General features: G+C 38.7%; 3 protein-coding genes across 9 annotated transcripts; 2 read left to right on the top strand and 1 right to left on the bottom strand.

The window, feature by feature from the left end:
- The first annotated feature begins 20,157 nt into the window (after positions 1-20,157).
- Positions 20,158-26,854, top strand: SVIP (small VCP interacting protein). Its single transcript, XM_051622075.1, has 4 exons — positions 20,158-20,382; positions 21,312-21,362; positions 24,482-24,598; positions 25,354-26,854. Exons 1-4 carry the CDS (start codon positions 20,320-20,322, stop codon positions 25,366-25,368), a joined length of 246 nt encoding a protein of 81 aa, XP_051478035.1. The 5' UTR covers positions 20,158-20,319; the 3' UTR covers positions 25,369-26,854.
- A 3,983-nt stretch (positions 26,855-30,837) lies between these two features.
- On the bottom strand, positions 30,838-120,169 carry GAS2 (growth arrest specific 2). Of its 7 annotated transcripts, XM_051622073.1 has the most exons (9): positions 120,022-120,169; positions 109,716-109,877; positions 101,511-101,635; positions 83,811-83,952; positions 75,057-75,120; positions 70,247-70,391; positions 67,051-67,158; positions 32,323-32,353; positions 32,179-32,215 (listed from the first exon to the last, which is right to left on the bottom strand). In XM_051622073.1, exons 2-8 carry the CDS (start codon positions 109,855-109,857, stop codon positions 32,330-32,332), a joined length of 750 nt encoding a protein of 249 aa, XP_051478033.1. In that variant the 5' UTR covers positions 109,858-109,877; positions 120,022-120,169; the 3' UTR covers positions 32,179-32,215; positions 32,323-32,329. The 7 variants fall into 7 exon arrangements, with proteins under 7 accessions (XP_051478027.1, XP_051478029.1, XP_051478031.1 ...); XM_051622067.1 differs by lacking the exon at positions 32,323-32,353 and having other exon boundaries at positions 30,838-32,215; XM_051622069.1 differs by lacking the exons at positions 32,323-32,353; positions 120,022-120,169 and adding an exon at positions 119,820-119,943 and having other exon boundaries at positions 30,838-32,215.
- A 19,349-nt stretch (positions 120,170-139,518) lies between these two features.
- Positions 139,519-140,919, top strand: FANCF (FA complementation group F). Its single transcript, XM_051622065.1, has one exon. The coding sequence runs from the start codon at positions 139,519-139,521 to the stop codon at positions 140,626-140,628; it is 1,110 nt and encodes a 369-aa protein (XP_051478025.1). The 3' UTR covers positions 140,629-140,919.
- The last annotated feature ends 3,260 nt before the right edge of the window (positions 140,920-144,179 follow it).

The raw sequence follows: 144,179 nt of genomic DNA, 5'->3' as shown, positions 1-144,179 counted from the left end.
ATACCATCTTCTCTGCCCAGAGATTTCGTGCAAGAATAAGGACCTACACTGCATTTGAGCAGAAGTTTTCTGAACTGGCTTTGCTCGCTTATACTGTGCTCTTAGTGAAGGGGATGCTTAGACACAGCCCTGTCATCAAAAGCTCTGCACTTCTCTGGGCCAGCTGCATACACTGTACCACTGGAACACGTCCTCTACCCTACACACTAATAAACAGCCAAGACTTTCAATCACACTAAGAATGTATTTTAAAAATGCACTCAGAAACAGAAATTATGGAGAGTGATCATCTATAAACAGGCAATTAATAAACTAATCATGACTTCCAAGGTGTGAACATTTTTCTCATTGCAAGAAGGGGAAGTGAAATGCTGTTATGAACTTAAGAGATTAAAAGCTTCTGCAGTCACCAGGGGAACTTATTATCCTGACACATGTTGAAGATAAACACAACAGTTTTTATTTATACCTTACACTCAAAAGCTCAAATAAGCAAATTATCAAAACTGTAAAACTGTGGGTTAATGATAGTATTTTAAAAGTTTGGATTAACAAGTCTTTTATCTTCCTGATGCACACAAGATGTTTCCTGCGATTTAAGGAACTTGACGTGTAAATACAGAGTATTCAAGAAAAACAAATTCTTGAATAGCAAAGCTAACCTCCTTCACCAGTTAGAGTAATGGAAGAACCCCTTCATCACTTGCTAAACATGAATCTGTGGTGCTTCTTGTCTCAATGCATAAAATCTGGCAAGTTTTCCACTGAAATGGAAGAAACAACACATGCCTATTCATGAGTGAGGCTCAAGTAGTCTGACAATAAGATCATGAAACATAATGCCAACTTTACTCTTTCAAAATGTATTAGAAAATCCTTTTAGTATATTTTTTCCAGTGTTAATGGAGAAAGAAAAATCTCCTTCACAGCAAACTCCCATTTCCTATTAAAAGGCATGTCACTTCCTTTTCTCTTCATTGAAAAATACTATTTTCCAACAATCTTTTTAAACATCTTGTATATAATGGAATTCCTTAAAAACAGTCTTTATACTTTGCAAGCACATTGGTTAACATTGGCAAGACTTGTTCCAGTTTATAGCCTGATACTTATCAGGATTCTTTAGATTTATTTAGACATATCAAAGTTCCTTTTTCTATGTTGACAGAGCAGCAGAGAACATTGTGTGATACGCAGCATGACACACAGCATCAATCTACCCACAGATACACATGACTCATGGAGTTTGCTCCCAACATGAGTAAATTACTTCAGGGGGTATCACAATAACTCAGGTCTATTACTTCCAGGACCCCAGCTCTTTGTATGCTTTATTAGCTATTTCTACACACTACATCTTCATAAATGCTTTTTCTCCTTTAACTGCACAAATGTGTGTCCTTCATAATTCAAATGGTATGAATCCAAACACACACAGATGGAACTCTAAAAAAAATCAACTTCAGTCTTTAGAAAAAAAAAAAAGGACAAAAAAACACACCAAAAAGAACATGCCCTCAATTAGAGTACTTTTTATTTAAAGCAGAGCTCTGAAAATCTGTATCATTTGGCTATTAGTTTCACAAAAACAATCTGTTGAAAGATTTCCCCTTCCTGCTTCCAAGTGGACCAGAAATAAACACAATCTGCTTTGTGGTATTTTAGTACTTCTAGACTCTGCTGCACAAAAGTACACTAAGGCACATTATGACTGGCTTAAAAAAGGACATAAATTCTTTTCCCATCCTCAAAAAGAATAGTTGAACAAACCTACAAGTTTGTTTAATGGAAGAAAGCACAGCCAAAGGATGACTTGAAAACTAAAGCATGGAGTTTGCAAAGTTGCAACTAGTTCCCAAATTCCTGATCCTTCTAAAGGACAAGAAGTATGCCTTAGAGCTGGGGACCATTTGCAACCTTGAATGTTATGACAGCCCCAGGCTCCTGAAAACTTTAAAACCATTTCCCAGTTTAATGAACTGTTCATTCCACTGCACAGTTAAAATAATTTCTGGCAGAAATACCCCAGCTAATGGAAACAGTGAAACTTCTCTTTTCAAGGTAGCAAGAACAGAGCAAGTGAAATAAGTATCATGTCTAAGGTAGAGAATCTCCAAAGTGAAGCTATTTTGACAGCTTTGAAAAAGTGACAGATAAGCTACATGATTAAATGACGTAATGCCAGAATTATTACTACTACATCACTAGAATCCCCTGGCAGTATGGTCTCCTAGGCAGAATTAAAAAAAACCAAACAAAAAAACCCCAACACCTTTAACTTGAAAGGTTTAATTTGTTTATCAGTGAAGTACCAGCAGCTGGCCAGTACTACGGGTTAAAATATTACTGTTTGCAGACCTTCAAGTTGCAATTGATTTGATCTCAGGACCACTCTAAATACCTGAGCTGTCCAGGTCCCACAGCAAAGGCCAAGCAACGCAAGTTAAATGCTCTGTTGTGTTCTCCCCACATCACCACAAGCCTGGTCTGAAATCCCAAGGACCATTCATGCCACACTTTAGCAAACACCTGGGACTGACAATTCCCACCCAACCAACACTATTGAGTGACCTATCTAATGAAAGATGCCCCTGCCCACAGCAGGGGGATTGGAATTAGGTCATCTCTAAAGGTTCTGTCCAATCCAGACCATTCTATGACGGTATGAGGTATAGAAGTGTGACATCAGGCAAGTAAGTATCATGCCTCATTCTTTCCTCTCAGAGGAAGACTCCTGCCTTTTTCATCACCAAATCTAAATCCTCCATGAGAGCACTGGCAAACTCAACAATTTAAAACTGGATCAATCTGCTCCTTAAGAGCCAGGCAAAGGCAGCTGTGCTGGGGGCCTGCCTGCCACAGCTCCTGTTCTGATTCCAGAGCTGGTCAAATCACCACCAGCATGGGGATTCGTAGCATAAAGAAAAGACTTGGAGCCTCATAGGTCTGATACTTTTCTGAAAGCAGCAGAAAATGCTTGAGGACTGGAGTAGCCTGCATGGTCTCCAGCTTTAATGCAGATTCACAGCCAGCACTTTGGGAAATGTCTTGTTGCAGCTCTTATTTCACGGAGCCAGTTTCAGTCTAGCACAGAGTGGCTGGTCTCAGAAAAAGTGATAGGAACGTGTCCACCCTTTGGCCGACTGTTTGTCAGAGAGGCTGACACATTTAGTTTTGAAACCTGCCAATAATTCACAGCCTCTGGAACAGACAAGCTGCCAGATATCCTTTGGGAGAAAGATGGGAGGGGATGTACGTCCTCTGAATGAAAATAACTAATACAGTGCTCGATCCAGCCTCAAATAAGCAAAGCTTTCACTGAATAAGGGCTACAGGACTTGCCTTAGTGATTTCTGTAGGAATTTAGGTGGAAAAGAGCTCTAGGATTCAGGCTTTATATTTAAGACTATTTTATAGGGTTTATTTGCCTAAAACCAGTGAAAGACTGAAAGTTTGCATGAGCAGAAGATGCATACAGAACAGATTCAATGCCTGAAAAATGTCTCTTCAGGCACACAACTGTTGCACAGACCAGCAGCCATCACAACTCATCTCTTTTAATGCAAAAGCAGCACCAATAAAAACCACAACTTGCAATGCTGCAGAGCTTTGACTATAGTTTGTCAAAAAGCAGTGTCTGTGATGGCCAGCCTATTTCATTTTTAATGTCATATTATACATAATAAATCTATTTATATGGATAGCCAATACACTAAAGTCTAAATTAAGAACAGTTATTGCTTTCAAACAAATGGTCAAAAGAATCCTCCTTTTGCTCTCCAGGTTTCCAGAGATTCCACACTCAAGCATGGAATTGTCCTCAACTCTGCAAAGATCCTCAAGCCACAAAAAGCCCTTCCAAGACTTGGATTTAGGCAGAACAGAATGTGAACATGCAGCAAAAAGCTCACAGACACTGTCCAGAACATTTTCACTGAGATTTGGTGTCTTTAATCCTTGTCTTAAAAGGTAGAAAGGGGTTCCAGAAAGTGATTCATGCTTGGAAGAGCTTTACTTCCACAAACTGAAGTGGATACGAGTACAGCTTATACTTGTCTAAACAGAAAAGTCAAAGCAGGGACCAGTTCTGCATTGGAGTTATGAGGATCAGGAATGTATGAGTCTAGGGATCAATGGTGATGGGCAGATGGAAAAACCAAAGGTTTGACACCTAAACAAACATCTTGCCTCCTGTAGCTGTAGTTAATTCCTATTAAAACAAAGAAGAATAACTCTGTTTTGCAGCAGTGTACACTACCTGGTTGACTGCCTCCTCACATAGATTCAGGTATGAAGTGCCAGATACTCAAGAGGATGAATCCTTTGCTCAAGGAAGCTTGGAGTATTTTGAATTATTAAAATTACTGGACAGATTACTTAGACGTTTGTATGCACATTCCCTCAGTGCTATGGCTGTAACCTTTAGTACACAGCTTTGAAGTCTTCTTTTTTAACACTTGGGACTTGCACAAAGGACTAAGTCCACACTTCCTTTCTCACAGAGGTAGAATTACCAAAATAATTTCAGGACAAAGGAGTAAAGGGCAATTCTGGAGCAGAAAACCAGCTGGACCCTCTGTACTCACGGTCTTCTGAACTTGAGCTGAAAAACCACCACAAAGCCCACAGGAATCAGGCAATCTATCAACAAACACCAGCAGCAACTCCTGAAAGGTACAAGAGGAGCAACTTTTTTAGCAATTCACTCAACAACTGGAGGGTATTTAATAGTTGGTTCCAATGAACTGGGCCAGAATTTACTCCAACGTAGATTTGCCTACAAGTCGATTTTCAGCAGCTTCAAGCTAACGTGGCTCATCATGAAGAACAGTATTCACATCAACCCCCAAACCTACTTCTCCTGTCTGCAGCCCAGGGGTCTGAAAGGATGCAGGTGCTAAAGAGAGGGCCAGATAATGGAGGTAGTACACATTCCTGTGTCGTACGAGACAGTGCTAAGAGAGAGAAGTGATAAATATAATTCCATTTGTTCTAAATTAATGCATCATTTCAAAAGGATTCACATTTGTATCTGAACACAATATTTACATTGTCAGCAAGTGTATTTTCTCGACAGATGTCGTATTGTAAAACCTGATCTGATTCAGTCTGTAATCACTGGGGCTATTCACATGCTAAAACACTCTGATGGATGATGCATTTTAAAGAGCAATTAATTGGGAAATAAAATACCTAGCTTTGAGTCAGAAAGGCTACATTACATATTCAAGTACCACCAGGACTGAAAAGCAGGTGCTGGTACGGATGAAAAGACCCCATGTAGCTTTCCCTGGCCTCTAGCTTACCCCTGAGCTCCTAAAGCTTTTCTGGGCAAAACGTGCAACTCTCCTTTCATGATAAAAGCAGAACAGAATTCAGGATTTGCTCCACTGCAATGAGTATGCTGATGTTGATTAAGAATCTTAGAATTACTTTTATGATTTAGAACCTTATGAATGCTGGCTGAGATAACCGTGTACTTCAGGAACACTCACACCTATGAAAAGGACCTTGTCTTGGGGCACTTGTAGATCTCCTGTCCTCACTATCTCAGCTAGCAAGCCATGCACTGCAAGTCCTTTGCCATGAAAAATTAGTGGAGCAACCAATCTGAAAAATACTTCCAATTCCAAACAATAACCTTCTGGAAAATAAATCAATATTAGAGCAGCTGCAAGGTTAATGTAAGTCTGTGAAGGACATAAAAAGAAACACAAAAAAACCAACTCCACGGAGCAGATTTCAGAAGACAATTGTACAAGGTCGGGATTCCATATTAAGGGCACATTGTTCAAACCAGAAAATGAAACTTGATATTTTATCAAAGGCTAATACACAACTGCTTTGAAAAATGAACTCCAAAAATACTGTTTGCAAGAGTACAGATGACATATTTTGCATTGAGCATACTCAAAATATCCAACAGAAGTTACACTGAGAAGAAAAACAAGCAATTAAACTATTCCAAACAATTCTAAATTAGATATTATTATTATTATTAAAGATGTAATCTTTTGATGGAATTGCTATACCTTTTCAATTTACCAATCAAAACTAAATAGCATACTGACCCCTTCTCAGGACTCGCAACAAACAGCTCTCCAACATTCAAGGAAAACAGGATGTATTTTTTTTTTTCTACATTGATCTTCAAAAACCTTTACTCAGTATTTTGTGTGTTAAGTCAGGGGATCTCATGTACAAAAGATGCTTATTAAAAAAAAAAAAAAATCTTACAGAGGAGCAAATCCAACCAGAGAAAATCTCTCAAGTTAAATGAGCTTCGGGCAAGCAGCAAAAAGCTGAATCCCAGAGATCACCCACAGTGGTGACAATGCAACCAGAGGATGCTGCATTTGTGAACAAAGATTATAAGTGTTTAATAAGCAGAAGAATTTCCCCAGGTGCCTCCCTGTTGAAAACACACTGATGAAGATGGTGATGGGTAGTGAACTGATCTACGTAGAAAGCAGCAGGTCCTGTGGTAGGACTTTGACAAGGGCACACAGAAACCCAGTGCAGGTTCACATGTATGAGAGCCCACAGTAAATTCAAGTCAGCCATCTCATTCTAGCACCATAAATCACACTGGCTAACAAAGCACATTTGTCTGTTTTTAAGTGCAATATTTTATAATTTTCCCCCCCAAAATAGCTACAGGTCTACTCTGAAACAACCTATTCTATAACAGTATTAATTGCTTGGGTGTGTGGACTAAACTCTAGTAACTTACTCAGAGGAGGATCCCCCTTTCAACAGCAAAATGCCCTGTAGTCAGCTGATAACCCAAAGTCACCCTAACACCAAGCACTCCATTTGGCTCTTAGTCTTCTCATTTTCATTAAGATGAACTCCAGTTTCTTCACATGGGCCATAGGGCTGCTTGGGGCCTGTAGCTTTATTAAGCAAAGAACAAATGAGAGGGAGTAGCACTAGGTATTGATCAGGCACTATGGATATTGATCGGTGTCTGGAATAAGCCCTAGCCTGAGCTTTGCTCTGCAAAACATGTTGTAGGCACAGGTCTCCTTTGCAAGACCATTTTAACCACTGACACCCTGAGAACCACAAGACCCTCGGTTCCTCATCCCAAGGCTCTTACTTCCTAGGGCTCAAAACTTACTGTTTCCTTTAGCCTGGAACCTTTCCAGAGATGTTTTTGAGAGCTGTTGCTCAGGAACTAATTGTATCTCTTCAATCTTTGCTCTTCAACAAGGAAAGAGCAGCACAGCAGCACCCAAGACAGCCATGCACATTGTGCTATTCTGACACAACTATCTTGCAGACATTGTGGCTCCCCAAAAGCTGGATATTCAGCCCTTCCTGCTGCTGCTGGCTTTTAAATAATAGACATATTTCAGAAAATAGTTGTTCTCCCCAGTTTATCATCTCAAACTTGATGACATGAAAGAACTGGGAGGAAGGTGTTTTGAATAGGTGCTAAAATAACATTATACAATGGAGGTCCACAGCTGCAGGCTGTCATGCATGTTGAAGTCATTACATACTCATAATGGCATCTGTGAACACTGTATCAGACTGTAATCAGTCTTTGTGAAGCATAAGGACTAGAGCTATGAAGTGATCTTGACGTCAGAAATGACACTGCAGCACCACACTTAAAAATTATCCACCCTGAAAACCAGGTGCCAAGCCTTGTGTTACACAGAGGGTAGCGAGCCAGGCAGCAAACAGACTGCAGCAAGGAGACAGCCAGTCCCTTGCCTGACAAGAAATACAGCTGACAAAACAAGGATTAATCAAATTCCGCCCTCTGGAGCTTCAGCATCTTGCTCTCAGCTCTTCCTTGGACCAGAGATCTAGAACCCTTTTCCCACAAGCTTTGGAAAATGTCTTTTCTCCTAAAAGAAGTAAGGGACAAAAGGGCAAAGGAAGGGTTTTTAAATACCAAGTGTCCCCTTTCACTAAGCATGGGCCAGGTCTGAGGCATGGATTGGATGGAGCAGGATGGTGACACGATTCAATTTCTTCTTCCTAAGACTTAAAACACTCCCAGCCTTCCAAGACTATTTTCTGCTATCTGGTTTCTGATGGGAAAGTGAGAGAGGAAGCACTGACATTCAGGATCTGCAATCAAGAGCTGTCATACAAAATAATTTCTCTCCACAATTCCACTGAGTTACTGTAAAAGTAGATCCAAAGCTCTCCCCTTCCCTGCCACACACTCCAGGCATCATGCATTCTTTCTAATTCCACAAGTGACCTCCCCACAGACTCAAGCCCAGGGTGTGAGAAGCTCATATACTCACTGGGGTCCCACCTGACCTTACGGTCTCTTCTGCCAAACATTCAGAACTGTTAGCTGACCCTAAACCTGTAAGCATGTAGGTATCAATCCAAAATATTTTAAGGCTGCTGTCTCAGACAAACCACAACAACTCCAGTGCCAACAGACAAGGTAGGAAAGCTATTTTCTCAAGTTGACTGAGCATGATAGAGTGAAATATGGCTATGAACAGCAAAAGTGTAATAGTTCCTCTCTTACAAATAAAGACATTAATTGTTTTATTTATTTCAGTATACACATGCATCTCTTGTAACCTAACAGAAACTCCAAAAGATGTTTTTGCTGGGTTTCTATTCACCTACAAGTGCAGGAAAGGGTGTCAGGCTACATTTCACTCCTCCATTATGTTTAAGTGTTGAATGACTATGCCCACAGTCTTTCTTTACTGGCCCAAAGCCAGTAACTTTCCACCAAGCCCAGGGTGGTTCAAAGCAGGTCACAGTCAGCCAAGATGTGATTCATGCACATCTTAAACATCTGAAAGGTACCAGCCATTCCTTCCCCTGACCTGCTCTGCTATGGTTCTGCTAAAATAAAACAAACATTTTTCACCTCATGTTTAAATTCAAATCTGCAGAACTTCTGACTCACCTGAAGGAAAATGTCACAAGTTGCATTATAGCAGAACATCTTGTGATGAGAACACTTGTGGAAGGTTTTATTAATACCACAAAAGAAACAGTTGTCCCAAAGTATCTCCTGGCATTGAAAAAAGAATTCTCTTCCTGCAATATAATTTTCTTAAAAAAAACAGATAGCTCCTTTAAAATATGCACATTTCTAATGTAATTTATGTAGAAAACCTTATTGGTTTCATTCCTGTTAAATGCCATAGGACTCTCTATAATGGAATTAATTTCAGAAGAAAAAAATACTATTTCAATGTATTTAATCCTACGAATTAATAAAACCATTTTCTGACCTCCATGAAAAAGGACAAGCCCAGCCTAAGATGAAAACATAACTCCTCTGGGATTTTTGTAAGCTATACAGCTAGTTTAATTAGATATGAAGTTCAATTCAGACCCACATCTTTTCATTCACACAAACTCTAGAGTGTCCAGCATCTTGAAATGACTTCAAGTTTAATTTCTTCTTCTGGAATAGCGAGTATAAAATAAAAATATTCCATAAACTGTGTACATTCACAAGTAAACAGAAAAGCAGTATTGCTTCTACTACAATTCATAGAAAGTCTCCAAAATTATGGTTTCTGCACTGAAGAGAACTCAACCTATGTAATAATCCTAAAAATCTCAATTCAGTCAAGTATGGGGAAAGAGGTGACACTTAACCAGCTCTCAGAACTAACTCTGCAAATCAGTTTAATGGCTCTTGTTAATCCAGAGATTAACAGATTTGATAAATGAGGTTTGCTTTGCATTTACATCATAAATGAAAATAATTTAACAGGAGCTCTAAAAAGACAAGTAAAGCCTCAAATATCTTTGATGGATTATCACGGAACACCACAGGATGCCCAGCCACCATCAAGCAGGAAAAATCTCAAGACAATAAATATTCTGAAGAACAATAACACCCACTTCCATTTTAGTTAAAACTTCCAACCTCCAACTTATCTTATTTTAAAAATACATATTTTATATATAAGCATATCTATATATGTGTGTATATATATATATATGAGCCTTTTTCACACCCTCTCAACAGCAAGCCATCAGTATGTATGCAATATGGAGAGGATACACATCAGCATACCTACTGAGACCTGTGGGAGAAACTAGTCTGTGCAGGAATGTGTAGTTGTTTTAAGATGCCAGTCCTGAGGTGTAGATGCCAGGCTGGTGGTCCCCAGGAGCTCCATATGCCTCCCCTTCCTTCACAACAAAGCCCGAGTCTGGTGTAACACTTTGTGCCTCGGGTTCTCTGGCCATAAAGTTGTATGTGTCCTTCCTGAGACTTGTGCTCAGCCTTAATAGTGTAATATCATCTCTGCAACAATGATGCATATAAACAACATTGTATAAAAGAACCTCACAGAAGCAGTATTGTATCTTCAGTGTCCATATTTCTCAATGGGGAGATAAAAGGAGAGCACCAGAGCTGACGGAAGCACAATCTTGGAGAATAAGAGCAGATGGCTGTCATCAAGCCTCCAAGCTCCCTGTAGACCAGAAACATGCAATTTCCTGCAATAAGTAAGGACAAGCTTCACTTCACAGATGCAGTTCTCAGGGAAAGACCTTGGTTCTACTCTGATGTAATGTACCATTTCTGCCAAACATGCAGTTAACAATGGACACCTGAAGCTGATGTATTAGGAAGATATTACTAATAAATAAGAAAACACATAAGTGTGCCTTACTGCTTGTTTAAAGGCATGTGATACTGTACATACCTAATCATAGGTCTTATATCATGAAGTCCCTAGGACAGTTTATTTTATGGAATGAGTTCTGGGATCTTGATCATTAAAAACTCTTCTTTGGGCCAAACTATCAGCTTCTGGCTTTCAGAATTACACATTAAAAAGATACTAGCCATCCTTCACATCTCTATATGTAATTCCTCAGACACTCAAACAGCTGTACTCAAATGATGCACTGATTATTTGCTTGTCATTAAAATTCTGTCACAGATAATCAGATAAGTAATGGTGCTGTATTGTTCCTCTTCTGTTCCTTATATACCAGTTAATATTTTCATTACTGAAATACAGTTTCCACTAGTATTTTTCCAAGTCATGTCTTGGCTTTCTGGAGTGTGCTCACCAGCATCCCTCTTGGTTTGCTTTAATTTGCTCTCTTACCAGCACCCAAAAGACAAGACGTGCTGCTATGACAGCACTTGTCACCACCTCACACTTGACAATCCTGCGTGGGTGGGCATGTATACATATACACAGAGAGAAAGAGGGAGAAGGGAGGATGTGTAAATTCCCTTTCAAGACTTGCACATTTCCATTTCAAGTACGAAATACAAATGTATTTCAAACCTAATTCAGAACACTATTTTAAGAAGGCAGCAGGTTGAAAATGTTGTGGAAGCTAATTTTCAACTTATAAAGCATATCAAGAACACTGCCTTGGCAGACACTGGGGCACACTCCTCATTAATCTGATGAGCAACTACCATCTTGTGAGTACAGTTCATACCTGTGAGATCAGTCTCTGGTTTTATAAATTCCTTAAACACAGCTGTAAGTTACACCCCACAACCTGGCAATCCAGTTGCAGAGGGTTTTTTCTTGCTAATCTATCAGCTGAAATTAGTAATTGACATGTTAATAAGTAAAGCCTGAGATAAATAGGAAACAAAATAGCAGTATTAAAAATTTCTCAGTAAGCCAGTAGTACTAATGTTTTGCAACAGTCAGTTAAAAAAGTATAAAATTTATCTAGGATGATGTGCTTATCATTGCCATTTTGCCTGTTTTCAGCAAGTCACTGCCATTCTTGAATAACCTGTAGCATTAACAATTTCCACAGTGCCATATTAATGCCCCATTGTGCCATTAATGTTCATCGGTATCCAATACTGCTGCACTTCAGTGGCTGCTCTAATACAAGATGAGGTTTTGATACTGCCATCAACTATTTCAGTTGCACTTCTGATTCATACTTTGTTTTATACCTGGATTGAAAATATATTGGGATAAACTGCTGACTTGCAATCATAGAAATCTCTTATTCACTAGTAAATTCAGCATGGACTTCTTTGAGATTCCTTAAGGATGAGAAGCCCGCTAGCTCGCCAAGGCATGTTTTTCTATAGATGCTCTTACTGTGACTTCTAGCACAGTGTGTGTTATATGCAGTGCTTGAAGAAACTTTTCTTTTGTGGTCTCAATAGTGGCTCATAAAGGAAGTCTGACTGATTATCACAGAATGGTTTGGGTTGGAAGGAACCCTAAAGATCATCTAGTTCCAACCCCCCTGACATGGGGAGGGACACTTCCCACCAAACTAGGCTGCTCCAAGCCCTATCCGATGGGGCAGGATTAAAGATAAATTTGTAATTCCCCTTTATTTATAGTCAACTCCCAACTTCAAGTGATTGACATTAAGTGCTTGCAAGATCAATGCTGACAAAAGCAATTTGAACATTATAAGACAAGAAGCAGCTGAGAGACAATAACAAAAAAAAAAAGTTGAAATGCTGGTGAGACACAAAACATGTGGGAGTTTAAATACTAAAATGTCATAGGATGAAAGAGTGAGGACATTTAACTACTCCTGCGTCAGCTTCTCCTGACAAGACCTACCCACACCTCTGTTGTGGTCAGCACTTTCAGCAGTGGATCACTTGTATCCTTCCCCAGATTAACAGTGCTCCAACCAGCCTGTTTTAAACCAGCAAACTTTCTACCCAGGAGACAAAACTAATTCTCAGTGTTTCTATAGCAATGAAAAATCCCTTTGTTAGCCTCCATGCAAACTTTTCACTTTCGTGCCCATTAAGCATTTATGTGTGCTCACAAATACATGGGTGCATGGGCTTCTGCTATAGTTGAAAATGTGTTTCCCTGGAAAGGCTCCTTTAGCTTATGATCTGCTCATTTGTTATTTAGCTGGTAATTAATAAGAATACACCTGATTCACCATTAATGTATATTAGAGGATAGTAAAGGGCTGGAAACATGAAACCTTCTGCATGTCTGTCCCCTTCACCCTTTGGGTTCCTCCCCCATCCCCAAAAACAGTGATTCAAAATGTGTAAGTGAATCCAAGAGCAGATTTAGTTTGTCTTTTTAAAAACCTCTTACAACACACAAACAGGTAAAAGTGCACTTTCATATAAAAATACTATAGCCTTGTAGAAAACTCTGCAGGATGTCCCTGCTCTCACAGCTGTACTCTTTATATGCCACACTCTTTGCAAGGGTCTAAGCGTTTCTGAAGTCTGAAGAGGCAACTCCACAACATGACCCACATTACAGAGTGGCCAACCAGTAAAAGACCAAAAGGGGAAAGCATTAGAGTAGCTGCATCAAGTCAGTTTTGAGCAGGACAAAAATCCCACCAGGGATACAATCTTTTCATAGGGTATGTTAAAGCTGTGCCAGTCTCCAGGAAGACAGACACTTTGGCAGGGAACAGACTGCAAACCCCTCTGTTAAACTGGTGAGGATTATTAGCCACAAAGAAGCCAGGTGTGCAAGAGCTTAACTGCAGTCTGTACCCAAGATCTGAAACTGGTGCCCCAGGCAAGACGTGAAAGTATCAGATGCCTGCAGAAAGCAAGCAGAACATACAAAGGACAAGAATAATCTGCTCCCATCCTTAAGCAATTGTGAACAAAATGGTCTAGATTTTGTTTAGTTTGGAAGTTATTTTATGCCCAATAACCCAAAGCCTATCTCTGCTAACATGCTGGAGGGAGAAAGCACATGCATTGCTGTATGTCTTGTGCGTGAGTCTGTTGCACAGTGATTTTTCAAACTGTGTAGCAGTACAGAGGCAAGCAGAGTGCAATTTGACCTTAAAAAGCAGTGAAATCTTCCTTCACAGTTTTAATTGCCCTTGTACTCTAGCACAAGCTAATTCACGATGCAAATTTATCCTTAGAAGGGGTGACTGTAAACAGATGTTCTTTTGGCAGTCCCTAATTACTGTCTAGCCGAGGTATTCTGGACTGATAAATGCACCGTAACAAACAGTACCTAAAAGCATTCTTTGTTTCAGTTAGGAATGACATTGGAAGGATTCAGAAATTCACCAGGATTCAGAGTTAATCATTACATGCTGGACACACAGTCAAGCAGAATTTCCAGGTGCTTCTACAGATTTTATTCAAAGATACGATGCTACTAAGTTGTACACTGAATTTTCCCAGAAATTTCAGTGCTTCATGTGTATGGCCTCTTACACTGAAGGAAAAATATATAGACAGAAGGCTTGTATGCAGTATGCAAGTTTTTAGTCATGAAGTAGCAACATCCTTAAATCTGAAAAGCTGTCTTGCTTTGCAGAGCAGATCGTGACAATCCATGAGGAAAGATGGAAAACTAATGGATTGGGATTCATTGCTAATGAAGGAAAACTATCAAGATTAGCTGAAAGCTTCTGAAGGAAGTTAAGCCATAGCCTCAAAAAAGCTCAGCTTTCATGGACCTCAACAAAAGCTGTATTATCACAGCTCATACAGAGCTTGTGTTACAGTCTGATATTCACAGTAATCCCTAAGACAAAATATAAAGAAATTTGTAGAAAGTCATGAAGTGAACACTGAGTATCTCCATCTAGATGATCTTTCGAGGTCGCTTCCAACCCCTAAGATTCTGTCATTCTGTGATCCATAATCTGTAGTTAAGCACTACACATATTCAGTCACCTCTGGTTGGAATGAGTTAGAGTAATAAATAAAACCCAGTTTTGCTACATTCTTTAAAATTTCTCAAACTTTCAGTGATGTTGAGAACTAGTACATTTCATCTGTTGGGAGGTATTAATTTTGTATTTTCATCTAATTATCCCTTGCAGATCCCATGTCCTTCCTACATTTTGCGCAAAATTTCATACATTTAAGCAGAGGGAAAAAATAAATATTATTATTTCACTGTTGCTAATCTTCTATGTGCACACATAAAATATGTTTTGAGTTAGTGATTTAACAGCTAAGTTTTTTTAAATTGTCCAAAACCAGACAGTGTCTAGAAATTTTCACGCTATGTGTCCAGATGGGTATAAATCTAAGGTACTTATCAGATGTGACCTATAAAAAAGGCACAAAATACTAAGTCACTAAATTGTGCTCATCCTATGCACTTCTCTCTCTTCTCTTGGCCCACAATCAAATATTATAATTAAGACCCTGATTTGGCAATATTAAGAACAGATCCTTTTCTTTTTCTCCCATGAACTCTGATGGAGCTACTAAGAAGATACTGAGGTAAGACTGTGGGAATCAATCTCCCCATATATAAATCGGATGTTAGGAATAAAACCTATCAAAATTACACTGTTTATTAGTTCCTCACACCTAGTACTTGGAGCCTGTGTCTCCAGTAACTGCCCTTTAGACAGCAGGCTTTACACACATGGCTGTTCTTGAACCTCTCAAGAAGGAAGGAGCCCAACAAAAGGAGCTGAGGATCTAAAACCAGCACCATTGCCAACTTCAATATATCCAGAGTGCCCAAGGCATAGCAGAGTCTGCCTGCTTCTTGCAGCTAACCATGTATTGTCTGGATTATAGAGAGCACTCTAATGGCCCTGAAAAGGACAGGACAGAGGTGGAAGTGCACCTTTGCAGCCCAACTTGCTGTTCTGTAACTGACAGGACTGGACCTGTATCGCAGGCGGCAGTTACACAGAGACAAGAACTCTTCTACAACCAGAAATTGACTTTCCCCTTTAATTTACTACTCTGAGGGGATGGTGACATGCAACGTTATAGCCAGAGAAGAAATAAGTAAGTGGGACTGACTGAGAACTGCTGTGGAGAGGATTAGACCTGTAGGCTTGCTAAGCAGAGCGGACGGACACCCCCTGTCCGCCAGGACTGCGCCTGCTCGCACGGAAATCAATGGCAGCATCTGTATTGATCACCTTCACTCCTCTCCTGTTGATACTGAAGCTGATGGCTAATGACTAGAGGGTAACACATAAACCTCCACAGATGCTGCAATTAATTTTCCAGTAGAGAGCCTGGCACTAAGCTGTTCCATGCCTCTCTCCTGGGAAGGGCTCCTGGTCTTCACTGCTTTGAAAGCTGCCTATGGTGAAAGCAAGTACTGCTGACTCCCAAACCACAGGCAGGATTGAGTCACTCTTCTAGTTACTTGCCTTTTCTTGAAGAAAAAGTGTCTTAAAATTTAAAATTCAAATGAATACTTTTGTTAGCTGGAAGAGAGATATGATTAGTAACTGAACATTCTGAAGTTAAATTCCAACTATGCTCCAATTAGTAATGAGTTTTATTTTTTATATAATTAAATGAGCACAATAACTTCTTAAACTAACAGCCAGAAATGTATATACCCTCTCTACAGCTTCAAACTGAAAGAGGCGAGATTTAGAATAGATAATAGGAAGAAATTCTTTAGGGTATGGGCAATGAGACACTGGAACAGGTTGCCCTGAGAAGCTGTGGCTGCCCCCTCCCTAGAAGTGTTCAAGGCCAGGTTGGATGAAGCTTGGAGCAACCTGGTCTAGTGGGAGGTGTCCCTGCCCATGCAGGGGGTTGGAACTAGATGATCTTTACATCCCTTCCAACCGAAACCATTCCATAAGTCTATGATTTAGGTTTATGTGCAAGAGCAGTAACAAGAATCCTCCACTATCAGTAGGTTCCCATGCTCAAGGGCCAACACCAGAACTGCTGTGCCCCTTTAGACCTCCTACTCAAGGGACTCTCATTTGCAGTGGTGTAACAATATGAAGTGTTTCAGAAGATGGAGGTATTGAAAAGGACATTTGGGGCAGATTGAGTATGTGTAAAGACTAATTTTCACATCAAAAGTGAAAGTCATCAACCTGTGAGTCACTTGGCCAGGATTCTTGAAGCAATTTCCCTTGTACATGCATTATCCTGAACACATAACAGTACAGAGTAAAAGCTGCCTCTTTTTTCACCCCCCTGCAGTCATCAGTTATGCCAAAAAGCTTTCTGACACTTACAGAAATCTAGCAGACAGTAGCACCTTCATCCCTACTTAAAGACACACTGCCTGTAATATCAAATACAAATCAATACATCAGAGGTGTGGTTATAGATTTGGGAAATACAGGAAATTTTTGTGTCAACAGTACCACCTGCTGGATTTCAAGATAAGAGAGTCAGATACTTTTCAGCACTGATAAAAATCAGATTAAGATGCAATTCATCACCCTTCTCGCACAAATGCCACCATAACTAAACAATTACAAAGTAACTAGGAACAATTTACCAGATCATCTAATGAGCTGCCAAAAACATACAGAAAAATCGAGGACATTTTCAATATGTACTTCTTGTTAAACCAGATACTCAAAACTCACTACACACCACTCACCATGTGAACAATAATTAAAAAATAAAATTGGTCAGCCTAGTAGCCCCATTTAAAAAACAATGTGCTACCACTTAATGGCAGTGTTATATATGTTTTTTTTTGGTTTAGGTTGATTATATAACTAAAGTGTTATTCCACTACAACAGGGTGAGCAAAGTTCACAAAAAGTCCTCCCAAAGCACTAAAACACACGAACTAGAAACCCCTATCATCTGTTACTTTTTGAGCTATCATGAACTACCATTTCTAATCTCACAGCATCAACAAATACTCAGGAAGCAATTAATCGAGGAGCACTGCAGCTTGTAAAGGAGGAGAGCACACTTTGCCAAGTGATCACTGCTGTGGTTATGAAGATAAGCTTAATATAGAGCCCAAATTATCCCCAAAATCTGAATTGGCTTCTAATTTTCAAGCCATCACTGGTTATCAGTGTACCTGAGCACACAAGGATGCTGTTGAATTAATTGCAAACTACACTTACTGAGAATTTCTTTAAGCTCATTCCAGGAAGACTAACAAGAACCAGTTATTAAAGGACTTAACTGAAAGGTTATCCCTAAACTTCTGGGGTAAATACTACAGCCTTGAAAACCCTCAGTAATAACCTGTAAGTCCTTTGTTACAGAACAAGAGATTGTTACCATACTTCCTGCTACTTCTCAATAAACAGCTTTCTGACAACCTTATAAAGGCACTTCAAAAAGAACCAAAGTTCTGCTTGAACCACTCACCTTTTCAGCTCTGTCTTACCAGCTCATACTGCCAGAAAGCTGTGCTCTCTTTCTCTGTGCTGAGTTCTCTCCAAGTGTGCTTCTTCCTCTCTCTTTTTCAGATGCAGCAAAGTTTATTTTAGCCACACAGGAATTATCATCTGATGATTCCACTAGGGGACTGCAACCAGTCAAGAAGCCCTCAGTTCTAACCTGAAGCTCTATATACACTAAGCTTGGCTGCTCTGCTGGAGCTTTTGTGCACTCCTGCAGGCAATCTCAGCCTTGCTAAGGAGGGATGGGCAACAGGTGACCTCCTGCTGCTCCCCCTTCCACAAACCTCATCAGCCTCCTACCATGACTGGGGAACTTTTGTTGTCCAGTTGAGAAAGCCCAGGCCTGTGTTGTGACTTATGTAAAGTACTTAGTTAAGCAACAGGATAACCCTTTCTGATGGCTAATTATAGCTGCAGGGAACAAATAAAAAGCACTTAAATACTTTACAATCCTGTATGATATCACTGGCTTCTGGAATAAATTGCAGGATACAGAGTCAGAGAGTCATAGAATCATAGGATGGTTTGGGTTGGAAGGGACCATACAGATCATCTAGTTCCGTGTCCCTGACACAGGCAGGGACACCTCCCACTAGACTAGGTTGCTCCAAGCCCCATCCAACCTGCCCTTGAACACTTCCAGGGATGGGGTATTCACAGCTTCTCAGGGCAACCTGTTCCTGTGTCTCACCACCCTCATAGTAAAAAAATTATTTCTAGTATCTACTCTAAATGTCCCCTCTTTCAGCTTAAAACCATTACCCCTTGTCCTATCACTCCATGCCCTTGTCAAAAGCCCCTCCCCAGCTTTCCTGGAGCCCCTTCAGGCACTGTAAGGTCTCCCTGGAGCCTTCTCTTCTCCAGGCTCAACAGCCCCAACTCTCTCTCAGCCTGTCTTTGTAGCAGAGCTGCTCCAGTCCTCTGATCATCTTCATGGTCCACCTCTGGACTCACTCCAAAAGCTCCATGTCCTTATGTTGTGGGCCCCAAAACTGGACAAGGTGCTCCAGATGGGGTCTCACAAGAGCAGAGGGGAACATTGAAGCAAAAAGGTATACCTTGATCAAAATCACCGAGGAAAGAAACGGGGTAGATGTTGCATTGTTTATGAAGAATATGTATTATACTCTTCACATAATGCTTGGGGGTGGATCTATACACCAACAGTCAAATTCAGGAACTTTTATGGAAAAGGATAGTGCTGGAGTCTGCTGCAAATAACTAAGCGAAGGTGGCAACATTTTAAGAAAAAGAAAAATAAAAATCAATAGTGGAAGAGCTTTGAAACTTTCAGGTTTCCTCTGTTTGCTGATACGAGTTTTCCAAGGAGGGCAAGGAAGGAACTCTTGCATGGCAGCTCTGGACAGTAAGCCACAGCAAACCCCTGCAAAGGGGACCAGAGACTGAACATGAAAGCAAGCATTCCTCCGTCTAAAACCAGGGGCTTTCTAAATGTTAAAAATATTTAAAATGGGAAGGGGGGGGGGGGGAATCATCACATGCACCTCAGGAAGAACGTAAATGAAAAGCGACGAAACGCGAGCAACGTTTTCCGTGAAGTAAAAACCGGCGGAACCCGGCTGGATGAGACACGTCCAAGGGAGGACGAGGGGGCTGGACTAGATGATCTTCCGAGGCGCCTTCCAACCCCTCAGGGTCTGTGGGTGACCCTGGGGGAGGAGGGGCTGCCCGGGCCCGCGCCAGCCCCGGGCCTCCCCGGCGCCGTCACGCCCGGGGCCGCGCTGCTCTGCGGGCAGAACCGACACACGAAGCGCCGAGCTGGCTGCGAGCTGAGGCCGCACGAGAGCACCCCTGGGTTGGCCAGGCGGCAAGCAGCACGTTCCAGCAGCTTCCAGGCAGCAGCAGCAGCAGCCGCAGCAGCCCCGCACGCAGGGCGAGCCCGGCCCCAGGCAGCACCGCCCCGCGGAGCCGGGAACCCCTGCACCCCTCCCGCGGCCGGGAACTCATCGGAGCGTTGTCCCTTTGGCCTTAGCGGAGTTAATTTAGTTTTAACTACCGGGGCGGAGCGGGGGGGGGGAAGCTCCACACAGCGTGCCCCCCCCACCAGCCTCTTCCCGCCCCCCCCCCCCCCCGCAGGCCGCTGCCCTCCCCGCTCCGCCCAGGCGAGCCCGGCCGGCCCTGCCCGCCCCCGGGGGCACCGCGGGGCTCCGCTCCCGGGCCCAGGGGCGGGGCAGCCGCCGCAGCCGCCACCTCCTCCTGCCGCCGCTGCCTGCCCTGCCCTGCCCTGCCCAGCCGGGGCCGGCCCTGCCGGCGGTGGGGCCCGCCATGGGGCTGTGCCTGCCCTGCATGGGGGGAGCCGTCAAGGACGTGGTGGAGACGCCCGACCCGGTGAGTGCGGGGCCGGTTTCGTTTTCTTCCGCCCGGCTGTTTGTGCGGCTGGCAGCGAGGCTGCGGGACAGGGGACGGGCCTGGGGGAGCAGCGGCCCTGCCCGCCGGGGCGGGGTGCGGGGGGAAGCGGGGCCGCCTTCCTGACGATGGAGGCCGGGCCGTGGAGCCGGAGCTCCGCGGGAAGTGGGGGGTGTGGGGGGGGTCAGGCCTCAGGGCTTCCGCAGTGCCCCAGGGGGGTGCGGAAGGGCTGGGGTTGTGCGGGGGAAGCTGGTGCGGGGAGGGGGTGGCGGTGGGGCCCAGGCCGCCCCTCGGCAGCCCGCAGCCTGGGCCTGGCCGCCCCCCACGCCTCACCCACGGGCTTCAGGTGCAGGGATCCGTGCCTTCACCGAGGCCAAGGTGACGTAGTTTTTAACCAGAAACAAATCAGCTTTTGTCCCTAGTGCCCGCTGATGCTGCTAACTCAGCTTCAGGAGGTGACATTTCTTCTGCGTGGGTAGCAGCCGGCCTCCCTGCTTTTGGGACCCCGCAGCTTTGGGGGCTTTGTTGGGGAGAAAATAAGGGGCCTGTTAAGCCTGGAAGGGCGAGGCTTCCCCTTCTCGCACTTGAAAAAGGTCATTTCACACACTGCGTGCCTTCTCATCCCAGTCTGCGTTTTTGGGAGTGAAGGTGTAATGCTGACAGCTGAAAACAGATTTCTGGTGGGGTTTGTAGATATGTCAGCAGCTGCTCTTCTGGTGTATTAGTCACTGAAACCACTTCGTTCTTGCAGCCTGGCAGTGGAGGGAGAAAGATTATGCTAATTGACTTAAGGCTGGCATTTAGTGGCAGTTTGCATTACAGATTTTAGTCATATTTAAAAATCAAGACTTTCAACAGAATGTGCAGGCTGTATTGGAATAGAATCTAACTGTCTTTCACATTTTATTTAGGAAGTAAAAAGAAGACAGCTAGCAGAAGCTGCTGAAAAGAGACAAATGGAGGTAACATCTGATAAATTGCAATTTATTCAAAAGATACTGTGGTAACTGGTTTGTGTGGAAAATAAGGCTTTTGTGGGAACACTGGTTATGGTGCCTGGACTGTGGGAATTATGATTACGTATTTTCATAGTCTTGTGGTATACCATTTTTAATGTTTATTTACAGTAGAGTTTCATAGCTAAGTGGTCAAAGACCCACTGCAGGATAGCTGAGTGTATTTGGATGGGAGAAGTTTTGCAGTAGTTAAAAAACAACCTCAGAATTGAAAAGCGAGTTCACCTTTTTTTTTTTCCTCTTGTCCCCACTGTAAGATCTGAAAACAAAAGACTGAGAAATATTTTAAACCAGATTTGTCAGATAACTTTTGTGGTGGCAATTTCAAGTGGTTCTGCACTTGTTTTACAAATGCAGGTTATGGGCACTTGCTAGTTCACTTTATCCAAGTGGCATTTAGCTCCAATTCCAGCAAAGAAGTATTAACTCATTCTATCTCTTTACGTTTCCTAAGCCTTAACTACTTAAAATAGAAGAGGTGGGATACAAATGTTATAGCAGAACATAGAACTAGCCAGCCTATTGCTGCTTTTCAGTCCTTCTCAAAAAAAAAAAAGGCTCACCACAAACACCATGCAAAACCTACAGTAAGTAAAATATGTATTTTAGGGACTGCAGGTGAACCATGGAGAGAGAGAGGAATGAATGTGTTGTTGGTATGAGTGTTAGTGACGTTATATATTGAATTAAAAATCGACCATTATTGATGAGGACCATGTTGAACTGGCTTTAAGGGAGTCATGGGTAATTGGAGCAACAGCTGATTGATTCATTAGACTCTCTTGCAAAACTCTTTGATTTTGTGTCAGACTACATAGTAAAAGCAGTTGACATGTAGTCTTAAATTGCAAAGGGTTTTTTAAGCATAACTATAGGAAATACACTTTTGGGAAGCATGTTGTCATGGTTTGACTCAGGATTGACAGTTAATCCAATGACAACAATGCTCTTGATCCTCTCCCACCCAGGCAGGGAAAGGAGAGAGAGAAAACTAAACTAGACAGCTTTAATTAAATACTAATGATAAAATATGTACAAATATATACAACTATGTGCAGGAATGTGCAAAGCCCCTTTCACCTCCCCCACTCCCAGAAACTCCCATGACATCTCCTGAGCTGTGAACAGTCCCATAATGTCCTGGAGACAGGAGCTGAGGGTAGTTATGAGGGTCAGGAACACAGAGGCCTAGGGATCAAAGGAGATGGGTAGATGGAGTCCTCCCTGGACACCAGCCATGGACAGAAGAAACAGCAAAAAAAGAGCTTGACTTCCAAGATCCCTACATTTATACCCAGAGCCACATGGATGTGGATGGAATAATTTGTTTTGCCAACTTTGCTGTCAGTCTAGTCCACTCCTCCCTATGGGAGGGTTGTAGATACAAGTCTTCTGCTCCTTTAGTATCTGAAGCAGGAGATTCAACAAGCAGAGCAGAGTGTCTTTGGTCTCTCGGCACCAGCTATAAACATGCCAGCATTATCAGTCCACAAGGAAAACTTTCTGCTAGTTTCAGCAAGTGTGCAGCTTAAAAGAGAGTTGACTGAAGGGAAAAAAAAAAACAACAAAACCAGTAAAATTGGCTTCATTCTGGCTCAAACCAGGACACATGTGGAAGGGGAACATACCCATCTAGCTCTTAAGCTGCTAAAAAGTTTGCCTGAGATGAGGGAGAAATGAAGCAACTTGGCTTATGGATGGCTTTGAAGTTCTATGGTACTTGTTAAGCTGCTAAAGAAGAGCAGGTATCACTGTTACTTGTTTTCTTAAAAGACAAAGAGATAAAGCATCTACTGGGATTATCCAGGACTACCTTTGAGAGCATTTTAGCATTTTAGTAACATGTCTTGCAAGCAGCCCAACTCAGTTTTCCCCCTCATGAGGGACAAAGGAGTAGTTCAGATGTGCTCCTCTGCTTAGTGTTTTCCTGTACATGCTTCTTAACTGCTCATTATTCAGCCTGAAGGCATGGTGAGGTGTTCTTCTTTTTGGGGAGCTGTAGGGGGAGTCTGGGTACCTGACTCACTGGGAAGGCCAGTTGCCTAAAAGCTAGAAATTACGGGGTCTGAGTCAGTATTTGTTGGTAAGATTTGCCTTAGTAGCCCAACTTGTCATTAATTTCAAGTGAGAGCATTGCCCATTTCCCTTGGTAGATTGTAACATCTTTTCCATAGCTTATGCTATAGCTTCATAACTCTAAACTTGTAAATACCAATTTTTAAACTATTTTCTTTCTAAGTTTACAGTCTTCGTCTGTATTTCTGATACTCCTGCCATCTAGCCTAGGTCAATGTTAGACCATCACCATGAGGTTGTGAAGCAGGCAGCTGACACCAGGTTTCTCATCTGTCTGCTACTGCTATCTGCACATCCTGTGAAGGATAGACCATCACACGGGTTATTTTCACATCTCAAGTTTAGAAGCTGGATTTCTGGCAGGCTGGGCTAGCACTGCTAACGTGACCTCTTCTTCCCCCTGCGTGTGAAGTTTCCATCAATTTCTGTAGGAGCTACACGGGGCCTGTGACGTTTTCTGTCTGCTGGCTGAGTGTTAGAAGCTGGTGTTACGATTTCCATCATCTGTGTCCTATCTCTAGGTAGCCTTTTGATAAAAAGAAATGGAAGATGTGAGCAGATGGTGCAACAGCTCAAGTTCTTAGACGTTAAGTCTGCCAAGTCATCTCTTCCTAGTTAATTCTTTCTGTGATGGCAAGAATAGGCCCTAACACTGGAAAAAACAGACTAACATTTATGGGACTTTTGGGAAGGGAGGTTCTGGTTCTGCATCTTAGAAGGCAAAGCAGGTGCATGTAATCACAATAAAGTACGTTCACCTGGATGTAATAATATGAAACAAAAACACCCTTACATAGCTTTAGAACCAAGAGCTCACAGTATAAAGAACTGTCCTGAAAGGCCTGGGTTTATGCAGTGGTAGCATTACTGAATGTTCCAGTCTTTTCATGCAAACCACAGTTCACAAAATGGTGTTGCCAAGACTTGGGAGTTCAATTTCTATCCAGAAAAACAGATAACTAGTCTTACCCAACTGTGTTTTCTCCCAGGCTTCCTCTCGAGGCATTAAGAACGTTCAATCTGTAGAGCAAAAGAGAAAGAAACAAGAAGAAATAGAAAAAAGAATTGCAGCTTCAGGTTCTGGAGGAGGAGGAGGAGGACTGAGAGTAAGTTTAAAAAAGAAATGTGACACAACTGTTCTCATATTCAGTTATATTCCAGTTTTATTGTCTTCTACAAGATTGAATCGCTTCAGGAAAAACCAAGAGGAAGAGAAATAGGATAGAAATGGAACCATGTGTCATTAGCACACTGTTCTTAAAGAGACTTCATTTCTGGGACACAAAGCAAGGATGGCAAAGAGCTTCCCCCCAACCTCCTTTCTCCTCAGTTTCTGCACCTCTGATGCACCCAAATTGGATCACTTGTACAGTACTCTCAGCACTGGGCACCTCCTCACTGAGCTGAGCTATACGCAGCATCCCTTTTCAGTACAGGTTGAGGTTGTGTCTTCCCTCAAATGTTTGAGCTAAGCAGGGGGATGAATTTGGGTTTCATGTTATCTCTCTCCAAAAATTGTATACAGTGTAGGCATACGTACTGATGAACTGCTTTTCTAATGTAAACTCTGTCTCAGAAGGCCAGACAGAGATTTAATTAAGAATTAGAATCGCTCCAAGGCAACAGATGCATCTGGTTATCAGAACACAAGCTTCAGAGGCCTTCATCCCTTTCCCTCCTCAGGGAACAGGAGTTTGTATAAGCTGGCACTGGTGGGCTGCGTGTCCCTCACTTACTGGATATAAAAGGTGTTGGAATAGAAAATTACTCTTCAGACAACTTTGTGGTGTTTGGTTGGTGGTTGGTTTTTCTTTTCCCTGTCTTCATACAAACCTGTGGTGTATTTTGTTTGTGTCTTCAGTGGCAGGTGGGATAAGGAGGTTGCACTTCTGGGGAGAAGATTGATGTTTACGGCCAACAGGTTGCCAGTTGCAGCAGAGTGGCACTTACTCATCACATGGCTTTTCCTGTTTGCATATGAAGACTCAGCAGTACTTTGCCATTGTGGGAGGACAGATGTGGAAACGTACACTAAGAAACATAAGAACTAACTATGAAAACTAAGTTTTGGCCAATTTTCTTTGTTCTATGTGCATGTTTTATTGTTTCCTTGTGAAGGGAGTGAGATGGGTTTTCTCAAGTGAAAGTGGCCTCCTTACTGTAGTCAGTCAGTATGTGTGTGCTGTCTGGTCAGTTGGTGTCTGTCTGTGTACAACTGGCTTATCACAGCTCAGGTGCCTATGTATTATTTAGGATGCTTACTTCAAGCTGTATGATTAAACTTTTAAGTTCTCATGTAGAAAGTTGTTCATAAATAGATGTATTTGAATACATAGGCGACAGCATTCCTCTTCAGTTTCCTAATGACTTCTGAACTGCTTAGGGATTTAGTGCCTTTTTTAAAAGAAGAAAGCAGATTCATGGTGGGTCCTTAAAAATAGAAGCTTTTTGTGACACTAGTTAAAAAAACAGAAACCTTTATAAACCCTGTATACTGACAGAAAGAAAGCTGTTTTATTATGAGTCTAATAATTGTTGTCATTTTCTGATGTGGATGTCTTTTGAGTCTGTAAGTATTTATAATGAATACTGGAAGCTAAACATTAAAAATACTGTTATTAGTTGTTCTCCTTTGTTACCACCAGAGGGCAGTGCTGCACTCCTCAGGATTTTGAAAAACAAACAACATTTATTACGTCATCTCTTAGGTGGTTCATTTCCTCAAGTTTCTTGTCCTGTGTAGGTGGGTTTGTTGCAGTGCAGTAACATTTGCCAAATGCCAAAGCTCTGTTACTTTTCTTCCATGTTCACCAATGTCTCTAAACCCTTTCTCCAACATGAAACTGCCTTTGATTATTTAGAGCTCCCTGCACTGTGGTGTTACTTTCAAACTAGTGGCCTCAAGTCCCTGCTTTGATAAATGAAGGAAGCTTCTTGCAGCATGATCCAAGAATCTAAGACACCAAGAATCCAGCTCCACTTTTCCCTAGGGAGCAATATGCTTGGGCTCAGTATGTTACTGTCCCCATTCCTGACCTAGTTTAGGCTAGAGAGGCTTTTTTTATTGTTCCTTGAACTAAATATTTCTTCTCTTACCTCTCTCCTATTAGTGTCTCACACTGTTAGGAGTGCAGTCCTGACACAGTGTGCTTCCTGGCTCAGCCTTCGGATTTGAGTTGAGAAGGGAGACTTTTCAGTATTAATACAATGGTGTTTGTGCTAAAAAGCTGTGTCCTTGGCAGGTGAATACCTTCCATTTCCTTTCATTGCTGGCAGTTTCTCTCTTTGTATTCATTGGTTGTAGTGATTTTTTTAAGTAAAATGAAAATGCATTGAATTAAAATAAAATATACTAAACATTAGTTTGAAATGTGATTTTCAACTCAGCATCTGTCATGGCGGGTGTCCTACAAAGACACTCTAACTAACTAACTTGGTTGGTCACTTCAATGTATTTCAAAGGTAATACATTTTTCTTTACACCCTCTGTAATTCTGCTCTTACAAAATCAACGGGAGGAAATAACCATTGGTCTCTCTTCATCCAAGCCCCCAGTCTGTGAAAAAGCCACTGACCACACAGGAGTCTGTGCTGGGATCAGTAGTAAGACTTGCATTTAAAACATTGAAATAACCCAGTGAAACACATCACAGTTTCTTGTGTCACCCCTTGATGTTTTGATGCTCTGAAAGTTGGAGGAGTTTCCCGTGTGGAAGAGTCCTGCTGGTGTGCTGCCCAAGGAAGGCAAGGCTGCCCTGCACTGCTCCAGCTGCTGTCACCAGTCGGTGCTTTGCATTTGAGTGAGAGATTAGCAGCCTGTCTGAGCACCCAAACTGCTCCTCAGCCAGCCCTTGGTCCTGCCAACACAGCTGGCTTGCCTGTGGGCCTGGCAGCTCCTCTGCAAGATGGGAGGAAAAGTCTGGATCACCTCAGATGGAGAGAACCTTGTATTTAAGAGGCAATTCTTGCAGTTCAAAACTACCAGAGAATAGTGCCTTTCTCTCTCTTTCCTTCCTCTAAGTAAAAACCAGGTGTGTCTGCTTCTTAAGAGCCCTTGTTTTGAATGTCAAATTCATTCTTGCAACTAAGAAACACATCAGAGGATTGGGGGGTTGTAGTTCTATATTACAAGTTACTGATTGATAAAGCTGTTTTTAAAAGAGGTTTCTACGTCATACCCACCTAACTGGTCTGGTGGCTAATCTGAACTGAATCTGGCAAGTTACTTGAGTAGATTAAACCACCACTTGTTTGGGTTTGTTTTTTTGGTAATAGGAATTTCAGTTGAGAATGAAGACAGAAAATACTGCAGTTCAGTAGTGTAAACCTGCACGAGTTGAATACAAAATAGGAATTTTCTCCTTATTTCCCCAATCCTAGATGTCCTTTCATGGCAATTATCTAGGCAGTTGACACTTTTGGCTTTACAGCAGTAGCTCTATTGCTCTTTTCTCCACCTTCTGAAAGCAGTTTCAGTTTCTTGCAGATCCCTGGGAAGACTCCTGGCAGTCACAGAGCAGGGCTCAGAAGCTGCACTGAAGGAACTGGCTCTTGGTGGCTGCGATAGCAGGATCTTTGTTGCAGTAACAAAATGAAACCATCTGCTACTGCCTGTTGTTAAAACACACAGATTGTGCCTGGGATAGAGCCTTTGGGGCAGAACACCCTGAGGTTTGGGAGGACACAGAAGCTGTGTCTCCACAGGGGTAGGTAGCAGGGCTGCAGGCCCGTAGGAAAACAGATGAGTTCAGCATGTGGATCTGGCACAGTGACAGGCTAATTCACTGGGACACAGCTCATCAGGCACAAGCAGTGCCAGCAGTTGGACTGGGGTGGAAAAACCTCTCCAGCCCCATAAACATTCATGTCCCACATGTCTGTTTCACCTTACTTTAGATTCCTAACATACCACAGGCTAAGAAAGTAGGAGACACAAAGCCAAGGAAAAGCACTCTGCCTCCTTCCCTGTCGGGTACTGCAGATTAGCAGCCAACAAAGCAGTACAAAACCTAAAGCCAGGAAGAACCAAACTCTTGTAAAGCCTCTCCAGCAGGTGCTTCTGTAACACCATGGTGTGGCAAACAGCTCATCTCCCTGAGCTAAAAGGAACACATAATTAATTCAGTGTTGGATCTTCAGTTCTAAGAAACTTGCTCTACCTTCCCACACACAAACATCAACACCTTCCTGTTTCACTCATCCCCACCAACAGCCCCTGAACTAGTTTCCATAGTTTTTATGTATCATCTCTAAATAGCTGTTGGAAAGAAATGTGGTACTGCAAAAGAATTATCACTACAACAAAAATAACAAAAAAAAACCCTATCCTTAGTTATGTAAATAAATTCCCTTAGAAGGCAAACTCCGGGTAATATCTGAATAGCAAGGTGGCAGAAGGTACCTCCTGAAATGGGCAATAACAGGTGTTACATTTCCAAACTAACTCCAAATTGCCTCCAGCATAGTGATGCTTATTTGATGTTATACAGTAATAACAGCTTTTAAAGTAATCTTAGATAATTCAGCCATTTTGAATTCTAGCAGTCACTTAGAGCCAGCAGGAGCACCCTTGGGGTTTGTCCTATGACCCAGAGAGGACTTTGAGAAAAGGTTTTATTGCAGCTTCAACTGTAACAGTTCAGCTTTTTAGGACTTTCAGCCTCCTCAACACATTCAGCCGAGTTGTACAGCAACACAGTAAACTACAATCCCTACCTGGCCCTTCTTACAACCCTCTTCCATGGCTAGTTTAGTGCTGCAGCATTTCATCTCCTGCCCTTTTAACAGGAAACTATTCCACACTTTGAGCAGACCCACCCACACTTGAGGGGACAGGAGAAGAGCTACAGGACTTCCCTCGTGATACTCCACTACTCAGTTCAGCCTTCTAGAAATCTACACTGGATACCTTAATACCACAGTAAGTATCATCCACTATAGCAAGCTGGTCAACGTTGGCTTTTTCCTCCCCAATTTCTATACAAAGTCTTGTGCCCCAGCAGTGCAAAAAGGGCCATACCTCTTTGAGCAAGATTTTGCTGTTCAGCTTTAGCTTTGTAAACGGAGCCTTAGGCTCCTAACAAGCTCCCCAACTCCTACATCACTGTAGGATCTGGTCACTAAGAAAATACCATTTCTCACAACAGCAACACTTACCTTCTGAATAAGATGCTCCCAGCCCTTTCCTCCAGGTCTAGCCAGCTTACTGCAAGTTTACTTTGCTGTATTGATGCTCCTGATTTAATTTCCTCCTATCTACACCCACACCAGGTGCATGAAATACACTTAAGTCCCACCTGTATGTTTTTACACAGATTAGGGGGTAGTGGCAATACTTTAAAAAGTCCTTTATAGGTCTCCCATTCTGGAACTGGCTACATTAAAGTTTTAAGTCTGGAAGAGTTTTAATGTATTTTTTTTTTCCAAGATGCTTGAGTACCTTGAATCAAAAAAGTCTATTTTGAGAGCTACAGTCCAAGCACATAAAGCAGTACATGTTTAATTTAAAATCTTGGTTTGGATTTCTCAGGATTATTTGCCGAAGTTTAATATCAAAATAAACCTAATCATACTTTTTTTTCTATATATAATTATCTGCTCTTGAATTATGACCATATAAACACTTTCAAATGTAACAGTAATATGAGCTTAATCTTCCATGATGGAAATACAACTCTTTATGTTTAAAAAAGTTAACTGTTATTTCAAATTAAAAATCTGACACTTTCAGAAGTGATTTTTTTTTTCTTCTCTGTTCATTTGAAAACAGAACTCTAGGTGCATATATTAAGATCATGATATTTTTCAGCTGTGTTGCATGTATTTAAAATACTGTTGCTTATGGTCCATTCTCCACTCCCATAAGGGCTACATACGTTGCTTTTGAGACCTGGGTCCTCCTGTGGCTTTTCAAAGGATTTACTGATTTGAGTATATGTTTAATCTTCCTAGAAAATGTCTCAAAATAGAGAATAAAAGGCTGCAATTTTTCTTTCTAAAATCTTCTGGAAGTATGTACTGCTACTTAATACAGTGCACTGAACAATTGTGACCCGTTTGTATTCAGCAGGACCACAGACCACAGGAGCAGATCAAAAGGCTATGTTTTAAAATTAAACATTAAAAAATTGGTAATTAAAAAATGATTCCAGGAATGCTTTTGATTATGTTTTTTTCTTTTTTTCTTTCCCTGCAAAGGAAAATTCATTTTCAATGAAATGCAAGTATTTCTCTACTACCTGCAGTATTTAGGTTAGCAAGCAAGTGTTGTGGAATCTAGGCCTCCATTCAGCAGCAGCAAGTGCAGGAACACAGGTTACAAATAATAAAGAAGCCTTCCAAAATGTAAGAGTATTTTAAAAAACTTTATTTCATTTGTAATGAAACAACTGAGTTCTGCTCAAATTTATACAGTCAGTGAAATAATCCTATAAAATGATTTTCCTAGGACGTTACAAGGCACATAAATTACCCAATATAAACATAGAAAAGTAGCCAAAATAATTAGCTAAGCCCCCATATGCCTTTAGCTATTTTAGAGGTGTGTGAATGATTTACAAGAATGTGAATCACTCTACTGCCAGGGTAATGAATATCTCACATTTGGCCTGACCAAGAAAATGGAAAAGAAGGGGAAGGAAAAGCTCGGATTCAACAACAGTGTTTTGTGACTCAGGAGGGACGAGCATCTTCTGGAGCTCCTCCTTGGGTCAAAGAGCTGTGCTTCCCTTCATGGCTCAGAGTCCATCACCCCACTGGTACAACTGAGCAGCTCCATTGTCTGACACAGGAAGGGGCAACCTCTCAACTTCCCCGGGCTTCTATATTGGGCAACTTGTTAAAAAACAGGAAGGATCTACATGCAGATCTGACACTCTGCATTGTCTTTAGCTTTAAAGAGTAGACACTGTAGGTCTGGTTTTTGTTTTATCTTGGGCTTCTGTTTTTTTTAAGTAATCACTTTGGGAAGTTTTTTGGCATGCAGTTAAGTCTTAATATTCTACTTGTTAAGAAAATCTTGCAACCCAGAAAAATAATCATCTTTTATTTCATTTCAAGAGGCATTACCAAATAATTTCCACAAATATTCTTTTTCCACCTGCATATATATTTTTCAACTAGCCTAACAGTCAAGGATTCATTGTAAGAAGATTTTCATACAAATATATTGTATTGTGTATTTTCTTCCATTAACAGGATCCACTCCTTTATGTAACTCTAAGTATACATTCACATATAAAAGAGTAATAATTTGGCTAAAAAATATACGTCTATTTCTTATCTCACGGTAGTAATGAGCCTATCAAGGGTAATTTGCTATAAAAGATACGGTACTAGAAATAAATAGTTCTACAGTTCAAAGATCTTCAAAATTGGTTGCCATTTCCAGTCTGCCTGAAATCTTCCAAAGTCCTTTTAAAGCATGAACTAAATTTACTACACTTGAGAAAACAGTTTGGACCTACGTACAGAGATAGAGTCCCCGATCACATGAGAAGCTTATTTCACTTAATCTCCTTCTTGGTTTTGTAATGGGCAGAAACAACCAGGTAATTGTCTGGATTCATGTCCCTGAGGGTTGGAGACTTGCTCTGGATTGGAGAAGTTTTCCCATCCACTCGGGAGATCTGCAACATTCGGCACGGGTCGTGCTTCAGTAAGTACCCTGCAAAAGTCTCCCATCCTCCTCCAACACGAACCATCACATGTTTGTTGTGCAGCATCTGAAATTACAGACACAGAAAAACATCAAACAGCTCTTGAGAGGGAATCAGACACTGGGAAATCACTTTTTTTTTTTTTTTTTCCTACTGGAAAAAGCTGTGCTTACCTTAAAATCACAGATATTTGTTAGTAGTTTGCTTTGGAATAAAAGGGAAGGAAAAGAAATAGAATAGTTGGGGATTTTTTAATTTAATAAGTAAATTTAAAGAAACTGTAAGGAAATCAGATAGTATTTAAAACTAAAGATTTTCATATTTTATGTAAGTAATGTGACATATTTTTCTAGTAGACCTGTAGCACAGAGTGATCCTGTTCTTCATGTGTTTAGTAGAAACATATTAGGGAACACAAGTTGTTCAGACTATTTTTATTTTTTTAAAATGTGTTAGTAATTACACCACTTTTATGTCTTCCAACTGGCTTTTCTTTATAGGACATGGACCTGTATAAAAGGAGCAGTGAAGGGCAAACAACCAGTCTTCTCTATCTCCTAAAATACCAGAAATGTTCTTTAAGAAAATGACTTACCATTTAGTTTAACTATTTGATATTGCTCACATTGATGTTAACTAAAATAGTATAATATTGTAATTAAATTAGTCCTATGAGGGACATCAGAAATAACATATCTGGAACTGTTTGGAGGTAGCTGAATTCATGCTGAGCTGTGAAAGAAAGTACAGGAATAGTCCCCAGGCCCTTACTGGCAGGCCAGCTCAGTAGTGCTGACACTTGCTGCCTTTACTCCAGAAACACTGAGGCTTGACCTACAAAGGAATTTTAAGGTTGACAGGGGTATCTACCTGCCAAATGAGGACCCTATCTCTAATCTGTATCCTCCAGATCCACACTCATTTTCTGCCTAAACTCAAATCAGATTTTTCAGCAGGTATTAATGTAACTTCACTCATGTCTTCACCTCTGAGTTCAGTTGGCAATTTCACTAATTTATCTCCTCCTGTTCCCCATGCAGAACAGACAAATAAATACCAGTGAGGTATCATATTCTATAGAAGCCACATCATAAATCATGCATTGAAAAATGCTTTGATTAGTACATCTCGGGAAATGCTAAACATCATTTAGCCATAGAGCCAGAAACTAAAAATTGGCCTTGTAAAAGGAGTGCTAGAAGATGTTTAGTGGAGTCTGGGTAATGACATTTGGATTTATGGCTGTGATGTGAATATGGGCTCCTATACATGTCCAAAACTCCTTTGAGGGCTGACACTAATTGCAGTTGAGACTTATGCGGCACATAATCTAAAAAATGTCTAAAAAACAAGAAAAAAAAAATCTAAATCAAACAAAATCACAGATAATAAAAGGCAAAAATGTAACTCCTAAAAATCCCCAACCAACCCACACCCCACTTCAGCCTAAAAATATGTTGTTTGACTTCTGTTAAATAGGGAGACAGATTCACCTGGAGTGAAGAAAGCATGGCAAGATGTGCAGCTCTCTAAAGTTTGTAAATTAGGGTCAGTTTCTAAGGAATCAAACTCTTTCATTTGGGTAAGCAGCTGCAGATGAAATCTTGTTTGAAAGTTTCCATTCAAAACAGTATAATGCAAGGAAATTCTTGTTCTTGCATTTTGCTTTTTATGTGCAACATGGTGGGAAGTCAATCCAGCTCTACAGATACTGAAAAATAAAGTTACTTCTGATCCATCCCAATGAGAGCACACTTAAGTCCTCTGAGTTTAATTAACATCTCTCAGACACTGAGACTGACTGTGCTCTTGCTCTGGGTTGTAGCCTCTGCCATAGCTACTATACACAAGCGAGGTTTTTCTCTAGATCTGTGTATGAAAGGAAAATCAGGTTCACATCTTTGCCAATCACACTTTTTTGTCTCAAACTTTGTGTTTCAGTTTCAAGATTTCATTTTGAACTGACAATGGTATGATCATCCCTCAGTGGTATGAGACTTGAATCATGTCTCTAGTCTGGACAATATATCATGCAAGAAGCAACAGGTTTTTACATCAAGTTTGAAAATTGCAGTTCAAATGGTGACACAGCCTTGAGACAACAGAGTCCACAGAATTTTATTTAGCAACTTTCTCTTCTTTGAATGCCTAAAAAAGCATTGGAGAAATGCCCCCAAAACTTTTCACATTAAAACAGTTTAAGCCCAACTTCAGTCCACTACAAGATGTGATCTGCTGTGGGAAGGAGTTAACTGACACTGAACTTCAGCTTCCACGTATTGTCACAGGAGGTTCACTGTCCAAGAGCAGTGAGTATCTGGACTTTTGATTAAGAGTTAGGAATGGAAAGTTAACAAAAAGTAAATTTGGTTCAATTTCCCTTAGGGACTACTGTGCAGACAAATAAAACCTGCTGCTGGTATGTTATTTCCTGATGCTCAGGTTAAATGTACATCTTCTGCCTTTCCTCTTTTTTCTTTCTCTTTGGATTATTATACTAAGATAAAATGCATTGAATGCTTGACTCTGTAGAGACTGGCTTTTCCTGCATCCTAAATATAGTCACTGGTCATGTTGTGCTGTGCCACAAAAGCACCATTTTACCCCTATAGCCATATTTTGAGGTTAGCAACAGCAGCACAAACCCAGAATAATTCTGCTACCTTCAGAATTGCTCCAGGTTCACAGAAGTATAAAGGATTTCTCACCAAGGAAAGAAAACTAACAAATAAAATATCTTTCTCTTATTTTCTGACTGAAAAAGCTCCCCTACATACTTCAGCTGAAGATGAAACTTTTGAGGTTTTATGATCCACCCAACTCAGCTTTTCCATTGCATGAGAAAGAAAATGTTGGATTCTAAGATAATAACGATTATTAGTCAGTTATCAATGTCAATAAGTTCATGACATAGATGTATTTTCACACTGTTGTCCAGCCAGTTGAAACTGAGAAAAGCCTTTCTGTAAAATGAAGTCCAACATAAGTTTATGAACACCTTAAATCTTCATTATTTCAGTTGTGTCAGAAGCAGGGTTGTCACTAAAGCTGTTCCCTGTAGATTCTGTTTTTAAGTTGAATCTATGCTGAAGGAAACATTTAAGAAACCAGATAACCAGACAATAGCATCACAGAGGGAGAAATTAGAGATTGTTTTGGGATGCATTAAGGCTGCATCAAGAGATAACATGAAAAATAGTCAATAAAAGGTAGGTGAACTAAGTTGACACTGGATTGAACTTGGGTATCAAAGTGAAATACAGTGTGAATGGTTCTGGTTTTCACGTGAAGAAGCTGAAAGAGCTCTATGGCTTATTAAAGAGATTTTAAGCTGTATGAAAGATATTAAGGTCATGTAAATGAGCATAGTTTTAATGACTTGGAAAAAAAAATCTGGTTTATAGGAATTGAAAATCTGGCCCTATATTGCTATTCCTAAGATGATATTATAACTTTAAAAAATAATATTTCAGGGGGGCAGGGGGAAATGGGAGAAGGAATTACACACTCTGGATCTGATCCAAGCACTTCAAAAGCCAACAGAAAGAATCCTATTGACTCAAAAGGAACAGGGGCTGGGCTGTGGAAGCCAAATGCAGCAACCTAAAGCAAATCAGAGCCCGGAGATAGTTGTGATTTTAGGCCAATTGCAGAAACAATGAAGGCTACATACTGGGAGAATATTGACTATAAAATCCAAAGGTGTTTGGCAGAATCACGCAGTGCTCACTCTGGTGGCTCTGCACAGAGAATTTTGCACTCCAAAAGTGAAATTTTACTGAGGTTGGGAAAGAACAACTGAATATATTTAAATTAATTTGTACTGAATATGAGCCACTTAGACTTACTGTCATCAGTAGATATAACCCTTTTTTCTCATATCTGAGCATTTAGGAGGCCTTCTTTGAGAAGTGTTGACAACTACATCATGAAATGGGCTTGTAGATCAGTATCTTTTCACACTGACCCCAGGAAATCCTAGTGCAGTTCAGACTCACCCACGTTACTGTGTCAGACCACAACCCATAGCAAGCTGGAAGGCCTTGCCACCATCACTGCAGGCCCAATGTCCTGAGGTGAGTACACACACACAGATGATACACCCAGACAGGACACCTCTCATTTATGGTTTTGCTGCAACCCTAACTGATGCTATTCAGGAATCATTTTGATCTAGCTTGTCTGCACCATTTACACTGATGACCTACCCTCCTGTCTATAACAAAAAAAAAATAATAAAAAAAAAGGTTTATCAGATCTCAGCATTATTCACTAACCATTCTTATTTAAAAAAAAAAAAAGGGGAGAACATGGTATGAAACTTAGACCCAGAAGGGACCCAGATCTGGGCTGTCAGCCTTCCCCAGTGAGTCAGTCCCTGGTCTTGTATCTAGACTATGATATTGTGAAGTAATGACAGATTGTTCCACAGGGCATAGCTAATGTGGACATTTTCATGGAGTAGGACATCACTTCCTTACATGAGATTGTGTCTATCTCAGCACCTTCCTAGATGTGACCTGAAGAACTTACGTTAGGAGAGAACTTGCAGCCTGGGGCCGTGTGTGGCTGACAAGTGAAGTCACCTTAGAATTGGGTGTGCATATCTTTACAGAAGAGGAAAAAGTATTCTTTGGCAACTTGAGACACTTGCTTCAGGGAACAAGGCTTGTGTCATCAAGTGTCAAAATTTTATTCCTTTCCATGGAAAAAAAAAAAAAAAAGGTAAAGCTCTAAAACCAGCAAAATTAGTCCTCAAAATCCCCAGCAATATCCACGCTCAGCAGTTACCTAGGTGGCCTCTGAAAATTCTCATATCTATGATTTCATGTGGAGCCAGGTCTAGCCTGGCAAGACTCTTGAGAAAGACTCTGTGAAAGCCTGGCAATGTGCAGAGAAGCCTGTCCAGCTGGATGGCTTCACAGAAGCTTCGATATCAGTTCAACATCCCTGACAGTCACCAAAACATACCAAAGTTCACATTAACAGGTAATGCTAATAGTCCATTCAGGCAGGTGATGGCTGGGGGGTGGCCAAGAAGAGGACACTGAGGAGAGCTGAATGGGCCCTGACTATTGGTCTGGTAAAGGTCTGACAATTGGTCTGAAAAAGGGTTTGATAAAAAAAAAGAGGGAAACTGCACAGATGTGAACAGGTGCTGGGAGTGGCTGGGCTCTGGTGGGGCAAGCCAGCAGCTGGAGTGAGGATTCCTGCTTGTTCCAGGGTGGTTTTGAGGAGACCGGACATGAGCAAGTGCAAAGGCCTTCAGCAAAAGCAAAAGAGCTGCCCTGTGGATCATAGATTAGTGGTACTTAACAGTGAGTTTTGGCAACCTCATATTTCCATAATCATTAACGTGATACTGCCAGTTTATATTTCCAGGACATGCCCGGGCAGTAAATGCGGAGATCGGCTTCTAAATACCTTCAAATGGGGAAGTGAATTTTCAGAAACTTGGAGGTAACTGTTGCTATGTGGAGTTTTTCTACTTCCCTGTGAATTCAGTGACCTAAAAACACCATCAAGAATGTGTAATAGTCTCCTGATTAATTGCTGCAAGCCACAATTACAGACATTAAAAATACCTTATCAGCAGAGAATATGCAACTTCACCTCTCGACTTCATTGTAAAATTCATAGCAAAATCAAGCACTAGCATCAGATTTAAACATCAGTCAGGTCAGATTTAGATATATTCCTATTTTTAAAAGCTTACAGCCTCTGCAGCATACGTTTTAGAAAAGGCATTGCTGCTGCTACGTACCTAGAGTTCACCCTTATGGACACAAAGGATGATGGGAGCAATTCCCAAGAGGATATGTAAGAAAACCAGCTTCCAGCTGGAAAGCTATAAAGCTTCCCTCCAACTATTCTTGTTTTGGCTTTCACTCTCCTTTTGTCATTGAATTTGTGTGTTCTCTTAATAGAGACAAGTTTGAGTCTGATACAACAAAAAGCTTATTTTAGCCTTTTAAGAAGTCACTTATGTGCCTAAGTGCACATCTAAGGAATTCAAATTAAACTTCAATTCTGCAACTTTGAAAAGGAGCAAATTATGTAGCCAATTCCAGATATTAAATATTCATCCACACTGAAGTAATCTACTTACAGTTTATTAATGTGTATTTTGGCATGGAACAACATATTTGTTCCTTCCAACCGGAATTCTCCTACGATCCAATTGCAGTAAGAAAAAAAATAACAATCTTTCCCCACCTGAAAAACAAGCCAAATACACTCCTCAGTTTCCCTTGTTGTCCCTCATTAAGTCACATTTTGCCTAGTCCCCCTCTCGATATGCCATTATACAAAACTGTTTTGGATTAAGTCTACTAGTTTTAAAACTTCCAACTGATGCAACTTGTATCACTCCAGTCGTTCCATATGGATTTGCTTAGGGACCTCCTCTGACTTTCTGTGTTGTCGTTCTAAAACCCCAATAAAGGAGCCTGCACTTCCCCTCTCTGCAGGCACCATGATAATGACATGGAAAATAGACAGTTTGCTGGATTAACATCCCCCTCTCATTTTCAGTGATTTATATGGAGTAAATCACACTAAATGAATCTCACTTAGCTGGAAAAAGCATTATAAAAAAGCTCAGCTTGAAAAAAAAAGATGTCAAGAACATACGCTAATTGCTTGTCACAATATTTCTAGCTGTGCTAGGGTTGGGTTTTATAATTAACACACTTTCTGAATTATAAAGCATGTTAGTGTTATATCTTGGGTTGTATCAAACACATTAACACGTATCCACTCAGTTTATTGAAATAATCTCTTACACTATGTTGTATAAACAAAGAATGGGGTGGAATGATACTTTATAAATAATTTATAAGCTTCATTGGTTCAAGTCTATAACCTCGAAACAAATCCCTGATTTTGTAGTAAACATTAATAGTGAAAAATAAACCAGAATGGAGGCATTCACCAGAATCCCCGATCTCCATTTTTGAGCAGAATAACCTCTATTTCTTTGTGTCGAGTGATATTTCTTGCTGAACAAGGAGCTCAGTTTTCATGTAGAACCTAATAAAGTTCCCAACCACTTCAGCAACACCACCACACTTATACTCTCTGTGTCTATTGACTCACACAAGGGGTGGGAGGAACTGAAAGAAGAATTTAAATAGGTGATACAAAAAATGCTGATACACTGAAGCCTGATAGATTTTCCAGGTGAGACAGACATAGAGACTCACATCAATAGGGCCCTCAAAGCATATGTAGACCAGGCCTTACACTAAATACAAATCAGAGGCCTCCTGTAATTCATAAACTCATTTTCTCAACCTTTGCTTCAGATCAAAAGAACAAGCAGACTCTGTGTACATAAATACAAATGGCATCTAATCATTAGCACATTTAAATACTCAAAAGGCAATTTAAACATGGGAAGTATGAAAGAGAAAATGGCAAGTGTAAGTACCTGTGCTGCTTCATTCCAAAATTTGGCTGTCCCTTCTCTCAGTCAAACAAATTCATCAAAGAGGACTATGGACTTCTCTCTCTGCAGACAGGACTTTCATTTAGGAAGTCAGCCACAGTAAAGACAGTGGGTTTTAGCTTAACTTTATCTCATTTGAAGCTAAAAACTAGTAAATGAGGCTTTCTGCAAAACTGAGCGAATTCCCATACATCCTCCCAGGCAAGGATTGTTATTATTAGTGCTAAACACAAAAGAAGAAATTTTAGTGGTGGAACATATTATGTATAGTGATGTCTTTAAGACAAACACTATCTTGCACTGCATATATGTCCAGATTCCTGATCTCTGTCTGGTGTCCAAAGGCATCATTACACAACAAGAAAGAATTGAGGGTACAATGACCTATTTCAGTACCATTTTCCATATTCAACTCCAATCTGCTTCAGATACACACATCAGACTCATATTAATAGTGTGTGTGTGTGTTTCAGCAGTAAGAATGATATAAGTAATAATTAATGTCTTCTAGCACAGATTTTTTTTAAAAGAAACAAATACATTGGAAATGAATAAATTGAAAACTTGGCACAGCATGTAGTGAATTTGGGTAAACAGTATGTGGAGATTTTCTTACTTCTATTTTGCTTATTCAAATCTGACCTGAAATATAATTTTTGTGTGAGTTCTGTAAAATGGCTGGTGGTCTCAAAGCAGAGTGCCACTGTCACATTGTAAATAATGTCTTCTCTTTGATGAAGTTAATGAAAAAATCAGAGATGTGGCTGGCCTGAACTCTGCTTTCTCAAAATTATGCTCCCAGTTTAGGCCTTTGCCAGTCTGACTGAGGAAGTTTTGGAAGCCAGAGTTGCATCTGATTTATGTTCTTCAAAACTGTGTAGTAAATGTGGCTATTACAGGTATTAAGTTGTTTGCTTGTGTTATTTATATATCCTCCCTTGCTCACAGGGTTTTCTGTGGTAATAGGAGTTGACTTCCTAAGGGTGTTTTGCATCAACATGAAAATGACAAGCTTTTAAGTTGCAAAGTGTTTGAAACAAGGTGAAGCATCCTTACTTTGCCACAAAACCAGAAGGCTCACTAACAATACTTACAGTATAATGCTTGCAAGCTTCAAAATACCTAAACATTGACATTAAAATGATCCATGTGAGGTACATACATTAACTCCTGGTCTCCCAGCAGATTAACATATGCACCAAAAGGTCTCAGAGGTAACATAATAAAATCTAATAAAAGTGAATGAGACCAGTTACACAAGATTTTCATTAAGTGACTGATCCAGCTCCTACTGAAGTCAATGGGAATTTATCCAGCTCTTCAAAATGTACTTCGGGTCATATTTTTCTTCTGAAATCTGAACCTGACCCTTTTGCTAAAATATGGTGGTGTGTTTGTTTGGTTTTTTTTTTTCTTTTCTGAAAAAGCCCCAAGAAGAAGAGCTTTTAAACTGTACCCACCATGTTAATTAAATCCAGTGCTTACTAAGCAGCCCTCTCACTCTCCTTAACTCCTCCCAGATATTTCTATGAAAAGATGCAGGACAACATCAACTTCTTAACTTGACTAAATCACACACCAGAGAGCTCTCTCATTTTAGAATATGAAGTGAATGGCCTTCACCCAACTCAGCCTGACCAGTCCTTTTGCTTGCATCTTGATTGCTGCTTTTTCTACTCTGACATTACTGTCACTTCATCAGCTGTCCACTTGGCAACTGCCTTCAAGTGCAAAAATGCTGTGAAAAACCTTAGCAAAAGGAGGGCAGGTAGAGCTGATTTGAAATGAGAACACCCTTGTCTCTTGAGGCTCAGTTTCTTTTCAAGCCTTCCTGTATTCCATTTGCGAGTTCCCACTGGAGGATCTTTGAACCTCATTTGAGATTTCCACCTCACAACTTTTCAATTCATTTTTCTAATACTTACCCAAGTTGTTAAACTACTTTATCAGTCAAAATTCTTTCTTTATAGTCCTTATGAAACACTATTAGAAGATGTCACATTTTCAGCACAGGCTGTTGATGCAAGTGGGAACTGAAGACATCTAAATCCTGCTTGAAGATAGAGAGGCACAAAAACTGTGTGTCTAGTGTTTCCACTGAAATCAGACAGCTGTAGCTCCAAAAAAAGGCTTCAAATATGAACATACCTTGTCAGTATGACCTATAATACTTCGTGACCTGCTGAAGAAAGTTAAAATGCTGTAACACTGCTTAAGTGACATATAACTCATACACTATTTTATATTGCCCCTAACAGGAAAACAAATGGAAATTGTATAAACCTTTAAAAATCTGGTAACAGGGCAGACAAGTATATCAAGTCTCTGCCTTTCACTCTTACACAGAGTTAAATCCTGCTCCTCTGTTATTTTTCATGTGGAAGGCAAATATTTCTCACCAATCATCACAGCAATATGATTAGATTTAGTCACAGCTCAGCAGACTAGCATGGACTCAGGTTAACAACCCAATAGAAAGGGGAAGAAGTCTACAAACTGTTCCTAGAGCTTCCCCCTAGGTGAGGTACCTCTGCAGGAAAGTTGAGATGGCTTCTTAGTTACATCCTGGTTTATAACAAACAGCTGCTCAAAGTGGGCAGTTTATAAAGGCCCGAAAGAAGCCAGAAAACATATATTTGAACATGAAGACACAGGGTGTCTAAGAAGACAGAATTAATAGGATGCTAGATGATTAAAGCCTCACACAACCCAAGGGAAATAACAGAGGATAACTAGGACAGTGACCTCCACTTAAACCAGTATGAGAACAGGTATGTTTATGTTGGCACCAGGCAGGATGTGCCAGATTTTCCCAGTTGATATTTCAGCAGAAGATCCTACCAGAACAGCACATGGCCTTCCAAAATGGGCAGGAGCAACTGCTGAAAACAATGCTCCTGTAAACCCAATCTAACAGCACACACTGGTAGCAATGAAGCTCAGCAACTGTGGATTTATCAGAAGTACAGCAACAGCAGGGTGCTGACAGAATGGGGGAGTAGAAATCAGGGTGTCCCAGGATGTGGTGGTGAGGGAGATGGTAACACATGGATGACCCAGAAACACCACTGAAACATTAGAGACAGCAGTCCTTTGAACCCAGGGGAAAGCAAGCTTCTTTTTAGCAGGCCTCTAACAGTGAGCAGGAATCAAGCAGTACACTGAAACTCTGAATTGGTGTGAGACATGGAATATTGAAAGATGGAGAGAGAGATTTCAGAGTAACCAACAGTAATTATTAAAACTACTGAAAGAAATTATAGACTCAAAGGACAAACTGGAAGTGTGACTAACCAATATTATCCCGTTAATTATGGGACCTAGCATAGAGATGATTTTTAGCTGACACTCACAATCATCTGAAGTGACAGTGGAGATTGAAACTGTGAAGGAATGACCAATAGAATTGCACAGGATACCTGACATCAGAACCTGAGACACATACATAGACACATAGGAAAGGTAGTGTCAGGGGAACTGAGAATTTTATAAGGATGAGGCAGGAAAGAAGAAGGGTCTATTTGCACAGTGAAGTGAATGGGAAGGTCTCATTAAGCCTGAGGAACCATCAGTTGATTAGTGAAGAGGTCCCAACTTGAGGAGCAGCATTTCTGCAGCCATTCTGCCACTAAAGATACTCAGAACCCATGAGATAACATCTTGCCTTCTGCAAAAAAAATAATCAAGCAAGGAAACTGGAATATTTCCCCTATTACCTTGTGAAAACACAGCCTCCTCCCTCTATTTACTCTTGGCAAGAGATGAAGTGAATATGCTTGTGCTTCATATAAAGGCATAAAACACTGATATACAGGAGTTTAGCCACTTTTCATATACCTGAAGAAGCAAGGACTTGGCTTCAAGGGTGAAACCACAGCCATAAAAATCCAGCATGGCAGAGACACCTTAAGGTGAACATCCTATTGATCTCTGGAGGGTCTGGGAAAGGCAAAGTTGCATAAAACATTTTTACAACTGGACAGCACTGGGAGATGTGAAATTAAAGTATTGTCTGTAGCACAAATGTTGCACTTAATGAAACTGTACTCTTTATTTTTACTTTCAGAATCTAGCAGACTGATTGAAATAAATACTCAAAGTATTCCTGCCTAACTGAAATCAGGATACATCTTGGGATGTGTACTGGTATAAATAACGCGAGAGTTTGGACATTTGGGATTCTCACTCTTGATTAAACTTTCCCTCAAACCTTACTTTTAGTTTCTGTCTGACACAATTTTATGGAATTTGGGAATATGACATGACTGGTGTCTAATTAACACTAGGCCTTGGTTGCTGTTTGCAAAAACCATCCTGAGTAGGCAAGTACTTTGTGTGTGAGAAATGACTCAGATGCAGACAGAAGTAAACACACTTGTTTATTCATTAAGAGACAAGAGAATTTCTGACAAGTGGAGGCTTTTGTTTTTTGGACAAGGAAGAATATTGTCAAGGAAAATTAATTAAGATGTAGTAGTCATGTTCAGAATGGTATTTGTAGATAAAGGGACTGTGCATTTCCAAGCATTTGGGGTGAGACCTTGTACCTGGCTCACTAAGAGGGCAATGAGAGTGACAGTTTCTTGTTGCTTCCCCTCCAGATATTTATGTAGGGGGCAGCCACAAAGCAGAGCTATTCCCTATCAGCTGAAATGTGGGATATTTAAGGGAAATCTAGTTGCTTCTAGCTACAGCACTGACTCATAAGAAATATTTTATGCAATGCTCAGCAGAAGAGATGATATGGTAAACAGATTAAATACAGAAAAAGAAATCAGGGAGAGTTTATGAGGTTAAGTGAAAGGGAAAGCATAAACTGGCAAATTATGTCTCTGGATGGAGACATGGAAAACCAGATGTACTACGATCAAATAATAGAGGGAGGGAACACTGTCTTTCAGAAAGAAACATTTCAAAAACATAAGGTTGCCAAAATAAATTTGAGTGCTTAAAAAGAAGAAAAAGGCTTTACTCTTACCTTTGAATAAAATAAATAAAACCCCTTTTATCCTAATTGTAGATAGTTAATATTTCTATTAGCATTTTGAGCCTTGGGAAGTCTCTGTCTCTCAAAAAAAAAAAAAAAAGCTAAAGGGACAATTCTGTCTCACTTTCTAAAATAAGTTTTCACTCATCAAGGAATACCACTGAAATAATATATTCAAGCAGCAAGGTACTACTCAGAATGAGTTAGAGAAGCAAAACCTAATGAGAAATGACATGAGTTCCACTTATAAACACTGCACAAATTTAAAACAGAAACGTAAGTATAAAAGGAATTTTTTTTTACTCAGACTATCAAAGTTCTCCTAATTTACATTTCTTTAAGAATATTAAGTAATTTACAGAGTGTATTCATGCACAGAGTGATCATCCATTTAGATTTTGCCACTGAATTCAGAGAATCTAGGATTTCACCATGCAAATGTGTGTGGGTTGCATGTGAATATGTTCGTGTTACAGCATTGCAGAGGTACATGAAAATGTTCTTTTGAACCCTGAAGTGCCATCTGTTTTCTAGCTATTTTCTTAAGACTTATTCTCTCTCTCCTAATTTCCTGAATAACAGCCTCAAAACAGGGAAATTAAAGATTACCAGCAATTAAATGAAAAAAACCCACAACCAAACAACAACAAAAAACAAACCACCTTCATCTACAGAATTCTTCTCACTGCCTGCCTGTGGAAGTGATGTGCATGTAATAAGTGACACAGACATGTTGTCACTTTAGCAGAGATTGATCTGACTTACCATATTCATCCAGCTGCAGCAACCTGTATGTTTTCCTAACTCTGCCTGGATTTTTTCTTTTTCACATTCCAAATTGCTTTAAACAGTTACTTGCAAGGTTATGCAAGAGTAATGCAGAAGCTGGACTTAAAATGCTTAATGTGCTTTCTTCATCATGCATCCATATCCTTAGGGATGCCAGCACAGCAGAACCAGCAGTAACTTTCCTGCAGTTGTGATCTCTGCAGTACTTGTCACAAAGTGACTGTACCATACTCTAGGTACAAAAAAGCAAGCAAGCTGGTCTTTTCTCACAAGAGCAGAGGAAAAAGAAGGGAAATTTCATTATTAGAAGTCATTCATTCCACTTAAAGCATATGACAATCATGCGTGTTGTGGAGACTGGAAAAAGTCCTTGAGCAGAAAAACATTTGAGCAAAGTAGCTGAAAATACTTTTGCTGAAATAGAGCTTTCAGTGTCTGTAGTTCTATTTTTCCTATCATACAGAGACACTGATATAAAGTGTTCATGAGCACAAATTGCTCAGAGCCAGAAGGTGAAATCTCTTACCCTTCCTCAAACAATGTGATCTGGAACTGCATTTCACATAGACTTTGTCTCATTGGTGGCTGTTTTAAACCACCAGCATCTCAAGGCAGTTCCCATGGCTCCCCATAATTCTGTTCCTCTCATTTCTCTTTTGCTTGCACATCTGGATTTTCTTCTAGTTGAAACCATGTCGTGTTGAAAAATAATATGCCCATCTTTTGCCTCCTATTGAAATTAAGATGCTACCAGTTCCCTTAATGGTAAAAATCATGACCCCCAATTTTTTAAATTATGCTAAAGGTATTTTATTTCATCCACCATTAAAAATTAATTTCAGTTTACATAGTATGGCAACATCCTCAAGATGCCTGTTAGTATTTAATTTTAATGTGTTAAGTCCAAAGTTGTAATACTTCTAAGAAAAAACCCCACAAGGAAACTCCCACATTAAAGCATAACCCCAGCAACTGGTGCTTTTAAACATCTTTCCTTAGCTGACACTCTGAGCTTCTACAGACCTCAGGTCCAAGCAGGACTGTGAGACAGGATGGATCAAGAACTAGGTGCATGATTGGACATTTTTCCAGTTTGTATGACTGACCTTCTCTATGACCTTGAGAAATTAATTCCATGAAAACACTTCTTTCTTTCACTACCCTTCCACTTACTTTGTCTCTCAGATTACCTGAAAAACTAAACAGCACCAGCCTTCAGTATTTGTTCTTACATCTAACATGAGAGACCTGATCTTGTTTAGATCCTGCAGACAACACTGCAGAATAAAACCAGAACATATGACATTAGTATAGTTATAAACAGAACTATCCAATCTCCTTATACTGCAAACCAAAGATTTACAAAAATATCATGACTCCATTAAACCTTTGAACAGACATAAACCAGAATAATTTATTAAGAATTCCCAAATTTCAGTAATTTACAGTTGGGTCTAGTTCTAGCCATTTTACTTTCATCCTTTTTTTAAGTGAAACTGCTACTTTTCATAGCTGTGCATCCCATGCTACAGATATAACATTGCTTAAAATAGAAAAGGCTGTTGCCTGGAGTAGCAAAAAGCCATGCACAAGATGAAGTCACTTCTAAGACAACGTAATATCTTAGTGAGTCAGCAATGGGAAGATATGAGAGCACCAGCTATCACTTACAAGAAGAAAACACAATGACAAAGTGTGGGATCATGCTCATCTGTTCATTAATGAGTCTTTCAAGGGTATCACTCTTATGTGTTTCTGAGAGATAAATAAAAATGGCAAGGCTAGAGTCACCAGAGAACAGTTCAGTTGTGCTGTTTGTGCACGGCCAATGCACAAAAACCCCAATCAAACCAAACCAATGCATCAGGGTTGCAATTATAAAGCAAATCACAAGGAGGCAGACAAACACCACAATCACTGAAACGTATGAGAAAACGAACAAAAATGGATATCCAGGACAAATGAAGATCTCACAAAGGATACCTGGAACTTTTTCACATGCCTGTGTAATGAAAACTAACAGAAATTAAAAATTTCCAGGCACCTCAACAGATTACAAGCAACTGAATGCCATTATTTTATGTTTGCAGTTTGACCTTTGTGAAGATCTAAAAAATATTTGACACCATCGAGGCCTTCTGCACTGATCAGCATAAACACTGCCTTGGCCTTAGATAATTTACAGAGGTCTATGAGCTCATTTGGTATTAGAACCTTCCTCATTTGGTTTGATGCTATCAAGTAAGCAAAAGGGAAAACAATAGCTTGGGTGTCATAGACTGGAGAAAGGAGGCCTGCACAGTGCAAAATGCCATATACCTTAGCTGTGAGGAAGAGACCACAAAGACTGGGTGCTCCTAGGATGGAACAGAAGATAAAAAGACAGGCTGAGAGAGTTGGGGCTGTTCAGCCTGGAAAAGAGAAGGCTCCAGGGAGACCTCAGAGCACCTTCCAGTACCTGAAGGGGCTACAGGAAAGCTGGGGAGGGACTTTTCACCAGAGAGGGCAGTGATAGGACAAGGGGTAATGCTTTTAAACAAGAAGGAGAGATTTAGGTTAGACATCAGGAATAAATTCTTCACCATGAGAGTAGACAGTGATGGAATAGGTTGCCCAGGAAGGCTGGTGATGCCCCATCCCTGGAGGTGTTCAAGGCCAGGTTGGATGAGGCTTGTGCAGCCTGGTCTAGTGGGAGGTGTCTCTGCTCATAGCAGGAAGGTTGGAACCTGCTGATCTTTAAGGTCTTTTCCAACCTTAACCATTCTAGGATTCTATATCATTTCTGTTTGATCACTGGAAACAGAAGAAAATCTTGTCTCTCAGTTTAAGCCAGAACACAGAGCTGCTGTTTTGAGCATGGATACATGAAGGGGCAGCCATGTCCTTGTTTTCAATTTTCATTCAGACTCGCCTTTAGTTTGAAGGGATTTTAGAAAAATATTATTTCTCTCTTCCTGTATCCACAAATTTATTTCCACAAGCTGAATTATGTCACAAGTAATAACCACCATGGGAAAACTGTTACACTGAACCTGAAGCTGATGGCAACAGCTCTTGCTGTTTGTCTGGGCTTAGATATCCACCATGACAAGCTAGCTGCTGTACCAAGGGAAGATCTCTCAACCATCATGTCCACTGCTGCATCTAGCAGCGTCTCCGTGCTTCAATCTGTGCTAGATGGAGATGATACTGCCTTTGGAATTTTCATATGAAGTTATTTAAGTACATCTTTTTCCAGGAAAGCAACAAGAGCACTGAAACAAAAACCCTACAGAGCACTCCTCAATGCAGGCCCCAACAAAAGAATGCAAATAAATTTCAAATTTTCTGGACATTTTCAGAATAACCTTCTCATTTTCAGGTGAAGACATTGCCTAGAATATTTTGATGAAAAGTTCAATCATGTCTTTATCACTCAGAATTTTTACTTCTTCATGGCATTACTTTCTGGACTAGCAGAGTGCTGGGGTGTCTGATCCAACCCATAGGATCCTAAAATTTATTAAAGAGATGTAGGTTTAATTGTAAGTTGTAAGACATGTTTTTCACATGACCTTCAGCAAGTAAATATACTGTAATTTTATACTTCTATATAAATATATATATACTATAAATCTATACTATATGATTCTGTATGTCTCTAAGCTGGGCATAACAAGACTTATTTTTTCAATTTCTCTGTGTAGTGGCTTGCCAGCTATTGAACGGTATAAACATAAAACATCACTATCAGAAAGTATAGTTTCCAATAACTGATGGAAACCAGTCAGAGAGCAGCTATGGTTGAAATTAAAAGCAGTTTTTAAGACTAACAGATGCATTATCATGACTCCTCACTTGCAGACAAAATTGGACTGTCCTTATAATTACATAGCTGCCTACACGTGCCTGAAGATGCAGCAATTATAGAGCAGAACTTCAATGTGCACTAAGCCCCATCTCACAGTGACTGCACCTTCTTTATATATATATATATATATATAAAGAAAGAATCAAGCAAACACACACAAGAAAACAACACCAACACAGTGCCTTGCAATGATGATAGTTATGAAGTTTAATTAAAGGGAGAAATCTAAAACTGGGGAAGCCCCAGCCATGTGGCTACATTGGCCTGGGGAGATCATGTGCCAAAACCCAAAACAATTTTAATGTACTTACAATCCATTTATTCCTCTGCCAAAAAACTAATGTTCTTTTAAAAAGCTTTTAAAAGCAATACAATATACCAGCCAGACATAAAGCCATTAGTCCTTGGTTGCTTAGTGATCCTAGAATAGAGATGTAAAGAAATTCATTTGGTCTTTAGTCTGACTAATTCAAAAGGTTACATGTTATTGTCTAGTCTTATCATTAAATATATTTAATAATGTGGTCTGCTAGAAGGAAACGACTCCTTTATACTATTCACTGTTGAAAAAGTCTCATTAAAATATGGCTACATCGGGAATATTGCTTACAAAGTCTATTCTAATGGCAACAGGAATTGGTAAACACCACTTAGGTATGTATGATGTTTAAGGGTGGATTACATTTCAGTAATTTAACCCATCCATTTTTCCTCCATCTTTCATCTGCAGGATTTTTTTCCTTCACTTTCCACAATCCACAAGCTTTAGGGAACTCTGCTTTCTGCATTATAGGTGAGAGAAAATTAAAAAATGCCAAAGAACGTAAAGAGAAAGGAACAAGTACAGGAATGGAGAAGGATGCAAGCCTTCTCCTTTCAGGTGTCCCATGGCAATCCAGTACTCTAAAATGGCAAAGAGGAGAAAACGGGGGACTGTTCTCACCCCAGTCTCCTAGCTCTCTGTTTTTCTGAAGCCAGAATATTCCTCAATTAGCTACAATATGATTTTAGTACCAGTGCAGTAGGGACTATTGCTTAACCTTTATCTTCAGGTGAAAGATGGCATGTGAACACTTGTGGAGTAGCTGACATGCTGATAACTCACACCCTAAAAGTAACTTGGTTGATTCTGTGATTCTGTAATTTGCCCAAAAATGTAAGTAGCATAATATAGCTCTACAGAAATGTAAATGAATGCCCAATATACTGAAACTAATCTTCCAGTCTGACTCTCTTCCAAAAAGTTCTGGATCATGGAGTGAAGGTTTGGCCTCTGACTGCTTCCCCCATGGAGGAGCTGTAATCCCATCTCTTCCCACTCAAGCTCTCTCTGGTAGGAATGTTTCCACCACTCCAGACTCCACCTGCTCCCTCGATGAGTTGCAGGAGAGCACCACATTGTGTTTGGCACCTTACAACTTCACTACTCATCCTAAGTAGTAAGGTAGTCTCAGCTCCAGCCCAATGCTACTCCTGCCTCACCTGGGGTGTGTCATGTACATAAAGAAGGGTACACGGACATGAGGACAAATAATGGACAGGATAGTTAAGAGAAAAATAATACTTTTCCCATATTTATACAGTTCCACCTCTACAGCTCCATTCAACTAGATGTCCTTTTCCTCTTAGATTCATAAACTCTGTAGGCAGAGCATGGTAAGGTGAAAAACATGAGCTGACCAATGTTTAAGATTAAAAGCCATGATATATGTCTATATTTATATTTTTTATTATTTGTCATGTATTTGGGGAACAGATAGTAGTTAACAATTAATATTTAATTATACTGAATATAAGAATATTTGTACACTCATTCTAACAGCTATTTTGATTAATCTGAGTCCACGTTTATATGGGCTTTTTTTTCTTGTGCAGCAGTTGTCTTTGAAAATGCATCATTTGTATATTTTATTTCACTCTTTTTTCACAGTATCTCTCCATCTCAGTCCTGAGTGTTAGCAAGTCTCTGCACTAAAATTGTCCCATGAACTCACTCAAATGTCAATTCACAGAAAAATTTGACCCTTCTCTCTTCTACCAACACTATGTTCTCAGTGCTGTCAAATTCCAGTTCAATTTGGTTTTTCATATGTGGCACAGTCTAAATACAAACAATATTTAATTTAATGTAAATTGGAATTAAATAACACAATAATATTTGCTTTCCACAGTCTTATATATGAACAGTTCAGGGCAACACCAAAATTATGAAAACAGTCACAGATGTCCCGAAATAAGATGCTTGGAAACTGCCTCCTGCCTCCATCCTCTGTTTTTTAAATCAACTGAGCTACATGAATAACCAAGAAAATTACATTTGGAAAGTATCTAGAGACAGATTATTTTATCAGATCTTGCTTGAATTAAGACTAGAAAGTATTCTTTTAAATTAACAGGCCTGACATAAACTTCTTTAACTCCATGGGTTTCATTAAAATGTCTTCTGATTTACACTGGGGTAATGAGGGGGGAATGAAGGTAGCATAATTTCAACAATGTTTATACTTAGGCTTAATTTCCTTTAAAGAGTACAAAGCATCCTCTCAAAGTTTTCAAAATTATGTCAGTGTGAGCCTATGGGGTATGATGTTACAGTGTTGGAATGAAATTATGTCACTGCAAATCTATGAAAGCAACATTGTAAGTATTGAACCAAAGCTACACTAACGTGTTAAAAAATTGTGAAAACAATCTGAGTGGAATAAAGAACTTTGAATAAAATTAAGATATTACAGACCAGAAATTATTTATCTGAGACTGCAATCATCAGTCTTGACTATAGATCCAAACACGTAGGTATTTGACTAATAGAGCCAAATCCAGTCAAGTGCAATCTGTAGCATATTACCTAAATCTAAACCCACCATAGTTCAAGTGACTGCAGCTTGCATGGAAGTTTTTGGGCCAAATTAGTTCAGAATATAAAGAATACTGGAAATTATATACCAGATGCAACAACTGGAGAAGAGTGCAAACGACTGGAGAATTTAAAATAGCATGTTAAGTGAACCAAATTTACCCCCAATTCAATGTGAAGGCAGGAAATCCACACCTGGCACCCTCCCAGCTTCTGAAAACAGCCATCCGAATGCAAAGCAGAGGTGATTTAATTGCACTGATGAGGCTAGCATAAGCAGAAATGAGCATATGATAATATGGCTGCATGATATTTGCTATTACCAACTTTTCTTCATCTCTTTTCCTTTCTTTCTGCTATTAGATTAGCCCTTGTAGTCATCTTGAATCAAATCTCCAACGCATTTGAACCCAGAATGGGTTTACTCAGGGCCATAGAGAAACAAAAGGATCTGCATTTCGACTTTAAAAAAATGTATGAATTTTACATATTCAACTTAACTGTTTCATTTCATACACTGAAGTACTTTGTCACAGTCATTACACCCATTTTTGGACCTCCTTATCAGGACCCCATATACAGACTTCTACTGTGACTCCATCAATACTGAACACAACTGAACATACGAATTACAGAGATTTCAGTTTTCAGAAGCATAAACAAATCTTTCTGATGTTCTAAACTGTATACATATGAATCACCTGAATTTTAGCCCAAAGTGAAATTCAGCTGAAGTCACAATCTCATCTAGTTTGATGTGTCATGTTGATTTGTTAATTGCTTTGACACGAGACAATACATTGTACATGGACATGAAACTGCCAAGATTTACCAGTTTGCTAAGAGAAAATACTGATGTTTTGTTCTCCTCGGCCTTACTTTGACAGTACATCTGATATTAACTTTGTGCCTAATCCTCACTTTTCCATGGGATAGATCCAGGAAGAAGCATGGTAATACCATCACTTTTGTTCTACAGAATTCCAAGTTTATCTGTGAAATGTGTTCCAGGACAGTTTACTGTACTTTCATGACACCCGTGAGTGGCTGACCAAATGCCAAGCCCTGAAATCCATTGAACTGCTGTGAGAGCTACCAAAAAAAGCCACTTCCTTGGTATGGAAGTTAAGAAAAAGAACTGATGGGGTCAGGGGAAGAAGGAATCAGACTTAGTGTACAGATTTTTCACATAGTGCCCTTTTTCTTTGGGATATTTAATAATTTTAGAACTCGGATAGCTCTCTTGACACAGGAATGAATTATTTAAAGTTAGTATTAGTAATTTAGTTTAGTTTTGATAGCTGCCAGCTGTAACCTGACAGCACTTAGGTTTAGTCACATGGAAATCCCCTGTTGTATATATTCTAGTATGTTGGATCTCTTTGCACTCATCAGTTTTATATCTTTCCGCAAATACCAGAAGAAAGATCTTTTTAGGTTCTGGCAAAGATCTTGGAATGGGAAAATGTGCTCGTTGCCAAAAAGGCACTGATTACTGTAACAGAGTAGCCTGAAGTTTCTATCCTTTTCCTTTTAATATGTAAACTTGTTTCTGATTTAGAACTGACTCCCCTGGCAAAGGTGTTTGCCTCAGTGCTAGTCTGTGTATAGCTAGACTGTATGTGACTGTTGTCCCCAAGTACACAAAGCAGTTCTCACTTACTCAGAAGCACAAATAAATTTTATACCATTTAGTCCTACATTGCAGGAGATAGAGCAGGTAAACACAATAGGGACAGAAACCAGTACTTGTATTGCATGTATGTTTTTAACCATGATTTCAATAGCAGAGACTATGGAAAACTCCTTAAAAAAAATTAACAAAAGGAAGAGCTACCTTTAGACAAACTCAGTTTGCTTCATCCTTAGATTTCACTTCCTTCAGAGAAGTGCTTTTTGCTTACTGTCAGATAATAGGTTTTCCTTTGATAATGCTCCAGTATGGAATTCAATGAACATTTGCAAGACAACCTTGCACAATAATGACATTTTTTTGTATTCCTGGGGGGGAGGTTCAGGGTTGCTTTTTTTCTTTTTCTTTTTTTCTACTTCAAGGCGATCAGGTGATGCCCCAGTAAAGCCTGCAAAAGCTATGGAAATGTAGCTGAAATGCTTTTTCAAATATTCTTTCTTTCATTGCTGCTACATCTGAACTGTGGGGTAGAAAGCACTTCCCATGTTCCATGCCTGTATGGTGTGTCCTGGCCATGTCTTAATCCATGAGAAAGCAAGAGTTTGTTGGGGTTTTTTTTAGCTTTATCTCTCCTCTAACTTTCAGGTTTCCACAAAGAAGCCACAACAGCTCTAGCTGCACACTCAATCTGGGCTTTTGAGAAACCTTGTGTGTCCAAAATTACACCTACTGCATAAACTAAACATAGTCAGTGCTGATTAGAAGGGACTGCTGCTGCAGTTCCTGAAAACCTTAGTTGAATCTACAGCTCTGTTAAATTCCTTAAAATTCTTTTAAAACCCTTATTATGATCCCTCAGTCCATCCACAGTGAATAAATCATGTATAAAAAACCTCTAAGCATGAAGCATGACAATTCTTAACTTATTGAAATCACATACTGAGATTCTAAAATGTGACACATTACAATTAACCAGCAAAAGTGAATGAGTTCATCCTTTCAAATGAGATGCTAAAGGCCAAAATCATCATGCCCAGAGTCCTGCAAAGAAATCCCTTACACCTGCATTACAAGTTAGATAATGTTACTAGGCCAGGTCTGCTTGAAAGCAGATCATGGTGGCACATATTTTATGAAAAAAATCAGGTCTTACTTCAAGGGTACTGTTTGAGAAATCAGTTTCCCAAGTGGCACTGGGGAAGATTAATTTCTACTGAACTCTTGAGCACTGGTCTTTGTCTTCACACTGTCTCTCACCAAATGCTGTTTTAATTAATTCTATTCACTATATTGTGTATGTTTTGCAAAACAGCATGACTAGATTAGGAAGTAGCATACAGACATCAATATTTCCCATCCAGGGCTGAACCAGAGGAGATTTAATCAACATTCCCTTCTTATATTTGCAATATTTAAAGGGCACAGTTCTCCCTTTTAATTCATCCTGCATGTCTAAAAAAAAACAATACACAGAAAATATATAACCCAAAATGGCACAAAAAACAGATTGAGTGTCACTGTCCTTGAATATTGGACAATATTTAATAAGGCACATTGCAGTGAAGGAGAGTCTGGGCTTCAAGGTGGGGATCTGGCAGGGCCAGAGAGCACCAAGAGCAGGGAGCTACACTCAGGTCTGCCAACACATTTAGGTGACCAGCTTATATGTAGAAGGTCAGCTAGCCTCAACATGCTTAAAGCCATAGGCATTTTGTGGAGCAGCCAGGGCAGTAAGCATGCCTTTAGGATAGGTCAAGAGCTATTTCTCAGAAGGAGAAATCAATGGTAAGCACTGGAGAAGGAGTGGTGAATTTCAAGCACCAAGAAAAGACAGGAGAGAATTTCTAGATTTGAACTGAATTATCTTCTCATCTTTTATCTTACACAGTTCTCAACTGGCCCTACTGTTTGCTACCACCAAAGTTCAGCATTGACTGGAAACACAGAACCACCCAGCTGACACAGGAGTTACCCCTGGAAGCACCTGGGAGTGTGCACTTGCTAAGTGAAGCTGCAGTATGACATGCAATTCCAGATCAGTACAAGCCTTATGCTTTTATCTGAACTGCAGTCATTGTTCAGAAAGTCAAGCTACCAGCTGGGTACTACCATTCTTCCATGTATTTTGAGCTGACATTGTGCAAATTTTAATTAGAGGACTATGATTTCATTGACAAAAGTGTGGCATGTGTTTGTACACACCCATGTGTAAGTGTGTAAACACACTCCCCACACACACACATAAAATATACAAATCACATTGTGGCCAGGTAACTTGCTGTATAAAGCAGATGAATTCCTAAATGCAAACATCTGTATTGGGTGGTAGGTCAACTGGTTCATAAAATATTTTCATAACATTCTTTTCCACTTCTGTATTATGACTAAAGCCAGAGAATCTTGTGTTGTAAAAGAAAGCCTCTTCAGGCAAGAGGAACTATCTAGCTTTCAATCTAAAAAGGCTTGGCCTTCAAAGCAGTTTTTGTCATTAGGTTAATCTTGAAAGGGGAAACTAATTGTTAGAATAGGACTGTTGGGTTTAACTTCCTACGTGGTCATAGACAACCCCAAGCCCAAGACAAAGCTACAGAGATCTTCCCCTCAGACTAGCACTGCTAAGGCTAAGCACCAGCAGTGAGAAATTCTTCACCTATTATTTTCTGCTCAAAATATCTTCTAATCAGCTACTATGAATTTTTAACAGCCAAGAAACATGAATGAATTCCTCTTGTGAAGATGACAATGTAAAAATGTAACGATTTCTGTTTTCACGTCAACATCAACTCTCATCATCACTACAGACTTGTTTTTGTGTAGGACTCTGTTCTTCACTGTTAGCAAAATGGGGATATTATGTAACAATTCCTGAGTGACAATTTATTAACATCCCCTAGAATCTGCAAAAAATTACTTGATGGCTCTGAGCCAAATGCAGCCAGACTCTTGGCTTTACAGAATAATTCATTGACCAACCTTTTAGACAGATACAGACACATTGCCAGACCTGGATTAAACACGATCTCCACATCTCCTACAGCAGAGATTTCACACCACAGACACCATATTACACAATATAAAGCTTCAAGTTTGAAGGCATCTCATCTGGCTTAACCCTCAGGCCAGCTTTTTGGGCAAAACTGGTACGGTAGTAAAGACAGAGGAGTTTAAAAAAGCAGTATCACAAGCCTAGTCAATATGTTAAGGATATTTGGCAAAGCTCTTCAGTAGCTGAAAGGGATCTGGATACTCAGCACATTTCAAAAAAGGTCTTTTCCCTACTGCTCTACACATGCTCAGGTTCTTCTAAATCCACTGGCAGCTTACTTATCCTTTCTAGCCTTTTTTGTACTGATGGGATTTTCCAACCTAGGGCTAGGTCAAGGCTAATAAATATCTGATAAAAAAATCCCAAACAAATATACAAAATACCTCACTTTTCTGTTACTTTTCTTAAGCTGGAAAATGTGTTTAAAAAATGAGGCCAGTAAGAGAGTGACCCCAAGCAAATTGGTTACAGTATGTCTGAATCTGTAAGATAATGAAACAATCATCAATGCATGCAGATCAGGCTTTCCTTGATTCTTTCAAAATCAGGGCTTCTGCTCAGAGTTGTCTTAGGTGGGACATTCTATAGCATTTTTTTGCAAACACTACATTTAATTGAAACAAAAAAAAATCCCCTCCACTCTACCAAAGCAGAGTAAAGAGGAGGGAGACTTGAGAACAATGTGCACTTTCAGCACGAAAGTGCCATGATATCATTCTTTGGCTTGCTAATGTATATACTTGGAGAGACTGGGGTGAGGAGGAAGGAATGAAACAGAAACAGGCTTCTTTGTACCCTTATGAAACACCAAATGACTCCTTCTCCCTCTTGCCCCTCAGTAAATCACAGGGAAGTAGTTGAGTAATGTGAACCAAGAAATTAGCACAAACAGCAAAGTCATTTCAGAAAACCTGGTTTAACTAAAATGACAGGCTGTCATTTCACCTGATTTATGTGACTCTGGCTAGAAGGTTTTCCACAGAATTTTGAAGCCCACTGGAGTTCTAGACTAGTTTCCATCTGGGGGCTGCTGGGGAGGAGCACAGATGAGGAAGAAACCAGTTCCTTCACATGAAACACAGGTAGTCTAACACATGTAAAACTTTGAACCACAGACCCACTTCTTTCGTATTTAGAAATTCTTTGACATTGTGACATCTTCCTTCAAATGAGACAGGAATTTAATATTTATAACTTGACAAACAGTTATAAACACATCTCCTTATGAATAAATAATTACTCCTAACTTCCCAGGAATGTTATTGTATTTAAGATGGTCACATGTCTAAGATGACATGAGAAAAGCCAGACTGTCAAAGGCTCTAGGTAGCAAATCCAGCTGAAGAAGCAGCTCCTTTCCTTCTGCTGTGTTGTAGATTTTAAAAGAAGATCTGCATGCAAATTAAAAAAACTACTTTATGTTATTTCAGCATTGCTTACAAAAGCGACCACAACCTAATTGCTAGCAGTAAACAGCATGCTTAGGGCAGAGATTCTGGCTCTCTTTCAACTTATAAAAAGTGCAAATTGCATCTAATTAGGTAGACAAAAGGCCTATTTTATTTTACTGAAAAACATAAAATTATCTAATCAGTTCTGATTTCAGCATGTATTTATCTAAAAAGAGGGTTTATAACAATTAAAGCATTTCAGCATCTGTTGCCATGATTGAAAAACTGACTTAATAATATACTATAATTCTAGTGATCTGATATGGTGGGGTTTTGGGGGTTCTGGGGTTTCTAGACCTAAAGGTAAATCCATTTATAGCAAGATGAAAACAAAGCATGACAACACACCAAAAGCACTCTGAATCAACTGATGCTGATTTATGACTTGAGGAACAATCTATATCTGGTCTTCTGTTTAGCATTTACTGGTTTTCTGGAAAATACCATTCAGCTAAATAGTTGAGTTTGGGATCTCCAGAGTTTACTGCTCTTTGCCAAAGAAAATGTTTGCTGTATTTAACACATCCTTACAGATACAGATTTTTCTTGTTTTGCTCTGAGTTTCAAAAAGTAACGACAAAAAAAGAGTAGAAGAGATGCTCCTAAACTTCCATTAAAATATGCACAACATTAGTTAAAAAGTTAGATCAGTTTTACACATACTGGGTCTCAATGATATTTGCAAAACAAGCTGATGTTAAAAAATGGTGTCAAGAAGTTTTAGAAATTTCTGCCTTTGCCATTTTAAAATCAATATAAATGGGAACATGTTTTCATCTACAGCTATCCCCCAATGAAATATCTCATTATTAGAAAACAATCACAAGAAATCAATTCTGGACTTAGGTAAAGAAAACAATATTGTTTTCAGAAAAGGATAAAAAATGGCATTGGGTATGTATATTTTACTTCATATCCAGTTTTAATTCCAAATTACACATTTGGAGAAGCTAGAAGTTTTATCCTTTGTTGTGTTTTTTTTTTTTTGTGCTACCACTGACTTAATTGTTTGTCTTCCAACTTACATATAGGTTGGCACTTACTCTGTAGCATACGTGTGATAATTAATAAGATTTTCATCAAGGCAAAAAAGTGGTAATTACAGCCTTTTTCATGTTCCATTGCAAAAACTATGTTGACCCAAACTGTGTAGAAATCTTCTGTGAAAATGGATTATTTGATGCACAAAGCATGTAAGCAGACTTGGACTCAAACAATGCTACTTCGAATGCCAACAAGAAGTGAAACAAAACCAGAGAAAATAAAGCCAGCCTCAAAAATAAACCTTGGTTGAACACTTGCAATTTCTGTCGATGGAGGAGGCATGGGAGCATAATTCTGGTCCCATGTGAATGGGGGGGAGAGTCGTTTGCTGCAAGTATTTCCATTTGTGACATACAAAGAGGTCATGCATTCAAAAAGCAGAGACAGTAACTGATTTGAATAATTGAATTAGCGTAGGAATTTTAAAACATGAGGTAAAATTAACTATAAATACTGTCATAAATTACTAACAGCAAGTTACATTTCAAAGGAAAAATTTATTACATTGTAGTTATATAAAACCTAAAAATATGCACTTGTTCAATATCTCCTAAAAATATTACTTCTGTGTTACTGCATCTATAAGATAGACACAGTAAATTATTATGACTATTTCATAGTCTTTGGCTGCTAGACAGGTTAATAAATAATTCAAGGCCATAAATGTTATAGATAAATGTCTCATTGTTTTATTTACTCTCTATCAGGAAAAAAAAAATAATCCTGGTAAATACTTTTTTGTTGTTTTTGAAACAGAAATCAATTCCTATTGGCTCACACAGATGCAGCTGAATTTTGGTTTTCTTTTCAAGTTGGAGCAGAACATCTCAAGGTAGAATCTTGAAAAAACAATGTAAAAAAAAATCCCCATAATTTAAATTAAAGCTAAGAATCTGTCTAGTGGACAGTTTACTGATTTTATCTAATAGATAAATAATATTATATGCCATTTAATTATGTAAATGTATTAACAATCCAGTTAATCGACATAACAGAAATAGAAAGAAATTACATGTTCTTTCCACTGAAAACAACCCTCTGTATATCAAACCTCTGCAAGATTAACCCACACCACAGATTCTAGAAACAATATTTATTTTTCAAGAAAACCAAAACTAAAAATAAAACCTCTACTTCCTCCTAGTCTCCTTAGTTGTGGGCACCACAACTCCTGCTAGGGAAAAAACCCATCCTAGTGGAAGAGACTGATAAATTCATTGGCATGTAAGTCACAAGTGCCCTCATTAAAACACAACGTTCTCTCTTTCAACATGATAAGGAGGATTTGGAAACAGCATTTAATATTTCTCCACTCAGTGGAATGAGTGCTCCACCAGGAAACACATGGGATAAAGTCCTCCTGCCTTTATTTATGGTAAAAAGTACTTTACAGGCATCTTGCATGTTGCCACAGACATACAATGGACCTCAACTCCAAAATAAAACACAGTAGATATAAATAGTTTTTAGTGACCAACATGAATGTATACAGAGTGTAACTGGATGCAAGAGGAGGAAAACCCATTGCTTTCACACTGATAAGAGAATACCAAAGAAATAAAACACTTTTTAAAATGCATTTTAACTTTTTCCTGTTATTTCAGGAAAGGAAAGGCCAAACCACAATGTATTAAATATTTGAAAAGCTTACATACCATTTTTGTTAAATCATAGCCAATTCAGTTCTATGTCGAACCATCATTCCCAAGTGAAGACATAAACCACAGTTGGAAATTCCCCTGTAAGCTACAAGTTCTTTAAGAATGTTACACTAAAGCTAAAGAATACTGCAGTAGATAGTATATACATTTAATGCCTGAATTGCAAAAGTTCCATGAGATTCTGTGACAAGCAGTTCAGAAGCTTCAGTTTACTGATGCCACCACAAAAGCCTCATTGATTGTCATTTCTGTGGTTGGTAGCATGAGTTATATTTATAGTCTAAAAGTACATTGTACACAAAGTACATCACAAAAAAGAATCAGGGTTGTGCTTTTTTTTCTTTTTAATTAGCATTGTATACTAATTATCTAAAGTTACAGTGAAGAATATAAACTTTAACTCACCCTGTAAAATATTGCAACATCATTCTCTAAGAGATAGATGTGCTCACCTTGGCTATGGTAAATATTTACATTATTGTCATATGAGACCTTTCATGTCACCAAAGAAGAGGTCTAAATAAGAAAATGCAAAGCTTGGTGTTATCCTCCCCAAAGAGAAACACCACAAATAAGCTGCATCTCCTGTTCTTATACATCAGGCTAACTAGTTTCAAACTGTGAGCATTAACTATTGTCTCATTTTTAACACAAAAATGCATTAATGTCAAGGAAGTGTAAAGTAGATTTTGACAAAATGATCAATTGATGAAACACAATCACAACAAGAAAGTAACTGAACAAAAAAGGAAATACTTTCCCCTATTAACACTTTCAGTATAATCTCATGGGACCCACCCTATAAAACTATAAAGGCTTTATTATTTTGCAAAGTAATTTTTGTCTGTATACTGAGGGTGGAGTGGATTAGCAGTCTGTATGTGCTCTTAGATATGCCAATGTTCATCTATTATCTTTCACATCACAGGAGTCAAAAGGGCAGAGGGGAAAAAAAAAAAACGTAGGGGGGGACAAATAGGAGGAGAGTTTCATAATTTGGTCTATTTTTGTATTCTCAGCATTCTAGGGGGAAAATAAAGCCTGACATAAAGAGATCGTAATACATATTTATCTAGCCTTGTTACTCATCTTTATTTACCTTTAAATTATTGAGAATTGTTTTGTATAATTAGTTGCCACACAGAAAACACTGATTTTACCCTGGTACATCCCTGCCTGAGAGGAAACTGGCACCCAGTGGGGCCTGATTTTGCTGTCTTCAACTTTTGCAGGCAGGGGCTGCATCACATGCACACCAAAGGCTTCCTAAGCCTGAATCACACTGCTGAGGAAGCGAGTTAAATATTTGCATGGTGCTTTGAAAGAAATTACACATATAGCTTCAGAGTATCCTACCCTGGCCCCCTGTTCTGTGTCACCTCCTGAGGATGATTTCTCTTTCCACCAAATACGGGGAATCTTATATTGTTACAACTTTGACTCTAGGAACCTAAATGATAAATACCTTGGGAAGAAATGACTGCAGACGTATTGGCCATTTCAAGAACAAAGATGTGACACTTCTTGAAGATACATTACATCCTAGAAAAACACAATGTAATTTACTAAAGATTTTTCCAACCTCCAAGTAGAGTTCTCATTGAGCAATATTGCATAGAGGGAGACACCAGGAATTAAAGAATATTTAATTGTCTACAGAAGGAGGTCACTAAGGCCAACAGGTCTAAGCTAGTGAGAACTGCTAAGCTATGGCAGAGCCTATCAGTTCCACTGAATCCAAATATTGCATCAGAGATACATTCTGTCAAAATGTTTCCAAAAAAAGACTAAGAAGAATACCATTTGAGTGAAAGTAAAAGGAGTAACTCAATCATTTTGCCATTAAGATAGCAGCTAACAACTTGTTACGCAGCTTTTTGTACACAAATTTACAATGAATCCTTTCAAGCATTTTTGCTCACCATCTGCACTCCAAACCATCCCCAACACACACAAGTTCTAGACACAAAATTAACTTGAATGGCCACACAAAAGAAGCATGTTGAGGGGAAGAAAAAGAAAAAAAAAAAAAGGGGGGGGGAAAACAAATCAAGAGGGGAGAAACTATAATTTCTAGCACTTTGTGTTTGGCTAACCCTCAGTGAAAGTCTGCCAGCCATTTAATTAGAAATGTCAAATCTTCACCAAACAAGATAGTGGAACTGTAGCTGCTGAGTTCAGAACAGCATCGTTAAGTACAGTGTAAACAGAGAGTTAGTTCTCTGTGGGATTCTGCTCCATGGAGGCTGCTGGCCTGAAGAAGAAAGACTCAAGACAGGAAGGAAAAAAAAAAAGGGGGGTGGGAGTAAGAAGGAAAAAGTGTAACTATGAGAACAAGCAAGCTGTAATGGAAGCTGAGGGTGGGCAGGGGTCTGCCTAATGTCACTCAACACATTAATGGAAGGGTAAAGAAGAAAACAGATCTGAGTGCCTGTTCTATAGACAGCACAGGACTACAGTCACCCCACTGACACATGGGCAGCATCACTGTCTGTTAAAGAGCTTTTCAGTCTTGTGGGCTGAATTTTACCAGCCCTTTAAGGATTTTTAAAACAAAATCCAAAACCTGAGAAGGCTGACAAGAATTCCACCTTCACTAGCACAGGTAAGACTGAAATGTGCCAACTCCCCTGCAAGTGTAAAGCAGTTGGAGAGGAACTAGCACAAAGTAAAAAAGTGTCCAGCCACCCACTGCTGGAAGGTCTCCAAGAAAACCCTGTACCTGGGACATAAATTAGGGCTGGACTTCAGACATGCCTTGCCCTGGGTCTTTTGCAGTCTAGAGTTAAGAGATTATAAGTAGAAGGTCAAAAAGTACTTATCTGGTCTGCAAGGCAGAGAACACCTAGAAGTTATGGGGAAAACTATGGGCTTTATAGCCAGGACTCATATTAATCAGACTTCAGTTGCACAAAGAAATAATTTTTCCATTGTCCATGACCCAACATTTGAAGATTGTTATGGTAATTGACCGTCAGGACAGATCTTTCTGAAAAAAGCCTGCTAGTTTTTGGAAAGGGTACATCCTTATGCATATACAATGTGATAATTACTAAAGAGCTTGAAATAAAAATATTTGGCAATGAAACTAATATTGACAAAAATTACCTTTGTCTAAGGCCTGACTTGTTTTGCTTTGTTTTTGAAGACAGGCTTATTAATTCAATTCTACTTTGAAAGATTAAGGCTTGTTCCCTAAAGCACTTCATGGCATAACAGTAGGATCTAAGAGTGAATAAGCAAATAACTGATTGTATATGGTACACATAAAGAGATCACAATAATTCAAAAACAATGTTCCAGTTTTAAATAAGCTAGTAATTTCATTTTCTTCAAGATATTAACACAATCCATTACTGTAAAATATGCCTTCCATCATTTTGGTTTATGTGGAATTTAGACTATTTAATTCCTATAAGGCAGGAAGAAAACAGAATTCATGAGCAGATTCATTTTTATTAAAAATAAATGTTTAGCATCTAAGCCACCACAGCACTATGGTAATCACATTCAGTTTATGCATCATGGAACTACTTCATGTATCAAGAAGTACTATTGTGACAAGCCTTTTTATCAGCACACTTAAGAAGTGTCTTGATGTTTTCTTGGATTTTCAGCATTTGCATTTCTTCCTGGACTTGCATGGCTTATTTTCATCTCAACTTTGAACATTTTCCCATGTTAAAAGAAATAAATAAAATTCAATGGGATCATTAGCTTAAGAAGCTACTATAGTACAAGACACATTTCAAAGGACTGTCCCCCACATTTTGCTACATATTCCAAAGCTTTTTTTACTTAAAATTACTTTAGATTGACAAATGTAATTTCTGTGTGATTTTTTTTTGCATTAATTCTATGCTCTGTCAGGTTTTATTTTTCTTTGCTGTTACTTTTTCACTTGTTTCATATACAGATATAAATTGAAGAGACTAATTTTTTTTTTTCTTAAGAGAACTAGAATAAAACAAATTTGTTACAGATGTAATATCATTAAGTATTTTCTGAAAAAAAAAACAAAACACCAAAAAAACAACCACAAAAAACCAAACATCAATTAATAGGTGTTAACTCTACTTTGAGCTTAGCTCTTGTAATGTTTTTTCACATGGCATACTTGTGGCATTGTTGAAATTACATAGGGTTTAAGGTTACTGGAGAAAGCTACTAGGGACAGTAAAAAGTATGCTAAACCAACTCCAAACAAACTCTCATTCTCAAGTCAACTGGAACACAATGGGTTATAAACAAATGGTATGTATCTGGCTGTGTCATGCTGTGTAATGAATATATAATGGAGGAGGAACTACCTCAGCAGCATCAAATAAGGTGCCAAGTATCAACAAAATTACAAGTCAGCTATGCATCTCAAATGTGTTTTCTCACAAGTCTCCAAAGCTTTCCAAAGAAAGGCTAATAAATCTACTTATGTACACAATAAGAACATGTAGAATAAAGAATAAAAACTTACTGTGATCCAGTAAAGCTCTCCAAAATGAGGTTCAAACTAACCAAAACCAAAAGATTATTGACTTTCAAAACCTAGGAATAGGGGCTTGCTCCCACTGAAGTTCATGGCAAGTGTCCATTGATACCAGTATTGTAGGAATGATCTCTAATACTGCAGTTTAATGTCTAACCTATATTACTGTCAGTTTTTGGCACAATTCAACTTGGAATGCGGTAGCGTGATATGAAAAGACTGTTTTGTTTGCAAACTTGGAATGAAATCGGACTTGGACTAGATTGCACAATAAGGAAGCCAGCAAAAGGGAATTTGACACTCACCATTCTGGCAGGAAAACTTCAGTTTCTCAAAACCAGATGATTAAAGATACTTTGATATTGTTTTTCGACATTAAAATCAAAAGGAAGCAAACATAAATGTTAAGCTGTGCCAGATGACTGGGACCCTGGGTTAATGATCATTACCTTCTTCAAAGTCATTTGAAGCTAGTAATAAAGCTAGCAACTAAAAGTGCTGCAGATTTAAAAGAAGTCTCACTGGCTATGAAACAGAAAAGCTATTAATCCTTTATACTAGCATGTTAAATCTCAAACTATCTGTGACAAATCCTGTATTTCTTCTTTCTGAGCTATTACTGAATTAATTGGGAGTTCTCAATCTCTCTTCAGCACAATACTTAAACATATCCTCAACTTCACACACATGAGAAAGCCTAAATCTTGATCTAAATTTGACTTAATTGTAAGTTAAGCATAAATTTATGACAGAGCAAGCACTCTGGTGTTTTGTTGAACTAGGAACTTGTACAGCTGGGAAGGAGCCCCTCTGCCTTCTTTCGTTCACACAAGTGCTAAGGTCACAGTTGTGTGCCTTTATTTGAGAGGAAGAGCTCTCCTTTTGTCAAGTCATTGCTCAAGGACAGTAGTTATGGAGAGGAAAAAGGAAAGAAACCTGGCATAACTCAAGATTCTTAACCTACTGATACAGAATAACATGATTATAATATTTTAATTATTATTACCATAAGCATATCTAGAGAAGATCAAGAGGATCAAAATTAGGTTTGGATAGTACATTTGTGCTCAATTCAGCCAGATGCTAACGTTAGCAAGTATTAACATTAATGATTAACTTTGTGGTATGGGAGTTAACACACTATACACAAATTCTGAAATGCAACACTGGGTTTGGAAATATCTGTTAATCAAATGCAGGGCTATGGACCTTAATGTTTTGCTCACCCTACTTTAGATATATGACTTAGTCATGACTTGGCAATTCAATGATCATAAAGTCTTTGATCTAGTTCCTGACCTGTTAAATAGTATCAGTCAAAACAAAGTGGGAGAAAGGCTGTTTTAATGGATGTTCTTTCATACCAAACTTAGAGGAAGTCATCATCTTAATTTGTGAAGACTTTTGGTTGCCATCAATCAAAGACAGAGTAAATTCAATTACCTGAAGTTAGAAGGATCTACCACATGTTAATAATCCCTTGGATCAATTAACCCACGATAGCTTATTTATTCCCCAACAGAATCATAAAAATGAGTCAGTGCTGGTTAAGAAGAAAACATTTTATCCTGTTAAACAGTGACAATATTTGCAAGTGGAAGGTAGCAAATACTACCAATTTACTAAAAAATAAAAAAATAAAACCTTTACCCTAATAAAGAGGATCTTTTCTCCAACTCTGTATCTTCCTTGGGAAAGACGCTCCACACAGAACTTGTTTGGGCATTTACAAGGTGGGTCTTCAGAAATGTGTTTAACCTGAAAAACACAGAAGTTATTAATATAAACTTTTTAAAGTAGTACATGCAGCAGAACATTCAAGAAGACATAGTTTGTTAATTTGAGTTCAGCTTCAAATTTTCACAGAAGTGTTCTAAATATTTTAGGGTGTATCAGCTCAACTTTTGACAGGCAAAATGAAGAAGTCATGACAATGTATTTCCCTTCTAAATAAACATAGTAAGTACGGAAGCACCTTATCAAGTAAAAGCCCTGCCTAATACCTTCACTTGGCACTTTCAAATAGTGCACTAACACCTTAAAAAAGTATACAGAGAATACAATAGTGTAAGGTAATCACAAATCCATGCCAAGATGCTCCCCAGTAGTGCTAACTACACTTTGGTTATCGCCACCTGACGGCATGAGTTGAGCCTCAAGAATACTCTATCATTGCCAACAGTAAGAGAAAATCATCTCACAAAATACAGATTAAAACTACTTTCCTGTTTTTTTATCAGCTGCATTAGCTTGACTTCAGCCTCTTGTAAAAACTTGGCCTTGCATGTGATACCAAAGGCATTAATGCTCAGTAGAAGTATCTTTTGTATTCATAAGTGATCTGCTAGTACAGCTACTGATGCTAAAAAATCAGATCTGGTTGAGAAACACCTATTTGACACTCAAATCACACTACTGCACAGGAACAACAAGTGTGACATTTTCATTTACTGCAGTTTTCTTCGATGAGAGCTGACCTAGTATGTCAGTGTCTAACAATACAACATGCCAGAGGAACATCCTAGAGGTCTTGTCCACTTAACATAATATTCCAAAGACCATTTCAAATCCAGCTTGTAAATCAAGGATTGCAAAAATAATCTGAGGTCTGGGTAAGAATATTTTCAGAATAGCTAACAAATGGAAGTCTTAAACTGTTTCAGAAAAATAAAAATAAAAAAATGAGGGCAAAGCTTGAATAATGAACAGGAAAGACTTCTGAAATAGTACAAATGTTTTCAGATCTGCTTTTAGAATAAAGTTACTGTATGTTAAATAAACAGGAAAGAAATGAAAAGTTAACCAGTTATTGTTTCTATACTAGAATAGGGAATAAAAATTCTTTTGAAACTAGCCCTGTACACCACCTTAAAGGCTTTCCAATTATTTCATGAAATTGTTCATTGTTGTTATCTGAATAACTTTATTGCTTTGTGGAATATTTTATTATTATTGTTGTTGTTGTTGTTACTAGGGTGTTGTTTTTTTTCCTTTTAAAATCAGGGCATAACATTTTTGTGAAAATTTTCCTTTTAAAATAACACTTAGTAGAAAAGCTCTACATGTATTATACACACAAAAAGTGTTCCTCGAGTATCAGATGATTTATCCTCATTTTGAACATACAATCACTGAATTATTTTAAGATTAACTATATCAGGGATTTTTATCAGTGTGGGTGTAAGCCTCCATTTCCAAAGAACAAAATCATTTCAGATAGTCAGTGTACAATAGAAGTTGTTGGCTGATGACTTATATCCAAGTGCAGGTTGCTGAGGATGAAAAAGATGCATTCCTGTATCTCTTGGAATGTGGTACCAAGATTGGGATTGTGCTTAGAGGACTATTTGGCAATGGGCCTCTGAGAGCTGCCTGATAAGCACTGACTTCTGACATAATATCCTAGTTAATTTATCACCTCTAGGGACATTCTTGAAATTTGAAGCTGAAAATGGATAGCGTGAACTATGCCTTAATAATTGTGTCTACAGGAGTTTATGTAAGCAAGGAAAAAGCCAGAGTAGCCACCAGATCTATCAGGTTCAAGGTTGTTTTGAACCCTGTAAGCAAAATAGAGCCATCTTTGGCCTGTGGAGAATGGAAGCCAACAGATTTATACTGGTGTGCAACACAAGATAACAAGATCCTCACTGCTGATCCTGCTATTGAGGCTTCCATTACCTTCCTATCCCAAAGGACACAGAAGTATTATTGAGTGGAATTTGGAAATCCAATAAGGAAGCAGTAGGAAGAATTATATCCTATTTTATTTTGTGTCTGGACTGTATGAGCACTGCTGCTATTTTATGGTGTGAATGTCTGGGGCAGTGCAGGTCAGGAATCTTGCTGGATGAATTCCATGCTGTTTCTATCCCTAACTGCTTTCTAAATTAAAGGAGGTGGTTTGAGACAACCTTCATACTCTCTCTTCTGTTCCTGCAAGATACGCAGCCACCACCCCCCTTCTACACGTAACTGTTATTTCTCAATTCTGTTGAAACATAAGTAAGTGCTTTTGCAAAGCTAAGGGGGAAATACAAAACATAAAAAATGTTAAATGTATTTATTTGCATCATATAGTACAAAGTATTTCAATAAAATGAACAAACATGATATTCCATCTGCTCTTTGTAACAAAGAAATGGCACATGGATTTTTCAAGAAGTGCTTTGTAACTCCCAGGTGACAGATCTACCTGGTAATACAGCAGTTACTATAGTAACTGCTGCTTTTTATAGAATATATTTGTACTTTTCAGTTTTAACCTCTTCATGGTCTCAAAATGTGTCCTTTTCATCTGATTCCAGCTGTTTCAAATGAACCCCTCTAGGGTGTGCAGCAGAGAAATGAACACTACAGTACAGTGCTGAAAGATTAATGAAACTCAAAGCACGACACTTTCTTTCTAATAATGAGGAAAGAAATGTTTGGATTTTTAGCACGTGAGAAACATACAGAACAGCAGCATAAAAATTAGGCTGAGAAAACTTAGAAGTGTTTGTGATCATTCTGTACAGGTCACTATGGGCCAAATCTCCTAGTCCTGACTCAGACAAAACACGAAGTGGGAGTTGGTGAGTAAGAAGTGAACAGAAAAATAAAACAGAATAAAAGGAAGGGAACTTGGCCCTCAGCACAAAGCTGGGCTAAACTGCAAGTCTCCTACACAGTGTGACATTTTTTCCAAATTCTAGGCACAAAGAATTGTGGTCAAAGTTAAATTAACTCTACCAGTCTGCAAATTTCTAACATACAGTCAGTCGTTAAACTCAGGCTTTTGTGTCCCTTGAAAGTAAGTGCATATCAGAATGGATCATACATGGAGAAGCTTCCTCCCAGAACTTACAGCATCATCCAACAGTTTCCCTGTGCTCTTTTTCCCAGGAGACTTTGTTGGTGATGGTGAAGGAGATGGAAGCGGAGCTGAAAGTGTTTCCTCTTGTTCAATCTCTTTTTCCAGCTTAATTAATCCAGGAGGCTCCACCCCAAACCTTTTGGAAACAAGCAAACATATATTACTACTGCTTATAAAGTATTTCATATTTTAAAGCAAACCTGTGAAAAGAATTTATACTATCTGTATTACACTATTGTGCAATAACAGACTGCTACATATAGTGATAAAGAAGTATGAAAGATATCAATCATTAATACCATCATTCCAAATTAATATGAATAATTAACTTAAATGGCATCTCTCAGGTGATCAAATTTGTAGGAAATACAGTTTTTCTTCAAGTTCTCTGTCTGATAACATACAGTTTGGTGAATGATTAATTTAAAAACAGTACTAGGCCTCAAAAATTGCTGTACCATGTGGGCCAGATTCAAGTTCAGTACATGTTACTCTTTTTCTTGTCTTCCCTCCTTACACCAAACAGGACCCTTTCAAATTTTTTGACAACTTCCATATTCTGTTAGTATTTCTCAAAGAAAACCAGATGAAAAGGGGTTAAAGGTTATCCTGGTCTCAACTACTGCACTGAATTTATAGATAAATAGAGACATGGCCAATATTTTTTAGAAGCAGCTAATGCTTTTTCTAACCAATTTTTGGAAGCCAATCTTCAGATGTCTGTTTGCAGTGGCAAAACACTTGTAGCTCCAACTAAAACAGAATACATGCGGCACTGGCATGGAGCATCACTTGGAGAGCAAGGCTCTCTAAAACAATGTCTACTTTTGAAAGCTTTATGGTGAGTGATTTAAGTCAGTACCCCACTGCAAGCAGCAGAGCTTGGACAGATGTAGGCAAAGCCCATCCCATTTTCCTAATTACTGATAACTCCTTTCTGTTTTGTTGTGGGTAGTTTTTTTTATTTTATTTTACCAACAGTGAACAAAACCCAAAAGTTATAAAGATTTCCTCTTTATAAGAAGGGCTTGAAAAAGTTATCATGTCAGGTAGGCTTCTCATAGCAAACTACCTGCAGAGATGAAACCATATTTTTCTTCTGTAATAGAAAAGTCTATAGCCCACATGCTGACTTATCTAGGTAAAGATCTGAACATTATAATATTCAGCAGTAACAAACATATTATGAAAATCTAAGCTAAATACCATACCAATGTTAAAAGCATAGAGAGAAAGGGCACAAGCGCATTTACTGTCTTTCATATTTTTACCATAACTTTTACTTCAATCACACTACTGCCTAGCAAACTGATATTAAGAAAACCAAGAACCAAATCTGTACTTGTATTGGCTTCTAACTGTTGCAGTCTGCCTAATGAAAAGCCAGCCAACATTGAAGCAAGCACTCATATACAATCCATTTACTTCCTGTCTGTCTGCAGATGCCGACAGGCTGTAAATCATTCAATTCCCATTGGGCTCCAAGCCTACACCTGTGTGCAGCCTTACTCATCAAATAAAACTCTTCCATTCGAAGCAGTATTGCTTCTTTGCATCTACTGCTTCTCATAACCTCCAATTTTTGTCATTCTGACAGACTTTTAAAGTTCCCTGTATTTCCAGTATTCTGAATCCATCTGCTGATGCCTTGAAAAAGAAAACAAATGACCAAACAAAGCAAAGTTGCTGGAAAGCTGAAATGCTAAAAAATACTTTTCTGGGAGGGGTAGGGGTGCAAATTCTGTTCCAGAAGGTATGCTGAGAATTTCCTTTTCTGTTCTTTTTTAGCCTGCCTTCTCATAACTACAAATGAAGCAGCACTTGGACTGTAACATGATCTCCAATAGACTTCTTAGAGCACCACTTCCCATTTTTACCAAGGAAAAATTGAACACAATAGCAGAAAGATCTTGAAATCCTTCAACGGTAATTCCAAAAGACCTGTGGGGGTTGTTTAATCCCCCAGACTTTAATAGTTAACCAAGAACTTCATTCTTTCTACAGAAAAGATAATTTAGCTGTTTTCCATTGTATAATCTATTTGCAAATAGTTATATTTTTCTATGAAGTCTTGATCATAAAGATTACACAGATTACGCAGTGATAAGCTCTGTCCTCTCATCAGTTTAAATGATTCAATTTGACTTCAAAATACTTGTGAGAATGTTGGACCTGTGCAACTCCCTGCAATAGCTGTATGTATTGTCAGTGCTCAGTTCCATCCCATAGGACACTTCCCCCTCCTAAAGGTTCTCACTCTACCCACATGATATCTGCAGGTACACACAGTGGCCCATTTTAGCTACTGAAATTTCACAGATGACCTCCAAATTTTGTTTTCATAAACAACTGAAATCCAGGTTATTTTATCAGGCTATTTATTTTATTTTTGTTAGTACCTGGGTTTTGAACTGTCACTCTTTGAGTCAAGTGCTCACAGCAGTTTTCCACTCACTGTGTAATCCTTCAGTCCATCTCTCTCTAAATTGGCTAAAAGGACACTACAAGAGAGTGTGCTAAGAGCATTGCTAAAGCAGAGGTAAAATATCAGCTGTCTCCCCTTATCCACAGGGTATCTGTTGAACCAGTTCAAGTTGAGCAGAACAGCGCTCAGTTCTATCTCTGCCTCAAACAGTTCCCATTCCCACTCATTTCTGCCTCAATCCCAAGACTAATTTCATTAAAAAGAAAGACCTAGGTTGACTTGTGGGAGTTATAGACCCTGAAGACTAACAGAAAACTAGCCGGGCAAAGTGTGCCAGAAGCTAGGTCCTTGTGATGAATAAGCCACTTTGAACATACCTTTCTGCTTCTAAAACAGAAAAGGAAGGGAAAAGTAAGGAGATATTCAGTGTCTCTTACCCATTTAATCCTTTAAAAACATAGAGTCACCTTTCCAAAAGTCTTTGTGGCTCCTGTTCAGAAAAGCAGACCCTTGAGACTGTCAGCAGACCTAATTTGCTTTATAAAGGAACCATACATCTCACTTCTCTCCTGTTCAAAGCAGCACAACAAGATCAATTTTATGTGCTCCTTAGAGGAGGCAACTGCCTATTTCTCTCCATGTAGTTCTAGTTTAGCACACCTCAGGCAAAACTGACATCATATATTTTCAATTATTTTAACCTGATGTTCCCTTTCAATGGTCTTTGTGTACCTTGGAAATTGTAAATGGGTTTTTGTTTGTTTTCCAACAGATATTAGAGCAGAAAATGTAGACAGACATGTTATTTGAAACCTAAGCTATAAACAAAAATAAAATACAGTACAATAAATAAAATATACAAATTGCATTAATGATATATGGTAATATACATGCATTAGAAATAAAGATTAAAATATTTTAAAGACAAAGTGATAGATATGCACAGGAAATTAAAATGTGGTTCATTAACTGGTTCAGTATTTGTTTTCATGCCTGGAAGAATGAATATCTGAGACACAGAAGTTTAAGACAAAAATGAAGGGTGAGATACTATCTTAACTCCCTTGTAGGTCTGTTGAGAAATCAAATCTCATTGCAAAGTGAGATGAATCTAACCTGACCAACTTCAGCAGACTTCAACACTGCCAGCCACTGACCTGCAATCCCTGAGGAAGCTGGATACTATCAAGTAATCAACCTGCAGCAGGTATAGGGTCTTTGGATGCTGGAAGATCTATCTCCAAGCTAAGGATTTTGAAAGGACAATCTATTTGTGCAGGTAAATTCAGATTCATGAGAATCAATTTCATTGAGCACCTACAAATCAGAAGACTTTCTTATTCATGGAAAGTGAAATTAACTTCCCCTCCTCTCCATTTTGGGCTGCAGCAAAGTTAGAGAGAGAGACAAAATATTCCTGCAAACTGGAAGTCTTTTTCTGGCCAATACTCTTCCTCTGCAAACTTCCACTGATGACAAGGGCTTTTCTGAAACTTGGCCAAGAGACAGATTTTGTTAAGCAGTTTTCCCCAGTTTTGTTTGCAACATACAAATACCCATAATAGGATTTTAACATTAAAATACTAGTTCTTAAGCTAGGAGTAAAGAGGGGTCTTCTTCACATTGATTGTAGCCACAAGGAATTATGCTGAAACTAATGAAACTATTTGAATAGCGAGACACTCCAGTTTGATGCAAGTGGGTGAATGGAACTACAATTTACTTGCAAGACTGGGCAGCAGCAGCACTGCTGCACATGGATGTTGTAGCAAATCTTATGAGCTACACTTGTTAAATCTGCATCTGCAAAAAGGGAGGAAAAAACAAACCACACTCTAATGACAGTAAAATTGATTGTCTAGCAAAAGGTAGTGTTGTCTTGATAGCAAAGATAATAGTACAGTGTACTGAGGGTCCAGCCTGACTAGAAAAATCTGACAGAAAGGGAACACAGACTGATAATTCAATTCTTGTCTCATTTCTTCTGGTGAAAATCTCAGCTAAGTTTATTTAAATAAATGAGTCACTGTTACTTAGATCATATTTAGGTAATCTGAAGATTGATTTATTTTAAGTTAATGAAATCACATTTGTTTATAGAGAGACTTGACAGAAGGAGAAACAGCTCAAAGCTTTATTTAGAAAAACATTCTCAACTCTTCCAACAAATGGGTAGCCAACAAAAACCTTAATTGAGGGGATGGGAAAGAGATTTTAATGTATTTGTTAACAAGTGCTCACAAGATATTCTTGAGTGAGATCAAGACACATATTCTCCTTGAACCTAATAAGCACAGAAGTTACCTTGAAATGTTCTAATTTCCACTGCTGTCAAGAATGTAAATATTTCTTCATTCTTTAAATATTTTCACCTACCTTGCTGCAATCCTTCCCAGCTCCAGCAAACAAAGGCACACCTCTCTTGGCTGCTTGTGAAGAACTGGGAAAGTAAAATTAAGATGGAAAACTTTTATAAATAAAAGGTATTTGAAAGATCTTAGTGATAAATGGAACCTAATCAACATCTGTAACTCTTGACTCAGATAAAATTTTGTTTTCTTTGGCTTGCAGTAGAATTTTACTGAAATAAAAAGGGTGGGCTTGAGGAATGGTTCTCAGAGTGCAGATGACTTAGGAACTTCCCATTTATTTATCCTTTGAAAATATAATTCTAAATCTAAATCCCTGAGTAGTCATTTGGGCAAGCAGTCCACAACTATTTAAAAATAATCAAGAGCTCTGGCAGAACACTAGAATTCATAGAATGTCAAAAATAAATGAATAACATTAAAGCAATACTCTTCTTTCTATAAACTAAAAAAATTCCTATCCTTTAGATCACTATTTTTCTTAGTCTACTTAAATCACAAAAATAACAAAAATGCACTAGAAAATACATAAATTTGGTCCTGAATTTGCCATACATCTACTCTTAAAGATAATAAGAAACCAGAATACTTTAGAAAAAAAAACAACAATGAAACAAAATTTTTTTCTTCTGTGTGTATATATATATATATATACATACATACACACACACACAATCACACACAAGTTTCAGTGCCTGGATTCCACACAAGACCTGTCATTTCTAGGCTTCAGAAACAGCTGGAACACAGCATGAAATTCTCATTAGGAATATCACCATACTCCAAGACAATGATTTTTTAAAATCCACAGTTCAGACAGATAACTTTCTGTAGATAAGTTCATCAAAACATATAAGCAAAATCCAAAAATTGAAGAGGAGGAAAAGCCTGTGATTGTTTACATAATCAACTCCACAAAAGTATAAAAAGAAGAGAAGAAAAGACAAAAAAAATATAATTACGGGTGTATTGTAATCTTCTCTCCAGAAATACTTGTTGGAATAAAGCCCTCATGTTGTGCATAAAATTTAGGTTTTAGAAATTTCCCAAAAAATAAAAAGATTTGCAACTCATACTTCAGATTTAACTGACACACACACACACAAAAATTGTGTTAATACTTTTATAGATATTAAAAAAAAAAAAAGGAATTGCAACCAAATTTGTTTTTAATGAGTCAAGGTCAAGACATCTGCTGTGTAAATATCTTGGTTATCTAAAGACTCACCTAATTCAAAGGAATGAAGAAAAAAATACCATACCTGAAAAAGATATTTCAGTGTGTAGTTAAAGCTCTGAAAATCATTGCTTTGTTGTATATTCTATGCATGAGACCAAGAATAGGAATCCACAGACTTAAACATCTGTCAGTAATGAACACCAACTGGGGCACATCTTCTGTTTCTGCAACTTCAACTTCCAGCTCCACTGACTTGAATAAATGTACAGTAAATGGTGTGAGATTAATGCTCACCCCAATATTTTTTACTGGTGCACATGTAGCACTTTGAGACGTGTGCATTCTTCCTCTCTAATCTCATCCAAATATATTTCCAGGAGTGAAACTGCACAGCAGGAAAACTAAAATGACACTGCACTAGGAAATGTATTTTTATCCTTCAGCCACCTGTCATTAAGAATATAAAAGATGCAGACTTGGGCATTCAGCTATTCTCAATATCCTTCCTTGCCATAACACAAGAAGTTTATGAAACATTTCCCTTTACTAGCAATCAGTCTATTTTAAAGTGTTACATTCATGACCCTAGAAATGTAGTCTGCTGCTTTGGTTTTAAACCAGTTGTGACTGCCCCAAAATAAAACTTGATTTTGAGAAATAAGGCATCCCCCAAAATATAAATGGAATGAATTCATTTTGGAACAGTTAAAGGGAGTCCAGTATTTCTGAATTGCAATTAGCACATAAGCATATCTGAATGACTTTGTAAAAGGGGAGAAATAGAGAGGATCAAATTGTATTATTTGCAAAAAGATCCATAAATAGAACTGGAAGAGGATTTGATTAAGAAAAGTTAAGTGTTTTTCTGTCAGTGCTTAAAACTCTTCTACCCAAACAGAATTCAAAGTCCTTAAGCAAATCTGACTCAACATAATCTAGACACATTTCATGCATTTCACATCAAACAATGTGACACAGTGAAATAATTGTTAGAGAATGAGGAGCTGTGCAGGCAATAACCAACCACAAAAACAAACATCTGGTCATCTGATAAGAAGACTGTGACACAGCACTTCTAACAAGAAAAGGTTAGCATTCCTGAGGACTATACCAGCATATGAACTCGGGAACTTTAGGGACAAACAACTGTTACTTTGTATACTGCAATGCCCACTGGAAATAATTTAGACTCTCAAACTCAACTCTTCTTTTTTTTTCTCCAAAAGCTCAGCTATTTAATGGGCTACCACCTCACAAGAGGCTGGTCAGGAGTTACAGCAAATGCTGGGGAGACACAAGACTGCATTTCCACACCCATCTTGGCCCCAAACACTCAGTACAACCTTGAGTGAGCAAATGAGACTGTTGCTTTTTGTATAATTAGCATTTTTGAGTGCCGTGATTTCTGAGTACTTCTTTTGAGATACTTTATATTTACAATCACTTTCACTTAGACTGCCTCCTAGACTTTTGGAAAAAAGAAAAGATATCTTTACACTTTTTTTCCATTTAGAAAACAGAAAGAGAAACTTTTCTTACACTTCCTTTCTTAGTTTTAATTATACAAGTTTGAGTTCATTGATCTTTTTGGAAGCACTTTAATGTATCTGTTAGAAGAGATAGTAAAAACTATTTCAGAGACATCACACAGTGTCAAAATAATTTATTTCATTATTTAAAATAAGTATGCCACTAAATAAAGAGAATCTGCAGAAGTCCTCGTAATTCACACTTAAATTCTCACTGTACTCTAATATAAATTCACATTTAAATTCTGACTATACTGCAGTTCATGGCTGACTTCACTACATACATGTACACTTTTTTATAAATTATACATAAATTTATACAACTAATATAATTTCAGAACTACAGTCAATTTATTCTGAAGTAATTGGTTACAAGTTCAGCCTGAAATATGAGATCCATACCCTTGGTATCTTGTTCAAATTGTGGGAACTACATCCACCATTTTCATAATTCATTAGTATAATTAAAATTAACAGTTGCCTTTCATGACCTCAGCCTTTTTACCTGACCAGTTACTTAATCTCAGATACCCTGTATGGCAAACAGACATTTGCTAAGCAACACATTTTCTGTCTTTGTAGCAATTTATATGCAGTAAGACATGGTAAGTACTGGAAATGGAAACATTATTTTGAGAAACTATCTATCTTCATTCTGTCTATGGCCACGTACACAAGTTGCTGCACAACATTCGAATTCTACAGTCAACTACTCATTTTCACAACAGTGTTAATGTATGCTGTGAATAATTCAAAGAAAAAGCAAAAATGAAGATTTCTCTAACACTTGTATGAGGTAAATAGTATTATTATCCCCATCTTATACACTGAATCAAGGCATAAGTGTTAGATACGAAAAACTCACACTTTATCTAGGTGCTATTCTAAAATACTTACTGCCTGATCTCCAGGGTACTGCTTAGTTTCCTAATCCTACATTCTGCATGAAATCAAAGCCAACACAACTAATGGTCCCATTACAAAGTCTGGTTGGATCCTCCTGATGTGTGTGAAAGTTTTGTGATAGAACCACAGTCACTTCTGCTGACACCATTTCATAGCAAGATCAAAATACTGTCCTTCAGTACCTTGCATCATTCTCCAGACAGCTTCAGATTTGTGCAATGAGTGAGGCACGTGAGGAGAAAATGCCATACCAGTAAGAGATTCTTTCATTTCATGAGCCACACCATACCAGGCTGTTGGAAGAGCAAGGTCCAAGAGCATTCACAACAAAAAATGTGAGGGTTTTTTTGGTTTGTCTCTTTTTTTCTTTTTCTTTAAAATAATAATAATAATAATAATAATAATAATAATAATAATAATAATAATAATAATAATAATAATAATAATAATAACCCAAACAAACAAAAAACTCACACACACAAAAAAACAACACCCCAACAACTTGGCAGGATACCCAGCCACAATGCAGGAACAAGCTTCTTACACCTCCCTGCCAAGTTTCAAGTCTCTGCTCCTAACATTTTAAAAAAACATTATTAGCAGAGGCAGTTTTCCTTCTAAACAAATTTTTTTTTAAAGAAAAAAAGAGATCTCAGGTGTAACTGAATCAAAAAAGAGAATATGGTTTCTGCTTCTAAAGCATTTTTTACATCACTAGAAGTGATTTTCTAAAGTGGTTGAATATTTTATCTCACAGGCTTCAAATCACCATCAGAATTCACACATTTAGGGAAGGTTTTTCAAAAGGTTGATCCTTTGATCCTTCTTCCTATTGTCTTGCATTTTTTTTTCCCCTTTAACATTTTTTCTTCTAATCCTACAGTAGGCTTTTTTATTTTTTTAATGTTGCTTTAACAATGGTTACCCTGTTCAGCTCATCCCAAACACAACCTTGCTTCTGCATCAGAGTTATACTAAGACATACTTCGATCAATGAGTAGTTTCCTCCCCTACCCCCCCTTGGAGCACTACCACTTATCTCAAACAATCAACATTTCAAACAGTAGATCTGTGGAGAGCAGAGAATTAATCTAGAATGAACACAGATCACCTAAACACTAATAATTTACTGGAATTCAGCAATTTAAGATGCTAATTCAGTGGCAATAATGCAGTGTCCAGGATGCTTCTATAGTCCTCAAAACAAGACTTATCAACAATGGTACAAGTTCTTTAGTAAAATGCTGTGACAGACAGGACAAAGTCTTATTCTGATGCAACTATATGCAAAATTTAACATGCTATTATAAGCTGTAAATGTGTCACTGTGAAAGACTTGTACTTCCATCTTGTAACATGAAATTAGACAACTAGAGTATTAACTAAGAAAATTATTTGCCCCATAAAATATTTTCAAGCAATAAACATTTGAGTGTTTTTTAAAAAAATAACTAAAAAAACCCCACATTGGAATAGAGATCAGAGGTGTTTGTGTTTAAGTCTGTTGTTTCCAACAAAACACTGGATGCCTTTGCTTAGGGAATATGTCTATTAAACTCTACAATCAATTGCATCAAAAGAAGTCCAGGTCCTATATTATGTGTACACACTCACAGTTACAAAATATACAAGCAGAAAACATTTACACAACAATGTCATCCAACAACTCCCAAAACAAACAACACACACTAGCATGCTGACACATTTGGTGGCAAACCCTTTTCTTGCCAGGTGGAGTCTTTATCATAGGAGAGATGCAGAATATTCATCGGTTCCAAATCCTATAATCATCCAACAACACCACATTACTAACAAAGAGTTCATCAGTCAAAGTGTAAGTTCACTTCCCTACAGCAATCAGAAAATGTTACCAATCTACCTGTCCAAGAAGAGCTTTCTTCAAGTATTACACTCTTCAGGCTTGAGCACCATAATTACAAATACCTCCATCAAGAATGCTTCTATCAATTGAATTACCACAGCTGTGTGGATCTGCTGCCCTAAAACCTACAAAGGGGAACTTACTAAATACACATATCATGGAAACAAAGGAGTTACAGACAGTATTACTTCTCTTAGTCTGAAAAGAGCTAGTGCATTATGTTCCAAGTCCAAGATATGGGACAAATTGTGACCTCTGATATATCTAAGAGCCCCATTCAAAGACAATATGTCTCAAGATTTGCCCAGGTGATGAAAGTTTACATTCAAATCAGAGTTTTTGATAGCCACAAAGCTAATTCCTTCTTCTTTAAATATACTAACTATAAAAATAATTAAGAAAAGCATGCTAAATTTGCTAATGAGTGCAGGGAGCACACAGACTTTCCCTCTATTTTGCAGCATTCAGGATTATCCCTACATAGCATGTTGCTGTATTTGTTACAGATGCTAACGCACAGCATCCACCTTTTCTTTGCAGAGGCATTAACTTCCCTACCACGTCATTTTATGAAGCTAAGTGCAAAGGGAAAAATATGTATAGATTGGGATACATCAGCTCTGGCTCTAACATAAATCTTTACAGAAAACTGTATTGACAATTTGTTTGTATTTTAAATTATGTTCAAGTGTCATTCAGCAAGACAAAATATGTTATATTATAGACTACTAACTAAAACTTACTGGTATAAGTGCAATGTTTTCACACTTTTGAGCTCTGTTCTGATCTCTTTCAAGGATCTTTAAACTCTATGGATTGGAAGGCATAATCATATTTACCAGCATAACAAATGCCACTTACATTTTTCTTCTATTTATTTTGAAGACAGACTTTGATCCTGATTTCCCCACCCAAATCCAACAAAGCAATTGAACCCATGTCTAACTTTAAATAATAAGTCAATTCAACAGTAATAAATCTTTGTCAATATATCTTTAAAATTACTCTAATAATGTTAAAATGGAAATTTACCAGAAAAAAAGCCTTAATAGTGTTTTATGTCATACAGTGGCATGAAGAAAATATCACTATGTTGATTTAACTGAATAATACAGTATTTACATACAAGGCAGGCATAATACAGTAAAAAAGGAAGATAAAAATCAAATCAACTAAGAATATTAACATGGTAAAGTTCCCCAGTATAGAGAGAAAATAGTTGCTTTTATCCCTAGTAATTTACACATCAATACAGTTTATTGGCCATGGGGAAAAACCACAGGAAACATAAACCCGGTTACCTCTGTAACCAACATTTTATCACAATTATTTCCTTTCAAAATTACAGCAGACTTCCACAAAGCAGTATGAACTTAGATGGCATTCACACGTTTCTCACCACTTTGGACAGAACCTTTGATATTACTTACCTTTGTTGCAATTTTAGTTCTTATGCAGTGGAGAAGTGATTTGTGGGAGAGAGGAACATAAAAGCTTAAGATCAGCAACTGTCACGATTTATCATTATTTCTAATGCATTAGAAAAACCTCAAATGAAATCAAAACTTATAACAGTTCTAGCTCAAAGCAGGGGAGAATTGTAGCTTCTATTTTTATCTTTTTTTTTTAGAAATGGCACCATCACTGTCTCTCTCTCAAGTTGAGAAAAATAGGTCAAAATATTATCAAGTCCCAATCTTATTTAAGTCTCTTCAATTTGTGTGTTCTGCAAACAGCAACACTAAGAGAAGGAAAACAACCTCGATTTCAATCAGTGAAGTAAAATGAGTCACTTATCAAACAAATCTAATTCAGCCAAATCTGATTTGTGCATTGTGTATCTGAGCATGTTTCATTTATCTGAAAGAGGAAGTCATCTTGAACATCAGCTTTCCAGGTGTGTTTGCACTCAGTGTTGTACTGTGACAGGCAAAGCAGCATGTATGTGTAAAAATTAACTTATCCAGGGAATGTTGGTATTTCAGCTATGTCAATTCCATCTTCAAACAAGACCATTTCTTAACAATGTACAAGAAAATTCCTTATAAACACACTTTCAATTGCACAGGTAACCTATTATTGGGACAAGGGTAAATGGCCGAGTTTACCATAGCAGTACAAAATCTAAATTCATGTAAGTGTTGGATTGATCACAGGTTCTTCTCCTTATCTCAGACACTGGAGGTCTGTCTCCTTGCTCCTTGCGTTTGCAAGTTTCTTTATCCTAGGCAATGTCTAACTTCAAAATTTCAAGTTCTTGGAAATACTATTATTGCTTATCTTCCACATGAATTACCATATCCAATAAAAATTCATGTTGAGGATTTAATTAACAAATTGTTCATTCATATATCCTTACTATATGTCACCTTTCGGATACTAATTTCCTTCTCTGTCAAGCATTTTTTCCTAAGAATAGAAAAGAATGTAGTTAAGAAAACCCTCACAGGATAAAAGAACAGATAAATGAAAAAAATTGCTCCAGAGAGTTATGCTAGAAGAGCAAGACTGTAAAAGAAGGGGATTAGATTAGTTGCAACACAGGTAAGAACTTCAACTGGGCAGTAAACGACCTTTTGAACACTAGAACTGAGAAGCCTTTTGATTCCGTACAGTGTGTTCACTTGTCTTCCACAGGAACCGAGCTCTCTATGATCACAACTACTTTACACTTTTATCTGAATTCACATGGCAAACAAACATTTGATTCATAAATTTTCCTTTAGAAGAGTTAAAATAATGAGGAATAAATACTATTAGAACAGTGGGTTAGTAAGCAGTCAAACTATTTTGAAGGAACATGCTGAAGCACTAGTGAATCAGCTGGAAAAAAGGTCAGTATAGGATGCAGAGAAAACTCTCCCATTTTCTTGCTTCCTGAGCAACACAATGAATTTGCATAAATAGCTGAATATCTCCAGGCAAAACTGAGCATGCACTTGTATCCTACCCTCCTGAAACAGAAAAGAACTATTTTACACATCAGAGTAAGGAACAGCATTCCATGAACAAAAAAGTACGTGTATGGTGAAAAATCAGCTGCATCAAGAAATCATTGCAAGAGATTTGTTTCATGTAAACTCCTCTTAAAATTGACTTAAATGAATTTTACTTGATGTGTACTTTATTTGTTCATGCTTCAGGTGAGGGGTGGAATCAACACAGTCAGATTTGGAGTCTATTAAGAGCCATTCTGTCTTTCAAAGCAAAAGACAAAAGAAAAGTTATTTAAAATTACCAGCTACTGTATAATCAAATACATACCCAAACCTTCTGACTCAAACAGGCAGGTATCATCTACCCCTACATCTCTGCACCAGGATAAGAAATTTGCTGTGTTGTCTCGTGCAAAAAAAGACCCAGAAGGAGCATTGGCTTTGCATGGAATCTTCCGTACTGGTAAGGTCTGGAAAACAGAAGTTCTCTATTTAGATAAAAAACACCTGTGAGCATAGTACCTGAATATTCTGAAATGAAAACACAATTTTTGCATGGATGAATGACTACAGAGCTACCAACGTATCTCCTTGTCCATTAAAGAATTCCAAGCAAACAAGAATTGAGCAGCGAATTTAATGACACGAACTTGTCAACAACAATCTTTTCAAAAGCATCATGATTGCCTGCGTGATGTGAAGTACTGAGCTGAATCAGTATTAGCAACATTTTACAGTATTAGCAACATGTTACAGTATTAGCAACAACAATTTTGGGACTTAGTGTTTGGTTCAGTTCACTGAATTGAAAGAGAAGAAAAAAAAATATGAAGAGAGACTTTAAACTAGGACTGAATTTTTCAGAATTAAAGGTGAATTAATTTCAGATCTATGTCAGGAGAGAACCACAGTTTAAAGCATAAGGTCTTGTGGACTAAAGACCATAAACACTTCAGAAGCATCACTGCCTCTCATTTAACAACACAAAGAAGCCCCCTAACCACACCACAGAAACAAAATCTAGTAGGTACAAGATTAAGGTCTAACACACAAAGTACACCAGAGCAGTCCTGTTTACAGGGTTTTGGTATTAGAGGAGATGCTATTGATAATGCATATCAATATCTGAACCCAACATAGTGATACCAAAGCAAGCTTTTTTTAGCATACTTTTAAAAGGAGAGGAAAGAAGAAAGTAGAGAAGTAAAGACAGTTTAAAATTCAGAATGTATAAATAAAAAACTTGAATTCTTTCATGGACCTCTAGATATGGAACAATCCTACAGATGAAAGCACAAGGAAGTTGTTAACAATTCTTTGAAAACTCTTTCCATTCTTCTGGAGTGTGGGGTGGGGAAGTGTTCAATTCCTTACAGACCAGGGCTTTCTTTTTTTTCTTTTTTTCTTTTTTTTTTTTTTTTAAAAAAAAAGCTCTTCATGCTAGACACATTTCTAGGCTAGCACCCTTTTCATATCACACCAATTTTTTCTAAGAAGCAATAACTGTACCCTGAGGCAAATTCTCATTACCCTGTACAGACTACATCACATGTTAAATTTGCCCTTGTGACTTACAGCCTTTAGGAAGAAGTAACTCAACATTTGCACAAGTCTCCCCCTTCCTTTCTCAGGAAATATTAATTGGACAACTCTAATAGCCTTTCAAGAGTACAAGCTTCTGATAAAGTCACACAAAATTCTCTGGTTGCTTTCTGGAGGAAAGTCAACTAGTCCAGTCTTCATTTGGAGAAAAGCTGTCAAAACAAGCCTGTTGTTTCAACATTTTCTACTAAAATCTTACATAAAATATTGCAAAAAAAACTTACAGAAATTCCTTCAAAAAATTTCCACAGCAAAGGCCTAACCTGATATTACTTCCTCCAGAGCAGAAGAGGAACAGCATTGTGGGCAGGGATGTTCCTCTGGGTAACAGCAGCACTAAGCAAGATGGGAAACAAGCAAGGAGCAGCAAGAGTTGGTTTGCTCCCTGGGGGATGACAAGCCAGGAGCTAGCAGTGACCCCAGCACAGGTGGTGACAGCCCTCACAGGCGATGGTGCCATCCCACAGCACCTGAGGAGGGCAGCGACCATCACATAACGGCTTTAGCCAGCTGTCCTGTGACAACACGAGGTGACAATTCAGGTCTGGAGTCTTTCCAGGAAGACAAGGCAAAACCAGCAGGAGACAAGGCTGGAAGCAAGGCTCCAGCAGAAGCTGAGGCTCCAGCCATGAAGCCCAGCCAGCAGGAAGCAAGGCTGGTGATGGTTTGCCCACAACGTGGCTTAAGCAAGAAGTGGGGCTAAGGGAGCTCCTGGGCCATGGGCAGAGAGGGAAGGTTGGAGTCCCAGGGACTGGTCATGACTTTTATGGACTGTTGGTTCTCTCAGGTCTTGACAGCAACTATTCTGTGGTTTTCAGTATTTGGACCAGAGTATCTGAAGTGATTTGTGGATGCTGAGCCAACTGAGCTAACAGGTCAACGTAAGGAAACCTAACACATCATATCTGACAAAACTATACTCTTTGGAACTATTGAATGACTATATCCAATTTAAAGAACAAATCCTGGATGACCTAATAATGGATTAGCAGCACTGTGACAGGAACAAGATGACAAGAAGACAGCTCCAGTATTCCTGGCACTTGCAGACTAGTAGCATAAGCTACTTTAGAGAGCATGGGAAGGAGATAAAGCCATAATTACTTTTTGTCTGAAAGCAGATCTGCAGCATTGAAGCATGTCACCTCCCAGTACACCCTTCAGTTCTCATCTCTGAACTTTCCACAGTGCCTAATGTTACTTTGTTCTCTAGCTCTCCCTTGCAGAAAACTTGGAGTCTCCTCCGAGAAAAAAAAAAAACTGTTTATAACCTCAGAACAGCTCAGAAAGGCATTACAGGGTGAAATCATCCCAGGTTTGCTTCCGTCCACTCAGTTCTCTGAGTCCAGCCCAGCCAGTTCTGTGCCTTATAACTACTAATACTGTGCTACATGGCTGGTGGCTGCCATCTGGCAATCAGAGGAGACTTGAGCCCAGTGCGGGCACAACCAATCTGCTCTGCTGGGCCCTGAGCCCAGAGGGCATGAGCAAGTCTGCAGCACAGGTCCTGGAGAGCAGGAGCTGCTCCTTGGCACAACTGCCCTCTGCAGTACAAAAACAGCTAGAAGCCAAGAGACAGCCAGGAGATCCCACAGTGCCTTTCTTACAAGGGGCTGCTGGGAAGGCCCTGCAATGCCTGGCAGGCACACAGACAACCCTAGCTTTCCCCTGGGTCACTGCTGCTCCCCAGTGCTAACAACACATGAATAAATCTGGTTCTAAATATTTTGTGTCTTCTGATTTTGGTAGATGATAAAGACTGAATATAGAAATGTTTTCAAGAAAAGCAAGTCAGAACAGATGATTTATGTGTCAGAAATTTACGTAGTTAAGAGTCAGCAAATAAACCATCTAAGACTTCGCGTACATAACAGACTATCCATAAATAACACTTCTGTGCCTTGACAAGTAAGACAGGCCCTAAAACACCTGAGTCAACTTAGCTTCACTGTGAAACTTAGACATTCATGGACCTCACATTTATTTTACAATTATAAAGATTACAGGGTCTTTTGAAAGTACATTTTGCAGTAACAGCTACTGACAGCAAATAACAAGAGCCTGGGTACAGAACTATCACACTTCACCAAATTTGTGACACTGTCTAGTTTCATAGTGACAGAGAAACGTCTGATTGATGGGTACCCTAAACAACTCAGAAGTGACAAACATCTAAATGCAAAAAACAAGGTGTGTCCTGGACTACAGAAGTGAAAAAACTTACATAAGTCACTTTATGGAACAAATACTACAGAGATAAATAATCCCTGGCATCACATGATCTCACTAAAATGTAGCATTCTATATTTCTTCCCAGTTCCCATAGTGTAAGGGTCTTGCTGCACAGCACAAAACCCACTCCTCTCCATTCAACAATAGCACAATCAGGTTTATCCCAGAAATCATAAAAAAATACATGTATTTTCTCATCACCTCATAAATTTCCCCACCACCTTTTAAAGAGAAGTCTACTTTTTTAATCTTTCCAAAACTATCTCTGTAATGTTCAGCCTATAACACATGAAAGCTCCTATTTAAGAAAGGTTTCATGTGCAAATATTTTTTACTGATTTGTATAAATGGCCTGACTATCTCAAAAGTGCTTTTTAACAGATCATTCTGAAGTAATTAGGTTTCCATATGGCAAAAGTGACTTTTGTTGACATAGTATAGTATAACCACAGTCGCTTTGAAACAGCAGTGGCCGCAATTACTCCTATCAAGTATCATGAAAACAGTTCCCCAGTTACACTCCTTTTACAATCTTGTCTTGTTGATGTGCATGCATGTGGTTTAATGCAGGATGTGAAAGTGTGAGTGAAACAGATGATGTAATCCTGGAAAAATGCTGTCAGGTTCACTTCTAAACCCAAAAGGGACCCTCTTACACCGATGCTCTGAAATCACATGGAAAAATGTAATTTTTTTTTGGTACTGTTTTTCCAAAATGAGGGTCCATACATGTGTTAAAAACATGTGGGTTTTTTTCATACCAGATCTGAGCCATATTCTGAAGATTCCTAATCATGCCCTGTTCTTTGGATAGACGATTTCACTACTTTTTTGAATTGTCACTTACACTTGAATAAAAGGAAAAAGATGAGGAGCTTTGTTTGTTATGGAAGAGGGTTACAGTTAACAAGGCACTCCCAGGGAAAATTTGCTTTTATCACCTAATGACCTACATTAACCAAAAAGGGGGGAAAATTACACTATGGAGACTGCAGTATATCTGACTGCAGTGGTGTCTCTCATGTAGCTATTGAAATTTGATTATATAAGCTAGAGAGAACATGCATCTATTTCAGAGCTTTTTTACAATTTTGCTTTTAAATTGGCTACTAGTCACAGAGCTCTTTTCCTTCTCAACTTCTCTCATTTTGCTCAGGTATTCTTAGAAAAGTCCTCATTACCCTTATAAAATCTGAATTAGCTTTTTAGGATAGGGAATAAAAAAAGAGTAGTTCTGGCACAATTTTCTCTGTAAATACAATTTTTCTTCCTGTCTTTTATTAATTTGTTAAGCTTCAGTGAACTGAAGCTCACTGCTACAAGAACTTACTCTTTTTGAGCTGTTACAATTCACCTCAGCACATCGTGACAATACCCCTACCCAACAGTCATTTATTCAATTGCTACTCTTAATTCTTCAGGAATTCAAACCTAAAATGTTTCAGATCCCATTTATAAATTATAGAAGTAGTGTTCCAGACACTCATTTCAGCAGAGGAAAATTAAGTTTGCCTTAGAGTGCTTTGAAGTGCCAAAATACAGGTTTAGCAGATCCCATAACTTACAGACAGCTATGAACTAGACGTTAAATGAATTAAACTGCAATACCTACAAGGTAAAACAACTACTCCTTTTCAAGGAGGGCCCAGTTTTGTTTTCCCCCTACCACATTTACTGTGCATGAAAACATTTTCCAAACATAACAACTCAACCAACAACGTAAAGAAAGTGCTAAACGCAAACGCAGAATGGCTAGACTAAACTCTGAATACAGAAATACATACATGGAATTACAAATTAAGCATTTCCTACTGAAGAAAACAAAACAAAACCCCACAAACAAACAAAAACAAAACAAAACAACAAATCAAAACAACAACCTAAGAAAAAAAATATAATAACCCCCCCTCCACTCCCCCAGCAACCCCAAAGCTCCAATAGAAGTCACAATCCAGGAAATTTTTTAAAAAAGATTCAGGAGACATGAATGAAAACTGCCAAGCTTTTCAACTTATAGCAGAGAAATAATCCCTATTTAATTCACTTAACAATTGGTGAAACATTGTCCTTCAGTGAAATAGAGCCTTTGCTCTGTCATATTAAGTACTGTAGAGAGATGTCATTTTAATGGAATAGCAGGTTGGATTTCAAGTGTAAAGATCATGTGGTGACCAGATTTTTACCCTATGAAATCACTGCAGAGGTCACCAAAAGTAAAAAAAAAATATAAAAAAATCACTCATTATCAACTTTCTAGATTCTAAGAAAGCATTTGTGATCACTTTGGAATACCAAACAGTTCCATGATACGCCAATAAAAATAATTGTCATCAAGACATTATTTTAACAGAATGACAATGTTAAAATAAATACAGACCTAAGTGAATGGTTTAGCCATACTATTAATGTCAAATTAGAATACATTCTCCCATTTCTTCCACAAAGCATTAGTTTTAACTTCTGAAGAGTAAGTATTAGTGGAGAATAAGCTTAATTTAACAATAATATAATTTTAGAAGTTAAGGTTGTGTTCATGGCTTTATTGTTCAAAGTGCTCTGTCCAAGACATTGCTTACTGGTTACACAGCAAAAGAGGTTATCCTGCAAAAAAAGATGAGGTTAAAGTACCATTATGAAAAATGAATGTAAGGGAAACACTGCAATGCTTACATGTAGCAGTGTGCTAGAATGTCAAGGCATACAAGAGATTATTCAATTGGCATACAATGCACCAGACAACTGGGATACCCAGAAGTAAATTACTTAAAAAATTGGCAAAGCAGAGGCTTCATTCACCAGCTGAAGCACATTTGATTATTTGACTAATAACTTCTTTAAATATAGTCAAGAAACATGTCCATTTCAGTGTCTGGAAGCAAAGCCACCATGTCTGCCAGAATCAGAAGGCCACCAACAAGAGCCTGGCTATTGGGCAGCTGGATAACACAGAGAGACCTACAACCAGGAATCTTCCATTGGAGAGCAGGTGAGGCACAACTAATGGAAACTGACAACAAAGAGCCCATTTAAACAGATGTCAGACCCTGTTCCTGCCCACTCAATTTGTGTAACTGAGGATGGGATTGACTCACTCTAGTCCAAAGTCTTGTAAAGGCCTACAGATTGACTTTCAAAATCTCCAGACATCTAACTGTATAACATAGCTCTTCCTACTGACAAGTTCACTTTTAAAAATACTCTTTCAAAGATTTTGTAGAAGTAATTTAGAAACTCCAGGCATGTAAGCACCACAAAATAGAAGCCATTACTTCTACTTACCTACAATCTGAAAATGCAGTCCAAATGCAAAAAAAAAGGCAGTTGGTTTTGTTTTTCCTAATGTCATAATATAGTTAAAGAGACAGACTCCCACTAAATATCATTAAAGAGACTACAATTAAAAAAAAGAAAAAGAAAAAGAAAAAATTTTGTAAACAGAGAAACAAAGTTAAGTCATGGAAAAGACTCCATGCTGTGTTCCTGGCTCCAAACCAGGACACAAATACAAGGGACAAAGCCTGGGATTCCATAATTCATTCCCATTCAAATAAATGCTCTGTTCTTTGTCCTTACCCTTCTGTTTTTCAGAATTTACATTTAGATGGAGATTTTAAAAATTGGCATTTTGTAATAGGTTTAGTGGGTAATACCCGATTAGAACAGAACTGGGTAATACTAACAGTTGCTCCTTCAGAGGGCAATTGCACCTAATCTTTAATACATGATCTTTATACTTCATCACAACCACAGAAGCCAGAGCTGGATTAATGTAGAGTTAGTTGAAAAAAACTGAAGAATCCTGGTTTCTGAATATCCCTCATTTATATTGTAATGTAATGAGAAAAACAGGAGGATTGCATTTGATTAAGTTGTTTGTGGCTATTTCAGTTTCACCCAGCAGGACCTGTGAATGAACATGGCAACTACATACATAAGCAGCAACTTTTCCAGGAGATAAAAAACTGGTCAAAGCTGAGCAGATTTACACAGGACACATTTCAAAAGGCATCTTATTAACTCACAATCATGTCTTATCAAGCATCACATTCTTGGAGAGGATATGATGCTCTCAAAATAAAGTTAAATACGAAAAATATTAAATTTTGGCAAAAACAACTCATTTTAGCCTCAGAAAGTTCAAAATCACTTTTTCCCCTTAATCATTCCAGAAGAACCCAAGCTTAGGACACTGCTTAGAAAATTTCAGTTGGAATAGCTGAAGTCCATCAAAACACATTATAGGTTCTAAAATTTCATATTGAGAGATGTTTCCACAATTTCACTCACAGTGTGGCATAATACAGTTCAAATAACCACGATGTTTCTTTCATCTATGGTATTATAGTAGATAACCTTTCCCTGGCAGTCTGAATAACAAATGTAAGAAGCCATTCAAATTCCTGTATGTCATAATTTTAAAACTGGGCATACAGCTATACTACAGTCATGTTTCTTCTTCCTTTTCCTCCTGTTTTTCTCTCAACAATCAATCTCACACTTGGTGACCTTTTGAAGTGTGAAGCAGGGTGGGGGGTTCCCAGCCCTTTCTGTAAGATTAGTTCCAAATGGTGCATCACCTAACATGAGCTGAGTGTCAAAGCAGACTGTGATAAAGATTTATGCAGTCTAAAGGAAGACAGTTTTTTCAGATGCTTTATCTGTTTGCTTTTTGGATTTCCAGATGTTTAATGAAGATAAAATTTTTATGCAGGTAATGGAAACATTCAGAAAGAATTCCACATGTAGCTCACTGCAGGTAAGTCTGAATCTCCAAAGCCCTCGACGTTCATTTTTAAGAAAAATTACATCTTTGCCTCTATGATAAAGAATCTGATTTTCTGTGAGTCTTCCAATTAGAAACCACAAGGAAACTGCAAGAGCCCTGGGAATTCTTAGCTGGCGTAGAATTTAAATATATCCATGATTTGAAAAACATGTTGGAATGTTAATCTATACAGCCAAATTTACAAACCAGCCTTAAATCAACCTCTAAAGTTGTGAACAAAGCTTTACTGTATACTTGAAGCATTTGGGGCCAATTTACAGATACAAGCCCAAATGGGAATATATGATTATTTATATAAATAAATTAGACATAATTATGATATCTATAAATTGGTGCCTATGCCTGAAAGTGACTTCTGTTTTCTCCTTCTGCACTGCAGTCATCACTTATGGCTGTGTAGTCACTATTCCCAGTGTTCCAGAAATTTTGGCTCATTATTGTGACTTCAAGAATTGCTATTTTTAAATGGACCAAATTCTGTAGTTCTTGCTTATTCGTTATTCCCTAAAAAGCTACTAATACAAGGTTTGAGCTAAGAATTGCTCAATTAAGCTGAAAATAGTTGGTCTAAATTATATTTTCTCCAAGCTTTAAAAATACATGTGGATTTCCTTTCAAGTTTCTAATCTTACATTTCTGTTCCAGACTGTTCCTAATAGTCAAAATAAAAAGCCCCACAGAAAGATCTGTTACAAATATTTTTACAGTTTGCTGTAAAGACCTAACAAAACAAATAATAGAAATGTTACAATGCATTTCACATGAAAGACAAAATCCAGAAAATCTAAAAATGGCTGTTTATATATATATATCTCTCTCAGAAACTATCCCATCCCTATTTGCAATACCTGGACTGAAGTAATGGCAAAAATATTATGAAAACTTCCAATTTTAATACAAATTTTACAAAGTGCCTCAGTATTCCATACAAAAAAAAATGGGAATTAAATAAACTTGAGATGTCTTCTAGTAAATTATATTATTAGAAATGAAAGTTTGGTTCTTCTCTTGACTTGATTTGCAGTCTGAACCGTTAGGATACTTTCCAAAGCAGGATCTAAGAGGCAGTTAAGTGCTTAAATCTGCACTGCTTTTTCCATCACAACTGTCTTGAGATGCAAATTCTGATTTTTTCTGCAATGTCATATGGGAGCAGAGGGAGGGGTATGTAGGAACCCTATCTCAGGTTTACTGACAGGAGCAAGGCCAGTTCACACCGAGACAAAATGTGCTCCGGGCAAAGGATAGAACAAACTATGCTTACCCAAGGACAAGAAGTATCAGGGAGAATAAAGAACTGGAGACAGGATACCTCAAGTGCTCTTTCCAGGACTGTGTAGCTCTGCCCCCACAGTGCATGGCTTCAAGTGCACCTAAAAGCTTCTAAGTTTTTCAGTATATTCACCTGAAAGGTGCCAAGCAGAAAGCTACAGAATATCCTAGGACTTTTTTTAGTAATCTTTTATGATCCGGTGAGAAACAGAACTCTATCTTACCATACAATCCTCCTTGTAAGAATTTCTTGTAAGAATTATTTGCTAAGGCATACAGGGTTTGACCACATGACCTGTTGCAGGCAAATCTTACTCTATTTGCAAGAAAGCTGGTAGCAATCCAGCTGAACATGAGCTCAGCAAGCTATTGACATGTCTGAGAAAGGTACAAGGAATTCTTTAACAAACAGCTTTACAGTCTTGTGGAAATGATTCCTTCCAGATGGATTAGCATTTGTGAGTCATTTCACAAGATTATTCTTTTCCTCTCATATCCACATCAGTCTGCCACTATAAAGATTAATATACAAAAAGACAATGCTCAATTTTTTTTATTTCTCCCAAGTAACTGAGGGCCATATCTATACTGTATATGATTAGAAATTGGCTCCACGAGCTTTTACTGCAAAACAAAAGTCTCCAGAAAGTACAAGTGTGCAGACAGGCAAATTGCTGCCCCAGACCACAAACGATCTGTTCACAGCCTGACCACATTCAGGCAATTCTCAGCTAGAAAGCCTGATTTGTAACTTAGAGAGCACCTCCACATGGCTCTGCTATAGCTGTGGACTCTCACTGGGCAGACAGACCCAAAGCACCAAGCTTACAGAACAGCTTATCTGCTGGGAATCCATCCCGCCTAGAGGATGCAGATCATCTTGAGAAACTGAAGCTTACAGTAAAAAATAAAACCATCACATTGATTAGATCGGATTTTCAGCTTGGCCATCTAGGAGCCAAGAAGAGTAAGATCCACATGCTTCAAAGGAAGATACTTCAAAGCAAACAATTATAGAAGAGACATTACAAAGAGAAAATTTCTTCTTAGTCCTTTCCATTGGAACTTGAAATACATCTCCAGGCACGAAACTTTATGCCCTTTCCAAACTGGGGGGGGGGGGAGGGGGAGAAAAAAAAAATAAAAAAATCACCAAAAAAAACCCCGCATAGAAACAATTCTCTCTAGTGTATCTATGGATGTTCTGAAAATCCCACACATCTGATTCTGTTTAGGAATCTGTTAATCTTACTCTTAATTGAAAATAATTTGATGCATTAAGTTCAAAAAGTATTGTTATATTTCAGAAATACCAAATGAAAGGAAATCATCGATGTACTAATTTTCATTGTATAGCTCCTCAATTGTTTGTCAAGAAGATTTCCTTAGGGCATGACCTTTTCTAATTGAAGAAAGAAAAGCTACCTGTTTGGGAATATTTTTTGCATTTTAATGTCTTAAATAATTTTAACACACAATCAATTTTTGACATCTTCTGTAAGGGAGATTTTATAAACTATAATATCTACCCCAAATAATTTTTTCCTAGCCTCTTCATTTCTAAGAGCTCTTCCAAAATACTGTGGTCTTTACTGCTTTTTTTCAGGTTCAGTCAGATCTTAAACCAACTACTACATCTTTGAATTATGCCAAGCACAGTCTGCCTCCTGTCCACCAGACAAGCTAGCTGCCTTGGGAAATTATTAAAAGTTTCCCTCATTTTCTTCCAGGTTTGATATTTCATCAGTTTAGGTGAATATACACTAACATGACCTATTATACCTTCTACAATTTATCAGATTTGTATGGTCTTCTATAAATAAATAATAAAATTAACCTTATGGTATCTGTACAAGTGTCTCACCTTGTTCAAGACTTGAACTGATCTTCCTGCATTACTTACATATGAAGGTTACAGTAGCATATTCATTTGTCATTTAACCTATGTGATAATATATCCATATGAAGATACATGAGATTTTCTAAATACGAAATTCCTCATTTCTAAACTGCTGCCAGACACTGTTTTCTGTGATGCATGCCTTGGAGACTCAGAGGCATTTGTTAGTTCTCATGAACCTCCAGGATTCTGATAATTTCTCCATGCACCTAATTCCCTTTCTACAAAAGAATGACTGAAAAGGTAGAACAAGCAAAACCACACCTTTCATTCTTATAAATTGTCAGAGTAATCTCAGCTCTCACTGCTTTGGGAGGTGAGTCAAATCCTAAATTGTTGGTCCAGATTCTCTACTTTAGAAGGACTAAATGAACCCTTAGTTCCTTTTTACACAGAAAAGACATGGAGCTGTTGGAGAAGGTCCAAAGAAGGACCACAAAGATGATTCAGGGGCTGGAGCACCTCTGCTATGATCACAGGCTGAGAGATTTTGGGCTATTCAGCCTGGAGAAGAGGAGGCTCCAAGGAGACCTTATAGCACCTTCCAGTACCTGAAGAGGCTACAGAAAAGCTGGGGAGGATTTTTTTCACCAGAGAGGGCAGTGACAGGACAAAGAGTAATGGTTTTAAACTGAAAGAGGGGAGATTTAGGTTAGACAACAGGAATAAATTCTTCACCATGAGGGTAGTAAGGCACTGGAATAGGTTACCCAGAGAGGTTGTGAAAGCCCCCTCCCTGGAGGTGTTCAAGGCCAGGTTGGATGAGGCTTGTGCAGCCTGGTCTAGTGGGAGGTGTCCCTGCTCATAGCAGGGGGGTTGGAACCTGCTGATCTTTAAGGTCCCTTCCAACCTTAACCATTCTGTGATTCTGTCGTAATTAGTTTTACTTTATTGCCTTGTGGCCCCATTGCAGAGCAGACAGAAAGCTCTTTGAAGCAGTAGATCCTCAAGGAAAGGCCTGTCTCTGACTAACATTTAGAGATCCATGGGTTGCAATGGTTTCTTGTAAATGAACAGAGTCAAATATACATGTGTTTTCATAATAGGATCTACCTAATACTAATCACAGCTCTCCAAATAGGGTAGCAGTACTGTTTGGCACAAGAAGAGCTCAAAGTAACTCAAAATATTCACAAATTGAACCCCCATTGTACAGTGAACAGTATTCCCAGGTTACAGGTGTGGAAAACAAATGCACAGAGGGGTAGTCTCCCAAAAGCAAACAATAAGGTCACAGATGAGATCATCAACTTGGCCTCCACTTTATAATCTTGTTCTTTGCCATCAGCCTCTTCTTTCAATATTGACAGAATTCAAGTCAATTCCCTGGCTTTTCAAGTCTTTTAGTTTACAGGATTCTGCCTCTCCTTCCACAGATACACACTATTCTCTTTAGAAACACACACAGCTTGAAATTTAAAACAAACTGTGAGCTTTCCATTGTGAAACTGCTGACTTGTTTCACCTCTGAGATCCAACTTCAATATCAGAACTTAATTAAGGGGAAAAAGCCTCCATCCCAAATCTTGCTTTAGATTTCTGAACTGTAAGTCTCAAAATACATGATGTGACTCTTGAAGTGATCTCACCAGGCCAAAATCTCACCCTACACACACCTGGATGACTCTGAGGAGCCAATGCTGTCACAGTGATCTACACCCACCAAGTATCAGATTTGCTAAGTACATTTCCCAGCAGTAAAAGAAAGCTCTGGATATGGAACAACTGCAAAATACACTTCAGATACTAAGCCTATAGGTAAGATATGGGCAGAATCTCTTAATGTTAAGAAATACATGAATGTGCATGTGCATAAATTTTCATAGTTTAAACAGAAGTGCATATGCACATCCAGGGACAAAATTTCCTTGCTGTTTTCTATGCAACAGGTTGATTTCAGTGCTCATTTAGTTTAATCTTATTAAATCAGCTCCGGAATAAAATAAATGCATATTTGAATTAAGCATTCTAGGCCTTAAATATTTGCACCTGGATTTATTTTGTACTTGCATCTACTTCTTTTATAGGCCAAATCAAATCTAGATGGTGACTTCCTGAAAATGAGTTGAATTTTAGATTCTGATTCGTTGTTAAAAAAAAAATCTAAGATTGGGGTTGAGATTTATATGATTAACCTCTGAGAACTCAGAGAAAAAGGATGATTAGATTTCAACTTGTTTTCATTCATTTGCCATTAAAACATTGTTTTCACTGGAATGTTCATCATTATATAGGCAGCTTCAAGGATGGTGGGCAGACAATTATGGCCTGCCTATTAAAATGGTGATAACTATTAACACAATATATTTATATTTACTTTAAAAATCTTAATTAATAGGCTTCCTAAACTAAGCCCAAGCAAATGTGGGGTCTATGAATACTGTACATGCCTTGATGCTTTGAATTTGTTTGTACAGCTGCAAAATTCTCAAATTAACTATCTGTCAAGAAAAGTAAAATACTGCCAGGAGAGCACAGAGATGAAATCCAAGCCAATGGAAGAAAATTACAAAATGGCATCCTGTGACATGAATCACTTTTATGGAATAACTCCTGCTATAATAATAAGTCTGTACTTTCTAGACAGTAGATCATTAGCAGCAGCAGCACAGGTAGTTCCAACAACTTACTACCACACAAATCTTGAGCATTTATTAAGATTGATATCAGTCATCTCCTTGTCAGTTTATAAATGTACATGATTATGACTGTAAAATCTCCAACAAGGGGAAAAAATTACTTCTTTGAAAACCTAGCATACAGTCACACCAGCCTAATACAGCCCTCCCTATTTAAAATTTCCACAGTCATCTAAAACTCAACGTTTTTTCTGTCTGAAGCAAAGGACCAGATACAACATCAACATTTCCAGAATCATCATGTATTTAAGCATGGTTTAGCTGCTTAACAAGGAAGAACGTTGTGTCCTGGGATTTGCAACAGAATCTAGCACCTAGCAGCCTTTGAAATGAATTGCTAAATGCTTCGGTACCCGTAGTTTCCTAACTTTTGCAAATGTTCCCAGTATCCACAAGTGTCTCCATATCTAAAAGAAAGACCCAACACAGAAAGGTTTATATCAATACCACCATTTACCTTCCCGATTTGACAAATTTGATACCTGGGGAGGCACAGTATTTTTATTTATGCTTTCCTGGTTTATTCCACACTCAAAAAGGCTGATACTGACCTAGGGAGCACCTGAAAGCTGAAGAAAGTCAGTCCTCCCCAACAAGAAAGTGAATTATAGAAAGAAACAGCAACACTGACAGTGACTAGAAAACTTCTTGAACAAGCAGAAGCAACAGAATTTAACTTCTGATATTCTGTAAAGGATCACAATATGAACTTAAGGAATTATGGCAAACAGCTGATCAATCAGCACATGTAGCATTAGTTTTCAATGTCTTTTTACATGTGTTACTATAGCTGCTAAATTGCCCAGGCAGCCCCAAAGAGCTGTGCAAGAGAAGTCATGATCCACGTTAGATATCAATTAGAACAAGATGCATCATCCTCCTCTAAGACAAAAGTAAACGCAAAGTATTTTATGGAGCTTTACAATCTAGGAAGTAGCTCACATACAAGGGAAAACTTCACTTATGAAAACAGACCAAATCTTCAGCTTAGGAGTAAGACTCCCTTGCCTGTCCCCATTATCTGTAGCCTTATCCTTTCTCCCTTACTCAGCTGCAACCTGGTGCTGCCTGCAAGCTGATCCTTCTGGCAGCCGCTCATTTTCTATCAGTCTGCTTCTATTTAAAAAAAAAATGAATAAAATTACATATATGGATAAGAAAGTGTCTTATCTATTTTGACAGAGGCTGGACTCTACAGAAGTCAGCAGCTTCTTCCAGCTGCCAGTTAAGTCAACAGGTCACCTGGGTGAAAGACCATGTTTCTGGTTTACTGTGCACAGAGAAATGGCCAAATGGCTGCAAAGTTCCACATGCGTTATTAACAGAATATATAATAATGATTCAGGGGAGGACTGTGGAATTCTTACTATGCTAAATTTCATACAGTACAGTTTTATACATTTCCTTGGCACCACAAGTCAGTTTTTCCAATGTGTAGACTAGTCCTATTGCCTAGGACTGCTACACAGGGAATTAAATCTGTAAGGATAAATAGCTCCCTAATAGACTATAATGACACAAATCTATTACTCTGCCATTTCTTTGAATTCTTACTATACTAAGTATGAAATAATATACATTGAGAAAATAGCAGTGGAACAGAATTTTTTTCCCTTTAATTACATTGCTTGTTATACTAGTCTGACAAATAAAAGACCAACAAATCTAAGTAATTACACCATTTGGGATTACAAATGTCTAATGGCTTTCTAAAGTGACTTAGGTTCAAAAAAAGGGGATCAAGTAACTGAAGTAAAGAAAGCCATATTCTCAGCTGAGGAAGTTAATATAAGAAAAGAGGTCTGTCTCTTTTCTGTGGCAAAAACAGAAGTACCAAACATTGGTACACTTCTGGGTTACCTTTCCAAGTGGTAGCTCCCTCCAAATAAGCCACCACCAGCCAAAAGTCTGATGATAAAACACAGTCTCAAAACTCCAAAAAAGCACTAGCTAGACATCTAAAACAATCCCATTGTTTGAATTTCTGAATAATCACTAGAACTTTGTAGTTGCAGATGAATTTGTGGCTATTGTTTTCCTGAGAATTTTATATTAAACGGACATGGCTTTCTGAGATGTTAGTCTGTAAAAAAATCATTTATGATCTATTAGACTTTCTAGTACACCAGCTGGGCAAGATATGAAAAGGACAGGCCTGAGAATACTGTAGCCAAGTTTACCTCTGAGGTATTCACTGAAGCTTTTAGTAGTTTTTACTAATAATTTTGTTTGTTTGTCTGTTAAGGGAAACAAAACCAAAAAACTAAGTAGCCTTTCTTTCTGCCTAGCTAGTTCCAAGGCTCAGCTGACAAGGTTGCCACAATGTTTTCTCAACTTGGGATCTACCACAACACTAACAGGCCATCACTTAGACAAAGACAAGCTGGACCACATTATAAAGAGGAACTCAGAAGTCATCCAGTACTTCTACTATCCCAACTCTGATTACAATTCGAAATATGAGTTCCAGATGTCTTTTCCTCCTCTGTGGAGGGAAAGGCTTCTTGCCTTCTCTATTTCTTATCTTTCTTCTCAGCTATCTCTTCCTTGTTCTTCAATAAACAAACAAACAAACAAAAATCACAAACAAAACAACAAACAAAGCACAACCCAAAGAAAACAATGCCTGTCTGCACCCACCCCAAGCCACAGAAGGTCAAAATTAAATAAAAGGCTTAGTCCAGACATTTTTTTTCTGCAAATACAATTATGAATTTGGAACAGAGAAAACCAACCTGTGCAGCTCCTACAAGGCTGTCAGTTCTCAGAACTGCTGATAAAATGTATGCTGTGCCCTAAGTTCTGCTACATAGCACTAATAAGAACACCAAGAATAGAAGATACCTTTTGAGATTTCTGCTTTTGAGCTCTTTTTTACCTGTTGGGTATTTGTCTTGGGTTTTAGCTTTCAAGGATGAATTCAGATGCCTCTGAATTCATAAGAAAAATAAGAACAGTTTCACAATAAATGCATGAATGCATATGTTAACCATTTAATTTAACTTCTCCCAAAGCAACACTCTTTAATTTCTCCCAATCAGACTGTTACAAGAAAATAATTTAAATTAGAGGGAAGCTGGGGTCTAGCAAGATCTTAACCTCATCTTTGCAAAGCTCCCCACTATTTTCTGAAGATTCACATTTTCTACATCGTCCCTGCAACTATTTACTGAATGTCTTCAAGAGCACCAACAGGATCTTTTAACTCAAGGCACCAAAACTAACTATAGAATCCTATTATTTGCCTTCCTAGAGCTGTTTATGAAGCAAAAGGCACCTCCCACAGCTACTTACTACACCCCTTGCAAATAAATACAGGGATCACATTTTCTCCAGCTACCACATAACACTGCTAGATCTTGTTCCATGTCTTATCCTTCCCGTGTCACAAGCAATTTTTTGAGTAACTTCCTGTCATAATTACTTTAATAATTACCCAAGAAGTATTAATTCCCCCAATTTTCTATTGTCATTCTTCTCCTTCCCTTTGGCAGAGCCTCCACCAATGAAATCTCTTAACTGTTCAAGTTCAGTACCAAAAACATTCAGACATCTCAGATACTGATAATACATGCTAGAACATTCACCAGCACTTACTTTGCCAGGCTTGTTTGCATCAAAGCTGTTTTCTTTAAATTTCTCCTGCAGGGTCTCAGCTAACCGACAAAGCAAGGCACCATTATCCAATTTCTCCATAAAGGTTTCTGCTGTTATTTCTCTACCTGAACAGCAAACAGAAAGTTAACAGGACAGAAAGTGTGCAGTAGTATAGACTGCATTTGTGTAAAAAGAGAAACCAATAGAAATCTTGACAACAATTTGGAATATGCTTCAACTGAATAATTTGCATTACTTTGACTTAATAGTGAATAACCTCACTACTACTTTACTGGTATATTTATAACAAATAATTTTAGAATACCATGCTTTCTTTGGGAAGGCATGTGGTATTTGAAAAATAATTCTAGCATACCAGACTCCCCATATCTTGCTTTACTTATGAAATTCCAGTGGGTTTAACACAGTATTTTAACAGACAGCAGGCAAATGGTTTACACCAGTGTGCACTGGTAGCTATAGAGTAAGAGTTGTTAACATCACCACAGTTTATTTTGTAAAAGTAGAAAAACACTTCAAGAAGGACAGAACAAGATTTTTTTTAAATATACTGTAAGACTTGATCACACAAGAAGTTGACAAAAGAGCAGAGTCACTGCAATGCTCTTCGGAAGCAGCTTTTTCAGCAGTAGAGCTAGGTACATTTAAACAAAAAAATAGGAAAGAGTGAAATTTCATGTTATGTATCTATTTGCCACTCATTAAAATTTTTACCCAAAGAACAAAGCCAAAAATACTCTGCTTTCAAAATATATATATTATTATCATGTTAGATGATGCTGTACTTCAGCTGCCACAGCTCACCCTCCCTGGCTATGGCAGATCAGGAAGACTTTCTATTACACCATAAATGCATCATCCAGGTAGAGGAGATCACAAAGTCCCACAATGAGATGTGCATTCTGACCAGGCTGGGCAGGCTAGATGAGAAGGGAATAATTTAATACTAAACTTCCAGCATCTTAGCATCATTTCCAGGTAAAAATTATCTTTTTTCTTATTGAATGTTTTCCATTTTAACAGTTCTACTGACAAATTTTCTTCTCTCTGGACAAATTTTTGAGCACCAACTGTATTTTAAGCCCTCTTAACTTTTACCAATGCCAGGAGAGCATCAAGGACTAATTCTAGCTCTTTCCATTAAGACAGCATTTATATATTTTGGTCATATTTACATATGTCATGTGGGAACAGGAACAACATTATCAATTCATTTTTTACAGGCTCTTGCATAGCAATCATCAGTAACAGCAGTTTAGCCTGCCAAAAAAAACCAAAACAACCCAAACAAACAAAAAACCCAAAGCACCTCACAAGAAAACCATGAAGTGAGAGTGATTTTCCATTCCATCCACATCCACTCCTGCTGCTCAAAACCAGTTTGTCTGCAAGAATGGCAACAGGTAGAGGTCTGCTCACTACTGGTCAGGGCTTTTTGCCACAGATTTTAGACCAAAAAGCTGCTGCCTGACAAAGCCAGGTTTCCTTTCTTATTTATTTTGTATTTATTTATTTTTCATGAGATGTCTGGGAACTGAAAATATTAACCTGCTTAGATTAGGTTCACAGCATTTTTATTTTTTTTTGGTCAAAAAACCCTAGGATAAGTAGATTTAGAAAAAAGTAAGTAAAGCTATTCAGTACCTTTTAAGGCAGAAGAGAGGGGGAAAATAACCTTCAAAAGCAACAAAAAATGAAGTAGATAGTAAAAAATTATTTTCTACTTCTGCAGTATATTGCTGATACATTGTAATCTGACAGTTAATGTCACTTATAACACAGTATTACAAAGCAATATGACTACAAAAATGCTAAAGACAAGTTGATTTCTCTGGGCCCTTGCCTGAAAACTGTTCGATACTTCAGCTTCCTTTGGGCAAAAAACAGAGTCTTTTCAGTTTGGTCACTTAAAAACAAAGATTAAGACAAAGACATTTGCAGCAAATAATCTTCAGATATAACACTAGACTTCTAATTTTGGTTGAAGCTAGAAATATTTGTTTAAGGGGAAGGCTTTTCTCCCTTTTTATTCTGCCTTAATATTCTCTGCCATATATAACCCACTTCATACTCCTGTACACCTAAATGACTTCTCCAGGCAAAGGAGCAGTAGCAGCACAGCAGACATTCAGTGGCAGCTTCTGCATAACTGACAATATTTCAGCAGTGCCTCTAGCTCAGATGAAGCCAGAATTGAAACCATAATAGCCCATAGATACAAAAAGTGAACATCTCAGCACCTCAAAAGCCTTCATCACTGTTCTAGCCACATATTTTCCCATTTGTCCCACCAGCATTTTTGGCAAAATGTGTAAGTCCATTAGAAAGCTAAATCTGAAAAATGAGTATGTTATAGGAAATGCTTTATTTTTAATAAAGTATTGCATTTTACAATAGACACATTTTCTTCTAAAAATGTATTTCAAACACTTTTAACCTACACAACATTTTTGTTTTTATCTGGAAAGCGTATTTTTTTTACACAAGTGAAAGAAAAATTCACATTCTATATCTCTATTCTTTCCTATGATATATAGATTTATTATTTCACTTGTCAAGCATTAAAAAACCTAAAACCTATTCAGATGTATTTTCACAGAGACACTGAAAAATCCTTCTATCTTCTGCCATTTAACAAAACGTTGATATCATTTAAAATGCTGAACTGCATTTTGGTCACTGCATATTGTAGGCTAAGCCAAAGTATTTTAGTTCTGTTCCTTTTTATGAAAGCTGAAAGAATGAGTTTTGCATTGAACATCTGTATCCAATGAAAAATATATTAGGTGTCAGCTTTCAATTCACTGTATTTTATGGTTCCAAAAGGTGGCATTTCTTTGCTAAAACAGACACACTGACATACTTAACAGTTGAAATGTATTGATTCAAATGAGAGTAATGTTCATAGCCTGAGGAAAAAAATGGCCTTGTATATTTGTATGGAAAAAACATTAAACTCCATTAAAAATGTATAACTCCCCCTGTAATTACAAGAAAGTAGTTGCAATGTTTTTATAGAATGGTAATAACATTAAGTATAATAAAAAACAACATTGAAAGTATGAAAAAAAACAGGAATATGAAGGGTTTCTCAAATCTCACAAGCATTGCTCACACTCTTTTTTATCACAATCACTAGATGCCCTTTAAAAAGACAAACTGTCCTACCTGAACACCCACCACTTGGGTACTGTGGACAAGTATCTATAAGGTCACCCAATCCTGGGGGTCCAAATGCAACCAGACTGGGAGGTCTAGGGAAGAATAACTGAAAAAAGGCTATGAACAAGTTGTGTGCCCAAGAAGCTGAAGGTAAAGCATTCCCTGTGGGCCATCTCAGACAACCAGAGCCTTCAGAAGAGGCTAAAGACTAAAACAAAGTACCAAAATATAGTTGGTAACTCAATTATTGCACTGAGTTCCTCCACACTTAGTTTAATATCTACAATGCAAGACACTGACTCCAACCTCACAACTTGCTGATCTGGTATTTTAATGGTACATTTCAGTGGTAACATGAAACTGCTAGTTTATAAATAAAAACATTTCAGAAAGGTAAATCTCTGAAACACACTGTTTGAAGGATGAGCTGCTACAACAATGAGGCACCAGTAGAACTACTCCTTCTGACCCTCTCGAATTCTGTTGCATTTAAACCCAAGATGATTTTTAAAAAAGCAAACAAACAAAAAACCCCAAACAACAAAGAATAGAAATAAATAAAACAAAGGCCTATGATTTTATGCACATGCAAAACTGGTTCTTTTCCAACAAGGCTACCATGTATCCTAGAATAGCTGACAGCAAGAGAGTTTTGGTGGCATCAAGACATTATCACTTACTTGTAAGGGGACATATAAACAATCCCAAAGGCATGCTGAAAGTAAAGGAAATTTTAAAGCCTCTCAACTAAGTCAGAAACTGCATCAGTGCCAGCAGAATCACTAGAAGTGTCAGTATCATGGATATTAAGATATCTAAAACCTGCATTTCCCACTGGCTTGAACTGAACAGGCTGATGTTGGAAATAAAGATACTGCTTCAGAATCCTCATACGCAGCAAGGTGAGCAAGATGACCAAGCTGAAGCAGATTTTGCTAAGAGTTTTCTTGCAGAAGACTTCCCACACTTTATCCCCCAAACTTTACACCTCCTTCATTGCACCTTTAAATTTCACACCTGGTCTTCATCTCAATACCTTTCCAAACATCTGCAATTCTGTTCCTTTTCTCCAAACCTACTTCACTTCTGCATCCAAGCAATTTTCACGTGCCTCATGCAACACTCAAAGTTTACGTGGCCAATTCCTCAGCATCTTGCACTCTCCAGCTCCTCACCTATGAGCTTCTGGAGCTCAGAAACCTTTGTCAGGAAGAAGCCCCAGCGTTGAAACCTGTGAGCCCAGGCATGTTCCCAGGGCACATCCTACATGTCTATTTGGTGGTCCCATGTGCTACCTGAAGCTGGATGGAATAATCTACAATATCATAACCACCTGGAGCTAGTAAATAGACTTTGGGAGTGGGAAAAAAGATCAGTGCTCTGCACAACAGCCAAGGGGAAACAGAGAAACCATCCCTCTTTACTTGTCCTAAACAACAGACTGGTGAGGAGGCCCACTCCTGTGTCAGCCCTTTCTCCTCTGCCAACACACAAGACAGTACTGGAGAGTACAGCAGACAAGCAAACCCCATTTGTTTCCAAACTGCCATTTTGCCTCTGCTAGAAGATTACTATGGCCCAGCAGTGCTAATTCTGTGCCCAACTGCGAAGTCTGCTCAAGAGGAAACAGAAGTTTTCATTATCTTCAAGAGCATTCTACCCAAATAAGAATATACATAATCTACCAAATCTGGAGTGTGCCAGCAGTGTGAGCACTGCCAAGGGCTTCACTGGCTCTATACATAAAAGAAACAAGGTGGAGATATTATCAAGATTTGCATGACAGTTGGGACAAAACATTTCCTTAACTTTGCCACTGCAAGGATCTCTTGACTGATCCACTAGAGCTCAGCAGAGGGAAGTGAGTCTGAGATACAGCATACACAGCTCCAGTCTTCCTCTCCAGCACGCAAAGCCCCACCTCTGCAATGCCAACATGTCCCACTTTGAGAAGGCTGTAACGTACAATACCATATGACTCAGTCCCATCTGACACATCGATTTCATCTGCAATGTCCTTTTTCCAGCCCCCAGAATACCCAGAGCTAAAATCTGTCCAGCAATGGATCTGTAATGACAAACCAACCTCTCAGAAGCTCTGAGTTTCTCTGACATAGTTCCAAAAATAATTAGCAAAATGCCTACAGAAGTGCTGTTGCTTGCAAAAAACCCATGACAATATCCATACTAAATTAAGATTAAACGTACAAAGTCTCAGGGCTAAAATGTCACGGCATTACTTTTCAGCTGCACCTTATTCCAACTTGTCACTTGGGTAAGGTCAAATTCTAGCTACATCTAATTTCCATCTAATATAAAAACCTTTCAGTCACATTATAAAGTGCAATATCCTTCTAATATTTTCCAGTTTGTACTTCTGAACTGACACCAGGCTTTGCTGCTGCAAAACTGCAACCATTTTAACTTCCAGTGACACTGTGTAGGACATACTTCCCTCTCATAATAATTTCTGAAAACAGCATCAGTTGACCAAACTACCTCAGAGAGGCTGAGCCCTATTCTTGTCCAAAATACTTTAGTTTTTAAAAAATATTTTTAATAAATGCAGACTATGTGTCCTTGTTGAGTCACAGTAAAATGAATGAACAAAGTATAGATGAAACAAAACATGAGCTAAGACAGCAAAAATTAGTTGAAATGCATATTAATTTTCTTTATGAAGTGGGAAATCCAATTGTATTAAAAATGCCAGAAAGACACCTACAATGAGGCCACACAAGTTACAGCACAGAGCATAGTACAGTGTGGATATACAGATTATCTGCTCTATGTTATCTGCATGTCCATGCGCTTGAAAACCTGCTGACCATTAATGCAAAGTACATTATTTCTCCCATGGAGGAAAAAAACCCACAACAAAACAAAATTTTTGCATATCCTTTTGTCCATTTAGATGCTGAAAAGTGAGAGAGTAAAAAAAAGGTTTTTACACAGCAATGGCATTCTATAAATTCATACCTATTTTGTCTTAGAGCATCATGCTCACGTCTCCCCTCTCATTAAAGTTAACCTAAATTATACAGTAATTGAACTGAATATGAATTCTGAGTTAATATATTTATATGAATATTAATTGCTTTAATTCAGTTACACTTAATTTATTTTGAATGTGAATTTAAACTTAATTGAATTATGAATTTGAATAACAATGTCTACACAGGAATTCAAAGAACTTTAACAAGTCACTAATTTCAGTTCTTCAAGACAAACTGAGAAAGGAAGAGCTTGGTGTGAGAAGGTGTAGGGGAATGCATTAAGCAAATGAACTGTGCATGCAGCTTAATTAAGAGAAGGTTGTGCCCATTTAGTCCTGCAGTGCAGAAATTGGTGTCTATATGAAAAATCAGATTTTTAATTATAGTTGGCATTTCAGAACCTCCTGCTGGTTGTTACTTTCTTGCTAAAAAAGTGACCTAATTCCTAAACTTGTCACTGTGAGAACTCTGCTATGAACTACAAACAAGCTTGTATTTGTTTTAAAGTGGCTCACTAAAGCTTCATTGTTTCAAACATTTAAACAATATATGAAATCCTTAGTGGAATGTGCTGCTTCTGATTCAAAAAACAGTCTTTGGATTGCTGTCTTGTGGTAATTGGAATGAAAAGTCAGGATTTCTGGATTTGGTTCTGGCATTGTCTAGACAATTTTATATTCAAATCTCATTAGTTTAAATGGAAGTACCACACAAAGATGTAATTTAAACCAAGTGCCAATTTTTGCAGTTGTAGATTCATAACTATTCCAGCTCTAAAATGGGTATCACCTACCTGCAAAATACAGTCTTCTTGCATTCTAGTGACACTATGTATTGACTACACCTCTCATAAAGTGATACTTGCCTTCCTCTTAAAAAAGGAGGAAACAGAGCATTGTAGGATGTGCTGATGAAAGGCACTAGATATACTCTCTCATTGTATGGTATCTCTGAGAAGGTTCAATTTCAGCTTTTGACAAGACAAGACACTGCCTCTGTCTCACCAGAAGAGACTTCCAGAAATAAATAAATAAATAAAGTATAAAAAAAAATAAACCCAACCAAAACCCACACAACACAAATCTAAAAATGGTCATTCAAATTTTCCTCCAAAATAACATGAGCAAAAGTTGCACGTAAACATCACCTCCTCTAAAGTATTTTCTCCTCTTTAACTACAGGCATGTTTCCTTTCGAATGAGGCATTGTATAAGTCATATCTCTTTGGTAGGATACTTTTGACTGACAGAGATCTCACAAAAGCCATTTTCCCCTGCCTGGTCTCAGCAAACAATGTAGTGTTTCCTGGCTCATAGTTTATAAATACTGCTCTCCTTGAGTAAGTCACATATTCCAAAGAACTGTCTCTTTCCTTCCTGCCAGGGACATACTCTCCTTTGCTCCTCTCCATGTGTGTCTGTTTTTTCATAGCTTTTCATATGCATCCTCTTTCATTAACAACATATTTCAGCTTCACACACCAAGACCTACAGCTGCAACCAGTACATCCCAGGTCCCAGCTGCAGCCACGAAGCCAAAGCCCTCCATGCACAAGCTTCCACAGATCTTTGCATGCATTGCCTGTGGTGACAACCATCAGTCACTAGACTGCTTGGTCAGCAAAGAATTATTTAATAGCTCCTTCCATTCGAGACAGTCAGCACACCCACACTCTTCAGGAGGCCTCCCAATAAATGTGGAAGGTGTGCTTGATGGCAGTAATGAGCACCATTCAGCTTGTTGGTATTAATACAGAAAACACATGGAAAAGAACATTTAAAAGAAAATTTGAGGAAAAACAAACATTAAATTAGTAAGTTCAATTATGCTACTCAGAGAAACACTGTGGAGGTAAATTACTTACTGCAACTGTTAGCAAGGTCAGTAAACCTAGCATATGGAAGTAGCTACCTTATCATAACTACCTTTATTATTGAAACACAGTCTGAAGGACTGATTTTCTGGCTAACAGTGCATTGAGTTCTCTTACTGTCCAGTATCTGCATTTCATCTCACTGTATCTTACCCAGTAGGTTTGTGAGCCAGAGGGCCAAATCCTCTTTCATTGGCAACAAGTTGGCCTCATGCCTACTGGCAAGCCACTGACTGTATTGGTGCATGTCAGAGAGGCCAGGCCCACGTGCCTTTGGGCTCAGAGCAGTGCACATTGCTTATCCTCTTCTTGCACCTGTTTAATTATATAGAAATAAAAACAAGAAAAAAATATAATTACTGTGTTATATCAAATAACATTCTGCAGGTTCTCTTTTAAAAACTATAGAAGATAACAAGAGTAACTATGATTCTAAGAAATCGGATGTCAGACAAGCAGATGGGGACCTAACACAGATACAACATTCATGATTTAAGTTTTGTTTTGTTAATGGATCACATTGGAAGGGATTAAATCACACAGATAACTTCATTTGTGCTCACCAAGCTACACACATGTTGGCTACACATAATCAAATATTCTTCAAGGAATGATTAGAATCAAAACAAAATAAACATTTCACACAAAGCTAATAACTCACTACAGTGCCTGATCCAAAATCCATTCAGAATAAATTGAAAGCTTCAGAGATTTTTGGATCAGGCCCAAGGAAAACACGGGAACAACTGAGTTACGCTACTACAGCAAACTTAGCACCAATGAACAAATGCATTCACCAAATGGAATCCATCTATTCTAATACTGTAGAATAATTAATAATTATTATCATCATCATTAATATAATTATAATAATTAAAGAAAAAAACCCACCCCAAATGTGTTAACTGAATAGCATTATTTCTTCAGAAAGCAGCACAACAGCTAGTGCTGGTCACCCACACTTCCCACTTGCACCTTTTACACAAATACTCCCTTGCTGCAGTGACACTTTACTGAAACTTCAATTTCAGGTAAGACAATATATCATGTGTTAAATATTAGTTAAGTGTTCGAATCTTTCAGCAGCCAGAGACATTAGGCCCACTGGACCTGTATCTCTGCTCCTGAAGGACTAATTCCCCCATCTGTGGCAGACACGTGCTAAGGAAAGGTTATTTTTTTTTCTCTGAAAAGAAACTCAGGCCTGGACCCTAATGCTTGTAGCAATGAGCTGAGATACTTGCTCAACAGGCTGTAGCCTGCTGAAAGCCCAGTCACACCAACAAGCAGCCACAAAGTCTTAAGTAGGTGGCACTAGACAGACATTAAGTGGGGGTGTGAGGTCCCTAAGGAATAGTTCTTTTTGCCTGTTGTCAATGGGCTGATCCACACAACTCTGGTTACATGTGTCAGCTGGCTCCAGCTTATGATACACTCCGAACACTGTTTCTTTCTGGCCTCTCCAAACCTTTAAAGTCAGGTAAAAGCTAATAGTGACTTTAAAAACAAATAAAAATAATAAGTTGTTACACTATTCCATTGTGGCCTGGAATAACAAGAACACTGAAAAGAACTGCTTTGTCAAAAAAAAAAGGAAAATGCTTACTGAATGTAAAAAGCAATTGCCTTTCCATAAAATTCTGCTGCAATCAATATATCCAAATACATTAAATGTTATTTGGGTTATTTTAATGCTTACATTAAATAACCCAAGCATTTTGTGGCCATATTTTGTATAACTATACTCCTTGTTCACAAAAATATCTGCTCAAGCTTTTGTTGAGAGTACCTCATCCCCAAAACCTGAAGGTTGACTTGCCCTTGACATAGGTAGTTTTCACTACAAATATAATTCTTACTGAAATTAGACACTTTTTTTTTCAGTTTGGGAGAGGGGAAAACAGGAAAAAGATTTTATTCCCTTGTATAAATACCTATTTCTGATTAGCAGAAGATTTTACATTTCTCTAACAAAAACAAAACAAAAACAAACAAACAAACATCTTATGCATCAAAGTTCCTTTGAAAGCAGGGGAGTTTAATGCAGACTAAAGTAGGTAATTTAAGCAGAGCTCAGTTCTGAAAATTGACTCTTTAAAAATTTCAGCTTGGATTTATGGTTTCCTGGCTGATTAAATCCAAATCATACCTGTTCACTCGCAAGGTGTGAGGAAGTGGAGGATGAAGAATTAGGCTGTTAGCTTAGCAAAAATCAATCTGGAATGTCACTCTCAAAATAGATTCCTTTGGACTAGGTGATACTAACAGCCAAGGAATTATAATAACAGTATATTTGAAGTTGCTTTAAGTCACTCAGAACCACACAATTTAGTGCTTCAATCTCAAGTGCTTTCATTTTGGATGGAAACAGAAGCAAGATGGGTAACTGACACCACCTCGTCTATCAAGATTTTATGGGAAAAATCAAGTGTAAATACTTCGGTCTTATACTTTCCAGAAGAAAAAAAACAAACAACAAACAAACAAAACACCTTAAAATATTTTTTTTTACTTATTTCTGGAGACTATAAACTCCATTGATATGGGGAGAAACAGAACTGACAGTAGTTTTTTTATCTTAAATCACATCTGAAATGATATCTGTAAAAAATAATAATTTAAAAATTCTCATTCTTGAAAGTTCACTTAGTATACAAATAAGCAAAGTAAAAATGCCTTCTTCCCCCCCTACATTTTTCAGTTTATTAACACACTTAAATGTTTAGGAAGCAAAATCCTGCATTCTACTCATTTTCATAGAATCATCAGGGTTGGAAGGGACCTCTAGAGATCATTTAGTCTAACTGCCCCACTAAGGCAAGATAGCCTAGAGTACGTTACACAGGGCTGCATCCAGGCATTTTGGCATATGGATTGGAAAAATACACCTGAAAAAAAGCAGCCCAATTGTACTAAAGGAACCAGTTAGGCACTGCACCTCCTCACTGGAAAAAAAATTCCCAGTTCATACACAGTTTGAGGAGGGGGTTAGACTGAATGACACTTGGAGGTCCCTTCCAACTGGAGTTATTCTGAAATTGTATATGTTAAGGATGCACACAACAATATTCATCCTGGAAGCAGGGGCTGCTCTGTTAGGAATATAACACAAGGCACTCACAGAGAGCTGGGTTGTTTTAACAGGAAGACTACAGAGACAACATCCTTTTCTTTCATTTCAGGAAGTTCCATCTGCCATATCACTTCCAAGACCACATACATGAAGTGCCCTATGACACTCAGAGCTAATTAATAACCAACAACATCACAATATGCCTCACAGCCAGCCAGATACGATGCAGGCTGCTGCCACTGGTGGGGCTGAAATAATCCTAAGGTCTGAAACTTGCATTTCTCTAAGACTAGAGAAATAAAGAGGGAAAACTGGAATAGCTACATGGTGGCAGTTTGGGCTTCCCCATCAGTCTGTGAAACAAGCACTGCAGTCTGTTTATGGCTCAAGCTGATCTCTGTGAACACACAGAGCAGAGAATTCAGGAATTTGAGATATTAATTCAGTTTGGCTCTAAATCACAGGGCTATCTTTAAAGATATTTCATACTGACCCACCTCCTGTTTCATAAAACTCAACAACCAGGCTGTATAAAGGTCTCAAGGAACTTTTGAGAGTCACTGCAGGAAGAAAAATGGGAGAATAAAGTGCTCTGACTTCAAAGGATGCATAGGTGCATGAGTTTGGAAGCAAATGTGGTAATAAGAAAAGAGAAGTGCTAAAGATAAGAAAGGTAGTCTGAGTTTAAGGTAGTTTTTATAGAACACAGGTTCTCGGAACAGAAAGCTACAGAAGATGAAAAAAGGGAGAAAGACATGGAACAGAATCTCTAAAAGCTGAAAATTATTCAGGCATCACTATACTGGGACTAGGTCAGCTTGAAATAGTAGCTCTGAATTAAGAATAATGTTTGGGTTAATTTGTAAAGCAGGTATGCAAAGTGAGGTCTGCAGAATGATAAATGTATTACTGATTTTGAAAATCCACAAAAACAACACTAAAGAATAATCTGTAATTCACATACAATCCAACCTTACCTCTTTATAAGCTTTAATTTCTATAAGGAAGGAATTTTCCCCTTCTTCTCTATTTCTCTGAAAACCTGTCCTACACTTCAGTAAAATATTTCCTTGATAGGATTAAAACAAAAAACAATTCCCATATTGGATTTAAAAAAAAAAATAAAAATCAGCCTTCAATTAGCAGAACACAATTTTTTACCTGTAGCTCCCATCTGAGTGATATGTGGGTTAGTTATCAAACTCCAAGATCAGAAGCTATCAAACTCATAATCATTCTTTATGCAAACACTGAGAACTACTGAACTTCTAAGTTTAACTTTAGTCTCCACAACACTTCACTGCTAAGGTACCTCAGCTTTATTACAATGTTCACCTAGTTCATCAATTGTAATAACTCACACATTAACTATTGAAACTTTTAAAACCTACTTGGTGGGATCTGTGAAGAAGCTGAATTGAGTGAGTTAGGTGGTGAAGGCGGCAGATGTTGGGTCCTGAGCTCTTTCAAGACCCCTTTGAGGATTCTACCAGTAGTCAAGGCCAGTTTCTTGCTTCTTTGCTCAGATACCACCAACTCACCTCCTTAAAATGTCTTACCATATTTCTTTTCTGGTGAGCTGGAGAAAAGTTTCTTGACAATTTAGCAGTGAGGAGTTTGGTCAGCAAAACAGACTAACTTGCCACAGAGGTAGACAGTAGCATTCAGGGATACATCACCACAGCTGAGGCAAGTCTCTTGCTCCAACAACTATTTCATCCTTTCCTTTTGGCAGACATAAGGTATGAACAAAGTAGCCAAAAAATACTGGTTTTCCTAATCTCACTACTTTCTAACAGCAACATCAAATCATCATGTGCAACTCTAACACTAGCCAACATAAACATGTTGAGTATTTTATAGAATGTTACACTTCTCTATAAACTCCAGAGGCTGACGTGATAGATGCATAAGCATTTTTCAAAACTTACCTCTAAATGTTTTATTCCTCAGAAAGCAACTTTTCCCCCCTACTATTGTGAAGGCAGACAAGGAAAGGTCTTTCACTGCTTTTCATTCTGTTTTGTTAGAAGTCATATTTATGCAGCACAGCCTTTTTTTCTACCTCTCTCAATAAGAGGACAGCATTTCAAATTCTCAGACTTATTGTCTAGCTGAAGAATTCAGTGTGGGATAGTTTACAGTACACCCAGTGACATGCAACAGATTCAACACACTAAAAGGTTATATTTCACTTTTCTTGATTCTACCAAACAGTGAAGTTTCTATTTTGCTTTACAGTAGTACTTTTATTTTTCTGTGTATTGTAGCTCACTGCTTGTATTTTGCCAGCAGTGTAACTTACACTATCTGCTGATTGTTGTCAGTGATCATCAGGTGAAAGCAATAAGAATCAAACAAGTAATCTTCTGTAATTCCACTGGCTTTTGTTGGGGTTAACTGGTAGAACAAAAGGATTCAAAAGTGATATGCTCTGTACTCAAAACACACAGGAAGGAAAGACTGCTCAATCCAGAAAGTAGAACTGGCTGCACAATTAGGCACTTACAGTTGCAGATCCTGGATTCAATTCCATTCCTATTCCAACCACCTTCCTTATTCATAAAGTTGCAATAATAGTACTCTTCCACCAAAATCAAGTATAATCAGGAGGAGAAAAACATTATTTACAGTAAAAATGCATATATAAAAGAGTGTGTGCATAGATATACATACACAGAAAATACACATGCTCCACCCTGTGAATTAATTGTACAAACCAGTAAATTTTGACTCCAAATCTCCCATCCAGTTCCAGCATATACACATAATGGCTTATATAGAGTAGCTGCTGGCTGTGCAGTCCTCTCGGAATTACATGAGTTTCACTGTTGCTTCAGCCTTATTCCTAATTACAACTCCTGCATTAGTTTTCAAACAAAGGGAGGCCTGAAGCACTCCTTTTAACTTCTTCCTGGATACAATCCTTCCAGGTCAGGGATGAAAAAGTCTTGCCCAGTCACCTGCTCTTTATGACTTAGCTGAAGAATTTGCACAGAAATTAAGTGTCCATTGAAACAAGCATTTTTCTTTGTATTTTTATTCAGTTAGAAAATAATAAAAATGTTAGAAGTGTCTATGGAGGGGAAAAAGATTATAAACCAAATACAGAACAGCGTTGAAATAACTCAGTCTCTGAGGTAAGGGTCCTATATGATGTCCCTTTATACCATAACAGCTCAACTGTGACACTAAGCAACAGACATCTGGTTTGGCCCACCAAGGTCCTATCACTGAGCAGACAAGATAATTGACTGACTGTTCAGTTGGCAGCCAAACCAGAGTCATCCAGGAAAGAAGATTTGCACATGCCAAGTCAGTGTCCTAGTTGCTCTACAAAGCTGGAACAACTGGAACAGAGACGGCATAACTCTTCCTTGGGACACTGGGTTCAAAGACTCTAGTTCATATAATCTTCATAGAATTAAATATGCAGGCTTTAAGATTGTGAAACCAGGTTCTTGTAAATACTACTACACATATTAGATACTAGTTGTACAAGAAACAAAACATCATGCACACAACTGTTCAATAGCTTTACTGTCAGTGGCAGAGAGAGCAGACAGCAACTTAGACAAGAGGAGCACTAGTTTTCTCTGAAGGAACTGGAACTTGAGCACTAGACTGCACATTGGCTTTGACAGAGGGGTATCGGTTATAACTGCAGACAATCTCCTGCTGTCTTAGAGAGAAGGTAATGCTATTGGAAAGCAGCCATCCTGGAAAGAGAGGAGACAGAGGATCAAAAGCCAGAACAGAGCTCATGAGTATCTGGCAAGGGTCTCTGCTGGATCTCCCTGCTAGTTCTAATCACCTCGAGCAGATGGAAAAGAACAGAACTTTCAAAACTTTACTGAAGTTTAAGTGGGCTGTGTGAAGCATTCACTTACTGTAACTGCAAGCTGGATGCAAAAGAGGCTTAAATAAAAGACTCAGTGTTCATAAACAGATTAAGTTGCAGCAACAAAATGCATATTTGTGCAAGCAGAAATGAGGCTGCCCATAATTTGGGACCCATACTGGCAATCACCACTTTCACATAAGACAAGTGCCAGTTTTACACACAAGCATAAATACATTTCCATTTGAAAAGTGATTTCAGTTTTCCTGCCTCAGTGTTGGCATATTTTCCAGATTTATAGAGTATCTGACTAAAGGCTGCTCTTGCTTTTTCCATCCCATTACCCGTATAAATACATATTTGTATACACACACATACATGCAGAAAGGAAAAGCCACAGAGGTAACAACTGTGGCTGACACTTTTAATATCAATAGATTGTTCCCTATGGTGAGATCTGCTAGGCAGTGATTATCTCCCCAGGTGAAATCTCCCTTATTTTAAATCCTTAAAATGGACAAAAAGAAGCAGTAGGAAAAAACAGATACCTGTTAGTCAGTCTTCACCACCTGCACTTTCCAGTTTACTACAGAACAGTAATCACTCTCATTTTGCCCTTTTACACAAGTAAAAACAAACACAATCATTTCAAAACGATTTTGCTAAAATATCACATACCACCTCTTCAAGAGCTATTACAGAGCTTTCCTTTCTGTAAGAAACAATAGGTCATCCTTGTGTGCATCATCTTAAATACATATATCTGTAATTTTACTCTTCTCACTACCACAAACAAGCAGATAAAACACAAACTCACAAATGCAACAAGCATATAAGCATATTTTTGTAAGGAAATTCAATTTTTCTAGTTATTTTATTATCCTTATAAACTATACCACAACCAATTTAGCCCAAGGTTTCTGGAGCTTTCCCAGATTAACTTGGAGCATACTGTACATGTTAGGAGAAGGGGGAGGGGCACTGGAGGGAAACCACCATCTGAAACTCATTAATCAATTAGAATTTTTAAGGGCTTACATCAAAATGTGATCTACACTGATAAAGTAAACTTTAATCACAAGAAGCCTTTGTCCTTTATGTTATGAATATACGTGTTACAAATGTGTGCAGGACTTGGAGAGGAGGACAGAGAACCTGGCACAACAGCTTACTGATACTTTAGACCTGTAAGACCCTTGGTCTGAGGCCAGACCAGAAACTAAGTTAACCACACTTGAAAATCTGAGCTAATCATTGGAAGCCTAGACATTCTCAGGACTGTGCCTAGTAGAAACAATTTTGTTGCCTTGATGATGTCTCCTCTACCCAAAGGAAAGCAAAAAGTCCATCTCACCTTGACTGAAACAAAACTTTAGAAATGTTCAGCATCTACTTGCTCATAAAATTATAACTTCTGGAAACTGAGTCTGATTCCTAACACAGTCCAAAAACTTTCAAGTTGATTCTCTTTGCCTGGCTCTTGCTGTAAGATTTTCTGCTTGTCTAAGCAAAATAACTATTAAAAATTAGTACAAAAGAAGTTTCAAAGAAGTTTCAAACTCCACCAACTAGAAAAGGAAGTTCATATTTAAACTGACATATCGTATCTTACAAGGAGCATAAGCGTGTCAGTGGCTGCATGCAGACAGTATTTCAAGCTCACTCCTAATCACAAGCTTTGCTTTTAATTATAAAGTTTCATTTCCAAATCCTGTCCTGAAATTAGTGTGAAGCTTAAGGTGTAAAGTGGAGTCAAAACAGTACTTCAGATAGCAAGTGTGCCAATTTAAATAAGACTGTGGGCAAAATAAATAAACCAAATAAATTAGTAGCCTAAAGTCAGAAAGAGCTAGAAACTTGAGGGTAGTACCAACTCTTCCTCACCTCACCACCAGCAACTAGGTTTAGGTTTGTTGCTGCTCCAACCAGGGTACCATGGTATAATGCTGATCAGATGGTCCTTGGTACCATATGATATTAATTTAGGAATGTCAGCTAATTTCCCATTAAATCACAATCCACATCACAAAACCATCATAAAACCCATTACATTTGGCACAGCATCTACTCCGCAGTGAAGAAACCGTTCATGATTTAATGTACATGGAAACCAAAGAATACTTTTTTTGTTCATTTTTAATTTCAATGTAGTATCAGAAGTGTGCTGGAACTGCTCTGAGAAGCCTGCAACACATCCTCCCTGGTGCCCCAAAAGTCCTTCTCCCCAAGGAGCAAGCAAAGCCAGTAGAGCCACTGGCTCAGCTGACACACACCACTGGAGCAGGATGCTGACAGCAATCTTAGATAAGCAAGAGGGTAACCTTCGTTTCTTACAGGAACAGTAATGAAAAAAAAAAAAAAAAAAATAGAGCTCCTCTTAAAGTCAGCCGCTGCTCTCCTAAGATTTGAATCTAGAACCTAAAGAGGAAAGCAAGAACCTGGAAAGAAGGATATTGGCATGAGAGGGGTCTCATCCCGCCTGCCCTTTAGGGCAGCTCTGGGGGGCAGGCCGGGAGCCCCCGGCGCAGGCACCGGCACCGCAGCAGGACCCGAACGCCTCCCACCCAACACTTGCCGCAGCCTCCGCTCACATTTCCCACGAGCGCTGCAAACGTACCGACCCGTCCTCCTCTCCTTCAGCCACCCGTAACCCAGGAGCCGCGCGAAAGATAAGCCGGAGGCAGAGGGAGGGACTACACAGCGAGCTGCAGCCACCCGAAAGAGGGGCTGGAAATGCTTACGCCGCCGCGCAAGGGGAAGCCCCCTATTCCCCCCCGCGTTCTTCCCGCACCTCTCCGAGCGCCCGCCAGCCCCCCCTCCCGCGCTCACCGGCCGCGGAGCCCGGCTCCGCGCTGCGCCGGGATGCGTTTGTCCTCCTCGGGGCCCCTCCACGGTAAGGCTGAGCTAATGGCTTTGCCATGAGTGCTAGAAGCGCTGCTCCCAGGTCTGCCCCTCGGGGGCAGGACCAAGCAAACCCGCCGCCAGCAACCCCCGGGCTGGCCGCGGCGAGCTGCGGTCACACCGCTGCTGGATCCCACCGCACACCCACGCACGCTCTCATGCCGCCTCCGCGATGCTTTCAAACTCCGGACGGCCAGAGAGCGGGAGAAAAAAACCAAAACCAAAACAACAACAACAACAAACCACTAAACCCCACAACCAGAAAGAAACGACCCCCCCGCTGCCCAGCGCGCAGGCAGCTGCCCCCAGCCCGCAGCACGATGCCGGCCGCCGAGCCCTGCCGCTGTCCCGCCGGGTCCCCCACGGCCGCCCCGGGACACGGGGACCAGGAAACAAAAGCACCTACTCCTTCCTCAGCGCCCAGCCGCCGGGCGAAGCTCACCTTCCCGCTTCGCTCCCCGGCCCCTTTCTCTTTAACCTTGAAGGCAGCCGGAGAGACACACGAAACGCTCTTAATTTAAAGGAGCTCGGGCTGCGGGCTCCAGCGTGGGGCCGGCAGCGAACCCGGGGAGCAGGCAGGGGCTCCCCCCGCAGCCCGGGCAGGCAGGCAGGGCTCCCCCCGCACCCCCCGGGGCCGCACTCACTGGCCGCCCGCCGCGCTCTGAGCCTCCCGCCTCCGGCAGCCGCCGAGCTGAGCCGAGCTGAGCTGAGCTGAGCAGACCAGCAGCAGCCGCGCTGCCGCTCTTCATACTTCTGTCCGCTCCGCTCGGTGCTCGCTTTGGGAAACCCTCTTTTTTTTTTTTTTTTTTTTTTTTCCTTGTCCCTTTTTTTCCCCCCTCCTCTCCCAACCCGATTTCCTCTATCTCAGCAGTCCACACGGGCTGAGCGGAAGTTAAAGACTTACTTTTTTTCAGAGGGACGGCAAACGCAGTTCACACTGATTTACCCTTGAAATGCTGAGATATTGTATTACAGCCCTTGGCAGCAAGTTGGTGCTTGGGTCCATTTCTCTTTTATTATTATTATTACTCCCTTTCCAAGGTTCTTGACTATGGAAGGAAAAAAAAAATATATATTAAAAAAGGAAAACTTCACATCCAAGATAAAACTTCTCTTTTTCTCTAATTTGACTACTTGTGTCGAATTTTTAACACTTCATAGCACCTCTTTCAATTGTCACTATTATTTTATCTTGCTGGCTAAAGGAACCTCTTGGGGAACTCTGCCTTACTGTGCCTTTCTCCAAAACAATTTCATGCCACCTTGTAGCGTATTTTGAACAAAAACCATATGCAGTTGATAAATTAATCATTCTTATGATTATCACACTTTTATAAGAGTGATGGGTAGAGGTTTTATTTGTTCTTCTGTGTCTGCACTTGGTTTGCCAAGCTACCCTTAGCACACCATTATTTCAGTAATTTCATTCTCACCTTATGTCATTTTTGTGACTTTTCAGTGTTTTGTTAAATGTCACAGATAACCTCCAACTGTTGTTTATTCACTTATTCCCTGAACAGAGAAGCCCCTTTTGTGAATTCAATAGGGGGAAACAGATGTTCAGACTTCTGCTGCTCTTAATGCATGGATGTAGATTGTCTTGTTGAGTTTCCTAATGGTATCATGTTATCACTTTCCATAAGAGTGATCCAGTCAAACAGCACACTTATTTATTTTATTTCACAATGTATATCCACTTAATTAAATTGTTCTAGCCCAAGCTCATTATGTATAATTACACTGAAATAATGGTTTTAACCTGATCACTGAAAAGCACATCAAGCTGACCCATATTTTTTATTTACATTCATTTCTTTGTACTCTGATCTGCTGGGAAAAGTTGATTTGCACAATTAATGCTGGGCTATTTCTCAATAATTGCACTGTAAGCAAATTCCTGCTCTCTGAGCAGCAGATGTTCATTTCTAGCCAATCAGATCACACACGTCTTTTGTTATTTATTATATTCCTATACTCATGTTCTGCTGTTCTGATGGACTATTAACTGCTGTGATGAGTGCTACTTAAATGAGAGCATTTCATCAGCATGTTGATGTATTTAACTATGATGAGCTCTAGCCATGTCCTATGCAAGTAACTGCACAGATTTAAATGAACTCTTAGGTTTATTCTGGTTAGCACAATCTGGATGCCCCTGGGCATGAAATGATGGTTTTCTTTGGTTCATCCAATTTCTTGGTCAGAAAAAGGAAAACAAAAAACAAAAACAACAACAACAAAATACTCTACAATATGCACTAGAGTGCAGTGGATGGGGAGCTGATGAGCAGATTCCTATATGCACTTAATTATCTTGTAGAGGTTTTAACTGAAGTTGAGAAGGATTTATTTTTTTCTTAACAATGAGCTGCAATTTTAATTCAATTTGTGTCACCTCAATATCAAAGTCAGTTTGAGATTAGAAGATGAATTCTGTTAAGGTGCCTTCTATAGTTAAAAGTCCTGCCACTTTATAGAGAAGTTGGAAAACATTCCCCTAAGCAGCAGTTACTTCTCAAGTAAAAGCTTCTTGAGGCTCATGTGTACTCTTGAAGCCTACAAGATTTCTACTAAGTCTACAAGCAATTCTGCATGGAGTGTTAAGCTGGGGCTTTTCTAGATGTCCTGCAGTAAATCTTGTATGTGCATTTCCATATGTACTAGTGGGAAGGGCTGAAAAAGCAGTCGCAAGATTTGGAAGCTAAAATTGGTTGTGCACTCCTTGATATGGTCAGTTTGTTCCAAAGGATGATCTCTAACAGGTGACAGTCAAAGAGCATGCATTCAGAGATACACCAGCTATATGAAACATGTCCTACCTGCTGTTGTTTCAGGCATTAGTTTCTTACCATCACCTCATAAAGAACTGACAATAGACAAGCAATATGCAACACCCAGTACAATGGTTAAGAACAACAAAAAAATTGAAGGTTAGATTAAATCTTATACAAGCAAGCTGAGGGAAACACAGTGCCAAGTATGCATCTGAAATGTACATTATAGAAATACTATGGAAGGTTCAGTAGTGACACCACATTTATTAATGCAGCGAGATTCACACTTCAAGCAGGACTACAGCTTTCCCATTTTACAATTAAGCATTAGAATTTGGCTTTCAAACTGACACAGTGGCTTTGAAGCCACAGGACAAATATGTTTTCTACGTAAGGTTATGTTTTCTACGTAAGGTTATTTCAATAACATCCTTGCTAACCTTCGTAGAGGACACACACAAAAGTTCCCTTGTGGAATGTTATTATTTTGTTCACTATTCCTCCACATACAAAATCTTAGATCCTCACACTTTAAATGTCCAGACTCCATATATTCTGATTATATTTCTGACACAGCCTACTTCCAAACAGGTAAGAGGATGAGTGGGTGTATGAATAAACAGTGGTTTGAAGACAGACATCAGAAGGAGAAGAGAGAAAGTAAGGGAGGACTTAGAGTGATTGAAGAAGATGCAGCTTCTTTGGAAGTCATATGTGCATGTAGGCAGCCTAAGCAAATTTATTACCATGACTAGGACAAAATGGTTCTACACATTGTCATTTAGATAATTTTAACAACAGGAAGGGAATATTGACGAATGCAAAAGAGACAGAAAATGTGTGTAGTTGACTGAAATACAGCAAATTCTGTCTAAAGATGTCAAACTTTCTATGACTTGGGACAAATATTCAGGATTAAAGAGTCTGAAACATTTCCTCTAACTTGGTTGCACATTATAAATCTTGATGCATAGATAATTAGGGGTGACATTCTGGAGCATAAGGTCAGCAAGGATGGTCACAGCAGCCCATTCAAATCTGTGAAATTCCTCATCCTTTCTAAAACTGTCTTACAATCACCACCTCTGGTAACCTGCAGATGCTGTATCATTCTGTGGCATTATCAGGATTTTCTTAAGAAGGTACCTTGCAGGTCACTTACAAATTGGGAGAGAAAATTACTTAGATCAAATGGTTATCAATACATAGGGAGCTGAAGCAGCAGTCTATGAATGAGAGGAAGAAAGAGAGGGAGAATTTAGAAAGGAAGTTGAACTTCTCAATAGGCTGAGAAGAGACACAGGCATCTGTTTTGGCATATCTCTGGATGACACTTTCCTTGTGATTTTCAAATTTTCCCCGAATACTCCTTCCTCAGTATGTAATTAGTGGTACAACTGACCAGTGTAGTATCAGTCAAATACAGTGGATACAATGTAATGTATGTCTGGCATCCCAATTCTGTATCAATTCTTAAAACACATAGAGCCATTAAACTGGACATACCTTGGTCAGCTAAGAGAGCAGAGATGGGAGAGAGGAGGAAGATCTGAGGAGAGCAGTAGAAAGTGTATATTGAGTAGAGAATGTCACACCTGTCAATTTCCTTGCTTTTTGCCACTTAAGAGACTATACAATTAAACAATTTAACCGAAAATTAAGCAAGTTCAGAATGCAGAAATATATTTACTCTGTTCTCTTCTTTCTTTTGCTATATGCCACAGAAGTTAAAACTCAAAAGATGTGGAGACAGAGGTGAATAAAAATGTCTGAATCTTGACTCAGATCAGCTTACTAGAATACGAGCTCTATGAAGCAGCCACAATGAGGGAAGATTAGGTTTCATAAGTGACCTCTCATTGTTCCAATCTTACAATACTTTGCCAAAAATATTTCCAAGTCTTCCTTGACTTTTATAAAGGGCAGAGTAGTCAGTAGCCCTGCAGGCCCATGATGAATAAATATATCCTTGTGGAACTCACTGAAATATATCACCCTAACTGATGCCAGATACATCCTAAGCTTACTTTTTTTTTTTTCCTTCTAAAATTGTTGGAATATAATGTATAAATCCTAGTAAAAAATGTGTCCTGTGTTTGGCAATTTGAACTGCATGTCGAAAAAATCTGAATGGGTGAAACTCAGAATTAATTCAGTTATGCATGGTTTTCCATTTTAATTAACATGAAAATAAAGTGCTGTAAGTTTATTTTTTCCTCTGATGATTCGTTTTGATGCACACCATGACTTTGTAATCAATTACATTTTTATTGAGCCTGCAGAGGGATAGCCATTATAAAGCTCTATGAATAAACTGCAACCAATTCCTTCCCCATAAAAGTAGCATGTTTTGTCCTTCCACTTTGTAAACTCGCTGTGTAAGAAATTTACTTTTCATTCATATTTGTGACTTAAAATAATCAAATGTTCATGAAACTATTTTGGTTTTAATCTTAAATGTGAAACTGAGTGCTGCAGTCTGAGAAAAATAAGTTTTCATAATTGTAAGCCTAAATAGAAGTTAATTGTCTCCTTTGCATTATATTTACGAAAACATACCTACTTCTAAACTTTTGGAGTAATCTTCATCCCTGTCAGGGAAAAAAACTGGATGAAACTTGACCCAATAACAGACAGTTTTCTGTTATCATGGAGTACGCATACTTCAAATTAAATACACCAGCATATCTAGACTTCCCAGAAGCTCCAGGTGTATAGTATGTGCATCACTGGAAGATACAGTATGGAACATGCACCACTGGCATGGAGTGCTCACAATTCTGATTTATACAGAAAGCTATTTTTTGACTGTTAGAATAGTTTATTCATGGACATAGAGCATGCCGTTGATATGCCACTAAAAATACTGGTGTTGACACAATGATTAGCAGGCCAAAGTCTATGTTCTGTTTGACAATTAAAGTGTAATGATCTGACTTTAAACAAACCAGTGCCTTAAATATTAACAAGGCAGACTTATTTTTTTTTATTGTGAGGATCTCAGACACCACATTGATAAAGATCATTTAAATGCCTAGAGAGATTGGACAGACCTCCTTACACCTTCGATTTTTCTTGAAGTGAAATCAATGGTACCCACATACAGAACTCAAAAGTCTTTCTAACTATATCTCACACTGTACTGAGTTCTCCATGAGACAATGTAGCAATTGAAAGTGACCCAGGAGATAATATAGCAACCAAAACTAACTAAAATACATGTCACAACTAGTTCAAATGTAAATAAAGTAACAGGAAAATGCGTATTTGATCTCTGTACCTGTTCCTAATACTTTACAAGAGCCCCATGTTTTGTGGTGGGTTTCTACTTGAGATGAAAAAGTCATTAAAATAAGGTGCTACCTAAGGTCACCTAAAAGCATCAGAATTTACCTACCAACAGCACAAGAACAGCAGTGAGAAAAAGAGGACGTAAGAAAGCCAGCAGCTACCACATCAGAAGCGTTCTGGAATGATTTCATCGGCTTCTTCTTGTATAGGAGCTGGCAAAATACACAAACTAATTTTCATAGGAATTAACAGAGAAATGTTGGACTTTGGGAGGCAACTTACAAGAAGTCCAGAAGAACAGCTCAGAGTTTCTTGAAAGTAACGTGTGGTTTTTTCAGACCAAGAATAGCAGAAGAACAACTCATTATTCAATACATCAAAAATGTTTTCAAACAGAAAATATTATAACAGACTGTCTAAACAACTGCTCCTCCCTTGGTTGATCAAAGTCCTGCCCTCCCTCTTTTTCTCAAAGTCTTCCTTCTGCTGACAAACACCTAGGTTTCTCTTAAAATCATTAATATTCTTTGCCTCACATCCCTTCCCAGTAACTTATTTCCTATGTTTATTTGACTTAGTACAAAATTATTTTGTTGAGTTTCTATATATAGAAAACCAAGGCCTAATTCTGTCCCTAATGTCACCCACAGTAAAACTCTTTAACATCAATGAAATCAGATTAGGCTTTTTTATTTTTTTTTGCCCCACTCAAGTTTATAAGAACTAAATATCAGCAGTTATTCCAAATTGAGGAAACAGCAGATAACTACAGATACAGCTTTAAATCTCTTCTTACACTACTCTGGACTGATCCCAAAGTCTTCATATAACTTCATCACATCCACATAGATACTTTCCCATATCACTCCAGTCCATACTTCCCAGAGACATCATCACAATGTGTTACTGACTGGGGGAAGAACGTATTTCAGCAGGCTACCTACTGATCTCATACCTCCAAGGGAAAATGCTCAACCCAGAAGCAAATATGTGGCATACAGAGGTATCTCTATACAGCTCTAGGTGAGAAAAAACAAAACAAAACAAACAAACAAAAACAAACAAACAAAAACAAACAAACAAAAACAAACAAAAACAAACAAACAAAAACAAACAAACAAAAACAAACAAACAAAAACAAACAAACAAAAACAAACAAACAAAAAACCAACCAACCAACCAAAAAAACCACAACACATTTTAATTCCCTACTGGTTACCTAGTGAAAATACAGCAGTTTCCTAGAGCTACTCCAGCCTAGTCAGTGGAACAACTTCTGCAATCCAATTTAGGATCCTATTTCCATAAAAGAACCCCCTTAAAGCAGCAGATTCTTTGATGATCTCACAAGTTCAGTTCTAATCTTCTCACATTGCTCTCTTTATGAAGTAAAAAATGGCAAATAACTAATTCTACCTCATTTGAACTGATGCACACTCACAAAACTTTTAATAAACCTGCCTTCATAAAAATAAAATTCAGGTGCTTTATTGCCTGGCCAGCAATGTAAAGGAAGAGACAGGCTGGTCCTTTTATCAAAAATGTGGTGCTCACTTAGTCTTTTGTGAGTTTGATTTTCTTTCCATGTTGTATTCATAGTTCTCCCAGCCTTTGTCTTGGTGTTTCTGACACTGCTTTTCAGCATTTATTCCTCATCTCTACCCCTTCCACATCAACAATGCAAATTAATTTTCCTCAGAAGCTCTTGTTGAGATACTATTTCTATTGCTATTCTTTTCCAGGATTTTCCTCCAACTGCTCAGTTCAAACTGTCAACCTTACACCTCAGGGAATGCTTCAAGTCCAACATTCCTTTTCATTCTTCTATTAAAGTGGCATCATCGAAACATTCCTAATGGAAAGAACATCATTCCCTCTGCACTGTATTACATAGCCAAATGAAACAGGGTGAATGCCAGCTCATTTAATAAGTTATTCCTGTCTTGTGGGGGTTGGGAGACTGGGTTGCTTTTCCCAGCCCTGCAAATCTATCTGTTGTATGAGTTTCATAAATTCATTTTTTATTTCAGCTTTCCCATCTGTAAAATAGAATTATTCACAAATTTTTCCTCATATAAAATAGTCTGACATTAGTGGACTGTAAGAATTATGTAAAGACTGGCTTAATTTATTAACTCAATTTATAGAAGAGTCTTGTGCATATTTCCATTCTGTCTTTCCTTCTTCCTTTTCCTGCAACTCACGTATCTGGTAATATGCTATTAGAGAAGGGAAGTAAAGCAGTTTGGGAATAATCTTGGCTCTGTTAATCCCTTGCTGTCATAACAAAACAAGAAATGTGTGTGTTGTCTTGGGAAAGTTGCTTAATCATGCGGATGCTTCAGACTTCCAATCTATAAGATGATTATTAAGTATATCTCATGAGGGTTGTGAGGAAAGAGACATCTATTAAACATTTTGATGTCACAGACTGAGGATTCAACAGAAATGATAAATATTACTTTTTTTTGATGCATTACCTCTTTTGCAAGCATTGTTCTGGCTGTGAAGAAGTTGCTCAACTCCAGAACCACCTCTGCAACATTATTCTTCGTGTAAGGGCATGTTGTGGAATGGCAGTTTCCTTCAGAAGAATCTCCTCAGTTTCCAGCATTACAGTCTGAAATATGATAAGAGAATATCTAGTTGCTGACAAAAGACTAGTCTTTATATTTTTTGTAGTTTTTCAAGACAAAAATATGCTTTTGTAATTCTTCACATTTTTAATTTAGGAGGTTATTATTTTGCATAAATGTTACTTCAGCACCTGCAATCCACAGATCACCCTTTTCCAGGTTATCCTTCTCTTCATTGGCAATGATCCTTTATCATTGCAGTTAACCATACCAATGTCAAAATAAGGAGCTTGTTTTGTTCAACAGGTTTCTTCTTCAGAACAAAAGCAAAGCATCATTGCCAAGTGTACACTTCCAGTTTACTTTGAGGGAGGAGCCTGACATATCCCTTTTTATGCTATAGCTTATGCCTTGGGCATGTTTTCCTAAGTGGGGCTGGCTGAAACTGTTCTGCTTTCCTGCTGCCTGTCATAGGCTGAATGACAAACAATGGTGAGACTAGTTACTCAGTTCCCTTCATTAATGACACATGTTGCTGAAATGCAATGAGAGAATTTCAGTAAGATCAAATTTCAGACCAACCTTGAAACCAGATGCCCAAAACCAATAATGAGGAGAGAAAGCTATAGATAGAAAACCAGGGTTTTTACCTTGTGAGCATTATAGCCATACTTACAAATAGGACCAGGGTCAGAATTCCAGTATTAGAAGTCCTTCTATGTGAACTTTTAATTTAGGAAGTTGCTTTTTCTTCATCTATCACATGTCCAGGCAAACAGCCCACAAAATATTTCAATCAGGAAATAATTCAACAAATGTGAAAAAACAGTTGTGCAATATATCCTAGGCCTGGTAGCTGAGAATAATTAGCAACAAAGTAGACCAAACAACTTAGACTGAATATTCAGATCAACTACCTGGATGATAAGATATAGAATATATACTGGGACGCTAGTAATTCCATATGGAATTAGCTACCAAATACTGAACTGTGTATCTCTGGTCTTCAGGCTTCACTCAACAAAAACAAGATGGGAAAGACAGACATTTGACTTACTTTAGTCATAGTATATGTAGGTGCTAAGGTTTAAATCCATCATAAGGGCCTCTTTATTTCCATCCCAGTAATTATGCATGTGAAATTTTGATCTGTGTGTGTATATATAATTTTTTTTTTTTAAGTAAACAAAAATATACAGTGATCTACCAAGGCACGACTGGTGACCCACATCTTCTGCTGTAATATAAACTAAGACTTACTGGACATAGATAAAAATTCTAACTTTATTTGGGTAACTTTATTTTTTATTACTCTAATATTAAAAACTAGATTGTGAAACTAGTAACAAACGTGGTAGCCTAAGTACAATAGATAATCACAATTCATATCCTACGATTAATCTGAGTTCACTGTCTGCTTCTTCATTAAATACCATAAAAGAGAGAAATTAAGATAAATACTAATGAAGCTAAGAGACTTACACTACTGTGAAAGGGGAACAAGTACAAAGAATGCCGTGTAAATGTTAGGGAAAAAAAGAGTCTGAAATATCTCTCCTTGAAAAGACACCGAAAAATCAAATCCAACAAGACTCCCAGTTTTGTCAAGTTCAACAAAACTCCCCCCAGGGACTGGGAACAATTCTATGGATTTTGCTGACCATGGCAGTAATTTGTACACCGACCAGTTACAACTGACTGGGTACATTCAGTGAGCTGTTAGGAACTGGAATGCTGAATCTCTTTGGGGACAAATTTAATGGGAAATGCACGACCAAATCCGATGGAATAAAATTGTCTTTTGTATTGATTTATCCCAAGTCACTTTATTTGATAACTTCATTCAGTAAAAAATTTGAAACCCCCTTTCATAGTGAAATCACTCTTGGATAGCAAAGACTACCAGGGAAAACAAAAGCAAATTTAATTCTGAGGTTAAAAAGCTACTCCCATAGAAATGCTCTGGACAATTCTCTTGGACAAATAATTTCTGTAGTATAGTTCAGAGCATCTGTCCACTAGGTCTGCAGTATTTAGGGGAGTTACACCCAGATGATAAGCTGTTAAATTTCTCATGTCATGTCTTCAGTCATGTTTATTGCCAGTGGCACAAGATGCTTTCACCGGAGGAGTGAGCGTCCTTAACTGGGACACAAGCATCTCTGTTAATACACAAATTTTCAAGAGCTTTTAAGATCCTCAGACATCTGATTCCCTTTGACTCGCTATTGCAGCAAGGTGCCTAACTCCCTTAAGTGGTTTTGAACAGTCAATCATCAGCAAGTTTTGTCTGAGGGACTTGATCCATATTGTCCCTTCTTATAGAACTATTAGATTCACCTCTTCCTACAAAAAGCGAGGGAACCAATTCCAGCCCTCAAGAGTCACCAGTTAACAGAATTTCATACTTTCTAAACACTTGATGAGCATCAGCATTTCACAGAAAGAAAAACAGAGACCAACAATAACTTTTCATTGTTTCATGACTTATTTTCTCCATGCAGAGTTTAAAATTCCAATACATTCATTAGAGAGTAATTATTGCTTGATGCAGTTACAAAAGTATTGCTCTCAAACTGAGGGAGGCTATTGTAATATAAAGAATGAGAGGACATTTCCAGCAGTGGTTTCAACTAAAAGTAGTGGGTTTGCTGTTCGCATTAGAACAAACTGAATTAATATGAGTTTGATTACTTCCAGGTTTAATACTGGATATTTGTTCCCTTTTTCTTAGCAAATAAAGGGACCTTTATTAAAGCAGACCTCTCGGACTTTTTCCTTAATTCTAGGAATTCGTCTCCACCCATCATGTTCTTCTCATCCACAGGTATGAACTACACAGCAATTATTTTTTTTCTGCAGGCTCTTAATTTTATGCAAATATTCTGCAGGGTAGAATGCCATCTCTGCTGCCTTTTTAAAATAAAAAACCTTAACCACTCATAGTTACCAATTTCTCCAAGTACAATTCCTTGTTTTAGCACTACTACTTTCCTGTCTTATTGGGAAAGTTAATGGCAACTTCTCAGGTTCAGATATAAACTAGCATATTCTAATACATATATTAGTTGCATTGTGATGCTTTTTGGATTTATACAAAGGCCGCAACTTGCACCATGACATAAATGCTTTAGTTTGGCTCAGTACTGGACCAGGAACCAAGTCAGACAGCCAAAATAATTAAGGGAATTTATATGAAATATACAAACCCTAACTGCTGTGGAAAACCATAACACCAGATCAAAATATTTGGGTTTTACAAATTACATATTCTGTAAAATGTGGGTAAAACATTTTCTTATAAAACACCATTAAGCTAAAAATTCTGGAGCTGGGGAAAACAAAAAAAAAATTAAATTAATGCTGTATTTATTTGGTGTGCCCTTTCTGCAGAAAATATCTGTACCATGACAAGATGATAATTATGGTAGTGATTCCTGGGATATGACAAACTTACTGTCAGGAGGGCCCTCACAAAACCTGCCAGAGGCATTTCCCAGAGACAGGTACACAGCTCATTATTAACAAGCAGCCCTCAAAAGAAACCTAAATTGTTTTACTGTACTCTTGATCCCATAAGCAGCTCTATCAGTTTTATTTGTTTTCAGAGGATGCTATGAGTATAGATAACAAATCAGTATTCCTTTATACATGCTTAGATACATAAGCAACAAAAAAAAACTTTAAACTTTTCCTAAACAGGAAGAAAAAATCCCTTCAAATTTTTGCATTAACCTTTGCTTGATTCAGTCATTTATGATTTCTTTTTTCATGGGATATTCTTGATATTCTAGGATGAGGAAAAGCAAAATCTTTTTAATCACTAATGAGATTAACATATAACCCCCCATTCACTTAAGTAATGGTTCTTACCATCCCACTCTTCCATATTTTCTTTGCAGTAAAAAGGATGTTAATATGGAAAATTGAATTCCTTTGTAAATATTAACCAATGAGCTTCTCAGCAAAGACTGAAAAAAATTTATGTGTATATTCTGTGGTTTCCATTTCCTTGGCTTTATTGTTTTTATGTAAATTCTCCCAGGACATTTCAGGTTATACGTCTGGAAACCCCAGCCATCCAGCAGAGGAAAGGTTGAGAGAATAATGAGAAATATGCTGGAAGAATTCACATAAAAGCTTTGGAGACATGAAAATGGAAACAACAGATACTTAAAAGCCTTATTGCTCAAAAAAAGAAATATCTCTCCAACATGTGCTTGTGTGTGTTAATGTAGCTATCTCTGTATACACAGACATGTATTATTCATAAAGACACTGTACAGAGCTATGAGAGAGCAATATTAGTGCATCTTATAATTTAAGATGTTCTCAGGATATTGAGGCCATGAAAGTGAAAAAAACAAGTGACTTATGTTATTAGAACCCAGACATATGTATAAATAGCTCTACACATGGTTGTCTTGCATTCAGTTTTATATATCTTTTAATGTAAATGAAAAATATAACCAATTCCAACATGAAAGTGTGTTTATAAGGTCTCCCTGTACTCTTGTGAATGACAGCAATTTAGGTGTCATTGAAATGCACAGAATCTGTGCATAGGAAAGAATTTTTAGACACTATTCTTAAACGCACAGACTTTTTTTCCCCCAAATACTATTAAAGACACTTCACTGTTAAATACTAAACCTGTGATGCTAGACTAATCTTGGTCTGAGTATGCTTGATTTAATGAGTACCACAGCATTATATAACAAAATCACAAACCTTTATCCATAGATGTTTTCTGACTCAAGCTTTATGCAATATTGTTTTCAGACGATTCCGCTAGTCTCTGAAACAGACAGCCCTTTATGATACTTCTTAACAGGTACCCAGAAAAATGGATTCAGACTGCCTCAGAAGGCTGAGTTTGTGCACCTGATCCTATAATAAAGTACTTAACATAAATATAAGACCAGGAAAAGTCATGTGAACAAATACTCTAGTTAGTACCTGCTGTGATCTATTCAAACCCACTGCCACAACAGACAGCCAATGAAGCCTCTCTAAAAGGTATCACAACCAATGGCAAGTGACAAAAGCACTCAGCTTCATACCTCACCATTCATCAGCTGAGCAACATTACCTGACTGCATGCAGGCTCTTACTCCATAGCAGATGTAAACTAAAATCCATTAGCTCAAACAACCTGAGAGCAAAAGCAGTTGTAGCTAAAACACACTTAACAACTGCAAACTGTTTTTGGAGTATGCATACCATCGTTTAGTGTGGCTCATCTTGTGAGAGGGACCTTTGAAAGTCACCAATTCTAATCACCTGCTCTCAGTCAGAAGAAGCTGCCACTCAACTTTACTTATTTTCATGTTTATAATAATAAAGGGCTATAGCTTAGTAGCTTTGCTAGTACATGCTTGAGCCATAGTATCAAAATTAGAAATAGGGCTAGACAGCAAAGTCTTCCTGTTTATATATAAATATTCAGTTTTGGTATAGCCAAACATAAGCAAAACTCTGAATCAAGAGTGTTTTTAGTTTATCTCAGAAATGACCTGTTACACATAGCACTCTTTCAACACATGGATTTTTGCAGTTGTCACTCTGATGTCTCATACAACTGCTGCTTGGTCATTAACATAAATTACTGAAATCACAGGTCCAGTTCCTCCGAAATGGGCATTGCTATTGATGCAGGGATACAGTACAGTCAGAATATGCAGGATTTACCCCACTATCCTACCTGGAGCAGAACACCAAGAGGTTTCAGGGGAAACGCCCTGCTGATAGACGAGCCTTTTGTACAGTCTGAGACTCAAGCTGATGTAAAAATGAGTAGGTTCAATACTTTCATTATGTAATTTGACCATGTACTTGTGCTTTTTTTATTTCAAAAGCCCACTATACACTTGCTAGTTTTTTGAGGCAAGACATAAGAAAGTCTGAGGACTTCACCAGAAGTTATGGAAGGGGTGACAAAGTCTGCCAGGTACTGGCTTGACTAATAACCTGCTTTCCACAAAGCTTGTTGCAGAAATAAGAAGCAGTTCTACAAGAATGGTCCACGAGTTCAAAATCTTCTATCTAAGTCTGTATATAATGTGTGGCAACTTTATGCCTAGCATGCAATTTAAGGCGGCCAAAAAACCTCTTTACAGTTAAAAAGTATGAGTGCCAGAAATATAGACGAACATACATCTCAATGTAATTTGAAATAACACCTCATACTTAAGGAAAGGGCATTTTGGAGTTTTACAATGTTAGGTATACTGAGTAAACAGAGTACTAAATTTATTTGCAGGAGAAATAGTGTAACAGTGTTGCAGCCAATATGACTTCTGAGAGGAAGGAAAATACAACAATGGAATCCAGACTTCTGGCTAGTTTGACCAATTTTGCTTCAAAACTGATATTCCCTGCCAGAGTGAATTTTACTGGCTCCATAACCAGAGTGAAGAAACTCACTAGTTCCATAAAACTTCCTATGAATCTTTTACTTCACTTCTCAGCTTAGATAAAGCATTACAGTAATTCATACAAAATGCAGGGTTTGTGAAATGTTTTGCTTTGCTTCACTGACAAGTGGGTTGGTTTTCAGTGAGCTGTGGAAATGGCTTCATAGATTGTGTAATTAAAAGACACTTTTCCTACTTGCTCAACAACTTTCTTTGCCTTGTATCTTATCAATCAAAAGGTGTAATGGAGAAAATTTTACTACAGCTTAACACAACATTAGAGGAATACTCTCAAAGACTCTCTTCCTATTTTAACACTTATTTCAGAGATTATAATAAGAGACAGACTTCACTGGAGAAAAAATAATAATAAAAAAAAAGCACAACCAAAACCCACAACAGAAGAAACACTGGTTAACCCTCATTCACACTATCCTAGCTACTTTCAAGAAGCATCTAGCAGAGAGCTTGAACAACCCAGTATATTGCTATAGTAAATCTGCACTCTAGCCTATTTTACAGAATATGACCTGCTTTCTCTTCTCTCCATATTCTTCTCTGCTTTAAAGTCAGAAAAAAACAGAGACGTTACTTTTCAGAGTGTGTAACGAAATGGTAATTCTTCAAAATAGTTGAAAAATGCTACTTCAACATATTTCCTCAGCCTCCATAGAAGGAAGCCTCATGCACTCATACACCTAGTCTGTACAATTTTCTTTAAAGTATCTTTGTGGCTTCCATTTCTAGCTAGGAAGAAAAAAAAAAGAAAAAAAAAGGGAAAAAAAAGAAGAGAAAGAAAAAAAAAAAGAAATAAAAGAGACTGTATAGTTTATATGACTTGAAATCCACAGCCTAAAACAGTATGAGAGACTGCCACAAGAACCATTGATGTGGAAGCAGGCTGATCTTAAACAACCAAAGGCCTGAGTGAGACCCAGAAATGAAGCTCTAACTTTTTTTCTTAAAAAGTAATCAAGCTGAGCAGGAAAGCACACACATACAAACACATAGAGCTACCCAAAAATCCATTCACCATTCTATCTCCCTCATTTCTGTGCTCTTACTATATCCCCTGACTCAGCCCTTTCCATTCCCTTTTCCAAAACCATTTCTCTAACTCCTCAGTCTTGCAGTTCTTACCTGTTAAGGATCTCTCCACTATCCCTATGGCATTCCTCAGGTGGAAAACCAACACAACACTGTACGTACCTTTTTAAACTATGCCTTCACAGCTCAGAAATGCTATTAGGTAGCAAAAAACTTAGCATAAGTTCATAGGCAGTAACTACAAAATGCAACCTTTGATACTTAGAAATCTTGCTGTTGATAGGGAAAACCCTAGAGCTACTATCACTTACCTAGAACTAAAACTGAACACAGAAGAGAGAGTACTAGCACTCAAAAATCACAGGAAAATAATTCCCCCATGAGAAAGAAACCACAATTGTTCAATTTAATTTGATTACTACATGGCACCAGCATCAGCAGATCAATCAACAGATAAATAGGTTCCAGTCTTACCGTGGAAGATCCCACAACAGATTCTGAATGGCCAGGCCCTCAAGTAATCACACATAACTTGGAGTTGAAAGGGAGCTCCTTCAATAGTGAGCGGGGAAAAATAATTGCTATTTTAAGGGCTATTGTAGTGTAACCTTTTATTACATGAATCATAACTGTCTCAGTGCCACCTTGTTTCTTTTGCTTGTTCATTGAATTCCTCTCCTAATGTACTTTCATATAGAACTCTCCTAGTTCTTCAGATCAGGCTCTTTTTTTTTTTTTTCTTATAAGCATCAGCTGTGCCCCATCATGACCAGAGGCTCCAAATGCAGCTGCAATACCTAGAAATACAGAACTGTCTTCTTGCATGAACCATTTTATTACAGAGATGTCAAACTGTATCCCCTTGATGACAAATGGTGATATTTAGACTTTTCATCCTCATTTGAGACAAAACCAAGTGCTGAAATAACCAGAGTTTTTTGTAGAACGGAAATTCCATTTTTCAGTCAGCTCTACTGAGACTCATTAGAGCATGCAGGCCATCTCCCCTCACATGCAGGCCTATTCCAGATTCTATGTTTTTCAGTGTTTTTTTCCAGTCTGGTTAGATTTTCACAACCTGTTTTTGTTAGTTTCCCAGTGCTGCAAATGTGATTATTTTGTTTCTTTCAGCTGAAACATACAAAGTCATTCACGGATTATAAACCCATATACTTTATCCAACAGAGAAAGTGAACAGTAATGTGAAAGTCTTCCTGGGAAAAGTTTTCTGACGTAAAGGGAAATGTTTATTCTTTTCTTTATGACACGGAGCATATGCACCTCCAGAAACATCCCTCACTAAAATAGAATGGGAGTCTAAAATTCACTGTATGCCACAGCATTTAATTCAAGAGATGCAGTATTAAATCTAATCAAGAGGCCAAAGTACATAATTTGTAATCATATTCCAAAAACTTCTGATTCTATCACTTTTCCATTCAAATAAGGCCTTAAGTAGAACGCCCTGATGTGCTCCTCTCAAATTTATGTAACTAGAAAATCTGCATGTTCCATCTTCTCTCTAATGTATATTAGTTTATAATATGCTATGGGCAAGACAGATGATAGGTAATTATTAATTTACTAATAACAAAGCAATTAGATTGTTAACAATGCAACAAAACTTTAGCCACCTGTAGCTGATTTTATGTTTTTAACTCCAGAAATAGTTAACATAAAGCTTAAAAGATACTTTTCAGGAGAAAAACATGTACATTAAAGTACATTAAAATACATTATATTTACAGACATTGAAGGATAGTTATGAGCTCCTTCAACCATAGTATTTCACTCTAATTCCTGTATTAGGCACTTAACCTACAGGTGATCTAGATCATCAAGTCTATAACCCCACATTTTTTAAATAGATGACTGAAATAAAAACACAGGATAAGAGCTGAAGTCAGAGCTCTATTTTCTTGAGAGTACTTGAGAAAGAACTTTCCTAAGCAACCATCTAGGGCAGCCCAGGAGAGGGCTTGAAGAGAGGAGACTAGTATCTAAACACTCACTTAAAATTTCCTTATTTTATCTTTTGCTTTATTTCCAAAGTGCTATATGAATTAGAGAAGCAGTCACCAACAGCTAACAGTTACCTTTAGGGCAGGGGTCTGTGGCCAAGGGATGAGGTCTGAGCACATTCCTAGAGAGGCATGGGACTCTTAGGGGTTCAGTTCACCAACTTCTGTTTTCCCTAGTGGAAAAGAAATCAGTGGAAGAAAGTTGTGGGCCTCTTTTTTGTCTTTCACCCTTGTTAGTTCAAAGTCTAGTGTATCTCAGAAGCTAGAAGAGTTGTGTCCTTTACTACGTGAGCTAAAGACTATTTGCTATTGAGAGCCTATGCACACTTACTCCATCTCCCTAAAATGCAATTCATTTAGATAACAAACCCAGAGGAAAACATTTCCAACACCAAGACATATTGAAGAAAACATGAGTTCTGCATAAAAAGAAGAGTATTATGTTTTGCTCTATAGTATTGCAGCTCGCAGCCTTATAGTTAGGTTTCTGTTGGTGGCTCCTGCAATCAATTCCAGTCAAACCTCATCTACTCTGCCAGGTGTGGCTCTCGCCTTTCAGAAAGCCCTTACCACAGGAGTTGCTGCGGGGAGCTGGCAGCAGGATTTGTGTTGTCCCTCACTGCTGTCACCCCAGGAGCAGGGCGCAGGGCCATGTCCTGCGCAGCCCCGCAGCTGAGGCAGAAACGACCCTCCCAGGCCCAGTCCTGGTGAGCTCCCTCCTCCAGCCCTGGGCACAGCTCCACACCCAGCCAACAGCACCAGGGGCTCACCAGGCCTCCCTGCTGCCTCTGCACCTGCTCAGTGCCCGGAGTTACGCCGCAGGGCTCGTGAACTCCCTGAGGAGCACCCAGCAGCTCTCAATCCTACCAGCTCCAGCGCCTCGCCATTTTCCCGCCGCCGCTTCGCTCCCTCAGGAGCAGGGGCGCAAGGCACGCCTGCGGCAGCTGCTGGAAGCTGGGCCAGCCTGCTCCCTTCCACCCTGCGAGGGAACGCTGAGCATGGAAGGTCTGTCGTGGGGACAAGGAGGAAGAGAAAGGACCCCTCTCCCAGCTGAGCAGAAGCTCTTGAGATCGCAGACGTGAAGAAAACACCGAACGGTTGCTCCTGCAGGTAGGCCGCGTCTATGCAAGCTGTGCCTAGTGCCTCTCATCTGCCATGTTAAATTGCCTTTCAGCTGCTGGAGGTGGGGAAGGAAGAAGGGGTTGCCTCTCCTCGCTACAGAAATAAGTGGTTTTAGCACATTTCCACCATTCTGTCTGGGGGGGCATCCATGTGGGAAGCCCCGGCTGCCTCAGCACCCAGAAGGCAAGGGCAGGTGTGTTAACGCCATTCCTTCTACCAGAAGTGCCAGGCTTCTGTCTGCCCGACTCAAGTGATCCCAAGGGTCTTTTCCAACCTGAACGGTTCTGTGATTTTGTGGTTCTGTGACAGGAGGTACCTTGTGAAACCGCTAATGAGCCATTAGTTGGTAGGTAAGCAGGGCCAGCCCAGCTGTGAGCTGAGCAGGACTGGGCCCGGCCGGGCTGCCGGGCTGCAGGCAGCACTCGGGGAGCCACATCGAGCTTGGCCGTGGTTGCCCCCGAGGGATTGGTCTACCCCAGCAATCAGCAAATACCCCCAAACGTGGGGCAGGGGTGTTTTCTCTTGAAGGCTTTTACTTTTTAAGGGGCATTGAAAGTGTATCATTCTAAGGTTTAATCTAAGCCTCTTAGCTGTTCGGTTTTCTGGATTTTTTTTAATTTTTTTTTAACTTGTTAATCCCACCCGTTTTTTTAACACTTTAACTTGGTACAAATTCCCCCGCTCGCCCTTCGCTGGGGGAAATCAGACACAAATGCCCGACACTGGAGACCGCGTGAAGTCTCCTTTAAGGGCAGACCCGTCCGCATCGGATTGATGTCAGATCCAGCCCATAGGATCACAAATCTCCTCCCTCCCCGGCTCGGATTGGCCGTCGTCCCGGTGGGAGGTGGGACTTCAGCTCAAACCGTTGGCGCCAAGGCCAGCCCGGCCGCCATGGAGGCTCTGCTGGGGCAGGTGGAGCAGCTGCCCGCGCTCCTGGCTGTCTCCCGCTCCCCGCTCGTGCGGGACTGGGACTCCCTGACGCTCGACAGGGCTCTAGAGTGGGCTCGGTATTTTCAGCACCTCCACGACCGCTTCCGCCACCGGCCTCGGCTCCGTCAGGCCCTGGGGCTGCGGCTGCGGCGGGGTCAGTCCAGCCCTCTGCTCGGCTTCTCCCACCTGGGACGCTGCCCGCAGCTGCTGGGCCTGGCGCTGCTGGAGAACCGCGCTTTGCCGCCCGCTGCCTGCCGCCGCCTGATCCACGGCCTGCTGCAGCCTCCCGGCTCGGAGACCGGCTCCCAGCCCCTCAGCCTGACCCTTCTCGCCCGCCGGAAGGCCGCGTCCCGTCTGCTGGCGCTGCCCCCCGGCCCGCCGCGGCCCCCGGAGGGGCTGGGGCCGCGGGTGCAAGCGGAGGCGCAGCTGCTGCTGAGCCGGCTGCGGGAAGAGGGACAGGAGGCCGGGCCGGCGGGGGAAGGCGCGGGGCGGCTGCGCTGGCTGCCCGGTGTGCTGGAGCAGCTCCCCCAGCCCCGGGCCTTCGAGGTGGTGGCGGCGGCGTTGCTGTTGGTGACGCCGGGGAGCGGCGTTGAGCATGCCGGAGGCTGGGTTTGGTGTGGGAACAGCCTAGACGGAAGCCAGGCGAGTGAATCAGGAGACGAACGTGTTGCTGAGCACCTGCTTTCTTGGCTGCTGGGGGATCTGGAGCGATTTTCTGCCTTCTGCCTTGGGCTCCCAGGTTTCCTTCTTGCCTCCCTTGCTGGTCGCTATTCCCAGTTAAGCAGACCTTATCTGGACCTGTTAACCGAGTGGGGAAGCCACTTGCTCTATGACCCCTTGCAGGGACGGTGGGTTAAAAGTCGCCTTGACAAAGCTGAATTGTCTTGGGAGGAGCTGAGGGAGCGCTTCAGCTGCCTCTGTCAGGGATCTTCGCTACTCAGGGGACAGACCCAAGCTGCTCTGAAACTCCTGAAAGCACAGGATGGAGACTTTAAGGTCTGTGGCCTAAGTGTGTGGACTGACTTACTGATGGAATTAGAGAAAGATCTGAGGAAAGAAGCAGGGCGTTGATGTGTGAACACAAAAGCGGCATGAAAACTTCTGAAAGCCAGCAAATCTGCTTAACACAATTTGATATGAAAGGCAAGAAAACCATGCCTCACTTTGGGTTGAAAACCAAGTATTGGTGTGACGGCTAGCTGTGCTGTTTCTGACTGCATGTGAAGCTTTTCACAAAGGCCTGGTACTTTCTTGTAATTGCACTGTTAATTCACTGTAGGAAATGTTTTCCTTTCCAGTACTTGTTGCTCACCTAATAAAATGAAAAAAAAGCATTTTCAAATGTAGAATAAATAGTTTTCTGTTTAGAAAATATTAGTGTTTGGATATGGTCATGTTAGTCTTGTTTCTGGTTGAGGCTGACCACAAGCTCAAAGGGAAGCTTCAGTTTCAAATGTGAAAACCCCAAATTAGGGCTTAATTTAGCAGCTGTCTGCTCTGGTGGCCACTTTAATGTTGCTACAGTCACATGCTGCTACAACTCTTGCATGTGACTTAGCCCCTGGGTCTAAGTGAATATGAGAGAAAGCCAACTGGAAAGCTTATTGAAAAGTTCTAAAGTTACATTGTATTTGATGCTGTATTGTATGATAATATGCAGGTATTTTCTAAGAAAATGGCAGTAAAATGTAGGGTTTCCTGTGTGGCTTTCTTCTTTTTTTCAGTCTGCCATATGAGGGTTTTGTACTTTAATAAAAAATAAGATTTTTTTTCTTCTTTTATGTTCATCAGTTTCCATGACCAAAACTTGATCTGATTAGTTTCTATCTTACCTTATCAATGTCATTTAAAATGAGTATTGTGGTGCACAGGGAACTTGTCCATATATATTTAGGTCTGTAAGCTGGTATTGCCAAAGCAAGCAGTGTGAGAAAAGATATAATAGTCAAGGAAGAAGGGGGAAATGTATGTGAATGCTGCAAAATGAGGTCTCCATTAATCTTTTGTGTGGAGTACTTGTCAAAGACTTCCTGTAGCCCATATTCTTACAGGTTCAAGATGAATTGAACCAACTCTCTCCTGTTGCTGAAGTCCCTTCAGAGAACAATTAGAAGGTGCTTTGTTTCTGCTTATAAGCTTAAAAAAGCAAACGATACTAAAAAGCATGAAGGGGGTTGAAGCTAATTAGAGCAGCAGTATGTATTGCAGCATAAAATTGTGTATACATGTATAGCAGATACTTCTGCAGTTACTTTCAGATACAAAACCAGAATGGGAGGGATCTAATGGTCTTGAAATGGAAACAGTACACAAGGGGTTGAGTGTTGTTTAACTGAAGAGAGAAATAATACCTCTTCTAACTTGTATGGAAATAATTAAAGACATACATAAGTTCTTATTCTTCCCTCTCTTCTAAAATAGAAGAGCTACTCAAGGGCAGCACGTTTAAAATAGAGGGACACACTGCTAATCTCCTATCAAAAATATAACTTTTCTTTGTATTCCTTGCTACATTGTGTCAGTGAGGCATGAAAATTATGGAGATCTGCAGATGAACGTGTTCTAAAAGCTACAGCTGTGGCAGTCACTTTGCTCTTTCCTAAATGGGCTTGTCCCTCCTGGACCTTGTGGTGGTGGTTAGTCTTAAGGGAGCACAATGTCAGTGGACTTTAGGACTGAGTCAGTATTTCTGTGGTATTGAAAGGGTTATGAACACTGTCTTTTAGTGTTTAAAACTGCAAAGAAGTATAAAGCATGAAGTTTGAACTTATGTTGTCTAGCCACAGTTCCCTGCATTATGTAGTTTTGGCATTTGGTATGGAAAGTTCACTTGAGCTTGCTCTTAACGCTTTTAACAGGCACAAGGTTTTTTGTCTGTTGGAATGCTTTCTGCTATCAGAGGTTCCTGATGAATTATATACCCAAAGATCCTAGACAAAGTCAATCCTTTCTCCACAGATATATGTTAAGGGTGAATATCAAATGTTGCAGTAATGTTACAAATGTTGTAGTAACAAAAAAAAACCCCACACTAATCCTTGTTAGTTCTCCTTCTGCATGGAGATCTAATGGGAAAGTTGGGTATAAGCAACTGGCATTTCCTTTTTTAGTCAAGGATAATTGACCTCAACTATTTAAAAACTAACTGTTCCCAGGTACCTGAGCCACTGACAAATTTCAGTGAGAGTTAAGTCTTGTTTTTGCATGTCAAGGTAGGTATGTTCCCTAATGTACTCAGCATGTTGACTGTGAGTTAAGTCTCTTAACAGCTTTTAACTATTTCTAGGATAAATCTGATGCTTGTGCAGAATTTCTCCTTGGACTATTTCAAGCTTTGCTTTTTGATAAACTTTTTGTTATAAAATTCAGTTAAAGAAAACAGAGTCATCTTTCCAAGTAATTTAGCGTTACACCTTTTAGTAGGTACATGTAACTACAGAATCTTATACTGCAGTAGCTCAGAAGTAACAGGCCCTTCACTGCGACTTTATTAGGGAAGTAAAGAAATAATCAGGGAAGGGAAAGCAAGAGATGGACCAGTGCAGACCATACTATACGTATTTGATTTCTAATTCTGTCTTCCTTGTAGGAAACCTGAATAGTAAAATATAGTTTAGCCTCAGTGAGGCAGAAGCACCTGTTTATAGCAGTTTTCCAAAAATGTTCCAATCTGTCCCAAATACATTATAAAGAGGTGCCAGATCCATGATTACTGAATTCCAAAACCCCTATGGCATTTATTGAAATAAATGCACCAATCCACATCTGTTGTTCCCTCAACATACTCAACAGGTTTGCCAGGTAGGTGTGCAAATGACACTTAAAATATTTTGGAACTCCATTTTTAATAAAAGTATAATCAGGAAAGGAAAATCTGTGCTGTCTGTAACCTCTTCCATCTAGGTATTTGCAGTCCCAAATTTTGCAAACTCTTGACCTAAAAAATCTCACATGTAATGGGAAATAATATATTAGAAATGACAGACTACAGTCTCTTCCCATACCACCTTCTTCCCCTTTTTATTAATAAAAAGAGAAGCAGATCTCTGCTATTTTCTCTGTTAAATTGATGATTGAAAAAACTTATATTCTTGTTTCAGAAGATTGGTATGTATTGAGCCATATTTTACATAGTGAATCAGGAGGTTCTCACTTGCCCAGTAAATAGCTAAGACATAGACATTTTGCTGCCACTGATTTTTTTTTTTTTTTTTTTTAAGTAGCAAAAGGAAAACATTTTAACTTTTGTGGAGCATACTGTAACTCTCCTCAAGGCAATACTAGGAGGTGTCTGGATACTGAATTGCATTTTTTCTAATTTCTCTTGTGAAGTGTTGTGGAGAACCGGCTGCAACAAGTGTCTTTTTAATGATTCTGCTAAGGAAAACGTAGAAGAAAATAAATTGTGTTTTTCTAGCAATTTGCTGTTTGTATCTAGATAGTAGACTATGGATAAATGGTGCAGAATAGTGTTCATTTAGGAAAAAACATAAGTAGATTGGTACTATTCAGATGAATATACAAGCCCAGTTGTGACTGGAAGAATATGTTAAATTCAGAATTTCCAGTTGAAATGTTAAGTCCAACAATGCATTAAAATAAATTGTTTTCATGCAAGGTTT

The sequence above is a fragment of the Apus apus genome, chromosome 5 (assembly GCF_020740795.1).
Source record: "Apus apus isolate bApuApu2 chromosome 5, bApuApu2.pri.cur, whole genome shotgun sequence".
NCBI lineage: Eukaryota > Metazoa > Chordata > Aves > Apodiformes > Apodidae > Apus > Apus apus.
The sequence above is the reverse complement of the archived record's forward strand: the minus strand, read 5'-3'. Positions and strand labels throughout refer to the sequence as shown.

Coding starts and splice junctions, on each gene's coding strand:
- SVIP (XM_051622075.1), top strand. CDS start 20,320: ATGGGGCTGTGCCTGCCCTGCATGGGGGGAGCCGTCAAGGACGTGGTG. Junction 20,383..21,311: donor TGGTGGAGACGCCCGACCCG/GTGAGTGCGGGG, acceptor CATTTTATTTAG/GAAGTAAAAAGAAGACAGCT. Junction 21,363..24,481: donor CTGAAAAGAGACAAATGGAG/GTAACATCTGAT, acceptor GTTTTCTCCCAG/GCTTCCTCTCGAGGCATTAA.
- GAS2 (XM_051622067.1), bottom strand. CDS start 109,857: ATGTGCACTGCTCTGAGCCCAAAGGCACGTGGGCCTGGCCTCTCTGAC. Junction 101,636..109,715: donor CTGGCTCACAAACCTACTGG/GTAAGATACAGT, acceptor TTTGCTGTTCAG/GTAGAGAAATAACAGCAGAA. Junction 67,159..70,246: donor GGAAACTGTTGGATGATGCT/GTAAGTTCTGGG, acceptor TGTGTTTTTCAG/GTTAAACACATTTCTGAAGA.
- FANCF (XM_051622065.1), top strand. CDS start 139,519: ATGGAGGCTCTGCTGGGGCAGGTGGAGCAGCTGCCCGCGCTCCTGGCT.